A 142,152-nucleotide genomic window follows, 5' to 3' on the forward strand; every position below is an offset into this window, starting at 1 on the left:
TTCCTACATTTCTGTACAGCAAAACAATCTCTAACATCTTGTTAATCATCATCAGCAACCCACACTTCAGGCAAATAATCCTTCACAAAGCCTCTTCAGTCACAGCGAAAAGATAAAACGATAACCATTTTCAGTTGGGTTTCGGACTCATTGATGACCTCGATAATCACAATAAAGATTCAACAGTGGAAGAAACAAAAGCATCGTTGGCACAAAATAAATCAAAACTTGAGTGATTCAGCTCAGCTCCTTTTTGACAGTCCAGCAGGCTACAAGCTTTATATCTCTGTTTCAAATGCAAAATCAAAGAGACTGTGTATTCATCAGCAGGCTACAGAGCAGGCCATTTCTCTCATTGTCTTGCGGCATGAATGTCTTGGCAGCTGGCCCTGGTACTCATGGCGCCATTGCTTCCCACTAACGAATGCAGACGAGAATTCAAAGGACACGTTGAAAAGTAGCGTCATAATTCAAGTGATCGTTTTTTACATGATGTGCAATTTCGATGACACAGAGAGTGAAAACACTGCAGAGAGCAGTGAGAGAAAAGTCACATTTCCAATGTGTCTGATTAATGTCTCGTGTCATAAACAAACCAATCTACGTTTATGTGATCAATGAATTTTAACACGGATGTTAAATATTTAGATAGCTCACAAGGGGAATCGAACGAGGACTCGACCTTGACGTCACAGTTCCCAAAAACAACTGCTCAAATCCTTCCAGTAAAGATGGTGATGCTGCATTTGAACTGACACCAGCTCAAATGGAACCACTTAGGTCTGAATCAGCAGAGCTTGTACAGTCTGTCAGTCCAGAGCTGTTCCGCATGAGTGTATTCTTTAAATTAATTCCACCTTATTATCAAAACAGCCTTGTTTTCAAAACCCTTATTCTTACATTTGCAGACGAATTCCTGAAAAGCTAATCATTTTAGACATCTGCTGAGCTCACCATTGATGCAAATCTCAGCCTCACAACATCAGCATAGCAATTTCCCTTTTCTGCGATGAAAAGGTGTCGTAATAAGCATGTCGCTGGTTCAGAACAACAATCCTAGCCTTCCAACACAGTATTGTGCAACATCAATCAGGACTGTGGGTACTAATGGAGCTTCAGTGGCCATCAGAGAAGGGCAGCCTACTGATAGATGAGGGAACACATCAGAAACTACCCCATGCGCACATAGAAATACACAAATACACTCGCATCAGTCTGCATCCAAGTAATGATAATGTCTTTTGAGAGGCATTGACGATCCACCCACAACACTGAGATTCACAGATATGGACAACATAGGAGTAATAAAATGTGAGAAAGAATAAGCAATATCTGCTTACTGTGTCATTACACAGAAAACATTACTGCCAATGTTTAGGAGGGAGACTATTTAATTAGACCTCTATTAATCACAGTAATTGGTCGTTCTGCATCCCAGGAGTCTAACTGGCCAGTGGTTGTTAACCTTTTGTCTCCATCGCTGCTGATGTCCCCCAAACTATTAATATACTGGTGGGCATCATTTCCAAATCACCCCTGGGAAGAGTTTTTATTGGTTCTCAATAAGAGGTTGATTATCTCCAACTGTTTATTCATGCAAGGTGGATTATTCTGTGAGAGTACTTTGAACTGGTGTCTCAGAGAAACACAAACATTTAGAATAGCTAAAAATGAAAGCAGGTTCCTCATGTTTCACACTTTAAGTTTTCAACAAAGTCGTGTTTAACAGTGAGGAGATGTTTAACGAGAGGTGCAGTACTGGTGTCCCCCCACCCCATGTTCCATATATTGCTTAGTGCTTTTAAGTAGTACCTGATACTTCTACACCATGCTAATATTTAATATTGCTTAGCTGCTAGTTCTCCCACATCCACATTGATTGTACCACTGCTCAATCAATGTATGTGTGGTGTGGCATTCAGGGACCATACCCATGGTAAGTCAGTTGTGTTGGTGTACCTGTATGTCAGGGGTGGGTTCAGGCAATCAGAAGCTGATTTACAGTGGGCAGTAATAGTTGACAAATAAACAAAGCAGCAGCTCTGGTGGACAGCTCTGTTTTCTGAGTGTGATGTCAGAGAAAATTAATACAAACTAGTTTAATTCTTGAGACAAAGTTGGTTCAGTATTAAAATTTGAACATGAACAGCGAGTCCATTTTACTTTGGTGACCTGAACTATGAGCTAGCCTTTTATGTGTGAACTTGCACAACACTGAGGATTGTACTTGGAATATTTTCAACAACTTATTTGAAACAAAGACAATATGTGGTTCAGTGCCTTTTAAGACGGTTAGAGATCGCTGTTAGCAATGCAACACTATTTTCAGATCTCACAACGAGGGAGCATCTGTGGTCATAGTTACAGGAAACAAATATTCAGTGTCTGTAGGAAATGAGAATGAACAGCAATGTTTTATCGATCCATCCAACCACTCTCACCTTTTTCTTCTGTGAGCTTCGTGGCTTTACAGCGATGCCACGACATTCCCTCCTTTGCTCCTGACAAGACATGATGAAGGCTTTCTCACTTGTACGTAAATAAATGTCAGTCTTATTCGTGTCAGGCATTTGCAGACATGAATAAGACTGTCAATATTAAACTCAACAATTCCAAATCGCTCTCCTCAACAGATAAAAAAAACAATCTATGGTAATAATTAAGATATTTTCAATTCACTGCCCTCATATTTGGCATCAAGATCCTGAGCTGTTTGTGTCACTGATTCCTGTCCCCATCCACTACATCACTCCATTCTTTTAATTACTTGTGTAAATATTCATGCAAGATCATAGCAGGCGCAATCTTCTGATATAGATGATGCATTATGAGTCAGATGTTTAGTACCCAGTGAGTAAAGGGTACTAAAACAGCTTAATTAAGTGCTCTTGCTAAGGGCCATAATTGTACTCTGTTTATGTGCCAGGGTGCTCTTCTCTGCCCCCTTTTGAGTTCCTGATATCTGGAGTATTTACACTGCAGCATCACTATGTGAATGATTAATTAAAAAGCTGTCGCTTTTAGCCTAAAACAACACAGCCGTCTAGACAGCTCAGTTGGAATTGATTTATAGAGCCTTGTATTTGATGCTATACTTGTATGAGTTTGCTCTATGAAAAGCTGTGAAATGTATCATTATACAGAAACACTCCACTTATCACTAATAAAAGTACATTCTAAACTGTGCCTTTCAAAATTATTTGCACAGTTAGCAAAGCTGCGCTGATTTATTGTGAAGTTACTGGCACATGAGCAAAAATGAGAACTATGTCGATATGAGTAAGTCTGTGAGTTGGTTTTAGGGAAATATGTGATTCGGTTTAGGAAGACTGAATTTTTGATTTAAACAGACTGTGCCCATGAGAAAAGCTCATGTTTTCATAGCTATCAGACAGACTAGGTACAGAGCTGAACTTCACGAACGTCACCACAGCAGAAAATTATGCATTAACAATATACTTTAAATGTCTCTGTTAAAAAATGCATCTCACACTAAATGCATGAGTTAAATAAACAGATATATCTCTAATTCTTCACTCAACACAGGTGTCATGTGTGAGAAATATAATATGTGCAAGAAAAAACATGTTGAACTTGTCATGCAGCACATTTTACAATGATAGAGTTATGTGAGTGGGCTGTGTGCAGTTCAAACCAGTACAGAATATAGTCGGCAGAAGGAACTCAACTCAAAAAAGAAGGAGCAAATTCCACCATAAGTTGTAAAAATCTGTCATCACTGGAGCCACTGACCAGTATTTGGGCATCTGTGAGCCTTCAACTTATTATTTACTGAATCATATTGTATTTCCATCAGCCTACCTAGCAGCTAACCAACCTGCAGCAACATTTCTCACTGTTAACGCCTGACACATCAGTTGTGCGGCGCAGCTATTACTTTAAAGCACAAACATTCATAAATAGGTGGAACATGTTTCTTCTCTGAAAGGTTATACAGCACTGAGAAGCAGCACGGCCATCACTGCATGACGTTTATGGTCGGAGATGAGTGTAGCTGAGAGTAGCAGCAGTTTACAAGTGAGGTGAGATTTTAGAAGTCATGGTCATGTCAGAGATGCTTTATGTAACTTTATGATTCTACTAGATATCTAACTTTGTGATGTTTTGGCTTAAGATCTTTCCGTTTTTAAAGGGCACCAGGCCTCATCCTAGTAAAGGAAGCTGCAAAGTTAAGATGTATGAGTTGCAGTCTCGACTAACACCCCGAATATTGCATATGTATGGGGTTCAGCAGCTAGAACCAGGAAATGTAAGCCAGAAAAGCTTCTCCTAAAGTGATGATGTGGCGTGTAGGATGTGCTAGGTCTGCATGACCGCCTCCCCTATATGAGTTAAAAGCCATGAAGCTGTAACATAACAACATAACACAATGTTTATGCCAAACCAACAGAAACCTAAAAAAGCATAGTAAGAATATCAGGAAAGGTTAACTAAGAGTGCCACTGAACAACACTTAATACGTATATGATTTTTAATGTACATTTCCAAGCAGCCATGTAAAAATGCTGCAGCTATGACATCTAACTTAACTTAAGTGATGAAACCATGGTTAAATGTTTCATCCATGCGCATTTTATTTGTTTGTTTGTTTTTCCTGTGGTTCATCTTAATCTACCTTTAATTCAGTTGTCTCCAAAGCAACCGGTAACATAAGAAAAGAAGATGTGTAATGTAGTAAGTTGAAGGAAGTAACCAATGGATAATGGGTTTCATTGTTCTCATAACTATAGAGGGAGGCTTAGCTCATTATGGCCAGTAATCCAATGTGTGAGCTCCCTATATTGGCAGCACAATAACATATCAATATTGTCTTTGGTAGAGAAAAAAGGTGCAAATGTAAGAAAGTGGCATAGAGAAATGTTAACAAATTCACAGAGAGGCAGGAAAAAAAACATGTTTGGCTTTGAGTGAGCACCAGCTGGGAATACAAGGTACAAGGTTGTTGCAATGTTTTCCACTCATTGGGTTTGGCTGGTCCACTGCTGCATAGAAATTGTCACCAATTGCCACAGCAATTTGATCAATGCTAATAAATTGTTTAGCGTTTCGTGCAACAGCTGAAACAGGGGTCAAGAATTCATCCAGTTGTAAATGCACAAAAATACGACTGAAACTCTGTGTTGCAGCACACGTCTGAACAATATTCAGGGTTCTCCATTAGCTCTTTCTGTTGACACACACCGTGCAGCAAACAAAGACAGAGCTGGCCTAATAACATATAGCACTGGATACAATCAGAAATGGCACGAAGACGCTCTGCCAACCTGCATGCTGGGTCTGACACGTTCACTTTTATTGTCCCGTGACATATATGCTCATATATTCATGTCATTGATTTCTTCAGGGAGGATTCATCAGAGTGAACAGTTACCAACAGTCCCTATACACCCGCAGCACAATCCAACATAATCTGTTCTGATGTGTTGTAAGCAGATTACGGTTATTTACATTTTCCCAAATGCCCACAAATATCAACACTCACATCATTTGCCTTCTTGCTGTTTTATAATTAAAAGAACCCGGATGCCACAGCTGTCAAGTGCCCCCACAAACACACCCTCGTCTCACCTGCCAAGCAGCTAAATCCTATCCACCTCTGATTTATATTATTAATGCTGTTTCATACTGCTAACATAACACATTTTAACCCAATGCTTAATTTATGTATTGTTGGAGCAAAATTATTTCATTAAGCTCCAAATATACACCAGGTCAGAAAGCAGCTGTTTGTTTCCGTCTTCTGATGGAATTATTTCAACATTTTTATGAAGTATTTACTTGCTAATAGGTGAGTTAATTGCTCTAAACAAATGGTATCTTACCGCAACACATTTCAGCACTGCCCAGTATCCACATCCTTGAACAATGACAGGCGTTCAGAGAGGACAGAATTAAAATTCAAAGGCAAGGCAGTTCATTTCAGTTCCAGGAACCGCTGTGTGAAAAACACTTGACTGATTTTAATCACATTCTTATTTATTTTAGCTCAGAGCTCAGCTTGACTTTTTAAAAGCCGGTGGTGATTCTCACTGCGTTTTCATAGGGCAACAGCACCATCTAGCAGGTCTCCTCGTGTGTTGGCTTTGCCCACTGAAGCCATTAGATATTTACTCACCACGCTCTGTCTTCACAGCACTGCCGGAATAGCAAAAACACCTATTTGCAGAATAGTAAAAGGTTTTGCTAAGACTACTTTATCTCCCTGTCTGTTATACACTCCACTGAGTCAGGATTACTGTTGTCTACATGTGTCTGCATGATTCACCATTATAAGACCACACCGGCACGAATGGGTCATGGGACATGATTGGTGGACACCAAAATCTCTGTCTGCAGGTCGTTACATTATTCTTCTCGGAGTGTAAACAACATTTGCATTAAAAACATTGGATCTTTAAGAGAGATGACCTTGCTTAGGAAGGATAATGCTGTCACTTATAGTTGTATTAGTTGAAACAAAAATAGAGAACAAATCATAAAACTAACTTTAAATTATAAGATAATAGAAGAGATGTGAAGTTTAATTACTGAAGAACTGAACACAGTACTGTGTAAAACCTATTATATTATTACCTAATACATTACATATTAGGTAACAGCAATTTAATTTATTACAGAAAAGAGTTTTGTGTGCAAAAAATATTTTGTGCGAATTAAGAACCCAGTGTAATGCACCGTGACAACTTTAGATAGACAGTATGCACATGTTCAGCATTGAAATTCCTATTCCTATTTGTGATTATGGTGAATGTAATTTTCCCCTACTCAATCACAGGCTGCAGGTGTGAGCCTTAGTGCTAAGAGAGACGGGACGTTACGCGCTGCCTTCCAATAAAATGAGATGCTGGTCATTTTATTCTTACTCCACAGCCTCGTGCACTCATTCACTGAGGTACATAACCATTCAGTGGTTACGATGTTTGTGTCTTTGTGTCAGGCTTAAGCTGATTTTACACAAGAAAAACAAAGTGTTGCCACTGCCCCTTACTCCACAGCATCAATAGTCTCGGAACCGTCTCCTCCCTCTCATCACTCTAATGAAGCCATTTATATTAGTGACGAATGTGCCCGTCGTCTGCTCCTTCTTCCCATCTCTTTTATCAACTCCACTCACAGCTGCTGTTAGTGTGTGTGTCTGACCATCATTAAAAATGTATGCCATCTCTCCAAACAGTGTCCTGACAAGCCACTCGTGCTCATTGGATATCAGTCATTAAAATTTAGCAAAGAGGGCAAAGCGAGGCCTGGGTAGGTGTCAGGTTCCTCATTCAGTGGGGATGGATTTTTCGGAGTCCTATTACCTCAACAGGCACCACTGCTGATGTTTCAAGGCTGCATGCTCTGACACTGGCTGTCTCTGCTGCTACTGTAGCCGAGCCAAATCAACAATAACAACATGAGTCTCGGGGTAGCTGTATTGATTAATTTACTTCTGTTTGTTGACAAGGCTGATTCTAAAAAAGGTGAGTCGCTATTTGTTATTTTGATGGAACAAAGTTTGATTTTGATGGGAGTGCTTTATCTTGCAGGTACTGTATGTACAGAAAAAGTTGGGCTTCAATTTTTCATTGTCAGCTTGTAATTCACTTTTAGAAGTTGGATCAAGTTGCTAGAAAACAGTCAAATAAGTAAGAAAGGAAAATCCAATAATCTTTACTCTGTATCTCGCTTATTAATGAAATAGGTTTTAATTTATAATATTTTGTAACTATAAGATGTCAAATGTGGAGGAATCCTCTCGGCTCCAACTGGCAATATCTCCAGTCCAAACTTTCCAGGCCTGTATCCATACAACATTGACTGCTCCTGGCTAATTGTGGTGGCAGAGGGTTCTTCTGTCCTCCTCACCTTTCACCACTTTGAGCTGGAGTACCATGCCAACTGTGCTTACGACTACATCAAAATCTATAATGGTATATCTGAGGATGAGGGAAACCTCCTCGGGACATTTTGTGGTGACATCTCTCCACCTCGGTTCACCTCGTCATGGAATGTCATGTCCATCATCTTTCATTCAGACCGCCATGTGGCCCACAGGGGATTCAGTGTTGGCTACAGAAAAGGTAACTCATTGTATTTGATTCAGAATGACAGAGATCAGTTGGCTAACTGTCCAAAACTTTAGCAGATTTTTTCTGGCCACGTCAAAATACCACAACTCATAGCTTTTAGCTAAAACTTCTTGACCTCACTTTCACTGAAACACATAGATCTCAGCAAAACAACACTGAGAGGTTACAGCCCTTAGCTGGTATTATATCTATAATCTGAGTTTAGTGTGTACATGTTAACAGCTGCTAATGAACACAAACAAAGCACCGCTAAGAGTGATGGAAATGGCTCTGGTTTTGTATTCTGACATAGATGAAAGCACAGGACAAAATTAAATTAAAGTGAAATAGATTAGAATAAATTTAATTGGCACTAGAAGACAGATTATTACTTTAACACCCTGTGACTGTAACTAAATTTTATTCAAATTTATCCTCCAGGGACATTGACTGTTTTCACCAAATTGCACGGCAGACCAATGGTAATTCCTGAGACCTCTATGGTGGCAATTTATGTATATGATGTGATATGATAATATTTTACAGTGTGGGCCACGCTGCCAACTCTATACCATGCTGAACTGTAGAGTTGAAAATGTTTTCCTAGGTGTAAGATATCAATTTACAACTTAACAAAAGATGCAAGTAACCAGTGTACTTAAGTGAGACACATGTTCCTTGTCCATTTTACCACTACTGTTCTCTCTCAACGTGTAAATGTGCCCATTTACTGTCATCTGTAGTGTTACTGCTTTTCAAAAAGAAAAATGTAAGCTGCATCTGGTTTCCTTTTGTCCTCTCTAGATATGTGTGGTGGAGTCCTAACTGGTCTATCAGGTGTAATCACTAGTCCAGGCTACCCTCAGGAGTACAGCAACAACGCTGACTGCTCTTGGGCCATTCACGTGTCCAACACCAGTGTGGTCACCTTAGTCTTTTTAGACTTTCAGCTGGAAAATAATGAGGGGTGCAACTTTGACTTTGTTGCCATGTTCGATGGGCCGACAGTCACCCACCGCCACCTGGGCAAATACTGTGGGGCAGATAAACCCCCATACACTGTTACCACCTCCAACCAGCTTTTGGTGGTCTTCAAGTCTGACTTCAACATTGGGGGACGGGGATTCAAGGCCTACTACTACTCAGGTAAGAAGGTTTAGTGTGATTAGTTGTATTGAATAAATGTAATCTTCACACTAATGTGCAGCATAAAGTATTTGAATCAGTTCAGTGTCCAAAGTTGAAACTGAAAAAAGAACTTAGGTCAGTTATCAAGATGTGAAATACTACAGTGTTACTCAGAATCACCTGGCACGAAATCTACAGAGGTGTCCACAGATAGCTGGAGCCCTGGAGAACAGTATAAATGTGTTGATGGTGAAAATCAACAGTGTAATTACAATGATATTCGTGGCTAAAAGGAAGAAAACAAATGACATCATACTGAAAATCTGAAACAAGGCAGACCCACAGCATGATACAAAGGATCCTGTCATCCGATGAAATGAAAATTGAACACTTCTGCTCAAACGCAAAGCTATCACTGTCAGAAACTGGGCAGGGAAGAGCTCATCAGCCTTCTCACCCTGTCCTCATGAACAAGAATGTACCGTAAAAGTCCTTCGGTTGTCAAGCCAAGGCGCAGACATGAATCCGACTGGCACTCTGCAAAATAACTTTTTTACAGCTGCTCACTGACTGTCACCTTTTGACCTTGTCGCACATGAAAGAATCGGCAAAGTAGACAAAAAAGCATGAGCCAAAGGATGCAGACACATGTTAATACCAAAAAACTTCACTTCAAATATTTAAAGAAACAGTAAGTATGTTCACGTTTTGTCTTGACTTATAAGAGTAGAGAAGAAAATCAGTAGGGTTCAATATATCCTAAAAATCTTTTAAATGCTTTCAGAACACAGCAGCTCGACATTTAGGGAAATACACTTATTTGCTTTGTTGCAATGAGATAGAAAAGAAGATCAATACCATTCACTGAAAAAATCAGTCATCAGCCTTCTGAACACACCTAAGTAGGCTCACATGGTACAAAGAGTAGATTAACCTATCAAATCAACTGTACTTTAACAGGTGAATGCCAGCAGGTTCTGTCAGCTGTAAGTGGCAACTTTAGCAGCCCGCATTTCCCCAACATCTATCCGAACAACATCAACTGTCACTGGAGCATCGCCCTAGCAGCTGGATACCGCATCAAGCTCTTCTTCCCTGTCATGGACTTAGAGGACCGCAACAGCCTGTCAGACGAGTGCGACTACGATTCTATTGCTGTTTACGACGGAGACAGTCAGACAGACACTCTTCTTGGACGCTGGTGTGGGAGGGAGCAACCTTCCTCTCTCATCTCCAAGGGCAACAAGTTGCTAGTGGTACTCAGCACAGACAGAAATAAAGCTCATAGAGGGTTCACCGCCTCTTATGTTGGAGGTAAATGTTGCTTTTGCCGAATTAAACTCTTGTATTAAACCTCTGTTAATATAGTAGGTTTAGGTTTAAATCATGCACTCCGTACTGTTTGCATTTTAAGTTTAAATCTAAGCTAAATATGGTCGTAATATCAAATTGAACCTGTAAATTTCCCTTTTTCTCTCCTGGAATTCAAGTGGTACCTGTAAACGTCAGCTGCACAAGATCAGAATTCACCATTCTGATACCCCAGCAATCTTTACCTCAGCTGGATCGTGAAAGCATCTACCTGGGAAATCCGACCTGTACGGCCCAGTTAACAGCCACCTCATATAAGATACTTGCTCAGTTTGTCAACTGTGGTACTGCGAGCCAGGTGACTACTCGCATTCTTATGTCAGTTCATGGTACACCACAATAGGCAATGATTTACCATACTTTCGTTTTTAAAGATGCTGTGAAAGAAGCGTCTATTATCAAATGGCCATTGCAACTTTACTCAGGGCTTCTACTAACACTGTAATATCTGCTTCACTACAGAAACATCGCAACATCACCATGCTGGTAAATAAACTCTACATTGATTTCTCTGATGGGAAGCAGCAGAATGTACAAGAATATAAGGTGCAATGTGACGCCCTGAGGAAGATAGCGTCAGTGTCCATCATTTCAGCAGAGGAGCGGCGTCTTGAAGAGCAGGCCCAGCAAACTGATAATGACAGTAATGGCAATGTAGGTGAGGAGGAAGCTGAGCCTCATGACTTGAGTGACATTGTCTTCATTAGCATCTGTGTACTGGCTGTAATTCTAATGGTGATAGCTATTGTTTGGCTTGTGCTTCTTTAGTAATATATACTGGACATACAGTCTTACTAAACAAAGAAAGGACTGAAGTGCTGAATTTTTCATATTTTAAATCGCTTTTTTTTATGTTCACCATCAGTATTAAAACAAAGCACCTCACCAAAAACTCACATGATTCCGGTACAAAGGAAAAGCATTATCACTATCAACAATACACTGTATATTGCTGACAATTATTTTCAAGCAGTTAAAAAATGTGTGCCACAAAAATGTAAACGTTTTTGTATCTCCTTTACAGAAAACAATGATAAAGAAATACTAAATATGTATGAAAAACTTAAATTCTATGTATAATACATTTTGAATAAAACGAGCTGCAGTCTTCAAATCACAGTCTGAGGTTCAGTCTTATTCACCGTAAATTATTTCTTGTATTTAGAAACCAGCTGGTTGACTGATATTGTGTTGTCCTTCACTTGACTTCTGACCTCAGGGTTGTGTTTGAAGGCAAACACCAAAGCTCTAACAGTCCTTCTGTACGAGCTGCTGACTAACCGGGAGCTCTGGTGAAACACTTCTCTCTCAATGTTGTCTATAAGACCAGAGTCCTCCTGTAGGTTAGAGAATAAATTACAATAAACATAAATGCACTCATTGCTTAACATTCATGTGTAGTAGTTGCCAGGTACAACTGTCATAAAGTTGCAATGTTAACATGTATATTATTTTAGCAATGAACATTTGCTGACAATTGTTGATTAGAAGGCAAAATTAAACCATAATAATTTAACACAAGTCACTGATTTTAGAACAAAATGAAAAGAAGAAGAGAAGCACAATTGTGCAGAGGCTGTATAATATCATATACATAACTGTCCTACACCCAATGTGGCTTCTCTTTCAAATATTTTTTTCATTAAATTACACAACAAATTGAATGTAAAAGAGACACTTAGTTTTTCCCATTACCGCCAAATTCACTGATGATGATCTTTCTCACCTTGACCTCCAAGGCTTCAGACATTAGTCTTCTAGCGTTGCTCCGGAGTCCTTCAGACTGTTTGTCTGAACGCACTTCAATAGACGGCTTATTGGAATTCTCCTCAATGAATGTCCTCCACTCAGTGTAAACCTTTGCTGCCATTGAACTGACCTCGGGGTCCCGATGCTTTCGCATTTTGTTTACAGTGTGCCCTTGGAAGAGAGGGGTTTCATTATGTGTTCAAGTGAATAGTATATTGTGAATTTAATAAAAGGCCTGGTATGCATGAGATAAACATACTTTTGATAGCTGTTTGCTCTTTGGAGCTGTAATGCTCCTGTAACAATGGTCAATAAGTGGATTTGAATTGGCTTGTATGCAGTCTGTGCTACAGCCTAAACAAATATTTTATAAAATGCAACTTGTATTTATTATAAACAAGGCATTGCGCCAAGAGTATATATACTGATGTTATTATAAAAGGCCGTGCAGAAAGGTGGATCTTTATGACCATAAGGATCTCCAGCCTACCAACTTTGGTGGATCTGAGAACCTCCCTGGATGGGATCTTCTTGCTCAGCTCTGTCAAGGCGCTCAGCAGGTTGTCCTTGTTCTGCTCTGGCAGCTCCAACATAGACTTGCAGCGCATGATGTCCTCAATCACAACCACTCTCTGTATGGCAGACATGGGTTAGTTAAGAACTAAATAGATGTCACTCTGCAACACTGACTCTGATTTGTTTACGTGTAGAACCGATTACTCACCCTTAAAGACTCAATTGTAGTTTGCTTGTAAACCCTCTCATCGCTCTTTGACCTTTTAGGCGTTTCCCCCTTTGGAAGCCGCACTACAAACTTGTCCATCCTCAAGTACAAAGGACGATGTTACCTCGTAGACTAGATGATTAGCACAATGAAAGACAAGCGAGGGCGATGCCTCCTCGCTAGCTAAAGTTCAAGGCTAGCTAACTGCTATTAGCACTCATTGTTACCTAGCATTAACTAAGTCTATGCTCGGCTTGAAATTACATTTGTCAATCACATTACTGGCTTGGATCGAGTCATTAGTCCATATAAATTAGTGTCCATAGCTGCCTTTATGTTATGTCAGCAGCTGTGGAAGATAACCTCTTTGTTTACACACAGTCCAAAAGCTAGAGAGCTACAGCAGCCGGATAGCTAGGCTAAATGTTGCCTTTACGAGAAATTGGAAATAGCAGCTGCTTCCAACGAGGAAAATTATATGAAAGTGCATAAACTACAAACTCGTTGTAAATGTACTTTCAGTGTTATTATTTACTGTAAAATACCTTTTTATTTCTACATTTTCACTATATGTTTAAGGGCATGCCTTTGTTTCAGTGGGTGCTTTTACCAATAAGACTTTTTTATATTGGTACTTCTCAAGATTGTCATTAACTACACACACGTTTTCAAACAATTTGCAGGTTTTCCACCTGCTACTGAATTCAATCCCATTTTTACTTTTACTGAAACAATTAATGCCACATACTATATGTTTGTATATTTATCATGGATAACACATATTTTGAACTAGACAAACAAATTGGAACAAAGCAAAATAACTTAAACAGGGTGCAACACAACAAAACTCAGTGCTTTGCATGAAAATGAAAATGAAAATGACTGGCCCTAAAATAAAACAGCCTCTCTAAACAGTCGTAACAAGCTAAGTTTACGAGGAGGCCGTGAACATAGCAAAACATTGGGAGCGATCTCGCGTGACGCAACTCTCTCGCGAGATAACACACCGTCAGAGAAGGAGGACTAGCGTGTTGTTTGTTTAGATTTTCGGAGACAAAATGGGGACTCTTTCCTCCTTTGTCTGTACTGTAGGACTGTTCGCTCTTCTGGCGTGCACATCGGCGTCTTCGGATGTGTTCGAAAGCGTCTTGGGAAATACAGCATCTTGCCATAAGTCATGTGAAATGACATACACTTTGCACACGTATCCGCGGGTGAGTTCTCCGCTAGCTACAGGAAGTCGGTGCTGCTAACGTTTACACCTCAACACCGAGCTAAACTCACTAATGTCTGCTAAGCTAGCGCTGCAAAAGTGGACGTGTGCAGCTTCACTTCGCTCGGTGACAACGCCTGTGGTTGAATTAAGTGTCGCTTATGACTTATGTTGAAAGTTGAAAGTGCGTCATGTTTCGTGGAGTCTGTCTGTTTGTTTGTTTGTTTGTCTGTTTTGAGACACTCAACTGGTCCTCCGGTTTGCAGGAGGAGGAACTCTACGCCTGTCAGAGAGGCTGCCGTCTGTTCTCCATTTGTCAGTTTGTTCGTGACAGCGAAGATCTGAATCACACCAAGTCCGAGTGTGAATCAAGTAAGAGATACTCTGAGCTTCGGACCTGTTTAATCCGGCTCTGTAACTTTACAGGCCTCAGCCCCATGGATTATCATGTTATCCTGCAATAACTTGGGAGTAAAGTTGTAAAGTAGTTGCATAAAATCAGCCCCACGTTTAGACACCAAACACCCCCTTTTGTTCTTTGCTTTAATCCTGTTTCTCCATCTGTCATCTCGCACCACCTTCAAACTTCCGCAGCCTGTCACGAAGCCTACACCCAGTCAGATGAGCAGTATGCATGCAACCTGGGCTGTCAGAATCAGCTTCCATTTGCTGAGCAACGACAACAGCAGGTATGTATGTATTCGTCTGTTGGGGTTTTTGCATGGATGTAAACGTCTTTCAGCAAAGAATAGTGCAGTCAGTTGATGTGGGTTTACGGCTTGGTAATGCAGTCTTATCAGTCCAGCTACTACGGGCCAGTAGATTAAATCTGCCATGAAAAGCTCTGGAGATAAAAACTATCCTTGTTTGCATCTCATGTTTAAACAGACAATGACCAAGCAAGCACAAAAACATATTACCCAGTAGTGTTATATAATTCCCTCTATCAGAAGGTACAGAATTCCCTGATACAGGCTCAATTTCCCCCCTTATCAGTAATCCTAATGTAAATGTACAGGCTACAGGTTCTTGTACAGTTTTTAAATCCAAATAAATGCTTGATGTAACTATGCTTTGCTTTTCTATTATTATATTATTATTGCTGAGCTGCTTGACCACACAGTGCAAAACACACTTCCCTATGGAAACAAATGAAGTAAATTGTGTCATATTGTTTTGTTTTTTTAGTTGGAGGCAATGATGCCTAGGATTCACCTGCTGTACCCCCTCACACTGGTCAGAGGATTTTGGGATGATGTAATGAGTCAAGCTCACAGCTTCATCACTTCCACGTGGACACTCTACCTCCAGGCTGATGATGGCAAAGTTGTTATTTTCCAGGTATGATACTGAGTAGGGTAAAATCTAGATATTCTGATTATAAGTTCTGTTAGCATAAAAAGCACAGTCCTGTTATTGTGCAAGTATATTAGAGAACACTAATTGTTCTGTCTTCTGTTTTGCAGAGTGCACCACAAATCAAGTTTTTCTCCCAGTTTGAACTGGAAAAAGAAATTAAGGAGGAGCCACAAAAGAGCTGTAAGCCATCCTTACTCTTAAAATTTACTACTGGTTGGGTAACTAGTGTAGCCAACAATGCATTTGTTGGTATGGTCAGGCCCTGATAGGGTAGTTCTCTGTGCCATAAACCTCTAATGTTGTCCAAAAAATAATAGATGTAAAAGACATTTATACATTTAACATGGGCATTGCCGTTTTAAAACGGTTTCACACGCCCAGTCATGCTGTCATAAATATTCACTAGCACATCAGACATATGTATGTAGGATGAATTAATTTAATGTATGTTTACCACAACTTGGACCAAATATCTTGGAGGCTGAGTGTGTTAAACAATGGGATAGAAAGGCTAACACACTGTTTGTTCTGGCCTTTTGTCAGACAGATGGAATTATTAAGATGAAATTATTGGCATCCTTCCTCCACCCTCAAGCAATGTCTGTTTTTAATGAGTTAAGTTTTTTATTTATTATTTCTTTTGTCAGTTTCAAGTTATGTCAGTGACCTTTGTGGGTTCTTCTTTCTTTAAGGGAAGGGTGCCAATAATTTTGTCTACATCTGTAAATAAAAACAAAAAAAAAGAATAGCGTCTGGTCTATCTTTCAAAGTCAAGAAGGCCAAGTCTTTGTAACGATGCCTACATTCATACTGTATTTTAAACACAATTCATGAGTTTTCTATTACAAAAAGAGATTATGTGTGTGTGCGTGCATTTGATGTAATTTCCATTCTTCATTCTTCAAGTCCCTAGGCCACTTTACAAAGAATACCATCATGCTTTAATCCAGGAGAGGGACAGAGATATGACCGGGGACCACAGCTATGATGATGATTACAACCTCTTCAGCTGTCTGTCAAGGTGGGTTAGCAGCAAACTTTCATCTTGTCACAAAGGTTTTGTTTTTTTACTTGCTTAGTAGAGAATTATTGTTAAAAGCACTTATGATCAAAGGGAGCCACATGTTTAACAAGTGTATATTACTTCATAGGAATCCATGGCTACCAGGGTGGATCCTAACCACAACTCTGATCCTGTCTGTATTGGTCCTGATTTGGATCTGCTGTGCGACTGTGGCAACTGCCGTAGACCAGTATGTACCTGCTGAGGTAAGTTCTGTGCCGCACCTTTGATACATTGAGAAGAAGTTCCTGGAATATTAGGTAACATGCAGGCTTTACAAAAATTGTGTAGCTTAGCACAAAAAGTGGAAATGAGCAAGCACTTAGTGACTCTCTCCACTCTAACTCTTGTGAGATTTACATTTAGTCACTTACATGACTTACAAGTGAGATACAAGGACAAGGCAGGGTAAGCGTAAGGAGGTCTTGCCTAAGAACGCATACTGGAGGTAGGCCACAGCCGGGATTCAAACCCCGGTCTCCCACATGGAGGGCGCCGATCTTACTACTACACTCACCAGCCACAGGTCTTGGTAGGCAGATTTTATTACATTTTAAAATGACAAAACTATTGTCTGCAACATGAAACAAAAGGACTGTACATTATAATTCAAACAGAACAATGTTGAATCAAAGCAAGTGTCTGCTTACATTTTCATTAGGGACCAAAAGAGGAAATAGTGTTCCAAACAATGGTTTGTTTATCCTGAGCAGCATGTCTGAATTCTTTAATGTTATTATACTGAGCACAGGAATAAAATGGTTATATAAGGGTTGTTACTTTTCAAATTTCAAGAGAATTTAATCTTTGAGTGCCTTACAGATACAAAAATGTCTGAACACATGACTGATCATCAATTCCGTTTTTTCCTTTAAGAAATTGAGCATTTATGGGGACAGGGACTACATTAAGGAACAGAAATTGACTCCTTATCCAGCGTCATCCCTCCTGATCATCACTTCCAAGGGGTCAGAGGAAGAAGCCGGTCCACTGCCTTCCAAAGTGAACCTGGGCCGGTCTGATATCTAGAAGCCAAAGCTGTAGCAGAGAAGAGATGTCCTCCTTAATGAATAATCTTTAATTGATTTGAAGCCCCTGGCACAAGATCTGTGCTTCATGGGGTCTGACCAGGATTATCTAATTGCAGAATATCTTGTATTACTGATACGTCTCGTCTCCCTTTTTGAAGCTTTTAAAGTTGGAGTGAAGAAAGTTTTTTGTTTGTTTTTGTTTCAGTTTTTCCTGCGTATCGGCATAATTGAGGCATTAAAGTTTAGTGACAAACAGGTTTGGGGATTTTTTTGTTTCTCAAACACTTGTGTGGATGGATTAGCGCTTTATTGGTGTGCTTATTTTATTGAATCATGTTTAAATAAAGTATTTGTGACTTGAAGTGATGCAGGTTTCACCTGAACTAAACTTTTGGAAATAATCGAGTTTGCAAATATCACCAACTCTCCCTGTTTGTTCTCTTGTTTCTACTGCAGTGATTTCCAGTTGATATTGAATTTTACAATAAAATTCATAACTTTTGATCATAACTAATGTAAACGGTACATACGGTAGGTCTTTCCTGCTTCACTGTTGTCTGTTATAATGGTGGGTCAGAATTAAATACAATGGAGTTGTTCATGTGTGTGACTTTGTTTCATTGATCATATACTGAAGCGAACTTGGGGTCAGTAAAAAAAAAAAAAAAACAAGCATCCAGCCGTAGAAAACCAATCAGTGCAATTCACATGTAGTCTTAAATGATTGCACATCGTACCATGTGAACTTTTTGGATCTCCAGCATTACATTGCTATGGTCGTATCAAATCCTCCTTGTTCTGAGCTTGTACAGTAAAGCTCTGGTGGCTACTTATTGCTAAAATGATTCGTTTTTTTTTCCTCAACACAGCAGTCAGTCATGTGCAAGGCTGCAGAGAAAATCAGCAGCTTCCTGTGTGTTGGCAGAGCGGCTGTCTTATCACTCTGATCTCTGTAATGGGCAAAACAAGCATGCAGTAATGAATTGTTGCACAACTTGTTTACAACTTCAATCTTGGAATCAAAAATTCCATAGCTCTCTTATTGTACTTTATACTCCCTCAGCATAATGTGCTCCTAATTTCATTTTACGATAGATCTGCCAAACCATCCTCCTATAGGTACATGTTGAATTGTTAATAGAGAAGCCACCTTTGCTCAGCACAAAAGATGTTAATAATGTCTGGCTGTACGTGATGGATGTGACCTATTTACCCAATTATCCTTTTTATGCTATAGATTATAGAATGTGTACATATTTTTGATTGCTGAAATAATTGAAAAATGAAAAACATTTGCTAGGCTTGACATTGTTAAGTTAAATTTTAAATGAAAAAAAGCAGAAAACTACCCTTTGCACGCCCGTTAAATATGCCAGACTGTTTCCAAACCACAAAATGACATGCAAGAAAGTAGTCACATGCACACTACTAAACTTTATTTATGTAACTATATCAACAATGTCATTGGAAGTCAATAAAAAACTTTTTAGAGTTCACCAGTGCTCTTGGACCATACTTAAAGCCTAATATTACCCGTTATTGGACATACTCGTGCTGTGGTCTGCTGTTTGTGGAATGTGACATGAATGCATCCCTCAATAGCTGTTCAACAAGTCAATGTCCTCTGCAGAAAGAGCTGATGAGGACAAACGTTTTGTTGGAGGGCTGGGATGAGAACTGTCGCAGCTTTTGGACTGACGCTGCCTTTTTTTGGTATTGTGCCAGGAAGGCTTGGCTTGATGATTGGTCATGTAAGGAACCGGTTCCTCTGGTACAGGTTTGTTTGCTGAAGGTCTATAGAAATGCAGTCTTTCCCTCTCGGCCTCTTCCTCATTTCCACAAACCAAGGGTGCTGCATTCAGGACTTCTCGGAAAAACTTCTGCCTGCCAACTATAGTACAAAACACTTTAAAGGCTAGTTTTGATAATGTGCCATCAAATTTAAAGCAGATTATTACCATGTGACTGTGATGTAGGACAAACTCACAGAAACGAAGCGCTGATGTTCTTGATTCTTCGAGTTTCTTCTGTTTTGGCATTTGTGCGCTATTTGTTTCCCATTGGATTATAACCTGAAAATGATGCAAGCACACAAGATCTCAAATGACACTACAGTACACTTGCAACATTTAGCCTGTTAATTAAAGAGGATATTTACCTGCTCTGCCCATCCTTCAGTTTTACATCTTGAATGATCAAAAGTGTCCAGTGGTTTCTCAGAATAACTTAACCCCAGCAGATTCCACATGGTCGTCTTCAATCCTGTGCCATGCTACAAGTACAAATTACATCATAAGTATCCCAATATGTTAGAGGTTAAAGTGTCATTATTCCGCCTTTTTTGCCGTACCTTTAAACTGGTCCCGGATACATCAAGTTTTTCAAGTTTGGGGAGGCATTTGAGGTATCCGAGAGCCCTCTCTGAGATGGGGTTAACTATTTGAGAAAGGAAATAACCGATTAACGCCTTAACGATGGATGTCTACTTGAAGGTGGCAGCATTTGTGCTGCAAGTACAGTATGGGGCAGATAATATTGTGGTACATGAAAGGTCGAGGATCTGAAGATTGTCCATTCCCTTCTTCATCATCCGGATAGGCGCAGTCAATCGCTGTAAGCCAACATCTGACAGACTATTACCACCAATGAAAAGTCGAATAAGGCTGCTGAAGAAGAAAAACCAAAGTGTTACTAACACATTGTCGCCACATCGCATCTTTAAGACGTAGATCTCAGATTTTACCTTGCCAGTGAGCTGGATGTGAGATGCTGGAATATCCCATGATCATCACCAAGTCTGCAGCCAAACAAATCTAGAGACGTCAAACTATGAAATGTTTTTATTTCATTGATCCTCTCATGCAAAAGTGGAAACCTGCAGAAATAAAAAAGGAGAACTAAGCACTGGTGTTTGTGGCAAAGAAAACTGAGAGACTGGCAGATGTGATAGTAACATACCTATTTCGTAGACAGAGGGATCCGAGCACCATATGCCCATAAGCATCACTGAACAGCTGCAGGGCTTTAGGGGAAATATCTAGGTTTAAAAATACACGATTCTCCTCTACTGCTGCAAAAAGTCTGTCTCCTATTTGCTCTGGGAAGCCGACCAGAGAGTCCACGTGTTGAATGTTGTCAGCCACGAACATCACAGCGATGTCAAAGAGAGATTTGGTGGTGTATCTCAGACTTCCCTCTGCATTGTAAGTGAATACAAAGTGCTCCTTTCTCAACACGAATGGATTTGTCCTCCTGCATGATGACACCGGCTTTGGCTGTGCCAGGACTATGTCACTAACACGACGGAGTTTGCCTCTTTCTTGGACATAAATAGTATCATTATCCATGCTAAAGTCACACAGATTATTCCTGTGAGAAGGACAAAGCACTCAACTCATCAACATCAGCAAACTAACACCTGACACATGAAGTAGCTCATTAGCTAAGTTGGCTAATGAATAAGGTCGATGACTTAGCTAAAACCTCCAAATATACACCCAAACCTTAAACTGGACTTCTAATGTTATGTCTCCTATCTTGTTGCAACATGTTCCACATTTTGCCCCAGCATCTTCGCTAATTTGGTCTAATTTGAGTGCTTTTAGTCCCTTTCGGTGAACTGCACAGAAGCTGGACACGGCTGCGGCATCTGCTTCAAATTAAAAGCGCACTACTAATATGTGCTTGTTTTAAGATGCCAAAACATTAATAAGGCGTGATAAGTATCACTCATTTTGGTGAATGAGTTCACACAAACACCCCATGTATGCATTTTATAACATATTCAGTTATAGAAGAACATTTTAAAGTTTAAACCATTACTTTGAAAATATTCAGAAACAGGAAAGTGTCTTGTTTACATGGCTGGTATATCCGGTTCCGGGCAACGCTAAACTAGCTGAGTTGTTAAATGATTTAGTGTTAGTGTTTTTTAATTTGGAAGATAATTTGGTAAGCATACACTGTTTAAAGAATTGTATTTTTAATATACATTCGATACCATGCTATTTTGCCAAGCTTAAGCCAAGCAGTTAACCTTAATGCTAATGTAGTCGCTAAAGTTGATGAGCTGTCAAGTGAGAGTTAGCTAGCGTTAACGTTAACTTCAGCCAACTTAGAACTAGTCTAGTCTACCTTTATCGGTATTGTTAATAGTTTTGCTCTAATGTGTAAGCCAAAAATGGCGACAAGATTATTAAACTTGAAAGATTAAAAGTTTTTCTCATTCGTATCTTTCTGAAATTAAGTTGTTGCCTTTGTACGTGGACTTAGTTGACGGCAGTAAATCCGTGTAAATGGCGTCGACAAAAGATCCATTTGAATTTCAAGGTGAGTGTCCCCTACAAACTATATGTGAAGTTACTTCACATCAGTTTAATGATCTGTAAACAAACCTTTCTCTGAGCTGTCACTGTGCTGTAAGTTATTGTGAAGCACTGTTAAAAAACGTGTCAGTGTTGTTGAGTGATTTTTCCTTTTTCTCCATGTTATGAAATTAGACTTTGAAGAAACTGGCAATCTGTTGGAAACCAACAGAGATGCAGTCACCATTAGCATCGAAGATGAAGATATCAAACCTGAGGAGCAGAGAAAAGCCACCAGTTTAACTCCTGATGAGGATCCACTTGACACTGATGACAAAACAGAGGTCTGGAGAAGACGATCCGTATATATGTTTAAATTTAATTTAAAGATTGTAATGTTGTTTCATCTATTGTTGATTTGATTTATTTTTTTATTTTATTTTTTTAAATTGAAGCTCCTCGGTGGGCAAAGGAAGAGTGTCCCTTTCTGGACGTTTGAGTACTACCAAAGATTTTTTGACGTCGAGACCCATCACGTAACATACTGACATCTTATCTTAATGACTTTTTATCACTGTAAAATGATTTTATGTAACATTGATTGGTTCAGAAAAAATGTGGCTTTTAATAGGTTTCATATCTTATTGTTACCTACATTTCTTTCAGGTGAAAGAAAGAGTCATTGGATCAGTGCTGCCGTGGCCTGGAAAGAACTTTATTCACACCTACCTTCGCAGAAATCCTGATCTTTATGGTTAGTGCTTCACACTTTTAGTGTGTCAAATGAGAAATTCTTGTTGGTATTCTGTACTGTAATTGATGTTGTCCTAAAGCAAAAAATGCCCACACAAACTTAAGTTCTAACGCTGTCATATTTGTGTGTTTTAGGACCATTCTGGATTTGCACCACTCTTGTGTTTGCCATAGCCATCAGTGGAAATATAGCCAACTTTCTGGTACACTCAGGCAAACCAAACTTCAAGTATACCCCAGAGTTTCAAAAAGGTAGGTACTGTTACGTTTTTTATGGCTCATTTGATCAAACTATGGAAACTATGGTTCTTTTAAAACCTCCTGAATTTCATGTGTTTTCCAGTGACCATAGCTGCTACAGCAATCTTCAGCTATGCTTGGTTCGTGCCTCTTGCCCTCTGGGGTTTCCTGCTATGGAGAAACAAGACAATCATGAATTTGGTGTCATACTCCTTTATGGAGATCGTCTGTGTATACGGATATTCTCTTTCGATTTACATACCTGCAGTGGTAAGACCTGAATCTCAGAGCAACTTGGTGACATTCATATGTAATTTATATTTTGCAGTCACTTCACGACCTCATGCATTTCAGTTCAGTGAAAATTGGTTTCTTAGAAAGTGAAAGCACAATATTCAGCATTTTAGAATTAAACTGTTGAGTTGAAAAGATATTAACTCAGAGTATTCTATCTACAATGTACTGTATCTGCTGCACATTATACAATTTAATAGTTAATATGTTTTCCTACATGTCATTAATGCAGATTGTGTTAATGATTGTGATAATATTTCAATAAAATTAGAATATTAATTTAAATTTTTTGTTTCCTTCTTAAGATCCTTTGGATCCTCCCTTTTGAATGGCTGAGATGGTGCTCCATTGTGGTGGCTCTTTGCCTCTCTGGCTCAGTTCTGGTCTTGACTTTCTGGCCTGCAGTCAGGGACGACCACCCCAAAGTTATCATAGCCATCATGTCAGCTATAGTGGTACTAAACGCCCTGCTTGCTGTTGGTTGTAAGGTAATTGCACTACAGCTATGTTGCTGCTTCTATGTAACTTTTGTGGTAGGATTATTTACAAGTTGGAGACATAAAAGGAAAATAAATCAGTTAGAAGAAATAAGATACAGCATTCATTGTCCTGCTTTGGCAAACTACATCAGGACTAATCTAGATGATTCAAGTTGCCTGTCCATCTTGATGTAGATAAGAATAATTGCTCACTCTCATTTGTCCTCAGTGATCTCAGTAGCATGGCAAAGCTTTGACCCAACTTACCTATGTCAATCACAGACATAGCACCACAGGGAGATTTCTTTTTTGCATGTCTCGCCCTGTGTGTTTCTGAGAAATAAGTATACCTGATAGTTTCAAGTTAACTCCCTCTGGGGAGACATTTAATCGGAAACTTTGACCGCATTTGCTAACTGGTGTGAGAATGGGCTATTAGCTCAGCCCATTCTAACATATGTTAGTATCATGTGTCTCCTTACATTCGTGTAATTAGTCTACAACGCAAGCCCATGTCTGAAAGCTGACCAAGAAATGTTGTTATTTCCTGTGTTACTTTATGCTTGCTTGCTTATAGACACTCCAGCTTTAGTTCTTGATTGATTATTAATTTCTTTTAATCATGTAATTGACTCTTTGCTTGGTTCTCTCCTTTCCTCCTTTGTTTGTTTTTCAGGCCTATTTCTTTAGCAAACCAGAACCAGTAGAAAAAGTGGACAATTCGGCTTTGAAAGATGTGACTAAGGCACTGTCCTCAACATGAAAGCCTGCCATTGTTTGAAGGTAAACAGCAGTGACACAAAAGCTTTTGAAGCCACTTATAACTTGACACATGTAAGTCACCTTTCTCTGCTTTGTGCCTTCCCACGAGTTCTTTTATATTTATGCTCAAGTGTGTCAAAAAGGGTGACCTGCTGCAGCAGTAGCACCTCTAGATTTATCGGCCTAATTTTCTCGCTTTGGCTCAAGTGTGAGTTTCTTGACCTGGTAGAGCAGGACATCTGACACCGGACTTCCTGTACATGATTTCTCCTTCCCAAAACAAATGTGATTCTTTCTTTAAATTGCAGGTTCTCCTGTTGCCTTATTAGAGTGAATCAGGTTGCTGTGGTAATGAAGTCATGGGTCGACTGGATTTCACCTGCACTCTGACCTTCTGGCCTTAGAACCTAGTGTGTGTGCTTGGTTGACCTGTGTGACCTCTGAAAATGAACACTGGTACCAAGTCAGTTTTTTCTAACGGGATGGGTTCTACGCTTCCTTAAAGATAAATGGGGTATCATGTTACTCAGCACACAAGATCTTTTGCCATATGGCAGTTTTATGCTTTATAGTTCTAATGGTAAAGTTGTAGATAACCAGTCTGTACAATAATGTTGGTGGCATTGTATATGCATTTTTTTATATTGAGAACTAGCTACATTTTCCTGCATGAACAGTACAGCAATTATACAGTGGGTGTTGGTAGCATTTTCAAGGGTTGGACTTACATACAGAGATACTATATTTTTCTCTAGCTGATAAAGTGCTATCAACCAGTGTTCATCCTAAATGTCCAAGTGATTTAGTTTTGTTTGTTATTACTGTGTTTTTATTGGGATAAGCAACATTTGGTAAAGTGTATTAAATTTACCATGGCTAATTCGTGGAGAAAAACAAAACATGATTTTTGTGGGACCAACCTTTTTATTCATCAAATCAACATTGTTCTGTCCGTGATCAAGTTGCAGTCCACCCAGAGCTCATTGTCAGGCACAAATTAATGTCTATTAACAGATTATTTGTTTACAGTCTTTATTAAATAAATAATTGAACATTTTGGGAAATATGCTTGTCTGTGTTTCTTTAATGATCAAATTGGTAAAACTCTCACATGTTTAGTGTTAATATGAAGTATAACCGGCAGCTAAGCTTATCTTAAAAATTTAAATAAAGGACAGTGTATTAATTTAAAGCTTTAGAGGTGCTTCAAGGTGCATTTTATTGCCTTTATACAGAGCCCATCTATTTCCAGTCTTAAGATATAAGGTGGTATCATCTAATTTAGGCAAAAAACAAAACAAAAAGCAACTAGACTAACCCCTAAAATTCAAATTAATTTCAAAACAATAAAAAATATTAATTTAATTATTCTGTCCCCAAATAATATTTACCATCAGAATTCAGAGTTTACTTTAGAAATCCTTGTTAAAATGTCTCGTGGCTGAAAATTTCACTGAGCCCTTCTTGTTCACCTTTTTTCCTTCAGTAAAGTTGAAATTAGGTCACCTTAGCTCCCACCTGGCCATGTGTAGGGAGCACGGCTCTCTCCTGCCTGCCAGCTCCTCACAGTATAGAAGACTGCCACTGCAGCAGTTGGACATTTTAAATATTTAAGGGAGAGATTGTAACTAATAGGTATATCTTTAGTATTTTAAATGGAGCGTCTAGCTTTAAAAGTGGATCTCTGGCTTCTGCTACTGTTTTTCCAACTCATCCATCTAAACTGTCGCATGGTTGAACAAACTGATAGAATCCACTGTGTAGCTGGTTGGATGCACAGATCATCTGCAGTGAAAAAGGCACAGCCTGTCGCGACAGGTACACGGCACATAATGAGCACCTCACGTACAGGTGACCTTATTGTAGGATGTGTTTAATATTTCCATTGATTAACAAGGGCGAAGTTTGAGATTAATTAACAAAACAGGGAAAAAAATTGTGTCACTTGAAACGGTGTCAAAAGGATGGTGGCGCCCTAATTAATGGTCATTCTAGCCCAAGCTTTAAATTACACCTGCAGATACAGATAACCCTCTCAGAAGAATGTCACCTGCCTCAGTCTTAGTCATGCAGGCAGCCGCGTGTGCTTGTGGATTTATCAACCCAATGCTCGAGGACTATTTTAATTTATTTTTTTATATTGGGATTGAGATTTTTTCCATATGATGGCCACCTCAAATGGGAAAGTTGAAAAAATGTCCAAATTCGAGGCTTTAAAACTTTTGGAGAGATGCAGAAAGGAAAGAGATGAGGCCGTGCACAGGGAAAGTGTTCTCAAAGAGAGACTCAGACAGTACGAGACCAGAATGCGTTCAACTGAGGCTCTGAAACAGAAATTGAAGACCTTGAGCATTGACAACAAGGAGCTGAGAAAACAAGTGAAGGCTCTTCGTACTGAGATTGGTCTTGAGTGCAGCCCTAAGTTCAATGGAAAGACTACAAAGGACATAATCAATGACTTGTATGAAAAGGAGCGTGAGTGCGGCTCCTTGGTGGAGAAGGCGGGGAAACTCAGCTTGACAATCGACGATTTGACATCCGAGTTGGCAAATACAGTTACCTCTAAAACTCTTTTAGAAGACCAAGTTCAGTCGCTGCAGCAAAACCTCAAGGATATGACAAACAATCAGCGTCGCCTACTGAAGCTGTGGGAGGACAAGAAAGCTCAGAGGGAGCAGCTCACCCTCCCTGCAATTACCCAGAAACCTGGACAGAAACCATCTGTGCATAAAGTAGTTCAAACTGAGATGTCCATCAGTTCATCTCAAAAGCTCCCAGTCAGTGCTTTCGAGACCAAGCCATTCACTCGGGACAATGACAAAAAGACTGTGTTGGATAAACACAATTTTTCAACATATGGAAATGGCTACCATCATGACAAGAAGGGCTTCATGCATGATGAAACTAAAGGGATTCATAACTGACTTGACTCACCAGCAGCCATTAACAGTCTCTAGTGGGATGAGACAATACAGCAAACAATATTCGATTAATGTATAATATATCTGAAAGAAATTAAATGAATGAGATGAAATTGGTGAATGAGATTAAAACTGGTTTATGGCTCGTCCTGGCGTTAATTTAATCTACTTGTTTCTAGTTAGAACTTAGTTTTTCATGTTTTTTCTTAAGAGCATTTGACCAATCGTTCAATCTAACTACACTGCTGAACAAAAATAAAACCAACATTTAAAAAACATATCAGATATTGATAAATTCTCAAGTTGAAATGCAGAGCTGTATTCAAAATCAACATATGTAAATTAGACCTTATCCAACTTGCAAACATTTCAGTAGCAGCTCATAATGTTATGTCACCTGCATGCCAGTATGTACTCCCACTGCACTGCCACTCTGGCCACATGAGGTCAGACATTGTCCTGCACCAGAAGGAGCCCAGGCTCCACTGCACCAGCATAAGGTCTGACAGTCACTCTGAGGATTTTGTCTCATTACCTCACAGCAGCCAGGATACTATTGGCTACGACACAGAGGTCTGTGCATCCTTTAAAGGCTATGCCTCCCCAGATCACCACATGACAGCAAACCACCATGGCATCTCCAGACAACTGTCACATTTGCTCGGTCTGAACCTGCTCTCATCGGTGAAGAGAATCCTGGTGGTCTCTGGTGAATGCCAGGTGAGCTGCATGGCCTGGGCTGTGAGCACAAATCGTATTCAAAGGTGTTGGGTCCTTATGTGTAGAAACACTCACACCAGTAGCCTACTGAAGGCCATTTTGCAGGGCTCTCGCAGTGTTCCTCCTGCCTCCTCTTGCATAAAGGAGCAGAATCGCACAATCTTACTGAGCTGTTAGCCTTCCTCTATCCAGTGTTTGTGTTGATCACCTGGTGAATTTGGCCAGTCACCTGTCATCTTTTCCACACTCTTGAGACTGTGCTGGGAGACGTGGAAAACCTTCTTGTGATTACACATACGGATGCACCTTCTTGGAATAACTGGACTACCCGTGCAACTTGATCGGCTCATGCTAGTGACAAGGACACAAGCAAAACACATAACTTGATCAGAGAGAAGGATAAGGAGAGCGTCATTTCCTTATTAAGGTTTGCTCTGCTTTTGTCTCTATTGCACCTGGTGTCACTATAATTATAGTAATACAGGTAAAACTAATTCACAGTCTAATATCCCTGATACAAGTGTAACTAATTTGTGTTTTATTGGGATGTTTAGGTGTTCCCTTAATTCTTAGAACAGTGTCGTTTTAGTTCAACAGGTAGATTTAAAGTGGCGAAATGTCAGGCAGGAAGACGGACAACTATCACCCGGGTCCTTCAGAGGTCCTTTGAATGCATGTGGCGCGATATGGGAAACTGAGTGGAAAATAGTTTGACAGGAGAAGAGCTGGAGCTTTTATTAGCATTTTGTGGCTCTCTGTTTATTCAAAGAACATGTTTTCTACAGAGCAAAGGTGTTGGTTTGTTCGCAAGGTGAGGCTTTTGTCCTTTTGAAATAGCCTCATTCACAAAAGAACAAGTGTTTAGCCGTTGCTAGCGTGCTAACTAACTAGCCTGTCTGTTTATGCTAGTATATGTGAGTTTAGCAAACAGATTATTTATTTTAACTTTAAGTCTAACAAGAGATAACGCAAGAGATACTACAAAAAATCGATTTTTGTATATTAATGTTGTTATACAACTTTTTTTTAAAATGTATTTATTTATGGTTTTGAAAACATTTGTGTACAGTTTAGCTAACGTAGAGTAACGTAAAATACGAGTCTGTTAGTTAATGTCGACATACGCACAAGATAATTATCCAGAAAAGTAATAAACCTAAGATAAAGCAAGACAGCATTCACAATAATTTTCAAAGGCTGTCCTAAGATATATAGATACATTCTTACTCCTAAAGGGTTCCGGGTTTGTACAGTTTTATATTACCAAATTGCATTTACACTGCAACACTATATGCATAGGTCATATACTCATTAAATTTATTCATTACACATTTGTATGAATTACAACAATTACAGATTCCCCTCAAATGTACGTTTAATATGTAAAGCAAAAAGACATTTAAGCAACGGAGAAGAAATCTGAAATATAAATGACATAAAGTCATAATCTTAACTTTTAAATGATTGCATATTACTATTAAGACAACGAGCTGGCATTTTTATGTAAACAAAGTGATTCTCAATAATAGAGATAGCAGAGGAATAGACTGACCAATGTGTTTAAACATATCGCAGTTGAATCTTTCCTTTTCAGGTTTACAGATATTGGGATTAGACAATGTTCTAGCAGCTTTTTAAAGAGAAGCAGTGTAATTGTTTGGATCCCAGTAAGGCTGTTGTAATCGCCAGATTTATCATTTTATAACATGTTGAGACTTGTGCAAAACACTTATTATGGCTAATATTAAGGTCAGCTGATCTGTCTATAGTAAGGACTTTCTGCCCTATTGCAGGTGATTTGCTGGAGAGCTGCAGCCAGTAACGCTTGGGCTGTCCTGTTGTTGCTACCCATCACAGCAGTTTTTGTAATCCTCAGCAGATTCAGCCTTCTTCACCCCATTCAGACAATATCAGGTCAGTCACCACATCCTTTTTGAGATTTACTAAAGAGCTGTGTTAAGTTGTGTGTAAGAGTTGATTTCTTTTTACATGCAGAATGCTTGTCCCTACTAACAAGTGCAAGTGCCATCTTCTCCTTCATCCTGCTGTGTGGAGTGATCCTCATGATTGGGTTTCTGAACTTAGAGTATTATACAGGTGAGTGCCTAGATTTGATATGTCCTTGTGCATATTATAGTTATTCCTTGTTGACTTTCATTTGAAAGATGCCTTGTTGTCTTGTGATTGATGCTAATAGAAATGAGATCAGCTCACCAGTTCAGCCATAAACAGAATAGCTAACAGGAAGTACATCTACAGTGTACACTGACTGTACATTTTAATATGTACAACGGTGATCCAATGTAGCACCTTTCCCATAAATATTTACACTTGCTGGACATGAAGTGTCCAGTGAGTGTATAACATTGTTTACACAGTACTGCATTTGATTCAAACTGAAATTGAAACTGGAAATTTGATACATTGTCATTAGTGAATGAAAATAATAATAATATTAAAACTAATTAATATAAAAAAATATTTGGGACATTTATTAAGATGGTTGAATTTTTTCCTACTACTTTTCTCTGTTTAGTCATCCCAGCTATTGCATGCTCAAAAATTGCCCTGTTGGGTCAGCTGCTCCATCCTCGTCAGTTTGTCAATTCCCTGGTCCACTGTATCATGGGAATAATCGTGGCTTGGTGTTGTGCTATCACCATTGGGGGCAGATATGAAACACTTTGCTACACGTGCACACAGAGTGATGGGTAAGCAACTACAAAAATAAAAAAAATCATGTTGAGCTTTACGTGCCTCAGCTTTTGTCTGACAGCCTCCATGTGTTTTCAACGCTGACAGTTCTCCTCAGATGTGTTTAAACGAGTTTCACCTCATCCTTCTGCTGGCTGGAGCTTTTGTTGGATTCTCTCACAGTCTGCTTGGTGTGATCTACAACATGAACTATGTTTCTTTCCACACTGTTCAGGTATGTCATGCGAATTTTTGATACACTTTGTTTTATTAATTCTTTTTTACTTTTGGTTGAATGGATGTAATGTTTACATATCACCACCTTAGCTGAATATTGTGAGCTTACATGTACATATTGACCTCTTTCCCCAGCAATACAAATACCTCCGCTTCAAAGGATCCCTGCCTTTGGTGGTGAAGTGCAGCGCCACTCAAGCACTTTATTCAATCAGAAATTACATTGTGGTTTATTTCTTTTTAGGTAAGTCAGAGTTACAAACAAAACTCTGCTTTTTATGTTACTTTAGTCATGTTTGTGAATCAATAAAATATTTTAATTCAATATTAACAGGATACATTCCAAAAGCATGGGTGTGTAAAACACTGAATCTTCATTTGAACAGGTCAGTGTAGTTTCTTGATTGGTATGTAATTAATTAAAATGCCTAATGTTTTGACCTGTGGGCCAATGTAAAGTATTTTCGCATTTGTGTGTGGTCTCCATCTTCAGCACTGCCCAGCCTCTTGACAGTGTAGCTGGACTGCTGGACCTCTCCCTGCTCTACCACCTGTGGATCAGTGCCACCTTCCAGCTCTTCACATGGTACATCACTCTGCAGCTGTTTAGGATCTTTATCACTGAGGTTTGTACAAAATACAAATAGAGAATATTTGTATGTATTAAAACCCATAAAGATTTTATGTTGCTGTTTTAAAATACAGTAGTAAAATTAACATTAGGGTAGAATATTTGTCTTTGTCTGCTATTGTAAAACATGCATTCTCACTTGATTTATTTTGTAATAATATGTGATGCTATTTTACTTGACCAGGTTAAAGCAAATGTAAACCAGGTTAAAGCAAATGTAAACATTTGATTATTTAGACACTAGAGGGCAGTGCTGTCCTTTCTTTCAATGCCTATCACAAAATACTAGATAAAAGTAGATTTTATATATACTACTTACTTATAATACTTACTTACCAATAGTAATCATTTGAAATGTATACATGAGAATCTTGGTAATATGTTATGTAACATATTTTTTTGTAGGCTTACAGTTTCCCTGTACAATCATCTTTTACTGAAGATGCCCATCAGTGTATTTCTAAAGTTCTCACAGACAAACAGCCAATGATATTAAAGGTAGGTAAAACACAGAGATTTACTCTTGTTTCATGCGCCTACTCATTTTATTTTATTTTTTTTTGTGTGTGTAATGTAAATTGCATTTTTCCCATATATTAGTTTTTAGCTCTGCAGGACTTGGCTCTGCTGTCTCAACACTCCCCATCACGACGCTGTGAGGTCTTCAGTCTGAGTCAGCCAGGTTTGTAATTTTATTTTGTCTACATAAAACATAGTAAAAGCTAGTACTGTTATTTTTCATGCATAAAATACATCTTGGCACATTTCACATATTGATATTATATTTTAAAGCAGCATATAACAAAAAGACTGCATCCTTTCACTGTGTTTACCAGGTGGTCATCCTCATAACTGGAACGCCATCAGTAAGGAGTGTCTGTCTCTGATGACTGATCTGACTCAGAGACTTGTAGCCTACCATGACACTGTAGCGACCAACGGCAGGGCCAAATCACTGTCTACTGGGAGTGAAAGAAAGACGTCATCTGAAACATCAGGTATGCTGCTACAGTATATTGCACTGATTCATGTTAGTGAAGATGTGTCATCAATAATGTTGAATGTATTTAATTACATTTTGTATTTTATATTAAAATAACTGCTTATTCTTTCTGTCATTTACTTTTTTTTTTAAGTAACCTCAGGTACAGAGGATCTGATGAGCCCAAGGCCTACTTTGCTGATGAAAACTCCAGCTTCAGTGTTTGCCCGCTCCATTGTTGGAGGCCCACAGAGCCCCCTAACGGCACCATTCACTCCTGACCTGGACAGCCCCTTTGCATCTCCAGCTCTGAGGCGCCTCACAGCTCCAGTAGACTGCTCACCGTGGCATGGCACAGTGCAGAGCCCACATATCATGAGGAGAGGACCAAAACTCTGGTCCACTTCCACGGGTAAGAGGTGGCTCATGGAGATGACAGGACATTACATGATTCAACTAATCAGATTATATCAGTTATTGACAGTCAACTTGTCAGTGGGATGGGGTTTTAACATAAGATTTGTGGGAGATGGATGAATAATAGATATCTGAGAATTCAACTTTATCCAACTTCCTTTACAGCTGTTTCCTATTTGTGATTTTGGCCTCTGTCGATTTGATACAGATTCACAGGTCAATGGCAGCCCTGTGCCCTCCCCTGCCTCGGTTCCCAGTCCCAAGCAGGAGACATCCAAACCGAGTGTCTTGGCTCAGTTCCTCCACAACAGAAAAGAACAGGTACAGAGTTGACCAATAAGACATTTGTTAGTCTGCCCAGCCTAGTGCTTCAGGTATAAAACCTGCCACACTTATTTTATTTTATTATTTTCTTTACTCTGGGGTAGTATGATGAATAATAATGAGGTGTGACAATGGAAAAACTCCCTTTTTAAAAAATCTTATTAACAATTAAATCACACCAGTCTCCGAAATTAAATGAGATGACTCCAATTAAAATTAGTATAAAGTTCTAAGCAATTGTTTGAAAAATCGTGTTTGATCTGGAGCCCGGTCATAATGTACTTGATCTACTGTTGTTGTTAGTGTTTTTTTTTTTCTCAAAATTAGATGCAGCATATCTCTGTTTCCAAAGTGTCATGAGCCATTGTTCATTAGCTCATCTGATTCCATAACAAGTTAACACTTTATTGTCCCATTCAGGTTAAAAATTTCTTGGCAAAGAGGGTGCTGATTATGTATTTATTTAACAAGGTAAGGGTGTGTCACACTTGCATGATATTTCCCTCACACTTCTAAACACTAGGGCTCCCTGCATGCTCTGACATTTAGCGTAAACAAATCTAACATCAGCCTGTAGGCATCACTAATTTAACTCTTTCCTTGTGGGTTTAATCATGTATGCTTTACTAATGAACCTCCCTTTTCCATTCATCTAATTGTTACAATGAACTATACTAATTACCTTGAAAGCTTGAATTAAGGAGTCTTGTAACACATGTGCCTCAAAGGTCTGGTACCTTTACACCAGTGTTATACGTACTCATTAAATGTTGAGCTACTGACAAGTTTATTAGAATTAAATATCAGGCTTGAATATAGATTTCTTTTAAGTGGAAACTAGTTTCATTAATCTGCTTGCCTTTCTGAGTAATGTGTCTTCCTCTAATCACGCATGTTGTTGTGAAGTGTCACTAAAAATGTCCAAGTAAAACATGCTATTTTTGTTGTTGGTCTAAATCTCTATTTGTCAATTGCAAAGAGAACCCCTCCAAGCTAATATTGTCTTGCAGCTTCCAGAGGCCTCCAGTCAGGCTCTGTTTGCTGACAGTCAGGCGCACATCTGGGCTTTAGAAGGTAAGACAAGCTGGATTTTATTTTCATTTTATGCAGACGAACGAATCAATCCCAAATATTGATTAGTTTGTCCATTGTCCCTCCATCCAGGGCTGTCTTACCTTGTTCAAGCTTCCTTCTCAGAAGACCACTTTGGGGTTGTACAGACTACTTTACCCAGCATTCTCAGTTGCATGCTGGTCCTACAAGAGGTAAACTGGTTTATTGTGACTATCATGAGTGCACATACAGACTTGACATGCACAGGTAGAGTATGTATGACGTGTACATGTTATCTTCTCGTATCTATTCCTAGTTATCACATTTCACTGCCTCGTTCTCCTTAGTGTACTGAGTGTGTGACTTGGCCTAGAAAACCAGCCTGTGGTAAATGAGAAATTGAACTTTGTACCTTAAAAACAAACAAAGACAAAAAGAATTACACGGAGTGTAGGCATGAAGTCTAGACGGTACAAATTAAATTTGACGAGGCTTTGAACTATCTGTTAAGAGGAAGTTTTGTGTTTACAGTATTCAATTACAGATCGTTTCTATTATTTGGAGTTCCTAGTCTCTTTCAGCTGACAGCAGTTGTGTCCTCCCTATCTGCAGGCGGTAGACCGGCACTTCAAGTTGCCTCATGCCTCCAGTAAACCCATCAAGTCGACCATCAGCATGGGAGACTCTTCTTACAAAACACTACGCTTTGCTCTTAGGGCCACACTCAAGACTGCCATCTACAGGATAACGGCCACATTTGGAGATCACCTGAAGTAAGGCCTGTCATCAAAAATTACCTTCTAAAATTTAAAAAGAAATGAATCCTACTATTATTATTTTGTATCTATATCTTTTTTTATCCTCAGGGCGGTTCAGCTGTCTGCAGAGCACCGGAAACGACTGCAGCACTTCTTGGAATACAAGGAATAACACACCTGACCCTCTGCTCCCGTGCCTTCACATTCTTATCAGTGTGATTTGTGCTTTTGTGTTAACACATCATCTCAGATGATGCAACACGTGAAAGCCTCTTTTTAATATTTATATCTGCACTGTGTCGTGACAGACTGTGCATGACTGACAGTCTGCACTATGTTGGTCAGAGCAGGAAAAGACTGTCACCTCCTTTGTTGTGAAAACAACTCATTTCAAAATAAGTTAATTTCACTTTTTCTTTTCTATCTCAGTGTTATATTTGACTTTGGTTGACTGGAATGAGTTGTGAAGGGCTATTTGTACTATATTTTGTATGTATTCTGTCTTTGAACTTTATTTGCTGTCCTCCTGAATTACATCGTTGTTTTCAGAACATTTGGTATCAAGTGAGATGAGTGAAAGATAAAGTCTAAGTGGTCGAAGTAGCCAGCCGGAGTGTGTGATTGGGTTCTAAAAGATGTGTTTTCATCGATCTAGTTTTGGTCTAGATACCAGCCAGGAGAACTGGTTTGCAGCTGTACACATCAGCTGAGGCTCTCTAGCTAGATAAATACAACCTATTCAGCTTTACAAATCAGACACCTCCATGCACATGTAAACTGTTTGCCAGATTGAGGTGAAGTTTGAATTCCCACTTAGATACCTGTTGAATAAAAAAAACATGATAAAGATCATTTGTTGGGTTTTTTATAATTTCTCAGCTGAAATAAGTAGTTTTGAAAAAACAGGTCATAGGGATTAAACAAGCCTGATGTGCTTCAGGTACAAAATTATTAAATGTATCTAAAAATATTTGGAAATCACAGTATGACACAAACTATTATGAAGTATCCATATGCTTTGCTGGGTGTTACATTTTCAGATTGGCACCTTTTGTGGATGGATGTCTTCCCATGCACACTGTAAACAGCCAGGAGGAAGAAGGGAAGTTTGTCTGCTCCATAACATCCATTAATGCAATCAGTATTTTTCACGTGATATTTTAACTTGTCAAAAATGTCACAGTGACAGTTGAGTAAACATGCAGAATGCTGTGACCCGAGGCTGAAGCAGCTAAACATAATTCATTATTCTCTTTAAACCTTTCTCTCTGTGACATGACAAACTGTCTTTGCCCTGGCTTACATTTGTTTTAATGCCTTATAAACCAGCACCTTTTAAAGCAAACATTCATTTTACTTAATCATTTAGGAAAAGTCAGTTTCATTGTCTTAAATAAATGATAATTTCTTAATGTTAAAATTGAGGGATACGAGTTAAACTGACAGCTCAGGAACATGAATAGGACTGCACCAACACTGGAATTTAAATCAATATCCACTTTTCACAGTGGATTATTAATCCCAACCAGGACATCAGTGTAACTGTGTTTAAGGATGTTCCACATGCGTTCCTTCTCGGTTAAAAGTGACATTCAGTGCACGTTGTCACAGTTTATCATCCTTTGGTACTAAGAGTTTTGATACTTTAATACATCAGGTTCAGTTTTAACTATGACACAGTACTTTCTGGTTGGATATAGTTTTTAGTGGCTCTGCGTGAGCATTCCAACATCTGAAAAAGACCAGTTATGTCACCAGTTATTTCAGTTTGGGCTTGGGGACTATAATATGTTTTAATAGAAAGCCAACTTACCAACTTAGGTAGTGAACATGAGCACAGGCTAACACAAACTATTCTCTTTGTTTTGCTTTTTTGTTACTTGACCTGAACATGAAGTTAAGTTAGGAAATGTTACACTATCACTGACTTTCATCACAACATGGAGGTGAAAGAGTGCCTGTTCAAAATACTGGCAATCTAGTGACATTCAGAAAACCATGTTGAGCAACCCTGCCTGTTAAACCAGTGACAAAGTGAAAACCTCCACATAAAGATTAACCTTTGTGGCCTCGTAAATAAATTCATACAATTAAATACAAGACAATGAGACTGTAAAGGATCAAGAGCACTGTCTTTCTGTTTATTGCACGAATTGTACATATTTCCAACTGAACTGGTAGATTGCAATATTAGGCAGTGGTGGAAAAAAAATATCATCAAAAGCCTTAATATGTATACAAGATGCTAAAAATAGCCAGTGGGAAAATTCTGAATATATCGGTCTCAAATGATGGATTAGGATCTAGAAAGGAAATACTGTTCTTCTCGTACAAGAATCAAATGCTTTATACTCAAAATGACATTAATTCTGTTCATGACAGACAGATATCATTCAGAAAAGGAAAAAAAAAATGAATGAAACAAAAATGGTGACTCGAGTCAACGTTTTTTTTATCTGGATTTTAAAAGTAGTTTGTCCTCATATAGAATATAAACCTCTGCAGTAATACCAATCAAACAATGTCATTTTCTCTTTTTTGAAGTCAAACAGCATTTGCTTTTTTTTTTTTTTTTTTTTACAGATTTAATATATATTTATATATGTACATATAAATTCAACTAACTAGAGTTCTCATAGAAAATGAGAAAAGCTGGACTTTATCGCTCTCACACAACAAATGACTGGCAAGCATATTGACCCTGCTGCCCCCCCCTCCCTCCCCTTGTCCTTCCTTTTGAGCCAATGTTAATGTAGCAGAGACAGAAGCTTTCTCACATGTGGTGAACCGGCTGTAAACACCCGACCTGGTTTAAATGTTGAAAAACGTCAATTCGCACTTGATGTGACTCAAAGATTTTCTAGAGTCACACAATCAAGTGGAGTCCTTCATTACTCCAATGTCTACTGGCTCATAGGCAGTGTAACATCTGTGAATGATCCAGGTCGGCGCTGGCTCTTTAAAATGACAGTTCCCCAACAGACAGTCCAAAATTAGTCCTTATTTCCCATGCACATGCTGAACACCATCTACCTCACCGATTCATGTTCACTGAGAAGACTTCCTGTCAAAGATGGGTGTCAGGATGCAGAGTGAGGGGGGAAGAAGAGGAAGGAGGAGGAGGAAAAGCTGGTGGAAGCAAAGAAAACCTCCTCTACCTCAGTCAAGAAGTGCAAAATATGCCCTCACTCAAAAAAAATAATACAAATTACATGAAATTCACTGAATTTTCTAATGAGTGATACAATAACAGCTCTTCCCTCCCCAGAACGGGAAAACAAAAAAAAATGAATCACTCAGTGCACATTTTGTCTGTTTCAAACTAAAGCATCCCTGATTCAAGATGCACTCAGTAGTGAGTGGGGAAGGGTGATATAAAGGGAGGTGGGGGGTAGCTGAGGGCAGCACATAGGGTAATGCAGCATGTTAAGGATTTAGTAGTCCTCCGGGTGCAAACGTGTGATAAAGCTAACTGCTCAAAGCTCAGGGCCAGAAATCAGTTTGAAGCTGGGGTGACACAGTGAGGGCCACTGGGGTTTCCCTCCTGAAGATTAACGTTAAAGGAAGTCACATTTAGGGGATGAGTTTACAGCCTTCCTTCCTGCTGAACCCCTCTTCACAAAAAAACTAACTTGAGAGCAAGAGGTGTGCGATCGGAGGGGGGGGCTTGTGTGCTGGTGATGTATAGTTTTCAACAGGGTGTCTTAAGAGGAGGTGCTTGTTGCCATACACAACAGTACATTGTTCTGGGGCTAGGCAGATCATAGACATGTACGGACAAGCAGGGACCTCCAAGTGGTTTATAGGGATGTAAGCACTCACTAAACCTCTTCATACATTCTCAAAAAAAAAGAAATCAGGATTCTGGAAGAGTGTATGTAGTCTGTAGTTGTCATCTGCACACTCATAACAGCTGGAAAAACCAGGCGGTAAGCATCTCGTTCACTCTGCTTCAACAGTATGTTTAAGTAAATATATGTAATTATCTGTGTGAAAATGTATGTAGAAAAAAAAAACACCCCAAGTCTGTGGCTCATCAGTGTTTGAGTGTGCCAGTGTGTCAATAGTGCTTGCCTATGTGCACTGATTCAAGGGCAATAAAGTGTGTGTATATCTGTGTGTGTGTGTGTGTTTGTGTGTGTGTGTGTGTGTGTGTGTGTGTGTGTGTGCATGCGCGCGTGTGTGTGTGTGTGTGTGCATGCGTGCGTGCGTGCGGCTCAGGAGGACATGCACTGAACGTGGTCTGGACCTCCTTCCTCTTCATCAGAAGAATCTGGTGAGCTCCAGGACTCGTCTGTGTCTTGATCTGCACCCTCGCGGGTTTGTCTCTGGAACAAAACAAAGAGGAAAAAGAATTTAGGAAAATACAACCGTTGAAATTTAACAGTATTAACCAACAATTAAACATGGCTTTACTTTGGTATAGATGAGCCCAACACATGTATTTTGTGTCAGAAATATATTACATGTACCCCCATAAATGCAATTTGGTCACCTGTAACCAATAAGAGCCTCCTTGTGGTTTTGGGATTCAAACAGTGATTTAAGTCCGAGTCCAACATACTATTTAGATATGATGTGTGGTAAATGTCTATGTCTTTTCATGTTCACACCCAAAATCATAATTTAGGTTTCCTAGGTTTGCTGTAGCGCTTGTTAGCTCACCCTGGCGGGTCGTCTGTTCCTCATGTGTCTCATCAAAAACCACAGCAGCTGGGTGTCGTACTGGTCGCCGTGGCGCACGCTGTCTTCATCACGCTCCCGCTTGTTTTTCTTCATCACCTGGGCAAACATGACACATCCTTAATTAGAAGTGTTAATGTGGGAAACAGGAGCATGCATGTGAAACAATGACTGTAATACCCTTTCTTTTTGTAGCAGAGGAAATCGCAGCTTACTCACTATTACTCATGTGATTGTAGCGATAACAGTGCATCGAGCACAAAAACCTATCCTTACAACACTGTGTCATAAAACTGTTATCAGCTATAAAAGAAAATGAATGGAATAAAACAGAATGGGATACCTCTTTAAGACCCTTGAGTCCTGTGGGGCTTTCAGCTGTGGGTGCCCACAGTTTGATGTCATGATCCAGCCCACTGGTGGCCATACCTGGCAGATGGGGATGAGGCTCCAGGCAATTGACCTGTGATAGGTCAGAGCAGAAAGCAAAAGCAAAGTAAACTGACATAACTATGAAGTTAAAGGAAAATTTTACACAGAATTATCTTGGGGCGAATATCTGTAGCACCAGAAACAGACAAATCTTTACTTTCTCTCCCTGACTCACCACTCCTCCCCTGTCTCCTTCCATGAACTGGACGACACGGGCAGAATACTTGTCCCACAGGTAGATATGTCCGCAGTCACTCCCACTGACCACAAACTCACTGCATGGCCCGTAGAAGTTCACCCCCTTCACTGTGAGAAAGATGTAATGAGCCGAGGGGATCATATTGTTAGAGTAATGGTCAGCCAACTGTAAATTCACGTGAGATGATTGTGGTTATAGGTAGAAAATGTCACAGATTTCAAACTGTAATAAATTATTTGGAGACTGAATTTAATACCTGTGGCATTATTGCGGTGTCCCTTGTATCTCCTCCGATAGTCAGCACCGTCACTGTGGTTGGAGTCAAACAGGTAGATGTCCTCGTCATTGTAACTGGCCAGGAGCTCTAGACACAAGAAAAGAGTAAACAGCAGTTAGTTGAACTACTTTTAATGCCATAAACACAGCAGACGGTTTTAACCACACAGAGATGATTTAGACAAACTTAGCCAATGTGTTGATCTCAGTAAAAATCTCTACTTATAAACCAGTGTTACTGTTGCCAAACTTGACCTTCCTAGTGTTCTGCAAAGATGCGAGCACACTGATCCTTTATTCACTGAGCGTAGACCTAATTCTGTTTGACTGTCCCTCATATTGCTTTGCAGTTGCATCAGGACTACGAAGGGAAAAAGTTCAATATTTTTAAGGGCAATGACTCAAGCAAGCGTGGGCCTCATTATTTCTAATAAATATTTCCAAAACTTGTTCATAATATCATCATCATGGGAATATTCAATTATTTCTGTACTCGCTGGATTTAAGCCATCCGATGTCTCTTTCTGCTGTGCTTCAGATTGGAAAAAATGCACGATACTCTTTATAGGAAGACACTTGTATATTGTGCAACCCTCCAAGTACTTTACCTGTGCCATCATGACTGTACACAAGGCAGGTTATGTTGGTTTTGGACTCACTGGATACCAGATGTGAAGGACAAAACTTTTTCAGTACACCATTGTTATCATTCTCATTAATCTTCCTCTGGTCATAGATCCTAAAGAGAGCAAGAAGAAAAAGTGAGAAAAGACTAAATTATATTAAACTATATAATCAAATTATTGCTGGTTAAATAATCAGCATTAAAACAACAAGCTGCTTCATACCTCACATACTGATCTCTTCCACCGACAGCAAAGTGGTGTGTCTTTGCCGGGTTGACATAAATGGTGTACAGCCCGACTTTTTTATCACCCTCCTTCACAACCACCAGTTTACTGACACAAAGAAAAAGCAGGTGTTAACTACAGCAAATAGAAAAGTCCTCACATGGCAAAAAAGAGGAACAGGTGTAAAAGTGGTTGTTCAACAATGAGTGAAAAACAGGATATTTGCAACACTACAAACTATGTTCTTAACTATGGCTGTATCAATACCTCTGACTGCCTCAACATAAATTCCAGCAGTATCAGTATACTGTGCTGGAGCTTCTGATCCTTTGCCCACCCACGGCAAAAGTCAGTTAGATTAGAAATTCTGCTGAAAATCCAATTTCTGAGCAGACTAACATTTATTTAAACCCAAACAATAGTATCACTCACTTGGCGGGACGGTCTAAACGCAGGTCAATACCAAACACCACAGCATCCTCACCAGCGGACAGAAAGGAGCAGGGTGAATCTGGCTCAAGGGCCAGCTGGAACAAAAACAGATTTAACACTTATTCGTGCTTAACCATCACTCTTAAACTATTTACAATCAGTACAAACACTGACCTTGTGCGCTGCCCCTTTATGTTGTGCTACCCGCTTGGTGTTCTTGCAGCGCTGTGTGGCTGAGAGCTCAGCTACTCTGATTTGACCATCTCGAGCACACATGGCCAAAGTGGAGTCACCACTGTGCGGCAGGAACTTTGCCTGTTTACATTAAGGCCAGGGGGGAAGGGTGAACACTCATTGTGAGTTTCTGATATTGATAAACATTGACTAGACACTTCAATGTGTCTACTCCCTTATGTTGAAAGTTTTATAATTTAGTATCGATTACATAAGAATTATTAGCCTTCATTGTTAAATCTAAAATTTGCTTTTGACGTAATTCCTCTTACCACTAATCGATTTTGGGTCTTTAACCATGTTTTATACTCTCAAAAGGTAAAGAATTATTCATTAATTTCTTAATAATTAATAACTTAACTAATTGAAAACACACTGTAGTGAAAGCAAATGAAAGACTCCGTAATAAGTAAGTGAAACTCGCAGACCTACTATTTTCCCTTACCTGAAACACATTGCTCTTGTGGCCGCTGTCAAACTCCAGCTCAGCGCGACGAATAGCCCAGTCCCAGATCACCACTCGCAGGTCATCGCTGCCTGATGCCAAACGTGTGCCAGAGGGGTTGAAATGCAACGTGTTGACGCAGCCTGTGTGCCTCTCCAGGCGGCCCTGGAGCTCCAGCCTCTGCACGAGGCCTCGGGCTCCACACACGCGCCTTACAAACTGGTGCGAGTTCCTGCCGATCTCCCTGGATCGCAGTGAGGGTACGGCCCGCCATGTAGGGCCACGGAGGTCACGGAGTTCTGCTCCCAGCCAAGCCTCCATAGTCTCATCGTCGTCATCTTCTTTCTGTTCTTCTTCTTCGTCGTCATCATCATCATCCTCATCGGAGCTGGAAGAGTGATTGTTGTCGTCACCAGGCCTATTCCTCTTTCTAGCTGCTCTTTTCCCACCATCTTTGTCCTTTGCCCTCTCTTGTCTGCCACCCTCAGTCTCTCTCTCACCATCCTCAGTCAGGGAGTAGAGGCCGCTGCCATCCATGCTGTCAGTGTCTTCTTCCTCCTCTCCCTCTCTGTTTGCTGCCGTCTCTCCTTCTGCATCTGGCATAGGCTTGTCTCCAGATGGCTCTCCTGTCTCTGTGGGAGGTACTGAAATAGGGAAAACCACAGCCAAAGAGAATAAGGTTAAGATATCACTGTCTCACTCAGATATTTAACGAGAGGTGGGAAACTGCTGCACATTTTCCTTAGACATTTTTAAAGTTTCTATGCAGATGTCAGCAACTTTTAATTGTCATTTTGAACAAAAAGAGCTACATAAATAAAACTAAATATGACTGACAACATACCCTCAAATAAAGTTTCTATCTTACTAAACAAAATTAGCAATGCATGTCTTTTTAATGAGCTGCTAAACTTTAAAAAAAGTGGCTTTACCCTCTTCAGAAGATTGTTTTTGTTCATCTTTGCTCCCACAGGCGTCTCCGTCCTTTGGTCTCTCTTCTGCAGGTTCCTTCTCTTCAGAGCCACCTAGTAAAACCAAAACAAACACGTCGACTGATTAGCTGTCAGCTGTCCGTATAAACAGTCAGCTATGTCCTCGTACTGATCCTGTACCGTTAAGAACAGTGGATTTGCCGTCAGCCATTCTGTGTCCTTGTGTCCTGCGTCGACCCGAGGGACAACCTTAAAGCGTCACACACAAACACAGCATACAAGTTGCGTGTTAACCAAGCTGACATGTGTTTAAACGGAACAAGATCACCTGTATACAAAACTAATCCGACACCATCGCTTCAACTGGCTGTGCAGGTGACAGCTACCGACGCAGCGATGCTTGTTCTGGGGTATAAGTTACCTGTTAGCCCCGTAGCTTGTAAACTACCACCAGGCTAATCTGGCCACCTATCTACCACAGCACGCAACGACATAAACAAACTAACTCGCTTGATAGCTAGCAGCACACGGGCCTGTCTAATACCTGGGTTTGCTTTAGTTTAACAGCGCACAGCGCTCTGAAGTCGACCACTGTTATTAACGTGAGCTAATGCTAGCTAGCAGGAGTGAAGCTAACACATTATACCAATAAAATAACCACACAGCTGCTTGTCAAACAGCGAGCTAGCACTGCCTGTGGTGGCTAACTAGCACAGCTAGCGTTACCTCTGCTCGAAGGCCGGACGAGGCGTACTTCTTAGTTTAGTCCTAATCTTTATTGCAGATTTATTTTCTCCCCTTCGCTACTTAGCAAACGAGCTAAGTGCCTCGGCTAGGAAGTCTCTGACAGAAAACACACGGCATTAGGAATGCGTGCATAAAGCTTTTAGTGAGGGGCAGAGTATGCAACAAGCAGCAGGCTGCATTCACGCAGCGTCCACTGCTCTTTATGTTTTGACGGTTCAGCTTCTTGTTTTTTTTTTATGCGCTTCCATTTCCGGTGTCGTGCTCGCTTCGTTTTTTATCATCCGGAAGTTTGCAGAGGACAACACGGGGTTTCAAAATGCAAACACTGATGCAAATGTGCTTTTTCTTAATGCAGCTGCAATCTGCAGTTAAACCAGAGGTGCAAAAGGCTGCTAAGGTACTACACACAAGTAGAAGTGCCACTTCTAAGTGCTTTTCTCAATAATAAATATGTACATACATGCTCCAAAGTGTAGTGAAGTGACTGAAATAAAGATAAAAACAACACGTATTTTAAGCACAGTTGCACTTGATGTTAGTCATTTATTGATGCACAAATAAATGTGCAACTATAGTCAGGATTTCACTTCACAGATCATTATGTGCAAAACTGTTCTCGTTGGGTTCAATTCATATACAGTTTCAAAATGAGTTGATTAGTGGTTGAAAAACCATCAGCATTCACTGAATTTCTTCTATTCAGAAATGAGTTAGAAGCTACAAAAAGGAAAGTGTTGGAAGATAAACACCAATGAATGAATGAAACTTTTTAAAGAAGAAAATATTAATAGTTGATTTCACTATTGTGCTCTAAGCTGCAAACAATGTCGTCTACGGGGCGGTTAATCCATAATAACAGCTTCATCAATATTTATTATATTTTCTATCTACAATATATATCTGAAGTAGAAAGTAATCGATCTAACGGCAGCTTGAGTTAAAGGTAGAGCAGATAAAGAACTGCCCCGTCAGGTGATATTTGTGTGGGTTTTTTTTTTAGTACAAGCAACACTTCCACATTACACGTCATCATTTGATCCATTATTAACACTGAAATGTTGATCAGTGCAGCTCTAAATACATGTCGCATTGCTTTATCTTTTGTTTCACTACATGGAACAGCTGGGAGCCCTAGAGATCCGCCGTTCCTCAGTCTCTGTTCTAAATGTACAGGTTTTATATTCTAAAACCTCACTATTGAGGGACGTGCATGTTAGTAGAAACCTAATTAAAAATGATATTAAAAATATACATGGCAGCATTGTAGAGCAGTGAGGCACCTCTGCTGGTGGTGCAGTGATTTTTTTCCAGTGTTGAAATTTTCTGTCATTCAGGAAGTTGATGATCCACCGACAGGTAGAAGCAGACACAGTGAGTTGGATGAGTTGGTCCAGAAGATTTCAGGATTTATTGTATTGAATGTTGAGTTGAAGTCCACAAGCAGGATTATTGCATGGGAGTCCAGGTAGTGAAGGATGTAGCGCAGATCCAACAGTGGGTCTGGTGGCTCTGCACCAGTGCCTTAAAGGACCTCATGACTACAGAGGTCAGGGCTACCAGCCTGAAGTTTTGAAGACTGTTTTGAAGTCTGTGTCCTCACATTATTTGAAGATCTGTGTAAAGATGGGTGCCAAATGTTCAGCACAAATTTTGAGACACAGACCAGACACTCAGTCTGGCCCTGGGGCCTTCTTGGGCTTTTGCCTCTGAAAGAGATGGCACAAACCCTTTTCAAAGATTCTTAGTGCCAGTGGGGATCAGTGGGGAGGTGCCTGTGGGATGTGGATGGGTTAAGCCGACACTGGGCTTTTGTGGGATACTGTCATACCTGCAGATGAAGGCATTCAGCTCTTCAGCTAGTTGATAGTTCTCCGTAGCCTGGGGGAATGGTTTCCTATAGTTGGTAATATCCTGCAGGCCTGGGGGAATGGTTTCCTATAGTTGGTAATATCCTGTAGGCCTCTCTGCACGGCAGGATCAGATTAGCTTCTCTTAGCTGCTAAGATGTCGTTTGTCAGTGTTGTACTGGATTCTTTCACCTGGTCTGTATGCATTTTGTTTTGCACAGCTGAAAACCATGGTTTGTTGTTATTAAATGTGATGAAGATCTTGGTTGGAACACACAGATGCTGGCAAAAGATGACGGTGTGGTGAGGTTTGATCCCTGGTGGGACAAGCGATGTGATTATTTTCTTCAAAAATTACATTACCTGGAATTTACTGCATGGAAATCGGACCAGGCGTCTGTTTCACATGGTGTTTGACTTGTAGACTGACCATTATCAAAGTGGACTGTTTTCCTTGGTATTGTTGATTTATATGAGAGTGCAGACAGCATGGGTGCTGTTATTTGCATTGTAATGTTAAAGTTCTCTGTATCTAAGTCATCAGCATTTGATATAAGCAAATTTTGCTGCTTAACCTATGTACTGTTATATAAGCTCCTGAGGGCGATCAGTGTCGGCAGAAACATCTGGCTCCCTCACTCGTGGTAAAACAGGACAAGATCCGTCAGCTTCCTTCCTGTGTTTATGTCATGGGCTTAATGACAGTGATCTACAGTAAATCCCACGGCTTGAGAATGTACTTCTCTCTCTCTATCACATCCCTTGAATCTTGCGCTTGTACTTATGACTGTATTGCAACACAGAGAACAGTTTTTATGCATACATAAAAAAAAAAAAACAGATCATAGTCACCAGTCAACCTGCAACAATGGTTACAGCTCAAATATAAGGATTTGCTATTTTTGTCTTACTACAAACATTTATTATTATTATTATTATTATTATTATAAACTGAATATATTTGGTTTGTTGGTCATACATGTTTTAAGGTGCATTTTAATATAGATACTGGAAACATGACTTTTTACAATCTTGTCGTTTTTTAGACTGAAGAATAATCTACACATTTATTTGTCATGTACTGTATAAAATAAATAAGCTATAAGTTGTGGCCTTGTAGATCAAATGACGTGAAGTTTTATTTGCAGCAAACACCTGGAGCGTCATAAAAAAGTTTAAAAATTATGTCCAACTCAAAGGTTTTATATAGGAAACGCCTGTCATGACAAACAACCTCAGAAATGACCACAAATGAGACTGATTCAACACCTTTTAGATGTCAGAAACATTAAAGTCACCACAGGGTAGAGACAGTGTATGAACTCTGGATCTCCAGGTTATATAATTCACATTTGGTCTCAACTACCCCTAGTGGTCTGATTTGTCTTTGCATTTAGGTTCTGGTTCACTCAACACAGGTGTGTGGAGTTACAAGGTGGTGGGCTGAGCTCAGTGTGTCAGACACCTTGAGGAAGGTGAGTGTGTCTTCACACCAACGAGCACACTTACTTGCCTTCCATATTGAATCATTTTATTTTACCCATCTACTTGAGTGCTTGGTTGTTTAGGTTTTGTGTTGCACCCTGCTCATGGCTGTGAGCACATTCTTCCCTTTAGGAGTTTGATACGTTCCCCGTCCTTACGCACCAGTGGCTGTGGCTTGTGAGGGAAACGCGCTCCTGTTTCGAAATTGGTTTTGTTCATATTTGTTTAATAATTCACGAGAGCTGCGACCACCTCTGAGGAAATATCACAGAAGAAGGAAGGGGAAGTTCACACAGAGGGGGGTTTCACGGCAGCCAGTCCCAGCTGAGCAGCGATCATAAGCTGCTGCAGCTTTCCTCTGTCCTCCAGTGGCGATGTTGGAGTTTGGCGAGGAGAGCGGACGCAGCTGAGTGCGGCTCCTGTCATGCAGTGCGCGGGTTCAAGATAGGGACAAACTTTTTTTCCATTTGGCACTGAACCGCTGTTTTCAACACCTTCAACATGGAATACTGGAGGCAATGTGCGATGTGGCTGATCAGCTGCAACGTGCTGCCAGCGAACCACCGGGTAACTGCGGACGCGGCGCAGGTGTTCGACTTGGCGCAAACCCTGCGGGACGGGGTGCTGCTGTGCCAGCTGCTGAACAACCTGAGACCTCATACCATCAACCTGAAGGAGATCAATCTCAGGCCACAGATGTCCCAGGTACACGGATCTGCATTTTTGTTCTGTTTTAAACTCCAAACTAACTTTTGATTGTAACAAGGAGAAATGTTGGGTGTAGGTGTAGGATTAGAAATATGACACCAAACATTATTTGGTGTAATAGTCATTTAAAGGTGATTTTAGCATAAACAGGCCTCCAGAGTGAAGTGACTAGGCCCATGCAGATGTTATGTCATTGCTATGCTTATGCAGACTGTAAAATGTAAGTTAGGTGTGCATGAAATAGTTAGGAGGTAGACTAAGGAGGAAGATGCTTTTCAAAAGTGAGAAAGGATAAAAATAAAGCAGGTGTCTAAACACATGGCTGCAGGTAATAGTAGAGTCCATGCTGACATTTCATCAACACTTGCATGGTTCAAACACCTGCAGGCAACAGCAGTAATTGTGGTACAGGTTTCAGAAGCGTTTCTGTTCCCTTAGGTTATTCCATGATTTCAAAATAAACCAGTAACTTGTCAGTCTTTTGGTTATTTCCTATGCAACACGCTGTCATAGCCAAGTCCGGCACATGAGGACATAGGGCCATCCTTTTTTCTTTGGCACCATTTCATGTCAGACTGACAGATTGGAGGTTATTATGTAATGTGGCTAGATCTTAACTAGCCTGGTCATATATATATGGTTATTAGCACCAACCCACTTGTTTTGTGTTTCTTCAATATGTTTTATAATGAATGAGAGAGTGGTAAACATCCCTCAGCCTCTAAAACCAAAACAAATGGTCTAAGATTTGACCTCTATACCCATCATTCGTTCCGTGATACCACTGGAGAGGCCTGATAAAATCCTGCCTTTGATCCACCCATTAGTTACTGTTTGTGCAGCAGCTTGTAGTTTGCTTGCAGCTGAGTTTGAACCCTAACGCATGTAGTTAGAGACAGAAAAGACAATTTTCTTTTTAAAGAAACATTTTCTACCATCTTGGCAAAGATTGTTGCTCATAAATAATCACGTAGAATCACAGGTTAGATTAAAGTCAAGTAAAAAAAGCTATAATAACCTCAAGATGTGAACTGCATCTCCTGATGTGCCAAACAAGTCAGCTAAAATATTTTGTGGTTTCCAAATAGTCACTAAAGATATTAATGTAGTAAGTCATTCTTCCTGTGTATGTACGTCATTCAGGCAACATTGGAGGTTTTAAGATCTTTATCAAGCCTGCCTAAAATTATGGTGCATATGACACATGTATCATAGTCAGACCTTAAATTAAAGGATTCCATACACTGGTTTGTCAAAGCAAAGATTAATTTAAAAAGACAATAATAGAAAGCATGTACAAAACAAAACCTCTCACTGAAATAGGTCTAATAATTTATTAGTGGACTTCATATGGCTAGCTGTAGTTTTCTAGCTTGTATTTTGTTGTGCCGTACTCTGTGTGTGCTCTCTAGGCGGGCGTCCATTTTTCTTTTATTTCCTAAACAGACGACGAAAGCACACAGAAAATAATGTCCAATGGATAATCGTAGCCTGCAGCTGTAGGCCACTTCACTACGGCCTTTTCACAATGGTCGAGAAAAGCATGTGTGTCAGTGGGCTCCTGATTTGAAAGAGTCCTTTCACTCTGCTCTGCTGACCTGTAGTCTTGGAAGTGGAAAGAAAGACATGGAGGTAATGAAGTGGAGGAAGACGGCGCATTATAAAATAAACCTGAGGCCTTGCTGCAAATTAAAACATGGCTAGTAAAATTCTTATATACGCATCATGGATAAATTAAAAAGATAAGCATGGTTTCAGACTATTCTTACATAATTTACTTTTTTCTTTTCAAAGACAAAATAAGAGAACAACTGATAATTGATGGTAATGGTGAGTAAAGTAAATATGTATGTTGTGTTCATTTTAAGTTTATTCAACATACGTAGTTGTGATTTTCTAACCATCACAGAACTTAAAAATTTGACTTGGACTGACGTGTAATTAGTTGAGTGATTAAACTGCTGAGACTTTTCCTACCGAGACGTCTGATGTGTGAGAGTAAAAACTCTCCAGACCTCTTTTTGGAAACCACTTAAGTACTTTCACACGAAAATAAGTCACGGCTGTTTTTTTCATAATAATAAAAACGGAACGGATCCAATTTAAAAGCAAAACAAATCAGTCTGAATTATATAGAAAACCCAACGACTGTGGATGTCTGATTAAACAGTTAACAGTGTTAGAGGCCTTAATAAGCCTTAATAGCTTTCTTAAAACTCAAAAAGACAGTAAACAGTTGTATCTGCATGGATCACTTTAACCTTTAACATTTTTAAGCAGCAGAGTTTCTAAACTTTTGATTATTAACGCAGCCAGAGAAGATGCAGACGCTCAGTTTGACTCTGAAAGTGAACAACTGCGCCAGAGCAGTGACTATTCAGGGGTTTGTGCCTGGTACTGGTGCAAAACCATCATGTTCGTGCACTTCCTCTGCAGACAAGCAGGGCCCCCGGGGGGCGGTGGAGTGATTACAGGAACCTCCTTGATGAGCTGATAAACAGAAACATATCTGTTCTCATGAATCTTGCTGCAGTTTTGCATTGCTGTAAATTGCCCCATATTCACATTCTGCTTTAGCTGTCACTTAATAAATGTACTTAGAAAAAGTAAATTGAGTTGTTTAGTGTTTAAAAACTATAAGAAAAGTTTTGAAGAAGACAATTTAATGTGAGCAGTGACCCAAGGTTTACTCAGAACCCAACCCTGAACCGATTTCCCATTCCCATAGTCACATTGCTTGTTGTTGGGGTTTATTGTTCCTCTTGAGATGCAGGTCCTAATAGGAAGCGACACCCAAAGAGCACCTGATTAGTGGTTTCACTTTGTGTTGTGAAACTTTCAGTTTTCACTTTCACTTTGTTGTTGTGTGTGTGTGTGGCTCATCTTCACACAGCCCCGAATTCTGGTTATCCATGATAATGTTACTGTAATTGTTATTTTCATTAAAACAGCATTAAAGGATTGTCCCTACATGAAGATAATTGTCTGTGTGTTTTTTTTCTCCCCAGTTTCTGTGCTTGAAGAACATCCGGACGTTCCTCATATCTTGCTCTGAAGTGTTTGGGATGAAGAAAAGTGACTTATTTGAAGCCTTTGACCTATTTGATGTCCGAGACTTTGGAAAGGTAACACCCTCATCCATAGTCAGTTTTACAAAGACAAATTTGATTCAGCACTTTCTACTAAATTCATGTGACGTGTGTATCAATAATTCACTTTACAGTTTTTAGGCCAAACTTTTAAAATGTGTCAGACAATTATCTAAACTTATTGTACTTCAAAAGAGCAAAAAGAGACATTTTGACCACATTGCATTAAATCCCTGGTTCAAATCTGCACTTGTTAAATCATAAAATATATCTTTGCAGCATTTTGAGGAAAACTGCTGAGATTAATATTATTAGAAGATTTCACATAATGAGTCTCAACATTAAAGTAAAACTATAAATAACAGAAAACCTGTAGCACATCCGACCTTCACACAATCACACTTTCAGGTTCCTATATAATAAACTATGTGATACAGAGGCAGTCAGAGGTGAGGTGTCTTTGTTCCAGAGTATAAAAGCTTTTGACATCTGTCCAGCTGGTGCCTGGTTGTGTATGTCTAGTGCACTTTTGAAGTGGCTGCTCGACTTCTTTTTATTGCTGTGTTATTATGGGAGCTGGTTTCATAGTTTGTACAGTGTTACTAGGTCAGTGGGTTTGTAGTGTGTGCCTCCTAGACACACAGTGGACTGATTTAACTTTGCTGAAAAAGCACACTTGCTCCGAGCAGCTTTATTCCCACATTTCTTTACTCCAGTGCAGCCGGAGCCTCAAAGCATTTAGAGCTGTCTGAGCATTTTTGGATGGGCTGCCCTTAGGGAAATACATTGTTATTTTTCTTTTTATTTAAAATACAGAAGATTAAGCCTGTAATGGCTTCATCGGCTTTACTTAGACAGCACACACAAAGAAATTAAAGTCTTATTTATGTCTTTTATTGGGCAATGCTATGCGTAATTATAGTGTTTGATTAATTTGTGGTCATAAGTGTGACTTACTAACGGTGGTGCATGTTGAATTTTGCATGCAGTTTCCCCACAAAGACTCTTTTCTTTCAGTCCAGTGTGTTCAAAAGAAGCTTCCAGTTAATCTGGCTGTTCATAATCCCACAGGGGAGGTGCTGCCTACAAATATGTACAGTACATCCAATCCAGGCTGCTTAATCTCAGTCATGTTCAAGAGTTGTCCATCAAACAAACAAGCTTCCGGAAGAGGAAGATTGGGTGGAATCATTACTTTTTTCCCATCATGAGTTAAAAGTATGGGTGTTGGGTTGGATGGGCTCCAAGAATGGTTGTACATCTGAACAAGAAATGCTCAATCTCTTCCCCATTTTCCAGAAAACATCCAAGAGAGAACATTTCAAATCTCAGTTAGTCTAATCCACTTGAGCTGGCTTGTGCCAACTCAGCCCGTAGACTGAGCATTACTCCGCTGAATATCTAATGAGAGTTCTCTAACCTACATTCCTCTGCTGATTTTTTTCCGCTTCACCCCAGGCAGCCACGCTGACTGCATGCAGCAGCCTGAAGGCGAGAAAGGTGAAGTGAAGAGGCAAAATGTGTTTATTTGTTCCTTTAATCTAAAATAATGTCAACCTGTGACTGCAACGCAAAATGGTTAATTCTAAATTTAGGTAAACGGAGAAGGTGACACATAAGGATTGAACTCAGGAGTCAGGTTTATTGGCCAAGGTAAAAAGGGGTTAGAGGAATCTCTAGTCCTTTTTATTTTCTTCTTAAAGAAATACCTCAACATTTTGTTGAATACCCTTGGAGACATTGTTGCATGTTCAGTACAGATAAGGGAAAACCTTTTACAATGCTGAAAGTTGTACAATCCTGACTCTTTCCATGCTGTCAGAGCTGTGAAGGCAGCCTTGTGTAGCTACTCAAATCAAGGTAAAAGTCCATCACTTTCCTCCAATCAGGTTTTGCATCATCTTTGTTTTGTAGACAGTAATACATTCAACCAGACAGTTGTGTTTACCACATTATTTCTTGAATCCTCTTCACTGACTGTGCTTAGGTGGAAGAACATGCTTCGTACGGCAAGGTGCACAATCAGACGTTTGTAATACCCGAGACACAGTGGACATCGGATTTCATGACCCTTTGGTGTGTGTTTGGTGTTAGAATAAGATTTTACAGGCTTTAACTTCTGCAGCATGGCAAACATGAACATTTGATGTATGACTCTGCGTTACCCTTTTCCTTCTTTTTGCTGTTTTTGTTTCACAGTACCCTGGGTATTTATGATACACTTTGTAAATAGGCCACACTAACCACAGTGGTTGGAGTTTGCTTCTTAACTCAAATGTGGCTTAAACTAAGCATCAGATCTTCAGTCATGTGAAAGAACAACTTGTTTTTAAGATGAGCTAATAGGATTTACACTTGCAGTATATAAAGTGAACAAATGTTAGATTTTCCTAGTGCATTTACACAGGTCTTCCTTGATATGATGTTGATATTCTACCTTTTTATATAGTTGTATAGTTATCATTAGTCTCCTTCAGCACTGCACATGGAAACTGTAAATTTCACAGTAGCTTCAACTATTATTCTTATACAAAGTTTACAAAGCAATTTACAGCAATGCCAATAATTGCTTTCTGGGAATTTGCTTTAGGTGTTAAGTCATGGAATAATTGAAAAACACAATGCCACATTGCAAATAAGTGAAATCATCTCACACATCATGTTGACTGCTGTAAATAGCTTGTCAAGAAGATGCTGTGGCCTTTTGCAGCTTTAAAGTTGGTCTCTCATACGACACACAGGACTGTTTCATGTCACAAGCACACCTGTGTTCAGCCAAAGCCACAGCACTCATCACACAGGAAGAGAAGATAAACTGCAGACAAGCTGCTATATCTAACCTCATCAACTATTTTCTTTTTCTATACCATGCCTGCAAATCCAAAACCTGAGAGCAAAGTACTTTGCAGTCTTACAAGAGACTTTTATAGAGTCAAAGCATTAAGTAGCAGATAAATGTGTGTTCTCTGCCAATCTGAAGTATAGAGTTATTTTAAGTTGATAGGTTAGGTGAACACCCTGGTGCAGGCGTGTTTTCCTGAACCCAGTTTTAATATGTAACAAATGTGTTACTACAAAAAAAAATCATGTGTAATGTAACGGACATCAACCTTCCAATAATGTATAAACTATTTATCTGTATGCAGTGACGTTCTATTGGTATGTTTAAATTTATAGGCTATTTGCAGAAAAGAAGCCTAATATATACGTTTGTTGTAGTTGTAGGTCTGCAGGTCTGCTCTTCAAAGATCTCCCACTTTTCTTTTTCTATTTCACATCCAAACACCCCCGCCACCACAGAAACTCCGACACTCTGTCTGAGGCAGAGGTGTTAGAATTTGAGGTAGCATGACCATTTCCTGCAGACCGTTCTCAGAGTCTTTCATTTCGTTTGTTACTTTCTCTCATTGTTGTCGGTTATTTTATTTTTATTCATGGGCATAATTAAATAACCAATCATTGAACAATGCCTGCGGTGTAATTTATTTAAAATGTGGGGATAAAAATGGTAAAACAAATTTAATTTAATTATGTGACCATACATAGCTACAAAGCAGTTAAAAGCAGTGGTAGATGAATACGTTTGTGTGTGTGTGTGTGTGTGTGTGTGTGTGTGTGTGTGTGTGTGTGTGTATATACAGTATTTAAGCTATATAAATAAAAACACTGATGTTATTTTGGTCTGAAAGTCAAATTCTCAAGTTACTTTCTTGTTGCACACACATTAACCATCACTGCGTCTACAGCTGCTGTCTACATCTAATTCAATTAATATTTCTTTAAGAGGAGACATACAGACCATGAACTGCAACGTATGTTGTCCATCGTCTCCATTTTCTGTCATCTCTTTACCGTTGCTGTCTTTATACCGTGAAACTAACCCCAATTTATCATTTATGCTGTACATGTTGAGGCCTTGCTAAATGCCTATGAGATAAGTACTAACTAAAGTTACTGAGGTTTTCCTGATGTGGTAACTAATTGAAGGCTAATACCAACACATGTTGGTGTTTAAGGTGGTAATGCTACTAGGCGGTAAATATAGTTTTCAGTTCAGTTTGATTAATATAGCATCAAATCAGAACAAAACACTGCAGAGGAGATACTTCCTTTAATAGAAGAAACATCCAGCAGGCCCAGGGCCGCGGTGAGTGGCTATTTGTCTCGACTGGTGTGGAAGTGGAAAGCGAAGAGGGAACAGATGGGTAAAGAATATAAGTCTGAGCTTTGGCTGAGGCTCTTAATGACAGTCTGAGACCTGTCCTCACACATAGCATGATGCTACCGCCGTTGTACTTCGCTGTGGGGATGATATTAGCCAGATGATGAGCAGTGCCTTGTGTTTGCCACACACAGTCCTTTGAGCACTGCCCAGAGAACCGTTGTCCTCATGCTCCGAGTCCTTTCAATTGCTGTTCAGCAGATGGGCTGTGGCTTTGGCTTCCATCTAACTGCCTCATTGGTGGTGTATTACTGCCGAGGTCTTCTAAAGCTCTGTTAGTTTGGCCAAGTTCTGCTGGTTCCAGACTTTTTTCCATTTTACTGTTAATGAGGCTTCTACTTTTAGGAGATTTAATAAATTAACAACACAATAAAATGTAAGAAAAGGGTTTGAATGCATTCAATGTTCATCCTCTCTTGCAATATTTGATTCAACTTAGAGGTGTGTTTGGGGTCATTGTCGGAAAACAAATGATGGTTCCACTAACTGCAAAAAAGATAGGATGGCGTTTTGCAGTAGCCATTAACCGAGTGTTTCTTGCCATACTATGGATTTGTACAGTTATTGTAGTAGAACTTATAGGATTATTGACTTTCTACCCACCCTTCATCTGCACAAGACAACCAATGGTCTAAAGCACATTAAAAAGGCAAGAAATGTCACAAATTGGCTCTTGACAAGGCATTCTGTGAATTGAAAGCATCCAAGTAAAAAACAATAATATGCTAAAATATAAAACACATTATTTTACTATTATATTTTATTATTTACCACATTATTGTTGACTACATGATTCCATATTTGTTTAGCCATAATCTTAATGTCTTCAGTAATGTACAGTGTTGAAACTAATAAAAATAAAGACGCCAGTTAAAAGTTGTGCGTTTTTCTGAAGGTGTCTAATTTGTCTCCCCTTCCATCTTTTTTTGACATTTCACCTTCATTTCACCAGGTCATGGACACTCTATCGAAGCTCTCTCTCACACACATTGCACAACAAGCAGGATTCAAGTAAGTCACTAAAAACAAATGGACTTGGAATTGGTAGACAATTTATAATTGTCTATGAATGAGTGGTTTTGTTTTTTTTGCACCTCCACTTCACCGTTGCCACCTCCTTTTACTGAAACTCTAGCCACATCTCACAAATTTCCACCTTAACGAGTAGAATGTAGTAAGGAAATGACATGCAGTAAATAAGATATATTAGTTCATATAATATATAAACACATCCAGGCCTGCTACTCTGAGGTTTAAAATATTTTGTCTGCATCAAGTGTTATTTTGAAAGATTTATAATTTTAGAATTGTAAATCTACTTTTAAAAGTATACTTTAAATAAGCAAATACATCATACCTTCTTGGCACGTACTGAACATAATGGGGAAGCTACAAATCTCTGTCCACATGCCAATTCCTTTTTTCACTCATTGTGTCCTCGTCTTTCATGCAAAGCCATCCTAAGTTGTTTGAACATATCACATATATTAACAGTTTTCCTGCCTTTTGTCAACCATCAGTTTCTCCGTAGTGATGTTTTTGTTAAATGTTTAACTTCACACTGCTTTGCTGTCATTTTCAGGCCATTTCCAACAGAGGAGAGCGTGAAAGACGAAGACGTTTACAATAATCTTGAAGACTTGATAGAGTATGTATGAGGCTCCTCTATGCAGGTCTGTTACTGGTATTGATAGAACATTATTATTTTGTTCAGCTCTGCTTATCATCCATGCTCTCCAGGGGCTTGGACACCCACATGTTTGGTAAATTTCTCGGTTACTGTCAGAGGAAATGAATGAGTAATTCAGTGTGTTTTTGCCGATTGCTTGCATACCACCTACATCAGGGTTGTGAATGGGAGCTGTTGAAAGTTTGATTGATTGCTAAAGAGAAATCGGGCTGGTCACGTCACAGTTTCAGGGCATGCTCACTTTGAATTGTACATTAGGACTTTCAAAAGTACTTAATTCTTGCAATGAGTAGAAATTAATGATAAATTAGTAAGTGTGAAAGTCTTGTTTTTTCTCCTTTATTGAATTACTCTACTAAAGAAATAAAATACTTCACCAATAGATAACAGTATGGATCTTATATGTTTGTTTGTTAATGCCACATTTAATAAGTCTTACTGTGTGTGTGTGTGTGTGTGTGTGTGTGTGTGTGTGTGTGTGTGTGTGTGTGTGTGTGTGTGTGTGTGTGTTGATGTGTGCGATAGTGAGAATGCCCCTGTGGACGACGATGATTTGTACGCTGCAGTCTATGGACTGGAAGAAGACTACGCAGGTGGAGAGATCTATGAAGATCTTATGAGGACTGAGCAGCAACCCCCATTGGTACTGCAATGAGTCATGCTCACACAAGCGCACACACGTGCACGGCTTTTGTGCACAGACATTTTAATACATTTTTGGCACCCCAGCACATTGAGTATTTGAGCTTCATACAGTAGATGATTTTGAACTAATAGCCCACAATATCCTAATTATAATTTCCACTCTTGATTTTCTCACCTGTTTCATCGTTAAGTTCTGATGCTCTTTACTTAAACAGCAAAATGTAGAAATACACATACAATAATACAGGATGAGATAATGTGTACACTATAGTATTATACTGTGTTTTTAATATAAATAGCAAATAAGCTACTTTTGAGTATTTGACCTAAAGCTGGGTGACCTTAAGTATTAAATGTTATATATTTGATCATACTATTGTTTCTATAAAACAATGAACTAGTAATTATTGGTGTTAGATAATGGCTACTTAACAATATTTTCCAAATTTGTTTGTTTAAATAAACGACCAACAAAAAATGATATTATTTAACTATAGATATCTACTTCCGTACAGTTGCTCCATCAGGTAGAAATATTTATTTGCAACAATTTCTGAGATGGATGTCTTTCTAGAAGCAGGCAGAGGTTGACGTCCGGAGCTGCTGCCTTACAGAGATCAAACAGACGGAGGAAAAATACACAGAGACCCTGGAGTCCATCGAGAAGGTACTAAACCATCTTTAACAACTGCACATGTTGTGTTACTTGACTAATGATGGATTTCTTCCTGTCAAAATGTTTTCACCTTTAATTTGACCTAACTTATTGTAAATAACTCAAGTCCTATACTCCAGTACACTTTTGGAATCCTTGTACTAGAATATTTCTATGTTATGTATCGTTTACTCCATTATATTTATTTAGGGTACGTTTGCAGATCAATATTTTAACTAATAAATTACACAGTACTACTATGGTATTATTGTGGATGGACAACGGGTCAGTATATAAAGAGGTTAAAATCAGCTGCTGTTTTTTTCTCTAGGTAACAGAGGCTTTTGTTTGAATCATTTCTTCTTGTTTTTCAATTACATTTTAGTTTTTTTTTTTTTTTTTTAAAGATAGTTTTCACCACTACGACTACATTATGTCATCAAAACCATCAAAGTCATTACTGTTTAAAATACACTGTTATCTTAATGCAGGACTTGTACTTTTGTACTTTAAAGCATATATTTAGCACTTTGACATGGTACTCCTACTGATTTAGTTTAGAAATCTTTTATACCTCTGTAAATTGTAATGTAGGAATTCGGTAACAACTCTTCAAATTCACGTCAAACGTGTTTGCCACATACAGCATCCTTAAGTGACTACTACTAATAACACTGCTGCTCCTGTTCAGGTTGACAGATCGACCTGTCTGCTCTTTTTAAGTGACTTTCACATACATTCATTTTAAAAGCACTTTTTACGCAGCACATCCAGCACAAGATTTAGCATTTATGGGGAATTTGAGGGGAAATTCCTGATTTTCAGTTCCAAGGTTTTTGTGCCAATGTGCTTCACTATCATTTATCTGACATCCTTTATCTTTTATATCTGTTGCTGGTTTCAGTATGAGTGCGCCACGGCTGCTGCAGCTATGTCATATATCATTAGCTATGACCTTTCATGTTGTTTCCACTCAAATAGTCGGTGAACAAATTTGATAAAAGAAGCAGAGAGGTCTCATGTCGGTTTTTGAATGTTTCTCTCCAGTATTTCCTGAATCCTCTGAAGAAGTTCTTCTCTGCAGCAGAAATAGACAAAGTTTTTGTCAATATTCCAGTAAGTTTCATCCGTTGTTTTTCACGACATAAAAAATAATAATACTGAATACTAAATGCTGATGGCTTCCTTCTCTTATGCAGGACTTGGTTAAAGTTCACAAAAGCCTGATGGTGGATGTTCAAGACTCCATCTTGAACAAAAATGCCTTAAATCTCTATCAGATCTTCATCAGCTACAAAGATAGGTATCATCATAATGTCTTCTTAAATTGCTTTCTTCCGTTCAGTCCTTTTACAGTTGTATCTTAGTATCAGCTTTTTGCAAAATGAAAATGTCGCATCACCGATTCACCTCGCATCAACGGCTCGGTTTAACTACAACATTTACACCACTTGTTGGTTTTTCATGTTGTGGTCAGGTCAGCATGGCCACTGTGTGGCTATGCAGCCTTATACACAGCAAGCTGCAAGGCAGCGTGTTTTTAACATGTCGATCATGGCTGCATGAAATTTCAGGTGAAACCAAAGGCACAACAGAGAGAAGTGATAGATGGAGAATTACAGCTGCTTTCTCAGAGCATGTCTTCTTATAGTTTAAGAAGTATGTTCCATTAGTCCAAGCATAGATGGCTGTCTTGCTACATGCTACATTATGTGCAGCATGACTGATTCATGATGTCATTTACACAAAGATCCTTTCTCCTATTTCATGTATGCATTGTATCACTTTACTTTTTTTTTTTGCATCCAATTCTCTTTTTCTTGCCTCACTTCCTTTTCTCTGAATTGTAGATTGCTTATTTATGGGATATACTGCAGTCAGGTAGAGATCGCCATTGCTGTTTTAGATCTCATTTGCAAAGAGAAGGAGGATGTCCGCTTGAAGCTGGAGGTTAGACACATGAAGAAGCTGCCCTGTCGAGCACACACATGCACAACCCCTCACACACACAGATCTAGTTCTTCCTTAGTGTGTATTTTGTACAACACACATAGATTTTTTTATTTTCTTATGGTATTATTTGTATAGTTTGGTCATTACTGCTATTATTAGTGTACAGTGGTAGAAGACATGCAGAAGATAACAAGTGTGAACAACCAAAATCTATCATTACTGATTGATGCATTATTAATAATGCATGCTTCAACATGCTCTGTGCATTGTTTTCTCCCTTGTTTGGCACTTGTTTCAGTAACAACATGTATGTGGTTGCATTTATTACAGGAGTGTTCTAAAAGAGCCAACAATGGGAAGTTTACACTCAGGGACTTGTTGGTTGTACCGATGCAGAGAGTCCTCAAGTACCATCTTCTTCTTCAGGTAAGACGGACATGATTCTGTAATTCACGCATGTCACAGACTTCGTACCTTAATCTATGTTTGTTTTCTGAAATAGTGAGCAACTTTTGGCAATATGTGTTCATTATGTTTTAATTTCAAATGAATATTTAGGTGTCTTACTCACACAAGCTCATTCAGGGATATACATCAAAATTAGCCAGATAATCCATGTTTAAAGTACAGTTTAAACTTATTTTTATCACTTCTTTTCTATAATCAGTGCAGTTATATTATTATTTTCTGGTTTAACTTATGGGATCTTTTTTTCATAGTTGTGTCCACTTGAGGGCGACATTCTCCACATACTTGGCTGCCTCAAAGTGCCTAAACACTGCAAACACTACATATAAAACATGTATTTTGACAGGTCATTCAGGTAATGCATTTAGTTTTGTCATAACATGTGTGCAGTAAATAATTGGAGACATCGTCTTAGAGAATTTTCCAGGATTTCCCCTCAAAAAAGATTAAAGGTGAAAATATTTTTTTGCAGCTGTGTTTGTCACCTGTGTAAAAAAATAAATAAAATCACAATGTAAAATATGATTTTTAGGATGATTTGGTTACAGTTCTTAGACATGTTCACCTGTAGAAACCAGAAATGCAGCTTTTCAAAATTCTAAATTCATCTCCTCCTGATAACTGTGTGACACAGTCTCCTCTGGTTGGGATGAATCAGAGGTCAGACTATAGCTGGCAGGGCGGATGAGAACAATGACTAGAGAGCTCTTTTAAATTGTTGTGGAGGGTAAAGGCTTCCTTGGTAGAAGGTGACGATCCCCAGTGTTTTCAGCAACCCCCTCAGGTGAGACTTTGAGAAGGGAGAAAAAAGGGAAGAAAGGGAAGATGAACTGGTAAAATGGGAATAAAGTGAGTGGCTACATCAGCACTGTAGCATCCACCTTCTATCATTTGTAAGGCTATGTTTGTAACGTTGGTGCATTATGAAGGATAAACATAAATGCATCTTATCCACCTGTGTTATTGAACACACGTGATGTGCATTTTGCTGTAATTATTATCAAGCCTTGATGACATCATTTTCTACTACCACGCAGCACTTTGAATGATGCTATTTAACAGGTGTTATTGGCAGCATGTGCTATTAATTTGCAGCATCTCTCTAGAATTAGAAAACATTTAACTTAAACTCAAAAAAGAAAAAAAAAACAAACCCAAAAAATCATTCAGACAGTTCGATGTTATTATGTGTCATTGTATTGGCTGTGGAAACATCTCACTGTGGACCATATGAAACTGGCTGAAGGTTAGTCGTCCACAGGAGACCGATTTAATCTGCAGATTGGTTCTCAATTGCAGGTTACACTCCCAACAGTAACTTCCATGTGTGGATTAATCAATTGTGTGTGTGTGTGTTGGCAGAATACTGTGGTCACATCATCTCCTAAGAATGTGAATTTACACACAGTTTTTTTTATTGTTTTATATATTCAGGAGAAGGAGAAATCATCTTTGTCTAATGTCAATTCAGCTTATCTGCTATAAAGTTGAGTCACTGAGTCAGAAATGCTGCAATATATTTTGCTTAATGACCATGTTATGCAGGTTAAATGTGGTAACGTAATACGGTATCATATTGTAAATGTAATGGAGTAGTATAAAGGAGGACGTGTTACTACAGTGATATTCAGTAGTTTCATAAAATGAAACGCATCAAAGGAGAATAAACACTGTCAGTCTTTGTGTATTTAGCTTTATTTTTGGGTATTAAAATATCATTTGTATGGTATTAACTGAGGCTTATTTGTCATTTTTTGCCTGAAAAATCCTTTGTACTGTGTCAAATCAGAGAAAGCGAAGAAAATGAGCTGCCTTCTGAGTCTCTAAAAGGCTTTTTTGTTATGAAACCAACATGGTGAAGCTGCCTTTCACATAATTTACTTTAAAGTCATCTTCATTATGAAATCAATAATCCAGCTACTCATGCTAAAGGAGTTTGTTCAGTTTCTGTGTGTGCGCGCGCACGTGTGAATGAGAGCAATCTGTTTATAGTCCAAAGGGAGTATACTCCATCTTTTTTTCCCACTTTCCTCTTCCAACAGGAGCTAGTCAAACACACTCATGATGCTGCTGACAAGAGCAACTTGAAGATCGCTCTCGATGCCATGAAAGTAAGTGCAGTGCTTATAGTGAATGGTCCGTAATCATTGTGATTTCAGCTTGTTACCAATAACAGATTTAGTGTTCGTTCCAAACAGTCTCTGCCACTGAACTATCAATTTTATCAGATGGGGAAAAAAAGTCATAAATCATTCATGACTCACTGTTACAAATGAGAGTGAAATGATACAAACTTTTCCATCACATTAGTGAGTGCTGAATGCCCTCTTCACTTTTCCAGTCCTCAATGGAGCCTGAGCTTCATAGGCGGCTGATTTGAGCACTTGGCAACAAAAATATTTGAAACTTGAACTTGGAAAAAAAAAAAGCCTAAATGTTCGAATCATCCTTTTAATATTTCTGTGGCGTGCATGGTTCTCTTACAGTAGCACACAAAACACAACAATACAGTTTTACAGGGGGTTATGTACAGTGTTCATGCTAAGTTGCCCGAGTCAGCGTGCTCATTTTGATCAGCTTGAGACAAGAGTGGTAGCGATGAGGTGCATTTCCCCAAATGTCGTCACTTTTCCTTTAAATTCATAGTAGAGAATATTTTTTTATATTATATATTATATTATATTTTTTAATCTAGGCTTTACAAGTACATTTTCTGACATATTTCCCTACATCTAGACCAAATGTGTGTGTCTGTTTTACAGGACCTGGCTCAGTACGTCAACGAGGTGAAGAGAGATAATGAGACTCTAAGGGAGATCGATCAGTACCAGAGGTCTATTGAAAACCTGGTAAACCAAAAATCTTTGCTTTTTCTACAGCTGTCAGCAGCTGTTATACAAAACATTTTATTTCCTTTTAGTAGGTGATCAGGTTTTGGGAGTGGATTTCATCAGCTTTCACTCAGTCGTCAGACACCTGCTTTAAATATGGTCACTTTGAAATGTATTGCAGTTTATATTCTACTGTTAGACAGGTGATGAGCCTTGTGTTTGCCACATAGTGCTTGGAGTTCTTTTCCAACTCTGAACAGGCCAACCACTATACGATAAAGGCCGGACTGATGGACTGTTACTAAGCTGTTTGTCCTTTCGCCATGTTCTCACATCTCTGCAGAGGACGTCTAAAGCTCTGACAGTGACTTCTAAATTCCCATGAATTCTCATTACAGATTATTACATGTGAATTAAAGGGCAAACATAGCTTTTTTTCCACTTTAAAACAAACATACAGTAAAACATTTTGATAGTATCTGTCATAAGTTTTAAACCATACAACAATTAAAATATCAAATCCAATTTATTTCACATTTCATGAACACATAATTCAGAGAATAAAGGTTTAGTATATCAAATTTGAGCTGAAATGTTGGGCATACAACTCATACATAATGCACGAGACTCCATTACAAAGTTTGGTAATAAGAAAGTAAGACCAGGGGAAAGTAAGGTAGTGAAAGAAGAAGTCATTTAATAGAAGCAGAAGCATATTAGAAAAAAACAAAACATGACAGCAGCAGAAGAATTATGAGTAAGAGAGCACGAGAGCCTGTCAGGTTATAAAGACCTTCTACTTATCTTTACTGAACAAGACTGATGAGTGAGTGTCATTGGTGATAACGAGAGTCAACAAGAGACGGTGTCAGAACTTGAATGACATTTTACCAGGGATGTGCATCAGTTTGGGGATTTGTTATAAATCCCAGCAGATTTTTTTGTTTTACTTTTTTTATGTGGGTTAAAATAACCGTTACTACTGAAATTACTTGTGTGCAACAGAAAGAAACCATAGATAAAAACCATGCAGAAGCATGCATTATAATGTGTTCTAGTAATTAGACACGGATAGCGCGCTTTGACTTACTCTCTCCATCAAAAGGTTGATGACACATTTTCATCTTTCAGAATCAGCCTCTAAAAACCTTCGGTCGGCCAAAAGGAGATGGAGAAGTGCGCATGATCTCCAGTGTTGACAAGAGGAAACAAGACAGGTTGTTCTACTTCTGCTTCGTTCAACTAAAGAATTTGAATCGCAGTAATATATAAATAAAATAAATATAAAAAAGCAGCTTATAATGAAGCACTACAATTTAATCACTGCTACTGTATGTGTATAAAGTCAGAGTTATGATATTTACAATAATTAGTGGTAATAATCATTTCTAAAAGTTTGTTTTCTTGTTGTACAGACATATCTTTTTGTTTGATGTGGCTGTCATTATTTGCAAGAGACGTGGAGACAATTATGAGATGAAGGACGTACTGGACCTGAACTACTTCAAAATCACCAACAACCCCACCTCTGACAAAGAGGGTAAAAAGGTCAGCTGATCAACGACTCCACATTTTGGTTTCCTGTTCATATCTAAATAAGCAGCAATATTGAAAATGTTTCTAATCAGCTTCTTTTTGGGGGAAGATTTGGCCACTTGAATTATTATTTAATGCTTCAAGTGAGCAGTCCAGAGTGGTGTTCTGAGTGTTATCTTCTGCTGTGCTGACCATTGGTGTTTTCTCTTCTTGAAAAATTCCGATTTAGAAACGCAGCTCGAAGCTCAGCTGCGTCACCACCAGTTTGTACAGTTTGCTATTATTTGCCTTGTGGGAACGTTCGCAGGCCACTTGTTGAAGTCTTGTTGATGTATGCTCGCAGATGGTGTCTTCTCACGCTGTTGCTGATTGCTAATGTGACACTGACACTTTGCCAGAATGATTCTGGTGGTTCTGTGGTTTTTATCATCCTCATTTACTCTGTTGTGCAGTCATGATGAGTTTTTTTTTTCTTCATGTGGGATATGTGCATATGTGCAGTGGTGAGACACACAGCACACAGTAAGAGACAAATATTCACACACATAAAGAATAGTGTGCACATACATCTGTCTTAATACACACCCACAGTCACACACAGTGCAGTCCAGAGATGCTAATAACAGGTGATGAATGTGTGCAGTCCTCCAAGGCTGCTTAAACATATATATCATTTTCTGCTAAATGAAACTTCAGAGTGTGGATGTGGTGCCACTGAGCACCCACACAGTCATCAATGATTTAATACTCAGCAGAGCTCTAAAATACTCGGGACTGTGCAGCGCTGGTCCTTACTGACAGGCATACCCGGCCACTTTTCACGTTATTAGATGTGACACAACAAACTGGAACAGATTAGGGTGGCCAAAGCTGAGAGGTTTGGGAATAGATTGGAAACGGCTCCTAAATATGCCCATGGGCAAGGAATTGAACCTGTAAATGCTGCGGTGGAGCTACTTGGTGGTCACCAGATAGTCGATAAACCTCAATGCGTTGCTGAAGAGCGATGTAGTGACTTTATGCCCTGATTTTTCTGTAATACATGTAACACTATTAAGACATCTGGTAGCCATAGGTCTTTAGGCTGTTTTTGGTGATTTTCTTGAATTTCCAACTTTGAAAACTGGTGTTTGGTTCCCCCTCAGGCAGGTGATCAGGCCCTGACTCCCTGTAATCACAGTTTAAGTGCTCTTTGGGAAAAACTTAGGTTAACCTCCCATTGCTGCAGCTTTCATGATCACAGCAGTCAAAACATTTCGGTTGGTTTATGATCTGTGGTGGTAGCAACCTAGGCACCAAGACCCATTGATTGCACTTTGTCTGAGGAAATGATGTCATGAAATGAGTCTAAAGCTTAGTGGATTAGTTACCTTTCTTATAAAACTTCTGAATCAGCCTGCAGGTATACAAGAGCTTTGAAGTGTATTTTATTTTCTTTGCATTTTTTTATATGTTGTGTCATGTAAAACAACTTTACATGACACTAACTTTATTAATAAGTTGTATTATAAAGCTACAAACGGCACCCAGTACAAACCGGTGGGGAAGCCTAGCCTGATGCAATTACAAATCAGCCCAGCAGCACTTCGGAAGCTCAGTAATATTTAACTTAACTTACTCTGTGTTTTTTTAAGTCACCAGGTTGTCTGATTCTTTCTTGATCATATACAGTAACTTTGTGGAGTCTGGTTGTAACTGTGAGGCTGCTAACAGCCCCCCTCTCAGCCTTTATGCAAAGTTCTGCTGAGCTGTAGCTGCTGGCTGTAGCTTTAAATTTACCTTCCGCATATCACAGTGGAATCAGTGATGTTTGGGAGCAATATTTTCCAATGCGCTGGACAAATTAAATCTTGCGGGGGCCCATATTTCTTCTACCTAAAGCTGTAATAGATACTAAAAAACTTTAAATTTCGACTTCCGATGTGGAGAAATGTGATAACAGCTTGGCGGATTAGTTACCTTTCTTATAAAACTTCAGAATCAGCCTGCAGTTACACAAGAGCTTTGAGGTGTATTTTATTTTCTTTGCATTTTTTATATCTTTTGCTTATTTTTTTAACCAGCTACACTACAAATACAGCCCTCCTCCAGTATTTAAAACGGTATACCTATTTATGTAACCCCATATACAGCATACCATACATGTAGCTATGGTGAGTATAAATATGCAAATGTTCAAATGCAAAGAAAAAAAACACATAAAGTTTGATTGCTGTCTTTTCCTGACTTACACAGTGGTGCTATGGGTTCTACGTGACTCACCAGCAGGGGTACGTGGGCTTTGAACTGTTTTTTAAGACCAGGGAGCTGAAGAAGAAATGGATGGAGCAGTTTGAAATGGCCATGTAAGTACACAGAGACATGAACACCACAGTTGTACCTATTTGCTTTCAACACGCAAGAATGTGTGTATCATAGGAAAAACACACTGTTTACGTGTGCGGGCGTGTGTGTGTGTGTGTGTGTGTGTGCGCACGCATGCGTGGTGTTTATTTGTCTTTGTTTGCATGTGTGATGTTCCAAGGCCAAAAGAGGTGCTGACTCTTTCATGTGCACTGTTTGATCAGGTCTTAGCTGTAATCAAGCACACACTGCTGACAACACCATGATAACACACACACACACACACACACACACACACACACACACACACACACACACACACACACACACACAAAGCAGACAAACCCACACACAAACTGTTCCAAAGAGCTGCAAAACTACAAAGATATCACTCTTCCTCAATGGTTCCTTAAATCAGTGCTTTACGGCAGTATGTCTTTTGTATTATTTTGTAGTGGGAGGTTTTGCAGATATCCTGTCTGCACCCTTTGTTAAGCTGTTGCAGGAGAATACAGTGTTGTTTTGACATTGCACTCTGATTGCCTGAACAAATGCTTTTGTGTTTGGGACGGATGTGAATGAAAACAATATCGCTGATATGCATGCAGACTATCTGCTCTGCCCTTTCTGAATAGATTTTCACTTCTCATGGTGTACTGGATTATTCACCGTGTGTGGGAATGCAATTCCAGCCATCCTCGTCCTTAAACGTGAACTGAAAGCTTAGCCATATATGAGTTCATGCGCTGCCTTGACCACTTATCCAAGACCTCCAAGATTTAAAGAAGAAATAACTAGTTTTACCCCAGTCTTTTCCACACATACGGGGTGTGCACCTGAAAGTGGCTGCGTGTGCCTCTGTGCACTGGGTAATGACACCAGAAGGGGCCCATTCAGCAGGTGAAAATTGTACCTGTAAAAAGGATGTGGGCTCCTGATGAAGGACTCACTTATGGGAGCACTCAGTCTAAGTGGCTTCTGGATGGTGTGTTCAATACAAAAAGACGTTTTTATGTCGCCTGTATTTGTTCACATTCCAGGAGGGCTGCTTATTTCTGCTATGCATGTTTCCCCCTTTTTTACATTTGAACACATGCTGCTCAAAATTGGATTTTCTGATTCAAGTCCTCTTCATGAAGTCATACATGTGTGCTGGGGGCAGAATTGCTTTTATTTGAGTCATTTAAAGAATAATCTGCAGTTTTACTGTTAAATAAACGATCAAAATGAGTAAATTGAAAGAAAATTATTCCCACTATTGAGGCTCATGCTTGAATTCAATTATTTATAGTCATGCCAGCATGTGTGTTGGTCAAACAGTCCACTGCTTTGGTGCAGACTAATACTAATGAATGCCATTACATTTTGCATACGTGTACACACTTTTATATTCTACTTTTCAGATCAAATATCCGACCGGAAAAAGCAAACCACAACTCCCACCAGTTCAAGATGCATACGTTTGAAAAGATCACTTCATGTAACCTCTGTCAATTCTTGCTCAGGTAGGATTCAGCTTCTGTTTTGGTTAATTCTGCACTGATGAAGTCAAAATATGATACGGTGCGAGACTCTCGATCACAAATCTTTCTTTGAGACAGGGCGACGATGAACTCAACATACAGTTCTAGGATGGCAAATCATAACGTGTTACTGCACTGATAGCAAAATAGACTTTCAAACCTTTCTCATATTCAAGATATGAAAGGAACAGCATGACATTTTACATTTCAGTCTTCAGTCAGTTCACTTTTCCTCTGCTGCTTTACAGAAAGTTTTATTTTTTTGTTTCTAGTTGTTTTGTTTTTTTTAACTTAGCATCTCACTTAACAGGAAATAGCTTATTAGTTCTTGGCATACCTTTAAACTTAACTATAGCTGTGTCAGATTCCAGCAGACACTATCAGTTTTGTAGTGTGTCATTTTTCCTATTTTGAAAATATGACAGTAGCTTGAAAATCCAAAATGTCAAGGTATTCCTCGTAAGGTTATACATGAAATATGTCCTTTGCTTTGTCTCCAGAGGCATCTTTAACCAGGGTTATCTCTGTCTAAAGTGTGGTCTGGGGGCTCATAAAGAGTGCCTGGGTCGACTGGGAGTCTGTGGGAGAACAGGTGAGATAGACCTGACCAACTCATTCTCCAGTTTGGCTTCATTTTCTCTAGATTCACTTGACAAATTCACGCCCCTCAAATTTTTCCTCAAATTTTGCGACCTTTACTCCAGCACCGCCACTAGGTCAATATTCCCATTTTTCCACCCAAAATATCAAAATCTAAAAGGCAGATTGAAATGAAATTTACTGAGCGCATTCATGTACCCTAGAGGAGCACATGGTTACGCTTTGGTCGTTCCACGAGCAGTCATGTACACATTATTTCTAACGACTGAGAATTTTGTTATGAATATTTATTTAAACTTCTGTGAATATGCCTGTGACCTTCCCAGGCTCAAATTTGCAATAGAACATACCTTTATTTCCCTCTCAAGGAAAATCTAAACTCTGCCAACTATGTGTGATGTATTGATGTATTGACTTTAAAATTTGTGCTGTAGCTGTTTAATTGAAAGCTTCACTGTCATCGTCGTTTAGCAGCTGGAGTGTCTTACTCCTTGTGAAGCTTTAGCTCTTTGTCACCAGTCTGGTGCTGTGGTTTGGGGGCACTGCTGTCTCTGAATACATAGACAGCTAATGGCAGCTTCTGCCTTTGACAACCCTTCTTAGCAGAATCACTGTGTGTCTTTATGCATTCTGAGGCGTGATGAGGGCCAGCCGAGGTTGACAGTTGAGGTTGTATGTCAGAAAGCCACCACACACTCATATTGTATTCCCCTCACTCTGTCTGTCTCTCACCTGACTGCAGATCCTGCCAAGCCGAAGCCCAAGGTAAGACTGGAGCTGTTTCTTTGCTTTGACGTAGACACCGAAGCGGACATAATTAGTGAAGCATAACATACATGTAGCAGGAAAGATAATATTCATCCACCTGTTCACACAGATCACACGTGCACTCGCAAGTATAGCAAAGAGATAGGTGGGAAAAAAATGTTACCATCAACAGCGAAAGCATAATTTTGACAAATTGTCTTAGTCAACTGTTGTTTTAAACCTTCTTTATACTAGGACTTATATATAGTTGCTGCACAAAGCATGCAGAACCCTTCATTTTTAGCATTTTAATTTGTTGTAGTCTGAAATTTAAACAGATTTTAGATTTTACACCTCTGTTTACACCAAATAACCCATAATGATGATGTGGAATGGCTTTTTTTCAGTGACACTTGTTTTAATTACCAAGTTTATTGGCGTTCACCTGTGGGGAAATTAAATTGACTGGGCATGATTTAGAAAGCTGCACACACTTGTGTGTGTGTGTGTTTGTGTAAGGTCCCACAGTTCAAACTGCACAGCAGAACAAAAACCTAATCCAAGAAAGTCTCTATAGACCACCACAATAAAGTTGTGGAGACACATTGATCAGCGCAAAGGTATGAAACCATTTTTAAAGCTTTGAGTCTTCCCAGGAGACCAGTGGCTTTAGTCATTTTGAAACAGAAGCAGTTTGGACTCGAGGACTCCTAAAAGAAAGTGTGTGTCTTTTACCATAATAATAAAAAAAAATAAACTTAAATTATAGGAAAATGAGAAACTGTCAATTCTTGTTAGCCCACATCGATTCAATTAAGTTAAATTCAATTTTATTTGTATAGCATCAAATCACGACAGACGCATCTCAAGGCACTTTACAGTGTTTAAGGTTTAAGACCTTATAAATATTACTGTGAACAGAAATATATAGAAAACCCAACAACCCCACTTCAACAGCACTAGTTGACAGTGGATATCAGCCAATCACATCTAGTCATATTGTAGTTTTTAGGAATGGTTGTCACTGTTATTAATGTTCAATTAATTAATGTTCCTGTATTATTAGCTTTGCATGCAGTTTGACAGTGCAGTTTTTGCAGTTGGCAGCTCAATATGCAATTTGAAAATGCCTACTGCAACTGGCAATTCAATTCTCCATTTCTTTAATTAAAAGTTTAAATAAAAGCTAAATCAATTGCTTTATAATACTGAGTTGTAAAGTGCATTTTCAAAGTGCACATTGAATTCCCAATTGCAAAATGAATTGTTATTTGAGTAAAGAGAACAAAACCCCATGGCAATATGAAATACAGCTGATTTAGCTTTTAGTTAAACTTTGAATTGAAGAAATGTACAACTGAATTACCTCTCCTGGAAATGAATTGCCAGTTTCAGTATGCGTTGTCAAATTGAATGACAAAATCACACATTAACTTGCCATTTGAATTATGACACTGAACAACTTCCCTAGTTTTCCTTTGCCTACCATGTGTTTCCTGTAAAGTACTATGAAGCTGAAACATTACAAACTCGAGTGGCTCAGTCGATGATCCTGACACCACCTCTCATCCAGACGTACAGAATGGCAGTCAGTACGCCCAAGAGTGCCGAACAGATTGGCTGAGCGCCTCAATGCTCCCTCACACTCGCTGTTAGGTTAAGTTACACAACGTAGACTCGCTGTTACTGTTAAATGTTTTTGCAGTTCCAGGTTATTTTAGATATCTGCTTTTGCCAGATATATCATGTGAATGCATCCTGTAATAATTTTATTATGAATGCTAAGGGAATTAAAAGAAAGATGGAGCCTTTATGTACAACTTGATTTAAATCATGATATTTAAAAATGTCTACTGATATGAAAAGAAAAAAATATCTATTTCTAAAATATCTACTTCGACCAGCACTGTAACAGAGGTGTCCAAAACCTCAACCGTAACACTGACAGCACTTCTGTCGTGTGCTGAGATGGGAGAACATACCAGAAAGACAGCTATTTCAGCAGCACTCCATCAATCAGGCCTTTATGGTAGAATGACTAGATGGGACCTACTTTGAGTAAATGGCATATGACAGACACTTTGAGTTTGCCAAACAGCATTTAAAAGAGTCTGAGAGTGTGAGGAAAAAGATTCTCAGGTCGAATGAGACAAAAGTTGAACTCTCGGGAAGAAGCCCAAGCACTATGTGCATGTTTCTTAAAACATGCTTTCATTTTCTGTTTGAGTGCAGGTTTATAAGGCAAAAACACCAAATGATTAAATACATTTGGAATTTAAATAATACATTAAAACATTCAGCAGAAATGTTATTAAAAGTATACAAATATTTGTATTTTTGCAATTTGCATCTTGCATAAAAATAGTGAACACTCTTTGATGATGAATTTGAAATGGAGAATAAAAAATCCAGCACTTAATTTTTTTTAAGTGGTAGGAGTAGGACTCCTTCCTCAGGTCAGGCTGATCTGGCACATCGATTAAAAATGATCTTGTTGTTTATCATTTTCATGCTTTCTTCTCTTGCTTTTCCATCTATCCACAGGAAATCACTCCACCACCAGACTCAGGTCAGTATGCCTTGACCACTTGACAGTGAACCTGCTAAGGGCTTTGCATGGTACCTCACAGGCTGCTTTCATCTTAGTTCAGTAGCAAAACAGAAACGCAGACAAGTTGAGACAGAGACGGTTAGTCAGATGCCAGAATGAGACCTGGAGCAGACGTTGGTTTAAAGCTAACTTCAAGATGTTATCATACTGCTCTCACATTTTATAACTAATATTATTCAACTCTTTCTTACAAACAAAACAAAAAACCCTGAAGAAACTACTGTACTCTTAGAAATGCACTGACATGAATTTTTTCCTGCTTTCACACATAGTTCAGGAGAGGTAATGAGCCAAAACAGCTTCCTCTTGACAAATATATTTGAGTAAGAATAACCAATGAATAATAAAATGCAGAAGCAATCCTTAACCAAAGCATAGAAAACGCCTTTTTCTCACCATACTCCATGTCCTAAACCATAGACGGCACTGAAGATGAATCGAAGTGGGTGGAATCATTATGAGAACCACAGCAGGGGAAATGCTGGCAGAAAAGCTTTTCCAGTCTATATGTCTCGCCCTCAACCGCTGAGCTGTGCCTTTGTGATAAATCAATTTCCATAAGGGGCTTTATGAGAAAGACTGCTGTGCTTATTGTTATTATTAAAATCACGAATGTGAGTTATTCCATTCATCTGAGGTCAGCGGCAGCTAATAGTTTCCTCGGGCTGGTTTGCAGAGGCACCATGGTTGGAAGGGAGATGTGTCTGAGGGGGCTAGATGTGTGAGTTGGGGGAGAGTAAGTGGCTGTGTCCTTTATGTTGGCAGGGGTGTTCAGTCTTAGCCTTAGCTGGATGCTTGTGGCTGTATTTGTCTTGGCTGCCACGTTGAGGAAAGATGGGAGTTGCCGTTCAGGAGTCTAAGCAAAATTCCTGCAATAGTAAATTGCATGTTTTTGATGCTGTCAGTGCCCACAGGTATGGATGTGGTAGAGATTAGCTGCTCCAAAATCTTAAGTGCAATTCAACTGAAGGACTTTGCCTTTTGCACATGATTAGTGCAGATTATATAAACAATTGCCACATGACTAGTGACTGATTAGAAACTAGAATATACTGTATATATTTCCTCACTTGCTTTTTTTAGTGTATAGCCCAGGTGCCCTTGTTTGTCCAGATTGCGAGATTCTGCTGCTGTTGTCCCATTATAACGTTAGGATGAAGAATTTTATCTGTTCTGCTGACAGAAAAAAAAGTTGCTTCACTGGTGTAAGAGTGAACTCCAGACTAGGTAACTACGATTTCAGTGTTAGAGGTGGAACAGAGCAAATGTCTGATCCCAGTCGATCACAGCAGGAAGGTGTTGAGCTACTCATCAACATCACCAACATGTTTTTGAGGAAACTGTGCCCATTTTTCTCTAGATAATAACTATATTCATTCATATTTGTTCTACTTTAATCTACCAGTCCAGCATTACTGAACCTGTGGCAGACGTGGAACTCTCCCTACAAATCAAATACAAGAGTTTTTTGCTATTTATTTTTTATTTTTTACTCTGATTTCGAACACTGTCATCGTCATGCCCATTTACTTTCAGTCATTCAGTGAAAACAAGCTCTGAGTAAGAAAAATGTCAGAGGAAGAAGCAGAGAAAAGAGAAATAGCAGAAAATGTGTCAACATGTATTACTGTTCAATTGTTGTGCGTGAAGTGCAGCTTACTCTTGGTTCTAATGAGAAAAGGAATCGCTTCAAATAATTCGAGTTCTGCTCAAATGTTCACCTTCACCTGGAAGAATATTTCTCATTAAAGCCGTAACTCTACACAACTGTGATACTCTGAGCAGTAAATTGAGAATTCGGACACATGCTAATCATCACACTAAAGCCTGAGCCGTGTGATTATCATATCATAAATACACAGTGAGACACAGCTCCAGTTTCTCTGTCCAACATGGTTACAATATTTTAACCTTGTATGCAGATCTAATGAATCCACCACGCTACAGAAAGTATAGTGCTGATGTATGTTCCTCTCTCTAACACTGTTTAGATGAGTAAAATATCTGTGAATTCTCTGCTAGGTTTGCCCAGGATGGTTGTGATCAGAGACTACAGTGGCATCCCCCGTCCCCAGAGTGGGCCCCCACTAAGCATTCATGCGGGGGATGTCATTGAACTGATGTTTGCCGACGTGAACAGCTCCTGGTGGCAGGTGCGTGTCACTCAGCTCATCCTCGTTTTATCTCAACATCTGTGACGCTATGAAAAAAATAACATGTTACAGCTCACCTGGCTGGCTCGATGCACGCAATGTCTTCGCACTGCGTGTCATAGGTTTGAATCCGTGCTAACTCCTCTCTCTAAGACTGGGTGTCGTGCTATAAAACATATTAATGGTGCGACTTCAACAGTTTATCTCCATTTGGCCTTTATAGTCTATAAATCACTAATTGTATTGTGGTTGTTTATCACATTCTGTGTCCTGTCAGGTGACTCATAAATTTGACATTGTGATGAGGGTCCACCTCAATTAGAGTATGAGACAAAGCTCCGTATGAACTCCACTGAACCCCAGTCAGATTACAAATGGGGTACGTGTCTTTTCTCTCAGTCATCAGATTGAATCACGGCCTGCATCAGATGATCTAACCAATTAGTGGCTTCAGCTGATTAATTGACTGCCACAGTGAGACAATAAAACAGCAGCTACTCCGGCCTCTGGAGGATGTTTTAATGGTGGTACACAACCTCATGTACAGGCACATTTAGCAACCTCCTCATGAGGTCAGCCAAAGTTGGAGAGCGTTTGACCTTATCTATTTTTGAAAGGATGGCGATTTATCTGGGGTCTTCCAGGAGCCTGCCTAGCTGTTTCTCACTCTGCTTTACGGTGGCATTAAAGCCTCATCCTCCTCCTGGTGCTGCTCCAATCAGACTGCAGTCTTTGCCAACGGCACAGCTGGGAGTAGGCAGTTAGCCCGATTTCCTATGCTCCATGTTTCTCTCTGTTGTGACACAGCACAAGGTGGAAGGTGAGGACATGAATGCCAGGAGACTTGTAAGATGGTGGAACAGAAAGCTGAATGTCATGCTGCAGACCTGGTGGCACTGCCTCGTTTTCTGCCATGGTTACCGTACATACTGGAAGGGGATTATCAAATCAATTAAACAATACATAATGATAGCTGTAATAAGGCTAAAAGAAGCTGCCCTGTGGATGCTTCCACCACTAGTGGTGCTGTAGAGCTGGATTAATGAAGACAGCAGTGCCTCCAGGAGCAGTGACATTTAAAAAGCTTACCTAAAATAATTTACTTCCCTAATACAAAGATGTGAATTTCAGTATCTCTGTCCTACTTGTTCTTCTTACTATGTATAATGAAATAAATAAACAAACGCTACATTAAATATGGTACAGTAGCTTAACCAAACAAATCACATGAACCTCTCTACGGTCAAATGTTGAAGTGCTAGTTACTGTTTTTCTGACAAGCCAGTCATTTTTTATAGCAGGGCCAGCAAAGCATGCAGTCTGACTTGATGTTCACTTATGTTTTGCTACTGCAAGTGTTCTGTTCTGTTTTCACGGAGATTATTCATTTCTGCAGCCTAATCTGTAACACGGTAAAAACAATAAAGTCAGCCTTTGTAGGGCAGTGCAACTCTAGTTATATCACAGGTGGAAGGCTGCACCTGCACATCGCCTCCAAACCAGCAAGTTTCAAAGCATTTAAACAAAGATTTGCAAGTTTCTTAGCTCTTACAGTCACACATAATGCGTTTTGAGTAGGAACTCTAAATCTAAACAAAAGCTCCAGAGCTAAACAAAACGAAAAGCTCCACAGGGTACCTTTAATCTTCAGCATCCCCAGTGGTGCCAGAGGATGGAATTACAGAACACTGAGAATTCATATCCCCTGTTACCCAGAAGGCAATTATCGCCCATCCCACTGGCAGAACAATACAATCAATCACTGTAATTTCATTTGATCCTTTGGCTGCTGCCTGTTTATGCCAACAGAGTAATAAGTTTAATCTTTATCATACGCTTATCAAAGGCATAACAAATAGAGAGAGGCTCTGCAAAAACCTTTGATGAAATGTTTATTACACAGAATGAATCATAGAGATGGGTAAAGATTCGCTTTCCAATCTAGTTACTGCATGAGTGTGCACGGCCCCAAAAAGCATTTCATACTCTAATAAAGACCAGCGAGGAAGAAAGCATGAACGGGGCAGGAAGCTGAATGAAGAGCTCCGCATGCACTCAACACTCACTGTCATCTCAGAATGACTCAATGGACTTCAAATTGACCTCGAACTCACAACTGGATACTTAAATGATCTTGAGGCAAATGTCAATGTGCAAGACACGACAAAGAGCTAGAAAGTACATGGAACTATCCATGTAGCAGCAAATCTAAATAAAATAAGTCATTTGTTTTACCAAGTCTTTACACTATGTTTGTTGAAGGAATTAATGATTTTTATATAAAGCTTGTATTTGCTTGAGGCGGGTTCGCTAAAATGCAATTGTTAGTCTTTAGTGGAAAACAGAGAGCTCACGCTGTTTGGATATTCAAAGAACAGAATAAGATCCATTATTTAGTGTTAAACAAGGCTCTTGTTTTGATGCAGTACAAATCTAACTGCCGGCAGAGTTTGAACCATAATTAACTTGGGCTGCAAATTAGATGCACTGCTTGTTGTGTGCTAATTGCTGAGGATTTATTGAAGCGGGTGTGGGAGGGGAAGAGGAAAGCGAGAGAGTGAGAGTGAGGTGTAGTTGCTCCCAGACAAATATAATGCGATTAACAGCCGGTTGCCATTGCAGGGCAAAATTCTGGCAACGAGCAAGATTGGCTTCTTTCCAAGTGATGCTGTGAGGCCGTGCCCGTGTGTAAGTAATCAATAAGACATTCAGTGTGATTACAATGCATTCAGTGGATAATGGCTGCTATTGATGGAGATATCTGAAGGAATCTAGTGCTTTTTACTTTTTGCTGTACAGTACACTGATTTAATCTATTCAATATGACTTGAATATCACATTACCACAAATAACATCCACTCCTCTGTATTGACTGCATTTAAAACACAGAATAACCACCGTTTCTTTTCTATGCCAAGGTACCAAAACCTGTTGATTACTCTGCCCAGCTCTGGTAAGAAAACCAATGACTATAGATTTTTTAGACGTTACCAATCATCACAAGTCATTCTTACTCTCTTTTGCTCTCATGCACATGTTCACGATGATTGATTGCAGTGTAAGTGCAGTAGTTGTTCATGGTTGGTTCAGGTTTGCAGGACCTATGGAGAGATACCAGGCTGAGTTGCAGCTCCTGGACCGAGGAAACAGCACCTATCTGGTTCGACACAGGAGTAAAGAGTGCACTGAATATGCCATCAGTATAAAGTAAGCGATGTGATTGTTTGGCTTGTTTTCCATTTATTTCTATACCTCACTTTACTAAGCATGGTAGAATAAACACGTTCAGTCAGCAGCAGTCTTGTGGGCAAAAAACACCTTATTGTGAGAGGCGAGTGGCAAGAATCATTCAAGCAAACAAAATGCCCACATGCAAATAACAGCTCAGTGCAACAATGGTGTTATATGTGAGAACAAACAGCTCATCAAATGTTGAAGTGGAAGGGCCGCAACAGAAGGAGATCACACTGTGCTCCACTCATGTCAGTGAGGAACAAGAAGTTATCGCCGCTATATAATCATGAGCGCTTCTAACTGATGAATGGAGGTTTGCCCGGTCTGATGAGTCACATTTGATGCCGTTAACGCAGATTTTAGTGGACAGAGCCTAGTTTAAAGGGTTCCTTCATGAAAATTACAACAATGAACGAAAGCAGGAAAATAAGAAAAAGGAGAACTTCATAATCAAATGCCGCTCGATAAAAGCGATTCAACACATTATAAATGATGACGTATTTCCATATGCAGCACCTCCCACACAACCAAAAAAAGAAAACCTTGACACCGCATCTACAAAATGAGTGGATTCAGGAATCCCTGGCTACTCAGGAAGTTACTAACTGAAGGGAGTGAGTTTGATCAGATAAGGTTGTCATGTCAATAATTTCAACCTATTTACTTCAGATAATTCCCACATGATGCTGTGAACAGTTTTCATTTCATACAATATTTTTAGTGCTGAAAAAATAAAAATAAATAAAAACAACAGTTGACATAGACGTCTGATTAAAGTCCAGCAGGGACACTGTCTTTCTTTGTCTTATTTCAATGCTCTGACCATCAAACAAAAAACTGAGAGCCTAAATATACAGAGGTATATCTATAAAAGATTAAAATCTTTTAACCCAGGAAAAGAAAACGAGAACCCTTCACATGGCTAAACATTAGAGATAAGTGAGAAATTACATTTTCAGTGAAGGAGCTCTTATCTGGCCTTCCTGTATCAGTGGACACACGTTTTGTTTGAACCTTACATCACACCCAAACACAATTGCAATTAATTTTAGTTCACCCTGTTGATTGACTAAATAAAACGCAACTGAAAGCAGCGTGGGGAGGTGGTGGAATCAGATGATGCTTTTATCTAATGCCTGTGTCCTCCACTCATTTGTTCTGTTGAAGGAGTGCCTGATAACTTTGCATCGTATTATTTGCTGCTCTCAATCTCGGAGATGTGTTTGAAAAGACGACTAGTAACCCACTTGAATTGTAGATAAAACACCCATTCCTTTAGGCCTCAATAAATGTCTGCTTTATGTGCAAGTTCGGCTTTTTGAAATGCAACGCTGTCCATTTAACAAGCAAATGTCTTTCAGGCTACATCAAAGCATGTTCGGCTTTAAAAAAAAGAAACGAAAAAGAGAAAGGACTATTGAGTCCTCATGACCTGGCATGATGACAAGAGATTATAACCATTGAGAGTGCGCTCTGAAGCCATGTGTGGCTGTTAGGACTGTTTAGCCAGTGATGCACCATTCCAGCCCATTTGGTTTTGTGGACTCCTAAAGCTTTGATGCGCGGGGCCAGTGTCTGAACACGCCGCTCCTAATTGCCTGTCTAACTGCTTAAGATCATTATCAGGATGACTGTTTGAGATAATGGAGCTATGTACAGAGATCTGCTGCTAATCAGCTGGAACTGGTCAGTTTTTGTATGTGTTGAATGATATTTATGTGTTTATGCCCATGAGCAGCCATGGTAGCCTGTAGGGGGAGGAAAAAAAAAAGTGTCAGGCTTCACCACACAGGGCTACTATGCACAGTATAACTCAACAGACATCAATAATGTATCACTCTCCAATTATTCATAATGCATGTTCTTCTAGTCCATTCTATACGGTACGGGGAAATATACAGTGCAGCTCCATCTCCAGTGTAACTTGCACATCACCATGTGGGAGACATGCAATATACAGCAAATGACTTGACAGCACATCTTCGCTTGCGTGTACAGTACTGTATAGGCTACTGTACGTGCAGCACAGTGTGTGTATACCTTTCAACACATTTAATGAGTACTTAATCACCTAATTATATAATCAGCTCTAGCATGTTATCTACTCTTTCCATTGAAACATCACAATTTAGTAGAATCAGTCCACATATTCTGTTTAACTTTTGGTGCAGTGTTGATGGACATTAAACCCTGACATCTTGACACAGTAGTAATTAATAAGCTTAAATTAGCTTTACTGGTTCCACAGTCCTGATGCTTTTTGACTGCTTTCTTCCTAAATGTCATGCCAATGTCTGCTGTTGAAACATGAATTGTTTTATGTTTTTTAGGATTTATTGCCATTTCTTGTTCTGGTTTAATACCGAATGCTTTAGGTTTTTAATGCCGCTAAAACATTTCATATGAAACTAAAATAAACAGTTTGATATAACTGCTCGCAGCTCATGTCACCAGGCATTACCTGTGATGAAGGGCTGACAGAAGCATCGGAAACAAGTAATATACAGGATGAGTTGTTCTAACTTTTTTATTATGTGGTCTGAGTGAATTAGATTTGATTTCCACAGCAGGGAAAAACCCAAGGTGTCCTTGTCAAACAATGTTGCTGGGCTCAGCATGGTAACTGACAGTCAGCGCAGACAGACCTTCGTGATGGTTCACCATAGAGACTGGACTGATGTGGAAGCATGTATAGTTGATTAGCAGCCCATGTCTTATTCATCCTCCACAGGTTCAACGATAAAGTCAAGCACATTAAAATTCTCACCAAGGATGGCTGCTTTTACATCGCTGAGAGTCGACTGTTCAAGACTGTGCTGGTAAAAAATTAACATTGTTTGGTTTTTCCTTGCCCTATAAACTGCTGTAGCATTAATGAGGAGAATCATTTTGACATGACATTACTTTAAAAGACTATTTTGAGATGAACCACTATATTAAAATTAAAATTCCCGTTTAGTTTTGTGCATTAATGGTAATAAAAATGTGTCTACTGGTGGTTTATTTTAATATTTGTGCACACACTAACAAAACCACAAAGGCAAGTGGTATCCTATGGCAGCAGCTACTATATAATTGAAATGTGCAGATGGAAAGATACCTTGTGGTTAGTTCAAACAGACAGCTTCTCCCTAACCAGCCTCCATACATGTCTTTGCTTTCATTTCTATACGTTTGTACACAATACCATCTAGATTTACTCTGACCTACTGATGTTAAGGGTATTTTTTTGTTTTATTGTGGTTGTTTTACACAGGACTTGGTGGAATACTACAAGCAGCACTCTCTGAAGGAGGGTTTCAGCAGTCTTGACACCACTCTGCAGGTCCCCTATAGGGAACTGTCCAATGGAAACATGCCCAGGGCCATTACCAGGGCTGGCAGTGGTGAGTCTTCACAAACATTCGCGTTCACCTGTCTGACTGGTGAAAATGCTATCAGTTCAGATCAGATCTTCATCCGGTTCTAGTTGAAAGCTATTCTGAGCATTTGTTTTGACCTGTTTGGAGAACCAGAGGCATGGGCATTTGCTACAGCAGTCCACTTCAGTTAAAGTAAGGCGAGTCGTTTTCCCTGGGAAGGTTAGACCTGCTCATAAACCCTCTATTGCTAAAACAATCTGTGGAAACTTAGATTTTCCAGGTCAAGCTGAGGACAGAATCACAGCAGCTAAGTTACTATATTTTGTTATGTATTGCATGCCCTCAGTTACATTACAAAATCATGCAGACAGAGCATTTGCTTAGTTATTAGACACTCCAAACTGTGCCTTAATACTAGAGGCAGCCCTGACTTTGATGTGTGAGACATGCTGGTAATATTTAGAAGTATATTAGCGCAGCGTAATGAGATAACACGATTCACTGTGGAACGTTACAAGGAAGAAAAGTGGTTTTCTTCAGAGGGGGACACGTCTCTTCAGTTTTGCTTGATTGATCCTCTTTTGTCATTTACATAGTTTTATCAAATAAGACCTAGTGCTTCCCGCTGTTTAGCTCGGTAATATAAGATGTCAAACATAAAAATATAAATTCGAGAGTGAGCTGTACAAAGCAGCATGTTTGTTTTCAACTTGAATGAACACATGCGCTCTTGTGTTTCAGTCCAAATCCAATCCCTCTATTATGACTGGTCTTTAGAGACAGAAGTAGAGGTTCATTCGTTGTGAGGAAGTAAGGAAAGGAGAAAAGGAAAGTGGAAAAGAGAAGAAGGAGATTAGAAGAAGTGACTGGTTGGGAAATGAGTGTATGTGCCAGTGTGAGGATGTAATGAGATAAAGAGGTTATTGACGTAAGGAAGGGAAAACCAAAAGGCAAAGAAAGACTGGAAGAGGTAAAAATGGCCAAGAAGGTTTGGCAAGGAGGAGAAATTAGGAGAGAAAGAGACAAATGTGGGGTTATAGCAGAAAAAGATGCTGTATGATTTATTCTTTGTTTAAATAAAGAGACTGATAAATTTCTAACATATGTACACGAAATAAAAGTAATTTAACCAGCTTGGTTTAGAAAAAAGACTGGAAACATGAGGGGAAAAGCTACTTTGGTTCTGTATATCTAAAACTTTCTAATTAACATGTCTTATATGTGTCTCATTCAAAAACATGAATTTGTAGTTTTATGGTTCATGTTGTTGTGTTGTGATGTGCAGTTGCTGCAGTCCTGCACATAAACCATTTAAAACAGCACACATTTTGCACGCTAAGGCTTTTGTGTGGATTCAATAAACTATTCTTGTTAATTAGTAAGCTTTAGATAAGCTGATAGGTGATTTTTCACCTTCAGACACAGCCAGACTATCCGTTCTTCTCTCTAAACACAGCTAACTGCCTAATGTTAGTGAATAGGATATCCGTATTCAGAAAGCATGGTAGTATCAGGTGTAAACGTGCTAAAAGTGAGATCCAAAGTACAAAGGGAAGGCATGCAGTACGAGAGATAAAGGAAGAGCAAAGCACAAAAGAGAGAACTAGAGACAGTGAGTGAAAGAAATAGAAAAAAGCCTCGGCAGCTCACCAGGCTTAGCAGAGAGGTCCCAGTTAGGGCCCAGCGCCCCAGGCAAGCACCAGGAGCCAGCTACTCCAAACGTCACACTCTGCACACTGCTCAGCTCTAAGGTGGCTTCACAATTTTCCTGACAGGACATGACATTTCACTTGGTCTGGCAGTGGAGAAAACTCTGTGACAGCCGCCTGCTGAAACACACACACACACACATACACACACCTGAGGGATACCCCTGGTCCAACTGAAGGACTGTGGCTGTTTCCACAAAACTGGGAAAAGTTTGCAAATATGATCTGATGTAAAAGAGCAGGAAGCAGCTGGAGGTAAACTGTCTTAACTTAAAGAGAGGTGTAAACAACCACAGCCGCTGCAACAGCAGCCGAGGCAAGCAGATGAATGCTGGAACAAAGTCAAAGTTAGCCCTTTGTGTCTGTTCGGATGTAAAATTCCGCTACATCCTTGTCCCTCTGCCTCTTTTGGCAGCATCGGTCTCCCAACGCATCAGGCTTCAAAGCAGCTCTGCAAGAGGTGTGCTTGTGCATTGCTGCCATTCACAACGCTTCCTTCTGTGAGAAAGCCTTGACAGACCCGCCGTTGCCTCAGTGCATTCTGAGATAGATTATTATTGCCTTAAGTCGTCCACCCCCATAGACAGACTTAGTGTGGGCACGGCGTTCTCTGTCTGGTAAACAGCCTCTGTGGAAAGACAGATGTCATGCCAAAAAAAAAAAAAAAAAAAAAAAAAAGAACGTCACAAAATGGTTTGAATCTCAAAACAGACACCTCATAGCAAAGAAAACAGAATGCAAGGCTGAGCAAACAATCACAAGATGCAGAAAAGCCATCAAAACTCTGGAGTAATTTGTTTGTAAAAACCCCAGCCAGCATCTTTAATTAAGTTTGACTGAGTGCTTTTTGTCTGTGTATGTTTGTGAATGCTAGAAATATATTTTATTGTCTTTCAAGTAGATGGTTTTGTAAGTTTAAATTGTAAAAATCCTATCACTGCTTCATGACACAATGTATGTTCGGTACATGTATGAGTTCTGTATATACAGATGTGTTTGCATGTGCTGTATGATCTATCTGCAGGTACTGTACATGTATACTTGTTTGTGTGCTCTCTGGTCAAACACTTGTCACATATTGCTCTGGTCATTTACTTATCCCTGTGGGGGAGAAGAAGAAGGCACGGAACCATATTGTTATGTTGACAGGAGGTGGTTTTCGCAGTGTGAGGGTCTGTTGGCTCAGATGGGATTTCGTGTGGAAGCAGCAGTTGTTGGCTCTGCCTCGTGGAATCCCAGCCGCTGACTTGTCAGGACGCCATGCTGTGCCCAGACATATACTTACCCCCATGCTGCTGTTCTGGCTCACTTGGTTTGAAGCTCAGAAGGTTGTTTAGTGCTCATCATTATGCAGGCTGACCTGGGGAAGGTTGTAGAAGTTATTCTACGTGGCCAAGGTGGATGGATTTTATACTAGACTGTTGATTGTGTCATTGAAAAGAAAAAAAAAAAACTCCTGTTCCAGTTCATTTCAGAGGTGTCGGATGTGGTTGACTTTTCATTTAGTTGATGTTTAACGGCTGGTTGTGAATTTACTACTGTTAGTCCACTGGAGTGCCGACTGTCCCCTGTCACTTTGTCCCCTCCACCTCTCTTAACCCCTGCCTCCACTCTCTCATTTTAAATAATGCATTTTATCATGCTGCTGGTTCAATTAATAAAAACCAAACTGTAAATTAAATACACCTGATGTGACTAGAGCAAAACAAACTTGCTCAGTTGATTCCAGTCTGTTACTAGTTGCTATGATAGTTGTCGGAGGAATTGGTGAAAAAGTTGCAAAAATAGAGGAAATGAGACAGGTGGGGTTATTGTAATTTAAAACAGTGTTATGGCCTCATCCTGGTGCCATCTATGTGCTTTACGTTGGCCTCCTCCAAACTCTTTCAACAAAGTTGGAAGTACAAAGTTATCTGATATATCATCGCATGCTGTAGCATTAAGGTTTCCCTGCTCAAACTATGGAAAACTCAGTCCAAAAATACCAAAAACTACAACACAGCGTGGACTTTCTGACATCCACCTCTGCTACATAATTAAATATAATGTAAAACTGCATCAGATGAAGTGACAATTTATCTAATGTTGTCACAGCTCTGCCCTCCTCTCTCCCTCTTCTCTCCCACCCGTCCTTGCTTTTTGCTTGTTCTTTGACTTTGACAACTTTCTCTCTCTCTCTCTCTGTCTTTCTCTCTCTTTTAGCTTCTCTCACTCTCTCTTTCTGTCAAACTTGTGTTTACTTTGCTTATGTTCTCTCTTTGCTCCCACTACGGCCTGCACGCCCCTCCCCCATCCCTCGCTTCGTTTCTCTGTAGTTCCTCCTGGCGGCTGCAGCTTTGTTCCTCCTTCTTCCTCGCCTTTCTGGTCAGGTACAGGTACAGCTTTTCTACTCTGTTTGTCTCTCCCTTGCTGTATGCCTACATTAATTTAAATTTCCAAAGACACCCTGTTTTCTTTTTTCTATTTTTATTAAATAATGCAATTAATGATGCCCCTTTCACATCATATAGTGCGGTCTGTTTCTCTGTGGGGAAAGGGGGAAAAATTCACTCTCCTGCAATAAAATTGGGGATATTGTGAATTTCTGACAGCTGTGTTTGTCTTTCTCTGTGTGCATGAGTGTATATTTAGTGTGTGTATATATGCATCCATATATGTGCAGCAGCATCTGTGTTGGTACGATATATGCCTGTGTGTGCATGAGGAAGAATATTTATTCATTTCATCCAGCATATCTTCCAGTTTTGTCATCTGACTTTTCTGCAGATAATGTAAACAAGCTCATGTATACCTGTGTTAGCATGAGATATGAGCCCTGGCCTGCATGTGTAGGAATAATCATGTACTGTATGAGCTGATGAGTGCCCCTGCAATCCATGAGTAGAGCTGAACATGTTGGCATGTGATCATGATAATCCATAGCCTCTCATCTTTACTGTGTGCTTGGCACTGTTAAATCTGGCAGCAGTACATAAGTATTATTTGTGAATCTGTTTTTTTTCTCTGTGGTGTTGTCTTTTACTCTTGGTATTACTCGGGTCCATGAATAAAGACTCTTTGCTGCCTTTATATTCTACCAAGACAGACATTGTACAATGGATAAAACCTTGTAAAACCATCAAAACCCCAAATAAATCTGAAAACTATAACATTACCACCATGTAAAGGAGGAATGGGAGTCACAAAAATTTGATAATACTTAATGGTGTAAGTGTGAAAGTTCAATCTCAACCCTAGAAGCAGGAGGGCGACAAAAGAAAACATGGTCCAAACCTGCAGTAATTGGAGGCGACCTTGTGTTAACATTTTTCTTGTCAAAGTTTTATCAGAATTGAAGAATAAATTCAGTTCAGTATGAAGTTCAAATGTTAACCACCAACCATTCTAGCCCTTGGAAATGTACTCAATGTGATAAACCTAAGGAGTTGAGAGTAACATTCAGAAAGCCAAGGATTTCTGAATGCAGAGAAAGAAGTGGCTTCAAGAGGCTGACACAGTTCTCCAAACTTCAAATAGATGGATTGTTCAGAATGGAAATGGGTTTTTTCTTCTTCAGAGTTGGTGAGCATTACAAGTTGTCAGAAGTTTTGGGTTGAGCTACGAGGCTCTTAGATTAGATTCTGATCAATTTTTTGTATAAAAGGTGAAAGATTTTCTGTGGACCAGTGACTCTAAATGTCTGAGAATATACTTGAATATGCATTAAATGTAGTGTGGATGTCCTGCATTAAAAGAACTCTCTATCTCAGTGTTTTCTCCCAGGGTAGTGGGAGTTGCCGTAGCACGCTATGACTTCTGCTCCAGAGACACGCGGGAGCTTTCACTGCTGCAGGGAGACATTATCAGAATCTACACCAAGATATCCAGTGGATGGTGGAAAGGAGAGGTTGACGGCAGGGTAGGTTTGCTCTGGGATTCTGTAAACTCTGTGTTTTTGTGTCACCTTCACTCCCATTAAGGGAAATTACAAATGTATGAGTAATGGGGGAGGAAATAAAAAACATATAAATACACTGCAGTCAATTACTTGCTTGGTTCAGTGCTGGTATCTAAATTGTGTTTGTTGCATCTTAGGTGGGTTGGTTTCCTTCTACCTACGTGGAAGAGGAGGATTGATTTTTGCTTGTTGAATGACACCTGTTCGAAGCTGACCACCTCCACCGAGCTCCACGCTGCTCATTCACTCTCTGCGGCCTGCAAGTCAGATCCCTTTGATAAAAGCCAGAGACTTGGACTTAAGAAGAGGCGACGGTGACCTCACAAACCTTCTCTTGCCCTCTGACAAACTCTCACACTGAGCAGATGTCAAATCACAGATTCTGGGAGCGTCACGCCATATCTTGCCTCTCTGCAGCCCTGTCTGCCCCCACAGCCCACTGGGAAGTGCATGTGCTGTTCCCAGATAACCCGACCCCCTCCCTACCCACTCACCTTGTCTTAATATAGATGGCTCCATTGGCTGGTGAGAGACTTGCTTTTGCTGTCATCATGTTTCGATACCACCCAACTGGAACATAGATGCTGCTGACAGCGCACCGTCCAGGTACACCACCAAATTAAAATGCAGCAGCTGAGGAGCTTTGAATGTTGTTGGAACGTTACAGCTTTCTTGGCTGTATAGACTGTGTCCAACATTTGGTCTAAGTTTAATTTGTAGGAGTTACTTTTAACATTTGAAATCACTAGACTGGTTTGAACTATAGTTTATTTATGATATTGCAATGCAATCACCAGAATGTGATTTTGGAGCTGTAAAAGAATGTAAGGTCTTGGCTGCCATTCCCATTGCAGTCTTTATGACCATCATTCTCTGCTGTCATGATAGAAAAATATGTCTGAATTTTATTCTTTTATTGTTCCTAAAAATGCCCAGTGCTCATGTTAGACTTCAGATCACATGAAGCCATCAAAGAGAAAAGAATATGCACAAACGGAATTACAAAGCCAAATAAGTTTGAAAAGTGCATGTGCGAGGTGCATGCATAAGTGGAACTATAGGTCTCTACTTACTACTGTGAGCTCCCTCATCTTTTGATCATTCACTGTGGAAACCAGAGAGCCCTTTTACATTCCAAAGAGTTTGTTTACCTCAACTCTTTTTGGTTTCAGAATGAATGATTCAAGGGTGATGTAACAGCTGTTCACTGTAGAGCAAGGTAGCACAAGGGCGTTAAGTGATACTGTTTTCCTTCAAACGTTAACACCCCGCTAACCGTGTGTGGCATCAATATTTAATAAAAGCCTACTCTTTGAATTGTACTTTTGAAATTTGATAGGCCACTTTCCCATTTTCAGACAAATGTTACATTGCAGGAACTAAGGCTTTGCTGTTGCATCACAAATCATAGGCGTGTCTGATATATTTGTGGAGAAGGAATGAAGAACCGGCTCAAATAATAGCTAAACTAACAGAACAATAGAGACACACGGTAACATACAGGTTAGGCAAAAGCCTATGTTTGTGTCTACATTTGTGTTACTGAAATAAGAAACCCTGTCAGGCACCTGTTCATCGCTCATTCATGTAAAACTTGACACATTAACATGAACATCAAATTTATCTCCAATTTGTAGGAAGTCGATTTTGAAATGCGACACTGCTGCCATTTGCTGTCTGCGTGTAAGCATTACTCGTAGATTGCGTTTGTAAAGCAAGCCCCTTATTTTTTGCCTCAACTGAGACGCTTTTCAAAATTAATGGAATGGTTTTAGGATTTCTATTTCAAAATATCATGGTTTCCCTGTAAGGTCTGAGCCTTTGTTTAGCTTCATGAGTTCTCCATTGTTTGACTGCTCAAAATGTGCTGCTGGTTGCTACATGTTTTAACAGGTTCAGCAGTAGTTTCACTGTGATTAAGGCCTTTGAACCTGTTGTGTATGCAATATATCTTTTATAGTCATGGCCATTGTGTTTTAACTAGTTTCAGCCATATTTCCCTCCAGTGAACCTCTTCTCTTAAGTAATGTGTTGTTCGGTTGATGTGCTTTTTCTACTGTTTTATGCACTTCGGTTAATTTATTCCTTTTGTACTGAATGGATTTTTAAAATCAAGTAAAATGCACTGGCAAATGTGAGTATGCATTTCTACACCAGAGCCTCACCGTATCAATATTCTTGCAATGTAAACACTCCCTCAGGCTTACTTTTCCCCCCACTGCTCTGCAGCCTCTCTAATGACCAAACCCAGCTGAGGGAGGGCTGTGCTGCGTTAACAGTAACCCTCTCGTCACAAAGCAGAAAGAATGGCTTCCCTAATACTCTTTCTTTCCTTAATCTGCCTGTTCCTAGTCAAAGAGATGAAAGACGATGACAGAGACGTTGGACAGCAGCCAGAGAGAGAAATGGGTGGACAAGGTTGCATGAAATAGATAAAGTACCGCGAGAAAAGGGATGGTGTGTCTGTGGGTATGTTTAAGCATGTGCAAAAGAGAGAGACAAAAGGCAGAGAGAAGGAAACCATGCATCATCTTCATCTGTCTGAATGATCTCCTTAACCCCCAGTCTTTGCCAGTCAGCCTCTCTGGATCTCTATATGGGGGTTAAACAGAGATTTAGCAAAAGCTGAAGCTGCCCTCAAATATGGTGAGCTCTCAGTTCCTCTCTAAAGGGCCTGACGCTCAGAAAGACTTTATCTGTAAGATTTATATGCAGCTGCTGACTTGTGACCATCACTCTCCTCACAATATCATGAAACTACAGCTACTTAGTTTTTTTGTATTCCGACATGTTACATAAAAAGCTTATCTTAAAAAAATCACACCCCACAAATAGAAAAAATCTAATTCATTAACATCTGCAGATCACCTGTGATTCTTCTTGGCTCATCTATAGTGCCCATGATGGAGCATTGATTATTTATTTAGCTTTAAATACGTATTCTTACAGGTGCTCATTCCTGAAAACTTGGAAGTCTCAGAAAGATCAATTGACTGACTGATTTATTTTATATTTCTTTCAGTGAAGAGATTCTTTCAAAAATATATGTATAGTTCTTGACAAAGCAGAAGTTCTAGTGATTAAATCCCCATCAATGTGCAGCACCTTCATTACCTGCAGACACGGATGAGATACAAGGAAGATGATGTTTGTCATGGGAACAGTGGAAGATGCCACTTGTTGCCTGAATCTCCTGGAACATCCTGGATCATAAAGATATCTATCAAATGCAGCATCCACCAGCTGATTGGTTCACAGAATGTGGGGAACTTCTTTAATTAGTTCATTAGCTGACAAAAGTTGAACATGTCACAGTGATACAGTGTGGATGCCAGATCACAAAACCACAAGAAGACCAGGCCTGAAGACAGGTTCAAGGTTCAAAGTTTATGACCAAATACTTTTAAAACCAATGCTTAATCCATCAGTCCCAATTGCCCCTGGTCTTAAGAGCAATTGCAATATTACCATGCTATCACAATTAACAAAGATTGTAACGCCTTAGATGACACACAGCACTCAGAATTTAGGCAGGAAATACTGTTTACTGCAACTTCTGCCAAACAGGCAGCAGACAGTATTCAATGTGGGGAACTGACAAAGTGAACCCTTTGACAGAATGGGGCAGATAAGTCTCGAAACAAATTCTAGTGTCGAAAGCAAGGTGATCAACAAGACAAGGTTGGAAGAATGGGAACAAGTAACTGGTAAGTGCAGGTAAGTCTTGGTGAATGATATGAGTGACAATGAATGCTGGCTTTGGACTTACTGTACAGTATATAGGTTAATGGAGGACAGATACGTGTGACTGGAGCTGCATAAAAGGTCCAGAACTGACGGGAAAGTATACAGAAAGGGAGAAGTATGTGTCAAACATGGTGAATATGGTAAACATTACGTGGTAAATCATCATCAGCATTGCTATTTTGAGCATAATACTATTCTGAGTTATATGTAGTAATTAATGGAAATATAATTAATGTACAAGAATTAAGAACAATTTCTCCAGAGAAAGAAGAGATGAAGAAAAGGTAGGGACAGGACCACCCTCCCTGCTTGCCTGGATGGTGCTGCTAAGTCTCTGTGAGGACTCTATCAGTGCTACCCAGCAATTAAGATCTCACAGATCAAAGCAGTCTAAATGAGCTAATCCTCAGAGAACCGCTGCTCTTTCCTCCTCTGTCTATCTCTCCCTCACCCTAGTTGCTTCCTCTTGACTCATGACTCCATGTGCTGCCTGCGCTTTGATACTCGACAGCAGTGGGTCTCCTAAATGTAAAATGGTGAATAAATGTGCATAAATGGGTAATGCTTTCATATCCTTAATGCCAATTTGCACAGGCTGGGGAGCGTGTTTTTTAGACGTAATTGGTGATCATCAATCTGTAGCCGCTCTATCTGATGCCCGTGTGCAGCGCAGCTAAGCACAGAAGCCTAACACTCAATTATATCAGACCACATTGGCACACAGCCTTTTTTGTGCAAAGTTTATAAAAGGTAATATCCAGGCTCTGGACGTGCAAAACGCACGGTGCACCAAGAAGCTTGTGAGTGTGGCGAGTTGGAACCAGCACTGGCATGAATGCGAGTGACAGCCTTGAGGTCAGTGGTTGTTCAAAGGAGCGTGACGCTGCTACTGTAGCTGCTTAACAGGTCGGTCATTATCATAGAAAAAGCAGAGCATCTGCCTGTGACTCCCGGGGACAGGTTTAACGAGGTGGCGCTCCTTGTCATGGGTAGCGCTTTGGCAAGGCCTGGCTGTCTCCTACCCCTCCTGCTCCTTCGCTTTCTCCCTCTGCCTCTTTTTTTTTTTGTTTTATTCCTCCAATCCCATCCTCCAGGTCTGCCAAACAGGGATGTTCGTGTTTACGGCTGCCTCTTTCCATCAGGGAACCATTGTTTCATGGCAGGCTTTTATGATGAAAGCGTCTGTCTTCCCTCCTTTATTTCTCCCCACTCTAACTTGAATCTCTTTGTTTTCGTGTGCCCATTGCCTGCCTCTAAACTACCTCACCTCCTGTCCCTGTCTGTCGGTCTGTCTCTGATTATCTGTCTGCGTGTCGGTTCCTTCTCTAACTGCTTCTTCATACCAGCCCTTTGTGTTGTGTTTGAGCCACCACTCTCCTCTTTCCTCCAATACATGAGACAGCAGTGCTCGGATTAACTACTGCCACAGTCAACAGTGGTCTGTGAGAAATGAAGAACAAATAGTTTTTTGTAAAAATAACAAACTTGTTAAAATATTGTCAGATGTTAACAGAGGATTGTGATCGACTGTATTCACTTCACATAGCTCATTTCAGTTGTACTACAAATTGCCAGTAAGAAAACAAGATGTTACAGGGTAAGTTTGCCTCCTAAAGTGCAAACGCTAAGAAAGAACAACAACATCAAAACATTTTTAGACTCATTCTTCACCACTGTATACAGTTCAAGCTGTGCAGATACAGTAGTTATGACTTTATATGGAAAAATCCATTGATGCATGTAAACAGGTGAGCTGTTTGCTTTAGAAAAGCAGCAATTTGATAAAATTAGAGCTTCTATTGTTTTTAGTGTTGAGCACCATAATTCAATAAAATAATTTGGGACAAATAAATCCCACATTACAAAAATGGGATGTCCATGGGGATGGGATATCTTTCTTCCTCTGTTAACATTATACTGAAATGACTAATTTGGGCCTCAGACATTACACTGTATTGTATTCGTTTTGGTGTGGGTGTAGTCCTTTCAAGGAAGCCCAACCCATCTGGTGCCTACTAAAAGAAGTGCATGTGTATTATTTTTAGGACGCATTCTGTAAAGCAATTCATAGCGGTCTGCATGTGCTGTGCAACAGGTGATGATTTTTTATACAGTCGACAGGTATGTTATTTTTGTTTTCCCAGTCAGAGGTGTTTATGATGAAACTGAGGAACAACACAAATTCCACATCCCTCCCAGTACGTGAGAAAATCAAGATAAACCATTTTCTTCGAAGCCCTGGGAACTCTGGAACAGACTGTGAAAGGTATCTTTTATTTATGCATGGCGTCAGTGTGATACATAAATAATTTCTTCAACAGGGTTTTGAGAGCTTGTGGTGCCAATCCCAGCCGGGGCTGATTTGCAATTTAGGTGTGGCACCGAAGGCCAGAAGTGCTGCATTTGGCATTGAGGCAAGAAAAAAAAAAAGCCCAAACAAAAAAACCAGACAAGAATTGTGATCGTGTTTGACACTGAATATGGGTACCATCTGTAGCTGAAAAACTGATTGCTGCTGCCCTGTAATGTATTGAAAAAAAGGGGACATCAGATTGGTTTGTGGTTGTGACCAGAAAGCCGATTTTATTTAAATAGCTTTAGCTTTAGTCCTGTTTAGAGTGATGGATGCACCTAAAAAAAATATTTTAATTACATATCTTTTTCAACTAATTGACAATGAGCCCCCATAATAGTAGTAGAATAACGAAACAAGTGGTCCTGTAACTTAATGATTCATCAATTGTATTTTTCACATCTCTTTTGAGTTAATGGATGATGGCAGAGTGGAGACATTACTTCCAGTTTTGTCGGGTCTAAGAACTCTGAAGGAGCAATAGAGGGAAAGGTATTTCCATTAATGTTCCAGCAGAGGCAGCTTAACTCGCTCTTTGATCTGTCTATTGATTCTAGTGTACTCTGGCCCAATGTGCCAAGCCAGCAAACCACCTACCAGCTGTCCTTTCGATGTCAGGGATGTGAATGGGAGCTTGATAAAGCCGCAGATGGCATGCTGCTCCCTCCCCTCCACAAGTGCCATTCCTGATGTGTCGCCACATAAATGGGGTCGATACAATTTCTACCACTGGAGCTGAAAAATTGATTGGTATGAAGAGAGAGGAACATCTTATAGATGTTGGCGGGCGAGTGTGACTGGCTGCTTACAGTACGTATATACCATGTACTGATGCATTGTACACATAAGATTGGGTGCAGTTTTGCACGTGTCTTATATCACTGATGAGACTTCCTGCACCACTGAGCTTCTAGATCACATATTTCTCAAAGATGAGTTAAATTTAATTTGCTGTGCAACCTAATAATGAGACCAGGCCATTGAGGATGATGTAATTTATGTTGCACAACCAATTTTAAATTGGTTCAATCATTTTGCAAAAGCAGGTGTACCTTTTTTTTTTTTTTTTTTTTTTTTTTTTCATATGATGGATCTCTTGCAGGGAAAAAAAAGAATAAATAAATAAAAAACCTTCCATTGTCAGGCAACTGTGGAGCCACGGTTTCATTTCTTTTGTTACAGCGACAGTTGATCCGGCAGCTGAAGCCTGTTTAGTGTCGGGTCAAGGGCGACTTATTGCTACAGAGCTATGTTAGACTAGCGTTAGGATCTGGAACCTGTAACTTAGCTTCGACCTCACTTAGCTTTCTCCATTATCCTTTAATTTCAAAAACGGCTCTGGCTCCTCACTGAAGAACTATGTTATTTACTGAGTGACAAATATTTCTGCTTTGTATCGGAGCACAAATGAGTCACTGAGTGTTGGATCGATGAGCTGAATATGGATATTGGATTGCTAATAAGCTGAGTGTTCCAGTCATGTTGCGGAACCTCTTCTTTCCTAGACACTGAATACCCCTTGTCTTATGTTATGTAACTTTCTGTTGGTGCCACCAGTGCTGACAATGGCAGAACACAAGGACTGCTCGTATCTAAAAATGTCCTGGTAATGCCCCCTCCTGAGTCTTAGAAGTGAAAGGAGGAAGGACAAGGCTTTGCTATGTCGGAACAGTAGGAAACATAACTACAGTAGTGAGCAAAATTCTGAGGTCTCGTGTTCGTACACTGAATTCTGACCTTTGGGGAAAAAATCCGCATCAGACATAACAAATCATTACTATAAAATGTTCCTCTACTGCTATATGTAGCTTTAAATGTTTGTTCAGTTATTTATCATAATGTTAAAAATATAGTCATGCATATGTTCAATACCAATGTGCATGTTGTAGTTGCCCCTTTTCTGTTTGTAACACAGGTGCAGGAATGAGGAAAGTTGCATTAAGTACAGCACGCTCATACTGTGAGCAGGTCATGTCGAGGAATTATGGTGCTCATTTTCCCTCTCTTGCAATGTTTTGCATTGTTTCTGCTCTTGAGGCACAGCAATGGTCTCCATTCACTTATTCATCAACCTTTCGTACCATTATCTGCATTTAAGTGCAAAAGACTTGGATTTAACCTTAAAACTTTTTGTGCTAAATGCCAAATACAGCCCAAAGTCAGGCACAAGTATCATAATACACCAATTTTATTGCACTAACATGTCATAAAGGTAATTTTCTTTCACACACGCACATCCTGGCCCTTAAACAGTGCTCTAAAAAGTATTTTCATCCAACTGTCACCACAAACAGTCTCAAGTGTGCCACTTCACATTCTGAAGAGCAGTTCAGACAGAGGAACCTTGAACAATATATTAGATGACAGAAGGTGATACAACTGTAATGCTGAATAGATTTGATTTTGGTACGGCGTTTGTGGTAAGAACATAGTCTGTCAGTTTCAGTCACATCCGCAAGCTTGACATGGCAGTTGACCTTCTCCTAATCCTTGTTTCTCTTTGTTACTGCTGGTACAGATCAAGATTTCTGTTCTCATATAGCACAAATGCAGTTTACAATCCAAAATCTAGGGCCACAATTTTAACCAATTGGTTCTTTATTATAGTCTGGAGTAGACAAAAGCAGACATCTTAGTTCTGACAGTGACTGTCCATATAACAGATCTTATCAGCTGTAGCTCGTTGAAACAACTATTTTTAGATTACTACTTGTTTTACAGTAGATGGAGTTACAGTACGCTAAAGCCTGATGTAAAGCAGCATGTCTTAAGCAAAAAGTCAGTGTCCTCTCCGGTTATTGAGACATAACATTAAGGAAACTGCTTTGTTGTTAGACTGAAGTGTAGAGTCAGTCCTAAGGAAACATATCAGATTATATACTAATTCACAGGTTTACCCTCTTTAGCTGCTTGGCTTACATAATTACTAGCTATATGTACCTTTACGAGGTTACGATGTGACCACTTTTTTTAGAATAAGGACTTTGTTGGAAACCCTACAATTCTCAGATAACCGGTTTTGCTGCTGTCCCCAAATCCTATACAAAGCTGATATCAGCCAGACTGGTTTTATACAACAGGAAATTGTTACTGCAAATGTGCAACTGTGAATTAACCCTTTAAAACCTATAATGCCATAAAGTATAAAATATTCCTTGGTCATCAAAGGAACAGTTCACACTGAGCTATTAGCAAAGCAAGCGAGCATCTTCTTTGTTAGAACTGATGAAGACAGTATTACGTTAATTAGATTTGGCTTTAAGAAACTCTGTGAAGAAGACATTACCTTCCAAACGATTGCTTTTAATACAGTCGAATGCATACTTCAAAGTGTCCAATCTAAATCAAGACAGGTCTATATTGTGCCTACATAACATTGCTAAGGTTTTATTGAACAATTCCTGTTGTTGAGCAAATAGTTTTTCAGGAATTTAATGATGATTTACTTTGTAATTAAAATCAACTGACAGCTGCTTTTGTCTCCAGGAGACTTTTGCTGACCAGCTTTTGTTTTTGTTCTTTTCCTTTTAAAAAATACATTATTTGCTTTGCTGAACAAATAACATCAATTCCTCTTCTGTTAGCTATTTTGCACAGGGTATTGATCTGTTTCTTAGTCTCCAAAAGTTCCTTTCAAAGGCAAGAATCTCTGTCAAAAAAGGCATTTGCTACTCTTTTCATCGACAGTGTCATTTAATGAGAGGCACTTACAGTAGACTCTAACACAATTAGGTGTTTCATGACAACCTCGGGAGGAAAATTAATCTCTCAAATGAAATTGGTCTCAGTGCTCAATATGTCACCCAGCGGGATGCGACTTCATTTCTATTCATTGACCCTCCATGTATTAAAGCTCATTTCCTGAACGCGTCGCTTCGCGGAGGCTCCCGCAGCAGGATGTGAGCTCTCAGCCATACCAGCTCAGAAAACCTTCTCCTCTTCCCATTTGATTCAAGGATTAGATTTGATTACAGATTTGAGCTGGACAACCTCTGCGACAGCCGTACAATCAGCTTTTTTTTTTTTCCAAGTCTTCGTCTTTAATTTACATAAAGCTGATGGGATTTTGGCATGTGTTTCTTCAGATATTTCCCACATTTCATGAGCACATCAAGGACGGTTTACAGCATATTAGAAAAACAAAAAACAAAAAATAGTTTGCTAATATGCAGTATTGTTACCAGCAGCTGTTAGTTCAGTGAGTTGGTCAAATATTGGCATTGATAGCTTTCAAAAATCCTTTTCAAATGACATTCAGCTATTGTCATTGGTTGTATCTATATATCTAATACACTGTTTCAGTCTATACACATCTTGTGTCAAATGTCATGTTACTACTTAATAAAATTACTACTGTTCAACAACAAGACAAAGACATGTTTTTCTTTTTCCCTTTGGTGGAAGTGTATTGTGTAAGTGTGTATGTAAACATAGTTTTGCTGGCGGCTCTCAACTGAAGAGAACCATGTGCCACATAAGCAATGAAATAATACAACCAAACTCGTTATGCACTCGTATTCGGCAGCAATAGAAAACAAGTAATACATCTTTTTGTTTTGCGTAGTCATGAAAATATCTGTTTTATACAAAAATTAAATACAGTTACAGTATGTTACAACTTTTTTTCCTGTATAGGTGAGCTCAAGCATGACTACAAAGAAAAGCAAAAAGTACTACATTGGTACTTGTGAAGGGGCTTGATAATAATACATGTGCAGCATTGGCAAAACAACAGACACCCTTCAGCAAAATAAAATCACCAGAGTCACCAAAGCACAGGAAGGAGAAAGTGAGGGAAACGGGGGAAGAGGAGGAGGAGGAGAAGGTAACAAGTAAGAAAGGAGGCAGTGAGGCAAGATGTTTTTAAGATGTCCCCGTCCACATGATTATTTTTTAATAACTTCGGATGATACTTAGAAATCGTGTGTCTAGTTTTGTACAGTTTGCTCCCGGATTGTGGGTTGCTCTGTCTGAGTCTCCAGTTTGCCTTTAACGAAGTATCAGCCAATGACATAATCACAAAACCAGGGCTCCGTGTTTCCTCTGTGATGCTATAAGACAGCCGCAACTTCACCAGTCCTTTCAGAAAACTCCTGCTCCATCAGTATAATAGAACGGTGCACACACTGTTGCACTAGTAACAGTTTCACCCACCCCTGTGCCCTTGGTCCATTTGTCCTTTGTCCATCATGTACTTGGTAGAGAGTTTATTCTCGATGTGGTCTTAGGGTTTGGTTGAGAATGGGAAGCCACTCAGGCCTCTCAGCAAAGGGAAACAATCAATAGCAGGAGCACTACGAGGATAACAGCAAGCTGGCGACCGATGTGGGGAAGATGGAAGGAGGCCTGTCCAGACAATTGGTCATCACAGTCCCCAGGGCCCTGGCAGCGAGCTCTCTCGCACAGGACACCCGTGAAGCCGGGGGAACAATGGCACCGTTGATGGTGGTGGCACGTGCCGCCGTTCTGACAGCGCAGCATCGCGTTGTCACACACCCGAGCTGAGGAGACAAAGCAAAAAAAAAAGGGGAGACGGGAATGGGTGATTAATAGATCACTCAGTAATAGGCTGACAGAGAACATCAACAGGCAGGTTCACAGGGCACAAGCTGCCTCTTCTTGTCCTGTCTGCATCGCTATGTGTCCTGAGAGCACAACTGACACATTAGGGAGGGCGAAGCCAAGGACTTTGTGAAGTAGTGCAAAGAGGAAGAAGACAGATAAGCAAGACACACTCTGTATGAATACTGGAGTGCAGCCCACAGCCTGTAAAAACCCTTTTACATGAATGACTGCTTATGAAAAAAGAACACAGAGACACATTTTATGGATATTTTTAGGAGCACCACAGGGACTTTAGAGCAAATAATCCTGGCAAAACAAAAGAGCAAACAAAACACTGGAGTGATGAGGTGAAATTAATGATTAGTGTTTCAAAGGATGCCAGAGTATTGTGAAACGGCCCCACTGTGCAGGACAGTAGAATTAAAATTTGTTTCCCTCTGGCACAATGACACTCGGAGAACAGCAACAGGAGAGGCCATGGGACGCACACCTGGCTCATCACACTACTCCTACCTTTGATATGTAAATACATCCTCTCAGGTTAAGCACCAATTGCTGTCATTTTCTACTTAGTGGTTGACATTACAACAAACAACTCCAGCTAAAGAAAACGGTGTAATATCCAGAAGTGCATTGCTCCACTGTCCATTAAACATTTCTCTGTTTTGATATTTACTGATTAGGACTACATAAGTTAATATTCACATTTCCAGACAAAAGCTCACAACTCAATTATCCCAGGAAGCCTCTCTGCTGGCAGAGGTGAAATCCTGAAAGAGGTAATATTTGCCAAGAGATTTCAGTATAATTGGATCTCTCTTCCTGCATAAATAGTAATCACATTTTTGGTTTTCCGTTATGTGGCTCATGCATCAGAATTAACTCAACAAATCATCATTGCTGCTGCCAAAACTGATTAAAAGGTCATTGGTATTGCATTTATCTTAAAAAGTGTATTAACCCACTTCACATGGACACCAGTGTCCTTATGTTTTAAATGGAAACCTGTGGATGCAGGATTTCAATAACCAAATGGGACTCTGCCTTCTTTAAAATGCAGACAGTCCTATGGTTGTGTTGCAAGATAGATTTTCTCCTCGTATGACTTGTGCAAAAATAATGAGTCCTTTGAGAAGTTTCTTACTTTTTGATTCAGGGATTGACACCAAAATCAAAACCAAAATCTGACATTTGTCACTGATTTTCTTAGATTAATTTTTATCCGCCTTCAACTAATGCTGGGAATATAATATTGTGATGTTATATTTAGCTGAAACAGAAATTACACAACAGGGCTTAATATGCAAATCAAGGCAACAGATAAGCTGTTTGTTTGTTTTATTTTCCTTTAAGGGAAAAGTCAATGCTGAAAAAGGAGGAGATTTCAGTGCAGATGCATTTGAGCACCATTAACTTTTTTTTGGACCATTTTAATAATGAGAGGCAATAATGCTGCAGTGAAAAGGATTTAATTAGAATAATATTATTGGTGTATTAGAAGCTAGTATCAGCCATGTTGTCCCCACCATAACCATTGTTCTGTGCTGATATTTGCAGGTTTTCAGAAAAGCACAACTGTATAAATGGATTTGGAAATAAACTGGTGACGTACCTATCATGCTCAGTTTTCTTTGTTGTAGTTATGGTTTGTTTGGTGTCATTTGTGGGCATTGACCAATTAAACCCTAACCAAACTATATCTATGTATATAGCAGGTTTATGTTCAACCCAAATATGTTTCAGGGCTGGTCTCTTCTGGTCCAGGACAACACCATATCTATCAAACAAAATCATCACCTGAGAGTGTTTGTGCTTAAAACTTTTCATCCATGAAGACAAACACCTCCATCACAAAGTGCTGCTGCTCTGTCCTCAGTGGGTTCGAACCTTAATGGCCTCATGTTTACTCCACAATCAGTGATGTCAAATCAGGACATCTTATTTTACAGCTAATGGAAAACACCTGTGCTTTGTGTTTCACTGAAAACTTCCATGGGACTGACTGAGTCTCCCTTGTCTATTCTACACATTAAAATTGTTGCCTGTGGCTGATGGATAATCTGTCTGTCCTCCAGCAGACCCTCAGGACCGTTGCCTTCTTAAAAGGATCTGTAGCTGAAGTAGTCTGCTTGTGCAGAGGCTTAAGTCTGTGGTGTCCTAGAGGAGAAGACTCCAACTCTAGTCATGACAAAACTAGAGTAAAAAAAAAAAATTAATCCATTACTTTGTGTCACTCAGAAAGAGTCTTACTGTACATTGTGATCGGACGTGTGTGAATAATGTAATAGTTAGCTTCAGTTACTGTTTATTATGGATAAAGGGGAACAGCAAAACTTCATCTGTGCAACATAATATAATAAATGATAGTTTGGATTATTTCATACATAGCAATCATCCGTAAGTATTAAAACCTATAAGCCTATAAGGCCACTCAGTAACATGTCATTTTGGACACCATCCTCCAGAGCTGCAGAGAACTGTGACAAGTACCCTGGACTTGATGAGAAAAACAGGTTGAGGGCCAGTTTGATGACAAATAATGAAATATCATATACAATATGCTTTTGGGACAATCTCATATACGCATGTCAACAATCCTGTCCTGTGTGACATCACTCACTCACTGACCTGTGCTGGCAGCAAGTGAGAACACAGCAATTGAGTCGTGGCTAAGAAGCAGCGCACTCTCCCTGAGCCATATGTGCACCTCACACCTCTGTGAGATGTGTGACATTTTTGCAGTATAACTGTTATGACAGATCCATTCTTGGGCCTTGGTGGAAAAAATTCACCACAGCAATAGCATGAAAGTGATAGATAGGAAAGACAAAGAGATGAATTAAATGCCAAACCCGCTTCTTGTGTAGCATGTAAGCCTGATGCATTTGAAACGGATGTGTTATGATTGGTTTAATTAATCAGTGAGGACACATTTATTGTACGATACTGAGACGCTGGACATGTTTCCTCTGTTCTGACATTTTTATAAGAACCTGTGATGTCCCCATCTCTCTGCAACTGAAATCACTGAGATGCAGAAAATCACAGCATGATAACACAAAGTGTCTTTCCCGTAACTTTCTTTTTGTAGAAGATCTCCATCTTTTTTTAGGTACAAATAGGTTCTATTCAACAATAAGCTCTTCAAATAATGCTCATTTCTATCAGATCAGGTCACTGAGATTTGTAGTAGCCATGTTAAAGATTTTATATAAAAAAAAATAAAAAAAAAGAAGTGGGCGACACTAGCATCTCCATTTATTTACATTTAGTGAAAAAATTATATTTATTGAATATGTTTAAATGGCTTTTTAAATATAGATTCACCAGTACAATCTACTATAATGGAGACAGTTTTAGACACAGGATCTGCCAATTATATGTGCTGAGGCAGAAAAGTGTTATTCACTTACACTGGATCAATATATTTTGCCATGATGTCAGGGTAAAATGAGACCCGTGCGCAGCCATTGCTCCTATTATCATATTAACATGAAACTTCATCATTAGTCATGACTCAAGGCTCTGAAGTTTAGGGTAAATTGTCAGCTGCAATGCGGAAAAAAAAGAAGGTGCCTGATTTTCATTTTACTCCAGATCAAATCTTGTGTCAGGAAATGTGTATCACGTCAAATCTGGAAGATGAGAAAGTAACATTAAATAATTAGTTGAAAAGAAAACTTCTGTAAAGATTTAAGTTGGAAGATTTGAGACTTTTGCATAAATATATTCTTGCTAAGAGGCGAAGAAGGAGGAATTAAATAGTCTTGCTTTATTCACAAGCCCTAATTAACTACTATACTTTACTAATTCAAGTCATTTGAACACAAACAACTGTTCTAGTTTTACAGAAAGTTGGATGCTCTAGCTTTTTCATGCAGGATGCAACAATCTACACTCTGTTTGCACACTGCATGAAAGAGGTGTGCCGGTACTTTGAAGAGCACCAGGTGGTTTCCACTTGCCCCCAGCAAGGTAAGAAAGCAAAAAAAAAAATAAAAAAAAACCTGTCCTAAAAGGTCTCACTATTCTTTAAACTTTAGTAGCTAAAGCTCATTTCTAAATATTTACAGTGTGTTCATTATTGATGTTCACACTAAGCTTCTTCCTAACAATTACATTTGCAGGAATCATAACTGATCGATTACAGGATGGAAACATTACAGTTTGATGGACTTTATGTGTTAAGGTTAAGCTAAGTGGTACCTTTAGCATCGATATTTGAAGCCACGGCACGTGACAAAGCATCAGACTCCGATGCCGTTTGAGTGAGAACAGACTGGAAATTCTGAAAGTGCATTTTGTCTCTTCTTGATTTGAGCGCAGTGGTGCAGATGTGACTTAACACAGGATATCTGGGTCTGAGGATTAGCTGGAGATAGCTGGAGATCAATCTACATAAACCCCCCCTGGAGCCTCTTCTCTCCTTCCCTCTCCTCCTGTTTCCTTTTTTTTTTTCTCCTTGTGATCGCGGCAGAAAAGGGTGCACCCCAAGAGAGCATTCTGGGTAATTAAAAGGAAGGCATGATCAAAGAGGTTTGGAGGCTGTGGATAGGTGATCATGAGGTGCACTCTCTACCGTGTTCTCAAAACAAAAGATCTGTCGTATTAGGAACAACGTGGTTGTTTGCACGCAGGATGAAAGAATCTAGGCTTTGGGAAAACAACCTACTGCTATTTATATGTTGTACATTACACTTTCCCCCAAATTATCAATCAATAAGCAATCAAGTCTTTCTATGTTTTATTAATGTCATGCTGAAGTTACAAAGCCTATGTGCCTACCTTGGTTACGATTTGCAACACCAAGAGATGAAGCATTTGCTCGATCTGTGTAAAAATGGGAAAGGTTATATATTAAACTGAGTCGTTATATAATTCATGCTGTTACGTCGTTAAAGCACAGGGACAGCATGCATACATTCTAGTTTATTTTAAGAATCTGTTCTTTAACTGGGCTGATTTAACTCCTACCATAGGTTTGAAGTAGAAAATTGGCGAATGCAAAAGAGTGTGCATGCAGCTTGAATGGGTGAATAGTCAAAGACAAAGACAAAGGCAAAGACATGTACATATGGTGGCTGCTGTTGTTATCCAGTATGCGAAGTCACCTTCAGGCATCAACATGCATGGGGATTCATGGTGGGAACCAAGTCTTCATAAAAAATGGTTTTCTTTGCTCTGGCTCAGGGCAAATATCTGTCTGTGCGCTTAGAGCAAATATTCTAGGAAAGAAAGGAGGAATCATTCTCTCCAGTGTCTGCTGATAACCTGTCCCAAACATGCAGGTGTCCTACGCTATTTTATGCACTAGCAACATAGTTAATCTGCGGCCATACTGGGGTTTTAGCTGTGTCTTATTTTAGTTTGAGGTCATTAAACATAATCAAATCGCATATACTTAAACTTACTGCTGGACACTTTGCAAACCACACAGCATTTTTCCCACCTCAAATCAATGCTTTCATTCCTGCCTTGCAGAACTGTTAGTAGAATGTGATGTATAGATAATGTAGTAGTAAATTGGTTGAAATGTAAAAACTGTGGTACAGTCCTTTAAAGTTTAAGTTTTCTTAAAACAAGATAGACATTTCTACAACAATCAAAATCTGCTATTTTCAAAAACAGTCATCCCAGTTAAAATGCACTGGAGACAAGTTAAGGTTTCTCAGACAATGCATTGGTTCATTCGCAGTCATGGATGGATTTTTCTTCACACAGGAAAACATATTCATGAACAATGATGATTACGTACAACACGATTTCATTAAAAGAGAGTTAGTCATCACTGAAGGAGGAAACCATTAGTCAGCATGCCAATTTAAAAAAATGTGAGCAACTTACGCACTGGTCCATGATTACTGGGAATACCTGCGGAACAAACAAAGGAACAATGTTTCATTAAAGTGTAGACGTATTTCACTTTACCCTTCAATAAGTCACCAGCATTTATCCAGTTGGCCTCCACTGTTTACACTGATTAGCAGCTGTAATGACTCTGCACAGAACCCTGACCATTGCACAGTCCAACACCTGCCTTCCTCTGATGATAATAACATGTCTACCAGTGAGGACGTGTCAACAGAATCGACTCCACAAACAGAAAACGTCCATTCATCAGCATGTTCATTCTTGTTTGGAATTAACACATTGGCAACAGTTTGTTTTCTCTAGCTGCTATTGACTTGCATCTGTGTTTGTTGTAATCAACAGAAATCCTGTCACTATTAATTTGCCTCACCTGTCTGTAAATTAAAGTTAGTAGGGTGAAGGAAACATTTTGTTTCATAGTAACACCATCATCAGGCAGCATCTACCCTGCAATTAGTGTAATTTCTGATTCTTTTTGCAAGTTTGTGCCTCTATGATTATATTTGAGCAGGGTTTTCAAGTTGTTTGCACGCCATTCATCACTCTATTACCAGTTCAGAGCTGTCACGACAGCTGTTGGCACCACCACAGCACTGCAGCAGCAGGAAAAATCACTGATTTTAAGTTCCAATTTGCAAGAAAGCAAGCAAGCTGCAATACCTAACCAATAGTTTTTTTGGGTGCTGTGTAAGAAATCGAGGGCAACCAATATTGGCCTTTAAAGTTCAAGCACATTCTACAGTCTGATCAAACTCTCAGCCCAGCCCCTGTTAACCTCTGAACTGGCGTTGGAACACAGGATGAGTCGACGGTCTCTGCAAAGTGGACTGTCAACATAATTCTTGAAGTGATTCCTCTTCACTTCTGCAGGCCCCCTTTTTTTTAAGGGAAACCTTATATTAGAACATCTCTCACTCACTCTGCTGCTGACAGCTATGGCCCATAGCAACACAGGCTCCATTTTGGGCTCTAATTTATTACATGAACGGTCCATATGTCCATATATCTGCATGGGCAGGGATTTGAATATATAATAGACCTCTCCCAGTTCCTACCTGTAAGATAAATGACTTCCATGATTAAAGAGGAAGACTTGATGACAAATGAAAGCTATTAAACCATAATTACATTTTGTGCGTTCAGCATATTTATCTTGATACAAGGGCTGTATGTTTAATATCCTCATAGGAATTATGAGCTTCACATAATGGATAAAAGCATGTCACAGGGCCTGGGCTTTACTTACAAGAGAAATAAGAATAATTCAAGACAAAAGTGTGTTCATTCAGCACCTGGGGGACCAATATTGCTACGTCACTTCCATGTGCACCATTATTGCATTTTATGCCACTGCCAAACAAGTGCTAATATTGCTTTTGATATGGCTAGACCTTGGTTTCATCAGTTCAGTGCAGATGCGGCCAAGTGTTGGATTTTTTAATAACGGCCTGTCAATCTGCGAGTGAGCGCCACATTGCAGGGAGACTCATAACACAGAAGAGGTGCAGGGATAAATACGGCAATATCTCCTTAGAGTTCACAAACATTCCCCCAAACAAACTCCCACACACAATCAAATGTAATGTATGTGCATAGAGGCGTGCACACATGCCGTTTTCCACATGCACCAGAACGCATGCTCACACAGGTGACGGCGTAATCCTCCAATTCATCATCAACCACTAGCCCAAGGAAAAGCAAGAAAAAGCACTGTTACTGCACAAAGTTAATCACACAATATCAGTGGATCAATAGCAATATCATATGTCTGCACAAATCTAACCAGAACATCGCGTCGGAGAATTCGAGTCAGACAATCAAACGAATCATATGAAAAACCTGCCGTCAGTCCCTGTAGACTGTCGCCATGAATGTTCCTGAACACAAAAGCTGAATCAGTGTGAATGGAGGACCAAAGTGTAAGATCTTCCACCATCTGGCCTTGCCTGGCCGTCCACCACCACATCCCTGAGTGGCTGTATTAGATTTATTGAGGCAATGAGCCCCCTGCCTCAAGCATGGGATTTGATGAATGTGACTCAGCTCCCGTCCAAGATTATAATGGGGATAATGCAAAAGAGCACCTTCTGCCTCATAGATACCACGTGAACAGGCGGAAAAATATCCAGCATTAGTTCACAGTTGACGTGGAATTGAGGATGAAATGCTAAATTCAGTGTTGAGGTACTAGACAGAGTGCTGTCCACAATCATTTAATACTGGATGAATGAAACATAAGACTATGGAAGCCGGGAATGGCCATTGATGAAACTGTGCTTTTTTAATGCCGTCATGGAGATCAAGTTAATTATCTTGTGACCTTGAGAAAACAAAACCGTTTTCTCATGTTCCTGAGATAACTTATCAGCCTGGAAATGAGTGTCTGGTTCATTTGATCACACCTGACATTAGCCATGATCCAAATGGTTATTAGCCTATTCGTTCATTTCGCAATCCTGAAATAAACTGCGCCCTCCTGCCATCTCTCAATGCAGCTGTCTACTCCTCTCTGGTGCTGAAAGAGCAACAGAGGCATAGGTCATTCTAGGTTTGAACAAACCACTAAAGTTGTCATTTTATTGCAGGCTTCATCACATACAGTAGCAGTGACTTCTCCGACTAAGCTTGAAATAGTGTTCTGCTCTGTGAAATACTTGTAACTTAGCTGCATGTTCAATCTTTATCTACTGAACAGTAGAAATATAGACATACTTACATATATTTGCAGTTCCCTTAGGTATTGGGAGGTAAGAGCCGACACTCCAGGCTCTTCCGTGGTAGTGCCTCTTACAGCGGCTGCAGTCTGGCCCTGTGGTGTTGTGCTCACACTCGCAGCCCAGCTTTCCCTTGTCAAAGACACAGCTGTTGGCGTGCAGGTTGCACTTGCACCTGAGATGGAAAGAGAACAACAAAAGTCAGACACATGCATAGGCCTCATTCTGGACCCACTGAATCAATACCTTCTAGAGAGATTACAGAAGCTCTGCCTCTACTGCGGCGTTTATTTGTATCTTTCAATTTTTTGACAGCGCTAAATTGAAATCCTGGTGGGTTATCTGACTTGTATCATGCTTCCACAAAGCTTCATTATGCTCTCCTTTAAAAAACAAGGCCTCATTTGTCGCAGCCCCTGCGGAGAGCACAGCGCTCAGAATAAGGTCACTTTTGCCACTTTGAGAGCTAAATGAAAGGCACTCTGTAAGATTCCTTAATTGAGCACAAAACAAGGATCTGATAGAGAGATGATAGCATAAAGAGAAGCTGTGTAGACTAAGAATGATTATTTGTTCTTTCTCTTCAAAGTTACTGTGCTATTTGGCAAGGAGGCCTTGAGACAGGAAACTCTACCGGTGTGTGAAACTGGTTTATTAGACAGAACTGTGGCAGGGCTGACAGATCCTCCTGACAGGAGAGGAGAGAAGGCCTGGCAGCTCGCAATACTGAACCAAACCCACAACTCTTTTGACCACATGGAACAGTTGTGCTTGTGTTGCCAAGCTTGTGGAAAAAGAACAAGTTAATTGCATTCTGAGTTTCACTTCACTACAGGTTCAACAACCTGAATGAAAAGAGAGTAAATTGCATGTTCTCACAATACAACCCATCTCACTTCAGTGCGTGTTGTTTATTCCCTGTGAAGAGCTATATCAGAGGAAGAACAGGCTGTGGTTGTTGTCACATGACATAGCACAGTTTCATGTTCCAGTTGTATTCCAAATATAAGTCTCCCTATTTAATTTTATTCCTACGAGGGTAAGAGGTTACAACCCGTGACCTGAGCTTCTCGGGAGGATGGGGGCTTGATAAAGAGAGAGCTGAGTGCAAACCATCAGGACGATCTGACACAGTAGACCTCCCCAGAGGTTTGGGCGTCTCACGGTTTCATATCATGCCCATGTTTGTTTTTACAAATCATCTCAGAGGGAAGATTTTTCCCATTTGAGACCGAGGAGCCGGGTATCTGTTGCCTACAATCACCGGTGAACATGAGACAGAGAAATGACAGTAGCAGACAGAAATACATCCATTCTAATTGACTTCCTGGCCTTACTGTGACATCTCGCATTAATGATAGATAACTGCGGGAAACAAGCGAATCTATACTCCATTCTGTCAGCTGATAAGCAGTAAAAGAAAGTCAGTGAATAAAGTCTTATGGCAATCTGGTAATATCCCTTTACAGATAACACTACAGGACACTATCCTCCACTTGAAGCACTGTTTATATTTTAATATAACACATTATTTTAGTGTAAACATGTCTTAAAATACTATTTAAAGACAGACCCTCCTTCAGTTTTTGGCTAAAACCCTTAAATAAGCAGTGTTTAACCAAATGTTACATGGGAATGTATGTAACAGAGTAATATGACTTTTATTTTTATTGGGTATAGTGAGTAATGCTACCATACCCAATTCAAAGACAATCACCATTGTTTCTCAGGCGAGGTGCTGAGTCTAAATACGAGACTCTATAATAAATTCAACTGCACATCAGCCCACATCACAGCAAATAAATGCTAGTGCCTCTTACCATGCAATCCCCATAGTCCTTAACTTTTTAATCAATTAAAGTCCTGCTCCATAAAATTAATGACTGGGTGTAGCTCTTCTGCCGTGCAGACAGCAGCAGCTCCCTGAAGTCAAGAGCAATGAGATTTGACCTTCCACTTAATTAAAAACCAGCAAAATCTGGATCATCTGGTCCAAGTGGCGCGGGCAGCACGCTGATCGAGTATGTGGACTCGGGGGAGCCCTGGGATGCGATGCTTTTGCCGTTGGCATTGTCATATTGAAATCAGAGACTTTTTCTGTCCTCAGTTTGGGCCACAAGAGGAAAGAGATTCCCTGTATGTCCACCCTTTTGAACAGTACCATTACGAAGGCACATTTCATAAAGTTTTAATGACCTTTTATCCTGTGTTCAGCCCAATAGCAATTGGTACGATCCATTATCCAAACAAGTGACCCTCCCTTAGGAGACATCTGGCTTTTTTGTCCTTTCCTATTAACTGTGCTCCTACAGCTGGGTGTAAAAATACTCTTGGAAACAATGCGAATAATAGTGTTATCTTATAGGTGTGAAAAATAAATAACTACCCATTTTATCATGTAACAGTTCAATAGTTAAGGTTAGGTAAGGGTTAGACATAAAAAAGACCTTCAGCTTGGTTAAAAGAAGAACTTAGCAAAGGTTGGAATATAAATACATGGTTAATGTTACAATGGTCATGGTGATTTTTTTTTATGTTGTCTAACATTTTGTTGACCCGTCCATTCACCATATCCTCCTATTCTGCACAACTTTATCTGGCTTCCTCCTTTGCTTTAGAGATTAACGTCTTCTCCTCAGTACAATGGAGTTGAGTTGCAGTTATGGTTCACAGCATTGAAAATTACATTAAAATAAAACTATTTCAGTTAAGTAATCCACTAAACATGTTGTCAACAGTGTTCACTTGGACCTTTTCTCTGAAATCGAGTATTTTCTATGAGGTCTGTGAACTACCCAGACAAACCAGTACATTGTATCTGGTAAAACCTCACTATTGAATTTCATAAATAAAATCTTTCAATGTTGCGGATACAGCAAATCAAATCCATTTTACCTTCTTTGTACCGGTGTAGAGGACGGAATAGACATCTCAAAACCCCAGTAAATAACAACAACATTACCTTTTTAACCTTCCCGCTGAGGAGAATGACATTAAACACCACAGTATGTGATGTCTGCTGCACCTGGTATATAACGCGGTACAGATACTGGTCTTGATTTGGATTTCAGAACAGTGAATAAATCTCTACAGTGAACCAAGATTGGGGTCTATTTGATGATGACATTCTGGGGTAGAGAAGCAACACTGCCCTGTGTTTTCTCCCCTGGCTGCTGCCTAACCTTGGCTTCTCCTGGATGCTTGGCACTGTGTTGACAGGCTCACTATGTCTAACACAGCTTTTCTACCGTGTGACAGATCCTAGCATCTCTGATTCAAGACAAGAGAGGTGCACAGAACTCGTTAAATGAGAACCTTAAAGTAGGAGAGCCTTGAACTGACAGGTGAGGAAAACTTTCTTTTGCTAATTTTCAAGTTGCACCTTACAGTGACTTCCAAGAAGAAAGAGCTCTGATTTATTAGCGCGTCTCTTGCTTGAGATACTCGCGTTTTTGCAGAGTAATTTATTTCTGAGGTTAATTGTGGAAGGCCAAAGGGTGTGACATAAATGCATTTTGCTGCATTACCTCTCTGACGAATTCACAGTTCATAAATTACAGTGAACTCAAAGTCAAGCAATATAAATGTTTGTGATGAACTGTGATGAAGAAAGCGTCAAATAATCTGTAGGGCACATAAAAAAAAGCAACAGATGTCCTTGAACTTGTGTGATGAGTGAAAATAAGGACGTATTTAAATTTTAAACCCATTGATTTAAGCCAGTAACTTCCTTCATTCTGGTAAATGTCCACCCACACAGCTGTCTTTACTTACTTTACTAATTAGACCTCTCAATATGGCGTGGGCATGTACAACCTGTGATTGATTGACGTCTTCCTCGTTCTCTAGTTATGAGGTTAGACACGCAGATTTTTATTCAAATGGACCTTTGGAAAATATTTTGACATGCCATAGGTGTGAATAATATAATTACTGGTGGCTAAATTCCATTTAATTGCTTTAGAATCAGGCTCCCAGACGTGTGTTAGTCTGACTCACTACCACACCGAATGTGTTTCCATCTGCCTGCTTTGTGCATATTTTCATTTTGTGTAATAAAAATTGAGGGTAAACACAAGATATTGAAAAATGCCTAACATAAAAAGCAAAAACAAACAAATAATAATAAGGGTCAGTATCATTAAAAAACATTTAAGTAGAAGCAGAACAATGAAGTCTGGATCATATGATGCATGAATAAATATCGCTCATCAATAAAGAAAGAAAAATTAAGTCAAACAAAAATTGTGCATCTTTTTATATATTACTTTATCTGTATTGCAGTATACTCATCATTATCATTAACATTATTAGTTTCAAATATTGTACCACTATGACCGTTTATACTTTGCTTTACTTTCTTCATTCTTAGCCATGTTTTGCCCAACTTAAGCAGAACTGACGTCCCATCAATCAGAATAACTGAGAACACCTGTGCGACTGTGCACATATCAACTCCATGCTGTAATCTAATATTTGATAATGTTGTCATATGTCCCCCTAAAAGTTTACTTCACATCACTGCATGCATCTTTTTTTTTTTTACTTCATGTGTACAACTGCTGATTCTGACTAACAAACAACACTGAATGTGTTTCACATTGCCCTCCATGGTTTCATCTTGAGATCTCTGTTCGTGGAGGCAATGGTGTGATTGACCTAATTGTTTGCACCTGTGTCTGGGTATAAATACAGAGATTCCCCCTGGAGCAGGCCATATGCTATCTAACATGGCTGATAGGAAGAAATAAAGAGAGCAACCACTCCTTAGACCACTCCCCTAAATCCTGCTAATCTGTATGCAGAGCTCTTAAACTACCTAAAATAAAAAGTTAAATTCTTTCCACTGGAGCTTTAACCCGTGACTACCAGTCTGGATGTTAAGACTGACTGAGCAGAACAGTCTCCCTCAGCTCTATATCTCACCTGTTCCTCATATACTGTAAGTTGCCCATGGTCAGAAGCTGTAATGCGCCTCCATGCTGCATAAATGCATACTTAGAAACTTTCCTCCATAAGGCACTTGGAGAAACTCTCACATATCCTGACCAGTGATAGCTCTGACAGAAATGGAGAGATCAAGGCTGTTGAGGGAAACTTTTGCCTTGCTGAAAGTTTTAGATGAATGTCAATGTGCTACATGGACAAACCAGAATAACCTGCAGTGAAAGAGAGACAGTTTGATTTCTTTTACATGAGGAGAAAGGCCCTGTGACACGTTAGCTATGTGAGTGCCTAAACAGAAGAGTGCCACTTAAAAACAGGAAGTTAGTCCAGCTGCTCTTAATTTAACTCCTGGGATCCTGTCCCTTACTTTCCTGGCCTTTAATTAAACTATGTGTTGGACAATTTGACTTGATATATTCAGAGAATAGTGCATTTTACAACCTCCCAACCTTTCATTTTGTCTTTTTTTTTTTTTTTTTTTTTTTATAGGCTCAAGCCTGGATTTTAACATCATATACACTTTATATGCTTCTGTCTTATGAAGACTGACGGTTGTCTGCTTGCAGTCCTGAGTTGTTTTTCATGTGCCCCATGTCTGGAACCAACTTCCCACAAAGCTTGAGGTCTGTCAGTTCTAATGTAGATTTGTTCATACCTTGCACTTTGAACTATAATAATAATAATAATAATAATAATAGTTAATTTTAAGAAATAAAAGGCAAATACACAAAATGTAATATAATATAACAGAATACTGGGAAAATGAGTTCAGTGTTTTCTGATTTGATATAATACATTTTGGAATACACTAAATTATTCATGTATATTCAAATTAATATTACAGCTTGCCCATACAGTAGCTTGCAGAATCTGATCTAAAAATAAAGATGGAGCTAATGTTAAAATGCCCCTAAAGTTAAAAAGGGAACAGTGTAATATGCAACTTGACTTTAGTTCTGTTTGGATTCAGATCAGTGAATTAAATATAGTACCTAGAAATTTACATGAATTGCTATAATGCAAAAGTGAATCTATACAGGTTGTCTTTAGCAAACTCTATAAAACACAGCTGCAGGGGATAGGGGGAAAATGGCTTACTTCAACAATCTGAGCAGGGACAAGGCAAATCTGGCCAACACAATGACTTTGACAGCATGTCTTTACATTGGATCCTTTTGCATCTTGGATGGCATTGAAGTTTTTCACTAGGAGAGGGGCGAATCACAGAGTCACCTCATTACACCAGGCTGTGTCACCGTGAAATTGAAGAGTCCGATTAGGCTTGTTTTCGTTGCTGTGTGCTGTGGCCAATTTTGTCATTCTTCGGGGTGTAATGTAATACATCTCAAGCAAATTGTTTGCATCCCTCATCGAAATATAAAGTAGCCTCACCAGGGCTTCCCAAATTGTTAGAGAAATATTAGGAATGGATCACAAGTTCATTCCCCCTGCTCCAATTTTCTGCTGAGACGAAATGAAATTTGAATTTACGTGGCTTGGCCCACTGCTACTGAAGCCTGTGATTTGTTTCAATGACAGGGCCTATTATTGAGGTTGTACACTGATGTAGGCATAGAGTATGGTAATGTCTACTCCCCTCATCCCACCTCAGACTTGATGTTGGAGGGACGATTCATTCATTCGCGTGATATAAGACGCTGAGACAAGAAGGACGACGTGAAGAAATCGCCAATCCGCGGACACATTAATATGGAAATCAGAGGCCATCTGTATACTCTGTGGGAAGCATGCAAGTGGTTCTTAGTAGCATGCACTTACCTGCTTTACTATGAAGGGTTAACACTTTAATGTAAAAAGAACACCCTTGCCACTATATTACTCAAGTGAGGAAACACAGTCGTAAAGCTACACACACTATATCCACCTTTTGAATGCCCAAAGCTGCAGCAACCTTGTGTTCCTTTTGCAAGCAAAGCTTGATCATACAGTAAATGTAGCAGAGGACATGTTGATGATTTTACTATTCATGGCTGCTGCCCCTCCAGAGACGGCTTATGTTGATGTACTTTCACTGGCAGCCATATATTATTTACAAAGAAAGCCTGGGCCTTAATGAGCACTAATTAAACGCTGGAGACGAGGAGATGACTGGCAGAAAACATCGCCGCGTGTGACAGACATCTGGTAGAAGATAAGTGAGCAGGCGTTGGCAGCGTCGGAGAGAACCTTATGGTGGTAGCAGAGTAACGCTGGGGGTCGTGTGAACCTGTACTTGAACCTGACTTTCAAACTCTGTCAGTCAAGCTGGCTACAGCTGTCATGGTTCACAGGGCATGGGTTTGGTGGACTGGAAGTGCGCGCGTGTGTGTGTGTGTGTGTGTGTGTGTGTGTGTGTGTTTGCAGTTTCTGTTGGCATGTGTTGTTATGTGGAGGGTATAACTGCCATGTAATTTAAAGGGCTAACATGAAAAGAATCCAGTCCAGTAAAGCCCATTGAGGCTTTTTTCCCCAGTCACTGAAAAGACTGTAAATGCATTTATCACACTGACAGTGACTGATCAGATCAGTCATTTGGGTAATGGAAAAATTAGAGAGACCACCAACTATGTATTTGAGTGTTAGCATTGTCCAAAACAGGGCTATGGCACACTGCTAGATCGGCGACTTGTCCTTTTCCAAACACTTTAAAACAGGTTGAATATTATAAAACCATTTCCACGCACTAAACTACGAATCAACAACAGATTCCATTGAGCTACTCAAGAACATCCTTAACTCAAACACTCGAGAATTATTGATTTGTTTTTTCTCCTGCTGCACTCTGCCCTGCCTGAAATCTACAAGCTTGAGAGACAAAGAGGAGAGAGAGACACACACAAAAGGTTTGAGAAGATTATATCTGTAGAGTAGAAGGAAATTCATGTGTCAGTAGTGTAAATGAGGGAGGGAAATGTTCTGGCACATTGTAGAGTAGATGATGTGGTGAGATTTCTATATGCGACCACTGGAAAATGCACAACTGTAGATTTCCTTAGGGTTTAAAGTATATAGTTCTGTGGGGAGTGATGGCCACCATGTGAATGCACTGTGGAGGAGCCACAAATTTAAGAGCCTTTTTAAGTACAAAATACAACGTGTGTGTGTGTGTGTGTGTGTGTGTGTGAGATATGGCAGTTTTCTGAGCTCAGGATTCCCATGAGGAAGAAGCAGATACAGGGTTTTTTTTTTTTTCTGTGGCTCGAGGGGAACATTGGGGAGCATAAAATAACAGTAAAATGTTTGATATATTTTCTAAAACTATTATTCTCTTGTATCCAAATTGCCTTTGAATAACTCGTGTATATCTTAAAGGGAAGGCTCATGATAAAATATATGTTTTTGTGTCTGTTTGAAGTTTGCTTTTGTTTAATATTTGTCAGCACAATAAGTCCTTAGGGAATGAAACGTATCTCTTTATTTTCATAAGCCTGCAGTCATGTAAATGCTGGATAGTCAAGTATGTATTGTTTTTTAGTGGATACAAGTTTGCACCCAAATTGTTTAATTATTATATTTATGATCAGTAAGTCAGGCCTCTAAAATGATTTAATTTTAAAGATGCACTGTTTTTAAGAGCAACCTTTAGGCTGTGACTAATACACCCACACATTTCACGTCACACCATTCAATGTGCTCAGTAATAGTTTTTATTTTCAGAAGTTCTAAATGTTTGTTCTGACTTGCAGTCAATTAACTTGAAATGATGAGTTGAATGAATGAACTGCCGAGAATTCACTCAACTAATTAACAAGATCAGCGTGCATTGTTTAGGACTTAAAACCCCTCAGTCTTGTCCTTTTTTGGAGTTTGAAGAAGACATTCGTGAAAGAAATTGTTTTTAGTCCTCGTTTTTTCACAATAATTACAACATCAATGCTAATCATGCTAATTATGCTAATAGTTAGTGTTGAATTCTGTGCCTACTCGCAGATGCTTAGAATTAATGTTGTCTTTGTCAACGAACGTTGTCTTTGTGCTAATTTGGTAGAGTTGCAGCTTTAGGTTCTTGTTGAATGAAGAAGTTACTTGTTAAACTGAAAAATGACAAAAGAAATCTGTTAAATCTGCTACTAAGTAAAGACTACTTATGCAAACTTGATTAATGTCATACATTCAATCAAGGATTTACTGTACTATCAGAATCAGCAAGCACTGATTTTGAATTGCACAGTACTTGGAGGCTAAAAGGAGGTGGGGGTGAGAAAGAAACAATCGAATAAGAGAAAAAACACAGAGGTTGGGGAAAAATTGAGAATGACATGGGGGATAAGAGAAATAGCACATTAGCACTTATGGATTAGTTGCCTCTTATTCCCAGGCCCTGCCGCAGCCCTGCAGATGTGCATTTCTGACCGTGCAGCCAGCTGGCAGCGGTCATGTCTTAATTAACAAGCAGACATCTGATCAATAAGTGAGGAACGATGGAGAGAGAGATGTGAAAGGTGGGACAGCCTGCACGGTTCAAGGTTTTTGTTTTCCGTTGATGTGGAATAACATTAGAAATCAATAACGCCAGCCCCACACACTCAGCAGAGGTGGAAAAAAAAAACCCTCTTGTACCTTTTTTCCTTTCCTTTTTTTCTTTATGCCTCCTAATGGTTTCTCCCATACAAGATCATTGTACAACATCTGGCACAATGTGATTCTAAGCATTGTAAAGCCTGTTTTGTTCTATAACTATTCTTAGATTATAACAAGAGAAATCTGCTCTCGTTCTTGTGCATTGTCACATGCAGCATCTGAAGCTTTCCAGGAGGTGTTTCTGAAAGAAATGTTATTTACTTCTATTGGTTTGCCGGCTCTGCTTCAACCTGCCGCAGGCATTTAACCTCAGAATTTCTTGCATTGACTTCCAAGAGTCTACAGATAATGAGCCTCAGTCATTAAAGATTTGAAGACACAACTTGTGCACACATTCTTGCCTCCTACGTTGTCGGTGGGAAGAGAGATTGTGATTACGTCAAATAAATTATGCTTCAGGTACGGTTAGGGTCCATTGTATTTAATTTAGATGCCAGTGAGTAGTTCTGCTGTAGATAGCTAACACATAAGTTCATTAGACTTCTGTGTTACCTCTGTACATCAATTAACATACACGTGTTTAGATGTAATGGAAGGCTTAAAACTAGAGAAATACTGTTATGGTTAATAAAGATGCAGATGTTTCTGAAAGATATCCACACCTTTCCTTTTGTAAATTTTTGTTTTTCAAAATGGTGACGTTGTCTTATGATTGGATTTTTGCTCTTGGATTAATTTTGCTAATGCAAAGCATGGATTTTGTTTGTGAATACCTCCTATTGCAAATACATCAACTTTGTGTTTTGAAATGTAACACGAAGCCAAACCTTTCACAGATTATTGTAAAAAATGTAATATGACATTTAAACTATGCGCCAGTCTCAATTCAGAACCCAGACATTCATGAACATATCCGCAGGTTACCTGACACTACATATACTCAGCTGTGTGTGAGCGAAAGTTTATCAGCATTTATAGAGTATTCTAGAAAGTCTGGGAGAGGATGGCCATTCTGTGATAAGGCTTTCACATTTGGTTGTAGCCAGGAGGCTACTGTGACTGGTGGGAACTCTAATCAGTCTCTTCCCACCTACCTCCATCACCCTCTTTCAAGTGAGTTACTGATCCACCTCTGGACAGAAATCGTATGTTTATTTTCTTTTCTTTCTCAGTACAAACTTTTTGTGGAAAATTGAATTTGATGCCCAGGGGCAGGATGGAAAATTGGGCAAAATAGCTTATTTCTTACCATCCAACCTTTTGCTACTCTTTCTAATGAATGACAAAATAAGATATCTGTGGGAGATGCTATTCTATGCTGGGTAGGAGGTCTTGTAATTTAGAACTCATCAATTCATGTTTACAGTATGAGTGTGGATATTGGAAGAGTGTGTCTGACTGCACAGCATGGATATATCTCTGATAGAGCTGAATTGGGAATATCGCATGCCACCATTATGAAAAACTTGCTGTGGGATGTGATCAAAGACATCAAACATGAGAGAAGTGTTGTCAGATTTTTTGCCAGTTGTGATGGCTTGTGTTCGGTGACTGATCCGTTCAGACATTGCAAGATGATTAAAAAATACTAGATATTTCTGAATGTGAGTTATTTAAAGCAAAAGCTGCAGCTTGCTCCGAAAGGAAACCTCACAGATTAAACCATAAATCTACTCATTATTAAACAGGGCAAGTCTAAATTTGGAACCGCAGCCTGGCAATTCTGAATGTCTCCACATTTCACTGATATGTCCCTGATGATTACCATTTAATCAGCTGCAAATGCTCTTAATTACAAGATTAGTCTCCTACCAATTAGCCAACGTGCTAATGGTTCTAATCTGCCATTGAAGTCGACTGAATTCTAATTAGGGACTAACTGTTTCAATTCACCTAGGGCCCATCTGATGGGTCATTACCAACCCAGTTATCCTCATATAAACCAAATGCAGCAAGCAACACAGGTCCCATTTGGAGAGCAGCTGTAGAGGCTTTACAACCGTCGTGTGGGCCATTTTCATGCATCATGAAACAACAATGTTTTCATTCCGTAAAAATTGCAGGGGCACTGTGATGATTCACATGGATGGAAATATTATACACTGCAACATTGCAAGCTGTGTGATGACATATGTACTAAATTTTACTGAAAGTATGGGCTGTAAAATTGGAATATTTGAACTTTTATCTTAAGTGAAAAAGGAAATGTAACAAGTAGCTGTAAATAAAGCTGTGCCAAGATTATTAACAATGGATCAAATAAATACGACTGATTGTAAGAAAAAAACCATAAGGAATGAAACAAACTGCTTTTTAAATGTATTCTTAAATTGTTTTGGTTTTCTGCCATGCAAACATGTGCCAGATACAATTGAATAACTAAGAGCTTAAAAGATCATATTTTTCCAATCTTGTATGGTTAATACCTTTCCTATGCTGTCATGTGCCGGCTGTCCTATCTCTTTTATTGTGTGAAGGTTCAGAGCTAATATTGCAATTCAGTTAAGTAAATTCATTTTAATGCATGATATTACTCACAGCTCATCCTCAGTTAAGGACATGTGGCTGATAGAATTAAAAACAGCAGAAAACATTCAAATACAAAAGGACACAGTTTCAGACAGACAGAAAAGAACCGTTTTACTGTGAAAAATTATAATATGATGGCGACATCATATTATAGGACTATCAGATAACTAAGGAACATTGAAGTGTCTTTGCCATAGAAATGTAAAGACACACATTAAAACATTTCTTTACCATGGCTCACAGGAGGCAATCACAGCCTTCTGGCTTCTGGTTATAATAAGTTATTTAAGAGACTAGAGATCCATCTGTGCCTCAGGCCCCATTTTCCCCACTTCGGACTCATTGTAGAAACAGAATTTTAGGTTGGGCTGACGTCCACTGAAACACTCCACACTCACACTAGGTAGCCATTATATAGGCTAAAGAGAGGGAGGCAATGACTCATTGCTTGTGTCAAGTTTTTTTTTTTTCTTTCAATTTTAGACACTCTCTAACTTCCATTCATAGTTGGACTGTGTTCTACAGTTCAATCTAGATGCAACATTTTTATCTGTGGCAAGACTGAGCATTTTACTTATTTTAAAAATAAAATGCGAAGCCTGTTTTCAAAAGCAAAAAGAAAGTTGGTTTATACCAAGGGCGTCCAACTGCAAAGCATGGAGAAGCAACAGTCTGCAGGTTTTCCTTCCTAATGAAAATCACCTCAGTAGGTGATTGCACTGATGAATTCTTCCTGTCTACTTGAAGGAGTACTAATCCTTGTGGTATGTTTTAAATAAAAACCTGCTGACTCTTGGCTTTCTATAGCACATGCTCAGCCAATCTTGGTGCATTCTGATGCTGTATGGATAAAAAAAAGCCTTAAGCATTGCTAAGGGTAAGGAAGCATACTGGGCATTTTTGCTACCTCATCACAGAGGTCCTGTTTGAAAAGGTGTTTGAAAGAACAAAACAATAATTAAAATAAAAGGCTAATATCTAAAACTGAAAAAATGTAGTGCAATACTTGCAGGCTATCAAACAATGAACATTGGTATGCACTGTATGATTTCATTTATAAGAAATGTAAAAGGGGCTTACCTGCCCTGCACCTTGATGTCAGAGATGGCATAGAAATATCTGGATAGGTTGTTCTCGTCCACCATGGTGGCTCCAGTGGCTGGCTTCAGTAGCTTAATCCTCAGATCAGTTATGGTGAAGAAGTCCCTCAGGTTCTTGGTGGTATCCAGCTGCCCATACAACGAAGCCATGTTGTGTAGTCGAGGCCCGGCAAACAGGGCAAAGCGATCCTTTATCTCAAAGCGTACCGTCTTGTCATTTTTCCACACGTAACCTCTGGAGTAGTCCTCCGTGCAGATGATATCCAGCAGGGTGCGTTGGGTGAGGTCATTCACTGTTTTGGGTTCCATGGTGAAGGCATCCAGGCAGTCAGTGGCGTAGAACTGGTACGGGGTCCAGGTCCGGCCATAATCAAGTGATTTCTCCAAGACCATCTGCTCCGGTCGGCCTGATTCAAAAGTCAGTATGATGTCATCAGTCAACTCAATGGTCTTGTTCCACGACAGAGTGATGTTAACCTGCAGGGGTTTGGGGTATTTCTTCCATGAAGTGGACTGCCAGAACGTGGTGGGGTTACGACCCTCAAAGTCAAACATCAGCTCCGGGGGATGAGCCAACTCCTCAGTGGCGGCGTCACATTCATTGTTGCACATGTACGGATTCTCCTGTTAAAGCAAACAGCAAGATGTAAGTTTTCACTGACTAATTTATGTGCGGTTATTCCAGTCATTACAGTCAACACTTAATTACAAATAAAATAGTTTCAATTTACACCAGCCTACACTAGCATTTGCAATGAAACATGTTGGACACCCAGTGCATAATATTGCAAGATAAATGACATTATTATAATTTCAAATGACAGCAATGCAGCTATTTTACTGTCATTGTTCATAAGATGCACTTGAGTTGTTGTGTGCTGTTGTTGGCTTGTAGTACAGAGCTGCTCCCCCTGCTAACTGAGGAGCAGGTAACTCTACAGCAAAGTAAAATAAACAGCTGATGTGAAGTATGATCAGAATAGTGGAGAAACAAGTATGAAACCTAGACCCACAATGAATAACTGAAATAACTCCTCAGTTTACCTCTGTGGTACCTGTCAAGAGTTTTATACAAAAACCCTGCACTGTGTAGTTTCACGTGTTGAGCAATAGATGTAGAGAATAAAAATATTAAGAAGAAAAGTGGAATCCTAAAACACGTGTTTAGTTGTCATTGATGCTTTAGGTTAATAATTGTGAAACCCTAAAGCATCCTTTAGATCTCAGGTCAGCTGTTGGTCCACTTTTCCTCAAAAGGTTATTTACTTTTCCAGTGTCCCATTGGCTTTCCACCCTATCGTGATTCCACCACCGCACTCTATAGCATTTCTAGCACATTTGGTTGAACGTGTATTTTATAATCTGGCCCTAGAGCAGCAGGAGATAGTGACCCTCTCATTAAAATGACACTGTGGATCCCATATTCTCGCTCAGTGCCATTCCTGCCTACACTGCCACCCAAATTGCCAGTGTAATTGATATTCCTGTGTGGTCTTTCGGCTGAGATGGGAATGGAATCTCGATGAGTGTTTCTTATGAAACACGCAAAGGGACATGCATTTTTCATGGGCCTGTGTCTGCTCTGTACCATAGACATCCAGGGAGACTGGGTGTTTATGCGAGCATGTTTTGCAGGGAGAAAGTGGAGCTCTTCATGTGTTTCTGTTTATTTGCAAGATGAATAGAGAGCTCTGAATGGGTTTGCCTGTGTGTGCACATGCGGTACATATCCACGTGTGTGTGTATGTGTGTGTGTGTGTGTGTGAATACTGAAGAGAGGAAGAGAGACAGACAGCTGAAACACTGCCAGAGAGCACAAGACACATTCCATTTGACATTCCTCTCACCTCTGCTCCAGGAACAATGAGGTTAAGTGCTGATGAGATTCAGATCAACTGTAAAGCGGTTCGATAATCAGCAATCATCCAGCACTTTACACGCAAAATTATCTAAAGGTGAGAACAGTGCTATCTGCAACATTACGCGCTTATCTCCCCGGTATTGCAGTGCATTCAACCCAGACTGCCACTTTGTTGAGTGAAGATCACTGGCAGGAATACTGATAAGGAGGCACCATTATATTTTATTTGAAAAGACCAATGACTGCCTTTTTTTTGTCTTTGAATAACGACTCTAAAAGTCTCTTTCCCAGAGAAAATTTTTATTTGATGCTTTATCTTCTTCACAGGAAGATGTATGTATGACTTCCCTGTTTTTAGATACAGATCTGTGCAGTCCATTTTATTTCCTTTGGGACCTTGATATGCTGTCAGTAACCAGGAACTTGGCTAGAAGTGATAACTATGCAATAACGTACAACAAGACTGTGGGATTGTGGGTCACTAGGCCTACTCGGTTGACTCAAAGGGGCGTTGAATGATCCAATTAGGAGGGTAATAAGGGTTATGCTGCTAAGACAGAGTGAGAGAATAGGAGAGAGTGGGAGGAAAAAGAAGTCGATCTTTTTTTGCTTTGTGTTTTTCAAAGGCAGTTCTCAGTTACTAAAAGTATTCTCCTCTCACGCCCGTGCACACCCACATACATGCAAAGCCAACACAAAGCTTGAAAGGCCACACTGTTGGCTGAAAACAGAAACACTGAGAGAGATGTGAAAAAGAGAGTGTTAAGGGGTAATAAGGAGGATGGCTGAGTTTGGCCGTGGGGGCAATAAATTGTACTTGTGTGAACTGTTTACCAATGATGTGTGCTGATGCTTGTTATATTTGCTGCTTGTGCTTGAGCAGCCTTGGAGGTCTGCTCAAAGCTCAGATCTTAAAGAAGGGAGAGAGACAGACACTGTAAGAGAGAATGATCTCCCTGTTATCATTGTAGAGCATGAATTTTCACTTCTATTTGTTTTCATTTGTCGTCACGGTCAGGTTCAGGAGAGCAGCGGGGTGGCTGCCTTTATGTTTTCCGAAACGAGAGCCTTATTCACAGGCAATATAAAGAACTCAGACTGCAACATCCGTGGCTAATGAGAAAAACAATTTCCCTGCTGAACAGTGAGAAGCAGAGTAAATAGAGACTTTAAAAAAAGAGAGAAATTTGCTTCATCATGCTAGCCGAAGAAATGTTCTGAGACCGGTGGAAAGTAGTCATAAATTCAACCCATAATCATTCTCTCACTACCTACCTCGACTTCAAGCCTTCAGGGAAGTGATCACTCTAACCGAGGAGTCCGTTCACATTTGGACGCTGGCCGGGGACAAACCTTTCATAAAGGCCCCTTACATCTTTAATAACACTGAATAATGTGACGGTACCTTCACAATCGAGCATTTAGTGACATGTACAGTTGTTACTTTCACCCAGTAAACTTCACTGTACTTGGAATGCTTTCATAAAGCAGGTGGAATAATAGAGAAAGGTCAGGACATTTCAACGGATTACCTGCCATGGTTATTTAACAACAAAAACACTGCCTTATGAAGATCAATAACCTCTGTGGTCATTTAAGACCCAGGGCTTCGGTACAGTGCCGGGGGGCAGCTATTGAAAAACAATAAACCCTCCCAGCTTGATCCTTTACCTGTGATCATGGCTGCAGGAGAGAGAAATGCTCAGCGGAGAGTTGGAGGGAACGAAGAGTTCTGTACCAAAATGAAAACTGAAAAATGTGACCTGGTGTGACAACATAACCCCTTCCACGAAAGAATCATTTGGTTTTATAGTGTGTATGTGTGTATATATGTATATACGTAACTTCACCAGACGTAATTTATTTTCTGAATCATTTAAAACACACAACCCTGTTTCTTATGCTGCAAAACTGCAAATTCACCTCACAAGGATCTATAATACATTTGAAATGTCACCATTTTAATTACTTTATTCAGCACCACACTCTGTTTTTATGCCACATATTACACATTTGCCTAAATCCACACCTATTGACTCAGGCTTCTAATAGCCTGTCTCTTACTGGCATTGCTGACATCTTTATTGCCACCACAGCTGCAGTCTAACCAAGCCCAGCTGGTTTCTATCAATGCTATACGATCCGTCTGGAGGCAGTGTCTTATATACTGCGGGAGGCCTGAGCAGCAAGTCTGCGGCTCGTCGCAGCTAATGATGTCCCGATCTCTGCAGCCTATAAGGTCAATCCAATATTAGAGTGTCACACAGCAGGGGAGCAGGAGAACAAGGATGATGGAGACTTGAGCTGGGAATGGGCATCACGGTGCTTTTCACAGGAATGGAAAACGATCTCTTCTTCTCCTCACTGGATATTTACATGTGATTTCATTGCTGTGTTAGTTTACCAAGTTTACAAAGGTTTCAATTATAAGAATCAGTGAACCGGGACAGAGCAATTAGTTCCATGCACAAGGAAGACGAGTCCCCGCAATATAAGTAATACATGAGACACACACGCAAACACACAGACGTTTGATGATGTGATGTGTGACAGATGTTTAAGTGAGTGACATATGGCTTATGATACTGACAAGGTGCAACCTCCTGTTGATGTGCCTTTTGACACAAGATGTGGCTCGGCAGATAAATCTCCTGGCCAATGACAGCTGCTGCTGAAGGATGAGTGCAGGCAATCCAACCAATCAGTTTAGCTGACATATTTCTGGACCTGAAGCTCAGATCACTCACCATAGTTTCCTACTCAGGCCATGTCCTTTAGGGGAAGCTTGTTATTTCACATTTGTCAAATTGGAGCTTGGAGTCTGAGATGTGCTCATGTGCTTTGTTTCTCTGTAAATCGCTCTGAGACGAACAGATTTCTTTAGTAAGTACTAACTAGATTAATTTGGCTTGAGTTTATATGAGCAATGCAATGTTTTCAGTGAAAGAAAAGAAATCATTTCTATTAGTCACCAAACTGTCCTTTGGGTAATTTACTTAGTTAAGTTAGGGTATAAACAGACGCACAGCATATAAAAAGAACAGTACATAAACTGCCCAGTTCAGTCACGACAATTCATTCAGAAGCCACGAGAATGGAAAGGTGTACAGTAGAAATGTAAAGTAAAGCAAATAAATAATAAATCTAACTGGTTGTTAACAAAATGACTAATATTTTGACTAATTATTTGCCAGAGTTTCCAGCACTGTGCTGTGCCAGCATGCATGAAGTAAATACTGCACAGATGGATGAGATGGTAGTTTATTGTCAATGCATTTATAATGCAGAAATGTAACTAATCTAAGGTTGATGATAATAATAAATACTAATTTACATCCATCCTCTATAGCCCTTTCTCTATGTTCCCCTCCCTCTCTTATGTTCACCTTCACTATTACCTTGCATAAACTGTATTTCTTTTTTAATGTTATGCCTTTATTTTATATTATTATACTGACATTCACATTTATTAAATTCACTAGATGGAGTTTTCTACAGGTGACAAATGACATCTATGAGTTGAATTAGTAGATACGTGGGTCTTGTTTTTGATTTTTGGTTATTGTTTCAACACTGTATGCTCAAAATAAAAATGGTAGAAACACATGATTGTTAATGCAAAATTTGAGGAAGCAAGAAATTAGCTTTATAGGTTAATAACTTTATTTGTAATCAAGCAATTACCTTTTGTGAGCACATTGTTGTTGTTGTTATTATAAAAGACCTTAGCAATGTTTATATATGTGTATCTATACTGTCTAGAATGTAAAATATACAGTATTATAAAATTAATGAGTCTTGGCCTGTGTGCAGTTTTCTGGCTTTATGCTGTTCTCAGTAACTTCCTGTGAGAGAAGTCTCTCCCTCTGGACCTGAGGTGTTGCTGGATTAATCACCCTATCATCCTGCTCGGCCTTACACCTCCTAACCTGCCGCATGACACCTGCAGACCTGTCGCTGGCCCAAACCCCCTTTATCACACCTCCAGATGCCATCCTCAGTCGTGGGGCGCACAAGAGGTAAAATTTGACAAATGACAGCTTGGTAATATCACTCGGCTGTGATTCAGTGTTCAGGGAGTTGATCCAGGACAACAAAAATGATGACAATTTGAGCCGAAGCACCACTTGACAAAATCACAAGATGCCAATCAGAGACCAAAATAAATTCTCCACCTTCTGTCAGTGCAAAAGAGGTCTCTTTGCCCTGCACTCACACAGTACCTCAATATAACCGAGGATGATACCTTTGTGGTGATACAGAGAAGATGGGCCAAAAAGTTATCAGCGTAGATCTAAGTCGGCTTTTTAGGGGAGGTAATGCTCAAGTGCATAGTGAACACAGAGACTGGATGTTGATCCTTTCAGGGCTCCACCTAAGCCCTGACGGAAGAGACAGCTGAGATGAGCCATGGTGAGATATTAGGAGAGTCAGAGCTTTGGCAGAAACTCAATAGTGCTTTAATGACCTGTAGTCAGGGCCAGCAGTGGCTCACAACAGAGCCAGGCTTTTCATTCTTCTGACCTTCAGTGGAATGAAGGACAGATGGATTGCACATCTGACCTGTAAGTGCTCCATCATATCATAGCTGTGGTTGGAGGGTTATGAATGTCAGAGACCTGACGATAACAAATAATGGCAAGTCAATATTATGCGTGTGGGAGAGATCCCGGAGGTCTTCAAAAAGCTCCAGGAGGTCTGTCCGACAATAAAGCAGTGAGACTGGCACCGAACTAGACTAAGATAACAGACCCACATTCGTCTTCACCCAAAACACTGATCCAGAATGTGGATCATTCAGGCCACCTTTGCCTCTTCACTCTCAGAGACACCAACATGGAATTTCTACTTTACATCCCACTGTGAGCTGCCACCACCACTTAGATAAACATCAGCTCACTAGCATAAGTCGGCTGGAGAAAGTGGTCACCCTCATAGACTGTGACTGAGAGTGGACCAAAGATCTGTGGTAGATCACCAGTCAAACCAAACTAAAACCATTAGAAAGCTTAAAACAACCAAAAGAAGAACCATAACTCTGTGAACTGTTCCCATTCTAATACATAGTTGTTCTGAACATATACAAATTCTGACATTTCTGATTCCGTTTTAAGAAGTAAAACTTGCAACTTGCACATAGCAACAATAAAATAAAAACATATATATCAGGTGGTTGAGTACACAGCACATCAGAAGATGCAGAGCTGATGGTTGTAATTTGCTATCAGTGCAGGCATCTGATCAAAACAAAAACACAAACTTCTCCCCGCGCTCATGTTTCAATTTGCCCACATGCCAAGCACCCCGCCCTTTGTAACGTAGCCCTCGCCAAAACAGTCCCTTTGAGGACTGCAGCACAGCCAGTCTGGCCTTCTGAAGTACGCTGCTTGGCAAATCAAGCGCGCCACAATCCAGGGCCACAGCCTTGATTGGGATTCACAGGGAGTCAACAGACGAGAGGAAACGCACTCCACATTAATTAACACCTGGCCTCATTATCTGTCCCATGTGGCAGAGTCCCACTGGGGTAAATTTAACACCACCTTATTATCATAGGGAACGATGGTGGTCTTTCATGTGTCTGGGTCTGTGTGTGAATTTGTGTGTGTGTTTATGTGAGGAGACCTGCATCAAAGATATCTGTACATGTGGATTTGTTGTGTTTGTCTATTTAAGTACATGTTTATCTATATGTGCACGTACATATACATAGGTATATACATAACGTACATATTTTTTGTTCGTTAGTGTATTCGTGTCTGTGTGCGTTCATGTTTCTGTGTGCGTGAGCTTGCTTGTGTGTAGGATTAGACTCCCTCTGATGTCAGGATTCAATAAAAAGCTTTAACATTGCTTTAATGAGAGGATGTTTAATTCTCTTTGCTAGTTCTCTCTCTCTCTTCTGCAGCAGCAGCAGGCACTGGATAAAACCAAAATAACAATATTTCCCCTGTCATGATACTTTACACAAAATACACACGTTTTAGCTTTAAACAGACATCAAATGCATTTAAAGTGATCTATGTTGATGCTTTTTTGGCAGATGATAACTTTGCTGCATTGACTTACCAGAATCTCCTATTTACTATTGGTAGTTATTGCACAGCAGCACTGGGCAGATGGTTAAATTGTTGTTAAATAGTTACACCATGTCACTTTTTCATGTAGTATTCACCCCCAAATTCAAATCTGATGTGAAAGCATGTTACATTATCCATTGAAATGATTCTAGAGTCTAACTCTGTTTATTTTCTCTTAATCCATATAGCTTGAAACAAAGCAAAACAAAATGAAAATTAAAGTGCAAACCATTTGTTACCCTAGAATGTCTCCACCCTGTCAATACACTGAAACTATCATAAAATCATTGCAATATTGATTTTAACTCTAGTTTCATATAAGCTGCTTTAAAGCATATTAAAATCTGCCACTGAGGGATTATAAGTAACACAGAGTCAGTTCTCAGCCCTTTGCAATGAGATGCAGAGGTCATCGCAGAGAAATTGATAGAAACTGGGATGAAACCGAAAGAGTGAAAGAAAGAACGAGAGAGAGAGCAAGAGTGAAATTGCTGCATTGTTCATCAGTGTGTTAGCTCATAGTGTGTCAACCCATCCTCCATCTTTTCAATCTGCATAGTTATTAGAGGCTTTTATTAATTTGAAATGCCAAAGTGAGGAACAAAGCATTACTGAAATGTCACCCCTTTCACTGAGCATGATAAAATCCCACCAGCCACTTTTGGAAACGAACATTCTTCCCTTCTGTACTTTCATCCCTACCTCTCTCTGCCTCCACAGCACAGTCTGTCTCGCTCTCTCTCGGAGATCGATACGGCCTGACAACATGATGGCTGGGTTTCCTAAGGGGAGGTGGGTCACAACAGTTGCCTGTCATCTCTCCGCTATTTCTCTCTTTCAAGTTTTGCCCCTTCGACTCAGTTTGAGATTTTTTGAAATAGAATAAAATAAAAATGAATACGAAAACGTAAAATCCTATCATGTAAGGCTTGACCTTTTCAAAAAAAAAACACAACCAACATTTTGACTTCTTTTTCAGATAAAACATGCAAAGTTGATGTGCTGCTCTAAAGGAACAGTTTCAGATTTTTCTTCCAAAACACACATTAGAGAAGTAGATGTTAAGTAAGACACTGAAACCCTGGACTGAAAATGTTTTCAATTTTGGATAGACCCAGGCAAGTGCCAAATCTGAACCCTAATAACTAAAATTTGAAATAGTTCCTTGTATATTTAAGTTGTAAAAGGTTTAAATGACCAAGCCTAAGACCATGTTATTAGGTTAGGTAACCCCAACCCTGTTTCAGAGGCAGGTCTACAAGCTGCCCCTGTCTTGTAACACTTGCCTTGGGCTGCCCCCCCACTTCAAACCAGCCCCACCTGAATTGTTCTGTTCATTTCCTAAAGCTGCATTTTGACAATGATGAAAACAATTTATAAAATTACAAATATGTATCTATAATATTTATTAATAATATATATAATATTATAATATCATAATCTATAATGTAGAGGTGTTGACCTACTGTATTATTAATTGTAGAATTAATCCATTTAAAATGACTATATTTGCAATAGTACTGTATTTTGCTTGACACTCCTCAGTCTGGCCAAAATTAAAGAGAGTCTTGAGTGTAATTCCTTGCTAACGGGGAAATAAGAGAAAACCTTTGGCAGGCAGGTGAGTCAAGTTGAGATTTGGGCAGCACCAGAGAGCCAGCCTGCCAAATAGCTTTTGTTATTACCAAGAAACCCATTCAGCTTGTCAAACATACAGGAACTGAAGCTGTAAGAGTGAGAACAATCAAACCTAATAGTGAAGGAATTCCATTTATTTTTCTAAATTACAGTGTGGACAGTCCAGTTACCCTCTGAAAAGTTAGATAAACAGAGATGGACACAGCAAAACTAGAGGCACAGGCAGCTCAGAGGAGGGATTCATAACTAGCTGAGGCTGGAACTCTGAAGGTATTTCACTGAAAGTACTGTCGCTCTCTAAAAACGCCTTTCTTGTTGGTACTGACAGGCTCCAAACACACTGAAATAACAAATAGTTTCCTGTGTAGCGAGGTGTAGGACAAACACAGTGACTCACTGATGAAACATGCTTGTATTATGCCTTTGCCAGGGAAGCGGTAAAAATGCTTTGGCATGTAAGTCTGCAACAAATTAGTTAAATGTGGCTGAACTATGGAAAGAAAGGAAGCTGAGTCACATCATGAGGTAAAAGGATTTCCTTTGACTCATTCCAAAATACCATCTTATCTCCTGCAATTTGAGTCCTCAAGCACAGCTTAGCAAATACTAACAAGTTTGGTCTTTGTTCCCTTCAGGTTTGAATTTTAAATTGGGGACAAAGAAGATTTAATATCCTATGTAAAGTTTGTTTAAATGAATGAGGACTAGCGAGGCAGCCAGTTCACTTTGCTTGAAACTAGGCGATGCAAACTTTTTTTTGCATTAAAAATTGTCCTAGTTTTTCTGCATTGTATGATCTATAGATTAATAACAAATGCATGCATCTTACATAACTTTTGAAAAAAACATGTGAATATCAAACAGCATTAAGCTGTTGTTGAGATTTGAGCTTACAGGCAATGAAATGAAAACTGCAATTATTAATATTTGTGCTGAGATAGCATGAGTCCTGCATACACATGCAAAATATGTGAAAGGGGCTTTTGCAGCATTTTGTCTGTTTTGGAGAGGAATCTAAAAAGAATGAAGCCCTTATTCATACAGTTAATGTGTGCTCCATTTCAGACAGAAAACATGTATTGAAATGTTAAGCTGTCCAGAAAGACTCCGTCTAGTCAAACCACAAAGACCATCACTTTCCTTTATATCTCCATGCATAATTCATCTGTCTTTGTATTTACAACCCTCTAAGAATTAACCTGTCACAGAACCCAGGGAATAATGCAGACATATCTCTATCTGTCGAGCGCTCACCTGATATGGAGCCACCACATGCTCAAACAACGCATGGATATTATGCATCATCAGCTGACAGAAAACAAGGGATGGGGAAATTAAAAAGCCAGGAGACAAAAGAGGTGGCAGGCAAGTGAGAGAATAAATGATGACTACCCCCCTCTCCTGGAGTCAGGGGACATGTTGCATGTCATCTCGGTGTCTTGGTACGCAGTGGTGCGGTGATGATGTGCTGGGCAGGACCAGTTCAGAACAGAGTCAAGGGCACTGGGGTGACGGGAAGCTAAACGCTCCAACTGTTCCCTGTCACCAAACAAATACATGGATGAGTGAATCACCCCCCCCCAAGAAGGAAAGGTACCGAGATCAAAGAGGGCCAACGGCAAATTCAGGTTTGACCTCTGAACTGCTTGGTTATTTCATCAACTAGAAATAGTCCTTGATACTGTTCCTCAAACTGGTCTCGCCAAGATTCTGCAGTAGACAGTGTGAAAAAGGTAACACAGGCATAAGCTCAAACAGAAGAGTTGGATAAAGAGACGTTTGTTTGCTCTAGTACACTTGACTGTGACCACAACCACTTGTGGTAACAGCAAAAAGTTTCACCAAAATACTCTAAAGCCAAAATAAGTTAGTGATAATTTGCTGTGGACTCGTGATCGTCCTGTTTCGCACATGCATGTCAAGTCATTTTTTCTGTAGCTATGTAGCTTTGAACTTTAACCCAACCGGACACACTGAACTTTCTGGTGCTGGAAAGAAATCTTGCTAATAAACAAAATAGAAACATATCATGTCAACAGTAGAGTTGAGGCTCCGAGGGGGCCACGTGGTGATTCACTATTTCTGTTCATGGCCTCACAGCCTGTATAGCAAAGGTTACCTCCCTTAATCTGTCCTCTATTTCTAATTCCTAAAGTCTATTACATCAGTTCTTGTGGGCATGGAAGACACAGATTGAAAGTTCACAATAACTCTCGTCATTGCCAGCAAAGATAAGTCTGCGGCATTGACTGGCAATAACGTAGCAGTCTCCAAGCAGCTTAGCGGGAGCTCTCGTCTCGTCTTTCCTCCCTAAGCCTCCAAGGGGGCCGTGTGGTGAACTGGCAGCCACAACTCCTTTCATCCATTCTGAGAGAACTGAGTAAAGTTCAGAGGAATTACAAGAATCTACCCAGTCAGACTCAGAGTAGTTAGAATAAACGCCATCACTAAATCGGTCTCACAAATATTTATACACTTGCCAATGTGACGTGAGTGACTCGGTGCGGCAGCAGACACTGTGGAGCACGTTGGCCGACGACACCTGACTCAAAGCTCACATCCATTCATTTAGTTAAGGAGTCCAATCTCTGTAGATGCTGTGGGAGAGCTGAGTGTCCCCCAACTTCTTCCTCCAAACACTTAACTACTGGCTGGAAAGTTCTCTAATCAGCAGGGCACTAATCCAACCATTACTCCATGGCATGCAGTTGCATATGCTTGACGGGGTGGTCTGTTCAACAAAACAGAAGCTATTTACCCAACATATTTAGATTCTGAAGACGCTGCAGCAGCCATGTGCCAAATGCTTTTGATATAAACATCTCTATGCCCATTACTTTGCATCTACAAATGAGCTGGTTTAACTCTGAATTGCATGTTAAATTAAACCTCCTCTCTCAGTGAAGTCAATGTAATGGTCTGCCTCTTTTTGTGAATTGGCATTAAATCCACCAAAAATCTAAGCCTGACAGATTTGGACTTAAGAGAGTGGGAGAAGTGTTGTAATTAAAAACAGTCTTGTGTCTGTTAAGCATATCAAAAATGATTATGAGGTTTTACATGCAGATGTCTTTCAGCAGGCGTTCTTCTGCATTAACAGCTATTGTTCATTAGAGCCCATGTGGTGCACTAGTGTAATAATTGTCTCGCCTAGCACCATTCAAATGGGTCTAATTGGATAATTTGCAGTAATGCTGAATATTAAAAATGTCTTTCTTCCATTAATTGCAAAAATGAGCATGTCAGAAAGAGAAATTAAATACAAATAACAACAAAATGTATCATTTAATCCGACCTTTCTCTTAAATTATAGTGCATACATTTCAGTTATTTTATCCCGCACACTGCATGTCATGTTAGGGGAAAAAAAGTCCCTGAACCAGTGTTGAATGATAGTGAGTGACGGTGCCACAGTGCATCACAGGAGAACAGCCTTAATACCAACACATTTTGAAGAACCCCTGAAGGTCTGCAGCTAAAAATAAAAACAAGGCTAACTCCCTGATGCACCTGAACACCTGTCCTAGACACTGTTTATCCTGGACTTTATCACTTGTCCTAAACATTCAAGAGAACGCAGACCTTAACCAAAACCAAAAGGGCATCTGTGCCGTTTCATCCAACACAACCACGAACCTTAAGTTGTAAAATATCCACTCTTGAATGATTCATGTCTCTTTTATGAGCACTGATTCTGTCATAACTATTTTTGGCAAAGCTTAGTTTGGACAAAAAAACATCCTTGAGCGACAGAGATGAGAATCGTAAGCACAAGGCAGTGGGAGAGGAAGGAGGAGGCGAACAAACTATCCAGGATTCTTTGGCCAACTCCCGGGGAAACTGATTAGACCAGGCTCACAACTGCTGGCAGTGATTGCCTAAAAGAGCTCATCTGCATGCTGCTCATCTCCAAACTCTCAGGAAGCACCGGTGAATAAGGTCACTGGTGTCAGTCTGCCTGTGTGCCAACGGAGAATGTAAACAGATCAAACGCAAGGCCGTGTTCTTGATCATCTGGAAAATGATGGCTTCAGATGAATGTCATAGGTGATAGACATGTTAACAGTCAGATGTAGGTTCATTAGAAGAGTCAAGGTTCAGCTTTAGTGTACACGTTTGGAAACACACAGGTTGTAAATCCTATTTCCTACTCATGAAATAAAAAGGATCAATGCTATCCTGTTACAGCATGTCAATGTTCTTTGTACCTTCTCAATCTGCATGAAACTAAGTGTCTATAATATTCAGTAATCAAGTTTCAGATTTCAGTAGTATCACATTTTCTACAGATTTTGTAATGGAAAAATATGCTATAAATATACTACTGTAACAATTATGTAGTGTAGTAAAGTAGTAAAGTATGTCTATATATAAGAATTATAGCAGTATGAATGCAATATATTGTATATGAAATTATATAAATATAAAAAAAAAAGGAACTCGGGGACAAGATAGTGACAAATTGTCTTTAACTACGATCCATTATTGTTGTGAGATGAAGTATGATCCCAATCACTTTGACACTCTTTGTCTCTATTTGGCTGTCTGTGCTCCTTGTGTTATGCTAATGTTGCGTATTCAGGATAATCTACTGGGCTGATAAAGGTTTCACACAATGTTTTGATTTCAAGCTCCACAGACAGTCGCACACGACTAGAGAGTTAGCAGCGGCTCTTTTTTCATCCTACAGTGGCATTAAATGTCTCAATGCCATCTGGAGCTGCACAAATAAAAACTCTCCTTTAAAAGATGCCCATTTTAATTGGTAAATATTTACTTGCAGGAGCTCTCAGCGGGCACGCACACAACTTCTAATGAAGCACTTTAAAAGCCAATGGGCTCTTGCTGCTTTCTTTGAGCATGATTCTAAACAAATGCAATGTTGATAATGGTTGATAGGGGCCAGTGAAATACAATGCCGAACACTGCAGTGAGCATGCAGTGCATAATAACTGAGCTGGTAACAATTACCCGTCACTGTTAACGCTGATCTTTCCTCTGTCTGCATTTATTTGTGGGGTTTGGGTGTGTGTGTCTGCAGTCATCTCCGCGACTGCACTTTGTGTCTGTGCGTGCATTTGAATGTCTGTGTACGGGTTTGGTGACATAAATCCTGTATCATAATACTTTTGTCCAACTAAGCCCTGGAAGAAACAAGTGTAAAAATACTTCAGAAGCAAAGTAAAATGTTACATTTGGGAGAGAAACAGAGTAATCTCTCGAGGGACAGTTTTTTGCAGCAGAGTGCAAAAATGAAAAAAGTAGGTGTTCTTTCCCTTGCATCTAAAATATTGTCTGTCTCCGCAGCATTTACAGGACATTTACACAGAAGAAATATTTGACAAGAAAATATCAGTACTGTGGAAAGGATGATGTCATTTTGTGCAGCCAAACCAGTCAGATATGTGCTGTAGTTCACTGTCATTCTGTGACCTATAGTGTGTATTGTTCTGTACATACTAAACATGCATCTCTTCATGTATGGTTGTACATTTGTTTGAATTTACACCTGTGTATGTTTTTGCTAGTGCACATGTGTCTGTCTTTAAATCTTAAAACCAAGATTGTCTGCGTCCATTTGTGTATGCATGTGTGTCTTGAGAATTTGCAGCTTGATGTTAGCACTTGTATCCGAAAGCACACTGTGTCTGTGTGTACATTAATCTCTGCTGCAGCGGCAGCACACTGCCTTTTATGCACTGCTCTCTATCCCTGACCCAGTATGCTGTGAGATCCTGCCTACAGCCTCATTTGTCTCCATCAAGGGACAGGCGAGGTTACGACTCACCAAAGCACAGTACGTTTCTGGCGGATCTCCACACGTGATATTTGGGGGGTCGAGGGCCACTCGCAGGTACTTTGTCATGTCAGTGGCTTCGGGCTGACAGGCCATGTAGTCCCATGCCAGGCCCTCTTCTGTATAGATCTGGGACTTGCAGACGTCATAGTGTCCCCAGGCCGCTGGGTAATGTTGCATGGCATGTGCCACACTGGTGCATACAGCTTGCAGAGTGAAGAATACAGGCCAAAGCATCGCTGATGTTTTTCTGTGTGATATATGTGGAATTCTTCTTCTTTTTTTTTTTACTGTACAGCTGTTGCAGTAAAACTGCAATATCACTGAGAATTCTCTAAATTAACTGCAGCTTTGAACAGCTCAGTGGAGCATTTGGGAACTGTGGCTGCATGTCGCATACTTTCGTGTGAGCAGCTTCAGGCAACGCTGAGCCCTCATTCGGCTATTTTGTCTTCGATCACTGCCACTTCTGCTCTCTGATGAGGTGTGTCAACAAGTGAGCGTCTTCAGAAGTGTCGCGCGTTGATGAAAGGTTCAGCTAACGGTCAGATGTGATGTGGAGAAATGAGCGACGCTCCTCGGAATTCAGTGGCTGTTAGATGTCCTAGCTTGAGCTCCTGTCAATCGTGGTTTTTGCCACAGGCTGCATCCTGAAGGACAGAGGGGAGGAAAAAAAAAGGCTTGGTGAATAAAACGAATCTCATAAACAGACAAAAACATTTGAAATGCTGTATTAAAATATTAACAGAGGCTCAATATGGTTTAAGGGCACTGAAGTAGATAAATAGTGAGTCTCACTACCTACTACCACAAACACATCACAAGGTCCCAGTGTTTGTATGTATACCTCAGTAATAGCCTTGCCAAAAACACTGTATACAATTCAAATCAAGCCTGTTCGGCAAAGTCTAATCTCCATTTGATTTTCATACAAAAAGGCTTATTTCCATGTGTCAAATCACTGCATTTAAGTTATTGCTTTTTCCGACTCTTGCTCCTTTATAGCTGAATGTGGAGTTGCGTTCGTCCCAATGTCTTCAGAGGCATTTGGGGAATATTAAAGTAAAATTGGGAGACAGAAATGGTCTATTTGAGGGATTGTACGTTTCTCAGAGCTATCACAAGCCATCAGTCAGATGGTCTAACTCGTCAGGTAATGGTGCCTGGCAGCAGTCAGTGGAGACCCGGGCAATCTCAATGTCTCAGGTAAAGTGTGTGGGGTAGTCGGAAAAATAAAAATGGAGCAGCTATATACAGCTGCCTACAACAGAGGAACAACACTGTAAATGGGAGTTAAGTTGCTGACACTGTTCTCAGATGGCTGGAGGTTTGGCCTGAGTGAAAAGACGTCGATGTTGCTGTTCAGAAAAGCAGTTCTCCTCTTTAAAAGGGCCCGTACGTGTTCGCAGTGTCACATCATATTTATTCCAAAGCTGATAACAGATTTTGAAAAATGCCCGGTCCAACCGTCATGGTCACATAGAATCTACTCAAGCAGCTGGAGGTTAAATGCCTCGCTCAAGGGCACCTCAGCAGTACTTGTTGAGGAAAAAGCGTGCTCATTCAATTTCTCTGCCCACATTCTCCCAGCTGATACATGCAGCTGAAGCAGTAACTTTATGGTCATCAGCTTTATTCTATACCCTTCAGGCTACAGCTACCCCCCAGTGGCTGACAGCCGCTGCTGAAATAAAATTTTCCAGGTAAGAGTGGGTCTGAATCATGTGGAGAGTCTTTTATGTTCAGAGGAGAGCGATACTTTTGGATCTGTGTCAAAAGATTACAGATTTTATCTCGAGAATATCAAGTCAAATCAAATGAATTAATGAGGTGGTTACAATAAAAACGGTTATTATATGAAGTGTTAAAGAACCTGACTGTCAAAGTTAGAAAGCAGGAACTCGCTGTGTGTTCTTATGCATGCACACATGCTGGCAGGTTTCTGTCCTCCCTGCCGTCATACGGATGCTCGAGAATTCAGCATTTTAACTTGTCATGAACTGAAAATTGTGCTACTTAGAACGGGTTTTGACCACATCTAAAGCAATTACTGCTTCCCTTCTCCCACTTTAAGGGCCCTTTGACAAAATGACTACAGGCATGAATACATTGCAGCTGTAATGAAAGATGTTGATCTGAGTCAGAGAATTTATTGATGCTGCTATTCAAACTCGACTGACCCTTCTAAGTGAGCCATGTCAGGAGGCATGGATGGCAGGTTTCATTTGACAGACCCCAAGGAGAAGGAGGAGAAACTGGCGGGAATAAAATGGGAGAAGTTTGGCTGTTTCAATGTGCTCGTGTCAATCAGCGAGACTCCTAAGAAGAGACCAATTACAAATTTGCGATCACGGCTGGAGTTCTGAGTGATGAATAAGCCATTTCTTTCACAGTGATGTGTGTATCAAATTTCATAAATATAAATGTCAGTCGCTGATCAGAGATGCGCCACGGGATGGACCACTCTCATCTTACATGCTCGCACGTACACACACACACACACACACATGAAATACAACCCTGTTTCATAATACTGAGGCTGACTTTCATTATAAAGCCAGTCAAATTAGGTACAAGTCGCAGGGTGGTGGAGGTCGCTTATCTTATTTTTATTTAATAGGGAACATTCAGAGCTAATAAGCGACAGCTAATGGAGCTAACCACTGGAATATTGGATTTAATTCGGAGACACCTGCAGTAATGAAATCTACACAGATGAAGGAAGTTGTCAGGACTCTCAGTGAGCCTCCGAGGACAGATATCATTCAACATCATTAAGAGCACTACTAAGGTGACAGAATTAAGATTAAAATAGAAGACGTTTCACACTTCTGTCAAGCTGAAGTGATTAGTTCTGCCTAAAATAACCAACTCATCTCTTATTTTTAAACATCACTGAAATATGAATCAAGCCTACGACTGTCTGGCAACAAGTGCGACTCTTTGTGCTGCCCTGGTTACCAGCTTGTGGCGGATTTACAGATATCATAACCTCAAATTCTTTACATGATTTTAAAAATGCACTACTACGACAAAACTATAACCATATCTCCCCTGCGCCTGGATCTCTACCTTTCCTTCAGTGGCACTCAATATGCAAGGAAAAACTCAGAAATGTCATAATTTCACAGAGGGAAATATGAGGTCAGATTCTATATTAACAATCATCAATATTTTAGCAGCTTTCCGTATGCAAGGAGAGAGAGCACAGATCTTAGGGTGACCACATCACCTCCCTCGCTTCCTCCTTCCCTGTCTCGGTTCCCTCACTTGTTTTTTGAAGCCTCTGAAACACCCCCTTGTGTCCATTTGCATTGCATCCCCTGGGCAGCTCAAGCATGGCAGAGCTTTTTTTTATTTTTTTAAAAGTCAGCAGGCAGCCATGCCCCGTGGCTTATACTGCTTACAAACTCCCAGCTGGACTCTTAAAAATCATGGCGGATGTATTCCATTTATTTTATTGGAATGCCCCCAAAGTGTAATGTTTTGTTTTTGGAGTGTGGTGCTTCCATGCAGGGCCGATGTGGATGTGGATCTTTCCATGGTACGAAATGAGGCTACAGGACGTCAGCTTTGCTTCTGCAGCAAGCTTCACGCTAACTGTATCGACTGACATCACTGATTGCAAAATGACAGTTTCATTGATTTTTAAACAAAAAAAGGACGCTGACGGGGCAGACTGGTGCTTCCCTTGTGGTTTATACTGCAACAATTAGCGCAGTATTTCGGCTTCTTGCCTTTCTGTATCGAGCACCTGGTCAGGATTTTGGATGTGCACACATACAATACTGCCTTGTTGTGTTTATTGATTTTGCTGACTTCCAACCAATAACTTCTGATCCATGGCCAGTTTGAGCAGACTGATGCACTGTGGCTGACTGATGAGTGCAACAATAAATGGGTTAATGCTTCCAATGTTCTAGGAGCCAAGAATCAACCCTTCCATATGAGTCACAGTGGGAATTGACTGGCAAGCAGAAGCATGTCTGTACTGGCACACATTTGTCTTCTGATTGTCTTTCTTGCCTTCATTCTCTCTTTCTGGGTCCCTTATTCAATTTCCCGGGCCCGCTCTCTCTCTTTTTAACCCGACTCACTCCATTTCTTTGTTTCCCTCTGTCTCTCAAAGGAAACCTTAGTGGACTAGATCTGTGAACACACAAAACATGCAATTTAAGTGCCAGAGCTGCACAGTTAACCTCGCTTGTGCGACTAAAGTCACTTTTGCTCTCTTTCTGTTTACAACAAAGGAAGCCTGTGTTTTCCTGCAAAGAGCCTTTTTCCCTGAGAGGATGTGGTTGATGTGGTGACAGTGTGAGGGTCCCTCTGCATGGAGCCCGGCCAGCCAGCGAGCCCACACCACTGCCACATAAATCTGCTGCCATGCATTATTCAAAGTTCTTCTGCTGAACGACCAACGTGCAGAAATGCACAGAATGTTGCAAACATTACAAATCCAGCACATGTAACATCCATGCAATTAGAATACAGACAGCAAGCAGCCCAACAATAGTATGGTTTGTCTGGTCATATAGCCAGGTTTAATTAAGATAGGAGGAAAGCACCCATCTATTCGTGGAATCTAGATAATTAAGAGGCCGTTATGTTCTGGGTCACATTTTGCGCAGAGGCGAGGCACACCTAGATGTGACTTCACTGACCTGCTGCGCAACAGGTTAAACTGACGTTATTGCGTTTGTTAAACAACTGACTCCAGTGGTGGCACATACAACATATCTGCAGCTTTAGATGAAATATACACGATGCAAATTCAGACTGATAAGCGCCGGTTCTTTGCAAAACACAGAAGAGTCCCCGCTGCACAGCCAAATAAAAGTCGTTAACGCGGGAAATGCGTAAAAACGTAGAAACTGTACGTTTTAAATTCTGCTTCATATCAGCAGCGTACTCTTTGTTCATTTAACCCTCTTCAAACCTGATTACTGCTAGCGATCCGCCCATGAAACAGCCCACCGTAATTACCCTATTATTGCCCATTTAGTCACAAATGTCATCATCATACAAGTGACGATACGCGAAAAGGAAAATGCACAATGCTGATAACACAATACTCACATTTAAATGCGCTCCTGGGACGGGCAGCTCATTCAACAAGTTCTTTACAGCCAAGAGGAGTTGCAGAGAAATTTCAAAGCGTCTTTGACTGATTCTTCTCTTTACAGTTTGGTTAAAGTCCGCATCAGATGGATCAGTAAACGCGATGTTGCACGGAAAACGTGCGTTTACGAGGACAGAGCAGCGTCGTGCCAACTTTTCCTTTAACTTGTGCGTTCACTAAAGCAGCCTTTCCTTCCAAATCACACTCCGGGACTCATCCTCATTCACATCGCTCTTACAAATACCGCCGAGTATCGACTGGTGTCCACACAAGCTGTTTGATTTTACGCAGCGCTGCTCTTGGCGCAGCGTTCATGAGAACTGCGCACGACTAAATACTAAAGACAAGTGACCGTTAATCGGATTCACAGTGTTTGCATATTCTCTAAAGTCCATTGACGCGTTTTAAAACACGTCCCGATGAAGAGCAACTCTTGAAGTCCTTTGGGTAGG

The 142,152-nt window shown here is 39.8% G+C and overlaps 10 protein-coding genes across 13 annotated transcripts; 6 read left to right on the plus strand and 4 right to left on the minus strand.

Moving 5' to 3' along the window:
* Positions 1-7,417: 7,417 nt before the first annotated feature.
* Positions 7,418-11,371, plus strand: cdcp2 (CUB domain containing protein 2). The gene is made up of 6 exons (XM_026373743.1): positions 7,418-7,484; positions 7,737-8,084; positions 8,877-9,218; positions 10,161-10,514; positions 10,691-10,869; positions 11,034-11,371. Exons 1-6 carry the CDS (start codon positions 7,418-7,420, stop codon positions 11,337-11,339), a joined length of 1,596 nt encoding a protein of 531 aa, XP_026229528.1. The 3' UTR covers positions 11,340-11,371.
* A 19-nt stretch (positions 11,372-11,390) lies between these two features.
* Positions 11,391-13,484, minus strand: tceanc2 (transcription elongation factor A (SII) N-terminal and central domain containing 2). Its single transcript, XM_026373744.2, has 4 exons — positions 13,045-13,484; positions 12,811-12,952; positions 12,298-12,491; positions 11,391-11,908 (listed from the first exon to the last, which is right to left on the minus strand). The coding sequence occupies exons 1-4, from the start codon at positions 13,141-13,143 to the stop codon at positions 11,720-11,722; spliced, it is 624 nt and encodes a 207-aa protein (XP_026229529.1). The 5' UTR covers positions 13,144-13,484; the 3' UTR covers positions 11,391-11,719.
* A 548-nt stretch (positions 13,485-14,032) lies between these two features.
* tmem59 (transmembrane protein 59) lies at positions 14,033-18,309 on the plus strand. The gene is made up of 8 exons (XM_026375060.2): positions 14,033-14,258; positions 14,524-14,629; positions 14,852-14,946; positions 15,446-15,598; positions 15,724-15,796; positions 16,523-16,637; positions 16,768-16,885; positions 17,556-18,309. Exons 1-8 carry the CDS (start codon positions 14,103-14,105, stop codon positions 17,706-17,708), a joined length of 969 nt encoding a protein of 322 aa, XP_026230845.1. The 5' UTR covers positions 14,033-14,102; the 3' UTR covers positions 17,709-18,309.
* An 815-nt stretch (positions 18,310-19,124) lies between these two features.
* On the minus strand, positions 19,125-21,376 carry lrrc42 (leucine rich repeat containing 42). 3 transcript variants are annotated; one of them, XM_026375059.2, is made up of 7 exons: positions 20,669-21,375; positions 20,454-20,585; positions 20,255-20,373; positions 20,061-20,146; positions 19,869-19,982; positions 19,698-19,782; positions 19,125-19,601 (listed from the first exon to the last, which is right to left on the minus strand). In XM_026375059.2, exons 1-7 carry the CDS (start codon positions 21,055-21,057, stop codon positions 19,306-19,308), a joined length of 1,221 nt encoding a protein of 406 aa, XP_026230844.1. In that variant the 5' UTR covers positions 21,058-21,375; the 3' UTR covers positions 19,125-19,305. The 3 variants fall into 3 exon arrangements, with proteins under 3 accessions (XP_026230844.1, XP_026230843.1, XP_026230842.1); XM_026375058.2 differs by having other exon boundaries at positions 20,255-20,376; positions 20,669-21,374; XM_026375057.2 differs by having other exon boundaries at positions 19,125-19,782; positions 20,255-20,376; positions 20,669-21,376.
* A 182-nt stretch (positions 21,377-21,558) lies between these two features.
* Positions 21,559-25,606, plus strand: yipf1 (Yip1 domain family, member 1). The gene is made up of 10 exons (XM_026375445.1): positions 21,559-21,661; positions 21,958-22,039; positions 22,210-22,358; positions 22,470-22,550; positions 22,681-22,768; positions 22,903-23,019; positions 23,111-23,277; positions 23,607-23,789; positions 24,457-24,563; positions 24,851-25,606. The coding sequence occupies exons 2-9, from the start codon at positions 22,006-22,008 to the stop codon at positions 24,541-24,543; spliced, it is 906 nt and encodes a 301-aa protein (XP_026231230.1). The 5' UTR covers positions 21,559-21,661; positions 21,958-22,005; the 3' UTR covers positions 24,544-24,563; positions 24,851-25,606.
* A 1,101-nt stretch (positions 25,607-26,707) lies between these two features.
* On the plus strand, positions 26,708-27,466 carry zgc:113691 (uncharacterized protein LOC503529 homolog). Its single transcript, XM_026374656.1, has one exon. The coding sequence runs from the start codon at positions 26,708-26,710 to the stop codon at positions 27,464-27,466; it is 759 nt and encodes a 252-aa protein (XP_026230441.1).
* Positions 27,467-28,834: 1,368 nt separating this feature from the next.
* Positions 28,835-36,128, plus strand: ndc1 (NDC1 transmembrane nucleoporin). Its single transcript, XM_026375399.2, has 18 exons — positions 28,835-28,994; positions 29,977-30,097; positions 30,179-30,280; positions 30,720-30,894; positions 30,986-31,112; positions 31,250-31,358; positions 31,449-31,500; positions 31,608-31,740; positions 32,151-32,243; positions 32,346-32,427; positions 32,582-32,743; positions 32,882-33,139; positions 33,353-33,465; positions 33,889-33,939; positions 34,479-34,542; positions 34,633-34,733; positions 35,134-35,294; positions 35,388-36,128. The coding sequence occupies exons 1-18, from the start codon at positions 28,956-28,958 to the stop codon at positions 35,449-35,451; spliced, it is 2,007 nt and encodes a 668-aa protein (XP_026231184.1). The 5' UTR covers positions 28,835-28,955; the 3' UTR covers positions 35,452-36,128.
* A 1,271-nt stretch (positions 36,129-37,399) lies between these two features.
* dcaf8 (DDB1 and CUL4 associated factor 8) lies at positions 37,400-44,731 on the minus strand. Its single transcript, XM_026374581.2, has 13 exons — positions 44,490-44,731; positions 43,944-44,012; positions 43,764-43,856; positions 42,832-43,475; positions 42,327-42,467; positions 42,153-42,247; positions 41,718-41,828; positions 41,478-41,608; positions 40,850-40,957; positions 40,570-40,700; positions 40,306-40,425; positions 39,945-40,061; positions 37,400-39,607 (listed from the first exon to the last, which is right to left on the minus strand). The coding sequence occupies exons 2-13, from the start codon at positions 43,972-43,974 to the stop codon at positions 39,497-39,499; spliced, it is 1,833 nt and encodes a 610-aa protein (XP_026230366.1). The 5' UTR covers positions 43,975-44,012; positions 44,490-44,731; the 3' UTR covers positions 37,400-39,496.
* A 3,209-nt stretch (positions 44,732-47,940) lies between these two features.
* Positions 47,941-90,011, plus strand: LOC113171721 (guanine nucleotide exchange factor VAV3-like). 2 transcript variants are annotated; one of them, XM_026374315.1, is made up of 27 exons: positions 47,941-48,547; positions 51,559-51,675; positions 56,814-56,872; positions 57,444-57,509; positions 58,077-58,194; positions 58,771-58,863; positions 59,899-59,967; positions 60,051-60,154; positions 60,702-60,801; positions 61,135-61,230; positions 63,315-63,383; positions 64,035-64,121; positions 65,235-65,320; positions 65,519-65,651; positions 67,875-67,984; positions 69,386-69,487; positions 70,006-70,097; positions 70,848-70,870; positions 73,397-73,421; positions 75,486-75,616; positions 78,239-78,304; positions 78,535-78,569; positions 78,707-78,823; positions 81,582-81,669; positions 82,107-82,236; positions 87,671-87,819; positions 87,996-90,011. In XM_026374315.1, exons 1-27 carry the CDS (start codon positions 48,344-48,346, stop codon positions 88,035-88,037), a joined length of 2,511 nt encoding a protein of 836 aa, XP_026230100.1. In that variant the 5' UTR covers positions 47,941-48,343; the 3' UTR covers positions 88,038-90,011. The 2 variants fall into 2 exon arrangements, with proteins under 2 accessions (XP_026230100.1, XP_026230101.1); XM_026374316.1 differs by having other exon boundaries at positions 58,774-58,863.
* A 6,832-nt stretch (positions 90,012-96,843) lies between these two features.
* LOC113171432 (netrin-G1-like) lies at positions 96,844-136,903 on the minus strand. The gene is made up of 6 exons (XM_026373775.1): positions 136,573-136,903; positions 121,186-121,829; positions 108,111-108,283; positions 105,368-105,394; positions 104,309-104,353; positions 96,844-99,459 (listed from the first exon to the last, which is right to left on the minus strand). The coding sequence occupies exons 1-6, from the start codon at positions 136,816-136,818 to the stop codon at positions 99,221-99,223; spliced, it is 1,374 nt and encodes a 457-aa protein (XP_026229560.1). The 5' UTR covers positions 136,819-136,903; the 3' UTR covers positions 96,844-99,220.
* Between the last annotated feature and the right edge of the window lie 5,249 nt (positions 136,904-142,152).

Source organism: Anabas testudineus, chromosome 17, assembly GCF_900324465.2.
Source record: "Anabas testudineus chromosome 17, fAnaTes1.2, whole genome shotgun sequence".
Classification (NCBI taxonomy): domain Eukaryota; kingdom Metazoa; phylum Chordata; class Actinopteri; order Anabantiformes; family Anabantidae; genus Anabas; species Anabas testudineus.

What these genes read in the sequence shown, in the direction of transcription:
- dcaf8 (XM_026374581.2), bottom strand. Translation starts at nt 43,974, where the DNA reads ATGGCTGACGGCAAATCCACTGTTCTTAACG. An exon ending in CGTTTAGACCGTCCCGCCAA is followed by an intron (nt 41,829 to 42,152) that starts GTGAGTGATACT and finishes TCTTTGTGTCAG; the next exon opens with TAAACTGGTGGTTGTGAAGG. An exon ending in GGAACAGACGACCCGCCAGG is followed by an intron (nt 39,608 to 39,944) that starts GTGAGCTAACAA and finishes GTTTTGTTCCAG; the next exon opens with AGACAAACCCGCGAGGGTGC.
- tmem59 (XM_026375060.2), top strand. Translation starts at nt 14,103, where the DNA reads ATGGGGACTCTTTCCTCCTTTGTCTGTACTGTAGGACTGTTCGCTCTT. An exon ending in CTTTGCACACGTATCCGCGG is followed by an intron (nt 14,259 to 14,523) that starts GTGAGTTCTCCG and finishes TCCGGTTTGCAG; the next exon opens with GAGGAGGAACTCTACGCCTG. An exon ending in CTCTTCAGCTGTCTGTCAAG is followed by an intron (nt 16,638 to 16,767) that starts GTGGGTTAGCAG and finishes ATTACTTCATAG; the next exon opens with GAATCCATGGCTACCAGGGT.
- lrrc42 (XM_026375057.2), bottom strand. Translation starts at nt 21,057, where the DNA reads ATGGATAATGATACTATTTATGTCCAAGAAAGAGGCAAACTCCGTCGT. An exon ending in ACATCCAGCTCACTGGCAAG is followed by an intron (nt 20,377 to 20,453) that starts GTAAAATCTGAG and finishes TTTCTTCTTCAG; the next exon opens with CAGCCTTATTCGACTTTTCA. An exon ending in TCAGATCCTCGACCTTTCAT is followed by an intron (nt 20,147 to 20,254) that starts GTACCACAATAT and finishes TTTCTCAAATAG; the next exon opens with TTAACCCCATCTCAGAGAGG.
- zgc:113691 (XM_026374656.1), top strand. Translation starts at nt 26,708, where the DNA reads ATGGCCACCTCAAATGGGAAAGTTGAAAAAATGTCCAAATTCGAGGCT.
- yipf1 (XM_026375445.1), top strand. Translation starts at nt 22,006, where the DNA reads ATGGCGTCGACAAAAGATCCATTTGAATTTCAAG. An exon ending in CAGAAATCCTGATCTTTATG is followed by an intron (nt 22,769 to 22,902) that starts GTTAGTGCTTCA and finishes TGTGTGTTTTAG; the next exon opens with GACCATTCTGGATTTGCACC. An exon ending in TGCTTGCTGTTGGTTGTAAG is followed by an intron (nt 23,790 to 24,456) that starts GTAATTGCACTA and finishes TTTGTTTTTCAG; the next exon opens with GCCTATTTCTTTAGCAAACC.
- LOC113171432 (XM_026373775.1), bottom strand. Translation starts at nt 136,818, where the DNA reads ATGCTTTGGCCTGTATTCTTCACTCTGCAAGCTGTATGCACCAGTGTG. An exon ending in GACATCAAGGTGCAGGGCAG is followed by an intron (nt 108,284 to 121,185) that starts GTAAGCCCCTTT and finishes TTTCCATCTCAG; the next exon opens with GTGCAAGTGCAACCTGCACG. An exon ending in TAAGGGAACTGCAAATATAT is followed by an intron (nt 105,395 to 108,110) that starts GTAAGTATGTCT and finishes TTTGTTCCGCAG; the next exon opens with GTATTCCCAGTAATCATGGA.
- LOC113171721 (XM_026374315.1), top strand. Translation starts at nt 48,344, where the DNA reads ATGGAATACTGGAGGCAATGTGCGATGTGGCTGATCAGCTGCAACGTG. An exon ending in ATGTCCGCTTGAAGCTGGAG is followed by an intron (nt 60,802 to 61,134) that starts GTTAGACACATG and finishes CATTTATTACAG; the next exon opens with GAGTGTTCTAAAAGAGCCAA. An exon ending in CTCTGTCAATTCTTGCTCAG is followed by an intron (nt 69,488 to 70,005) that starts GTAGGATTCAGC and finishes CTTTGTCTCCAG; the next exon opens with AGGCATCTTTAACCAGGGTT.
- tceanc2 (XM_026373744.2), bottom strand. Translation starts at nt 13,143, where the DNA reads ATGGACAAGTTTGTAGTGCGGCTTCCAAAGGGGGAAACGCCTAAAAGG. An exon ending in CTACAATTGAGTCTTTAAGG is followed by an intron (nt 12,953 to 13,044) that starts GTGAGTAATCGG and finishes TCTGCCATACAG; the next exon opens with AGAGTGGTTGTGATTGAGGA. An exon ending in CTGAAGCCTTGGAGGTCAAG is followed by an intron (nt 11,909 to 12,297) that starts GTGAGAAAGATC and finishes TCTAACCTACAG; the next exon opens with GAGGACTCTGGTCTTATAGA.
- cdcp2 (XM_026373743.1), top strand. Translation starts at nt 7,418, where the DNA reads ATGAGTCTCGGGGTAGCTGTATTGATTAATTTACTTCTGTTTGTTGAC. An exon ending in CAGTGTTGGCTACAGAAAAG is followed by an intron (nt 8,085 to 8,876) that starts GTAACTCATTGT and finishes TGTCCTCTCTAG; the next exon opens with ATATGTGTGGTGGAGTCCTA. An exon ending in CACCGCCTCTTATGTTGGAG is followed by an intron (nt 10,515 to 10,690) that starts GTAAATGTTGCT and finishes CTGGAATTCAAG; the next exon opens with TGGTACCTGTAAACGTCAGC.
- ndc1 (XM_026375399.2), top strand. Translation starts at nt 28,956, where the DNA reads ATGTTTTCTACAGAGCAAAGGTGTTGGTTTGTTCGCAAG. An exon ending in GGTGTTGGTTTGTTCGCAAG is followed by an intron (nt 28,995 to 29,976) that starts GTGAGGCTTTTG and finishes GCCCTATTGCAG; the next exon opens with GTGATTTGCTGGAGAGCTGC. An exon ending in GCACATCTGGGCTTTAGAAG is followed by an intron (nt 34,543 to 34,632) that starts GTAAGACAAGCT and finishes CCCTCCATCCAG; the next exon opens with GGCTGTCTTACCTTGTTCAA.